The sequence below is a fragment of the Mesocricetus auratus genome, unplaced genomic scaffold (genome assembly GCF_017639785.1).
Source record: "Mesocricetus auratus isolate SY011 unplaced genomic scaffold, BCM_Maur_2.0 Super-Scaffold_100031, whole genome shotgun sequence".
NCBI classification, from domain to species: Eukaryota; Metazoa; Chordata; class Mammalia; order Rodentia; family Cricetidae; genus Mesocricetus; species Mesocricetus auratus.
The window spans coordinates 8,291,218-8,435,396 of record NW_024429212.1 but is presented as its reverse complement, the minus strand read 5'-3'; the positions used below and the strand labels follow the sequence as shown (position 1 = coordinate 8,435,396).

The following is a 144,179-nucleotide window of genomic DNA, read 5'->3' as shown; positions in this document are numbered from 1 at the left end:
TGCGGTGGGTTCAATGTTAATGAAAGAACAGCATCAAATGTGGTATCGTTCAACATAAACACACACCAAACAAGTCTACATAGGGATGACTCCCTTCCTTTCACATAGGACTACAACTGTCTTTTCAATTAAAAAAAAATACCCATAATATAGCGACTGCTTTTTTTTTCTTCCCCGAAGACAAAGTCTCATTTTTAGCCTTGGAACTCGCTACAGACCCCAGGTTAGAAGTCACGACAATCCTCCTGCTTCAGTCTCGCAAATGTCAAGATTAAAGGCACGTGAGATTCATGAGAGGATAAGAATCATTTTCCATTTGTTCATCTTCCCACATTAAATTGGTAAGGTCACTCGGAGTCTCATTTTTAAACACAAGGAAACAGCGATTAAGACACCGTGTTTGTTTATCCCCATTGAGACACTCTGGGCGGCCAGAGATGGGCAGAAAGAAATCAAGGAAAAGGTCATGGGTGACGATATTTCTTCAGAAAAGCTGAGAGGAGGCAGGCAGCTCGGAGAGGGACAGTGAGAGGGTCTGCCATGAAGGTCAGATTCAAGACCTCACACTGCACTCCGTCACGTGTCCCCATCCTTTGTGTTTTACCCTCTAGTCTTCATTTCCCCTCATGAAAACACGGGTATCTCCTGCTCCTACCCCTGGTCACAGTGAGACTTCAGGCAGCTACGGACCGTGTCCAAGTACCCCGTAGGTCAGAATCACAAGTGTTGTGCCTCTTTATCATGAACCCTGCGATGACAACTCCAGCACAGGCTTTTCGGAATCCGTGTCAGCCATTTGTCCTGTTGTCCTGAGCGAATAACTAACAAAAGCAGCTGGAGGGAAGTCTCCTTTGGCTGACAGTCTGAGGGCGAGTCCATCACCTCAGGGAAGCCCTGGTGTTGCTGGAGTCCTGTCCCCCACCAGGCCCCGCCTGGAGCATCCTGTCTTCCCCGTCTCTACATGGCGTCCTTCCAAGGTCTCTCTCTCTCTCTCTGCCTACCTTTCCCAGAATTCTCCTCCTCTCCTAGTCCCGCCTATCTCCCTGCCTCTGTTGGCCAAACAGTGTTTTATTCATCAGCCAACAAGAGAAACATACATACAGAAGGACATCCCCCATCAGCCTGGTGTCCAGAGCAGGGCAATAACTGGTCACACGTGCGCCATGGATGTTGCTGCTCACCACACACCTTCTCCTTCTTTATCCATCCTGGGGCCCCCGGCCTCGCAGGATGGTGTGACATGCGTCCAGCGCAGGTCTTCTATCCTCAGTCAAACCTCTCTAGAAATCCCCTCACAGACATACCAAAGGTGTGTTTCCATGGTGACTCTAAAGATGGATGTTTACAGGTTACATCTGGGTAGAGAAATCCAGGGCAGAGGCTTTCTCTGTCACTCTGCCCCGCCCCCCCCAACTTGAGAACAACCGAGCACTGTTTAAAAGCTTCCACGCTGACTCAAATATTCGCACTGCAGGAAGGCCTCCAGACGCAGCACCTTGGGGTGTTTCAGATTTGGTCTGCAGAGAAGTCAATTCCTGTTTGGGGGCCTCTGTCATCCCTATGAAGTCCTCACGGCTTCCTGACCAGAGGCACACCTGTGTGGGTAGCCGCTTTCAGAAGTTAATGTGGGCTGAGACCATGCTGAAGGAAGGAGAAGGATTTGGCCTTTGTGACGTGCTTCTCTTTGTGAATGGAAAGCCAGGGGCTCTGTCCTGTCCGATGGAGCTAGATATGAGCTCCTCAGCACTGAATGCCAGACACCGGGCCCTACCCCACACTCCCCGCATGGTAGCCCCGATACAGACCCCTGTGCCTCAAGATACTCTGAGATAAAAGGTTGGCTGGCTGGGGCTCAGTGTGGAGCTGCTGACAGGGGCAGGCCGTCACAAGGACCTCGAGGCAGGCACACGAGGTGTGAGCATCCATCGGCGTTTTGTGAGATGAAGAGAAAGGAGTTGAGATCGTTGCTAACCAGGAGCAAACAGGAGTGGGGCTAAACACTGGCACAGTCATGGGGGAAATAGGAGGGAAAGAAGGAAGGAGAGCCCTCACACAAGGCCCCCACCAATCTCTGAACGGCGTCACTAAGTCCTCGAGGACCACGTGAGCCTGTGCTTCTGTAAGCACAGAACCCATATTCCTTCCTTTCGCTTGCTTATCCCAGCTGTTCACCCCCCTCCCATGAAGATGTTCTAATACGGGGCTGGAGAGATGGCTCAGAGGTTAAGAGCACCTGAATGCTCTTCCAGAGGACCTGAGTTCAATTCCCAGCAACCACATGGCGACTTACAACCATCTATAGTGAGATCTGGTGCCCTCTTCCGGCCTGCAGGGATACATGCAGGCAAAAAACTGTATACATAATAAATAAATCTAAAAAAAAAAGATATTCTAATACAAAGGTAAGGTTCACTCAGATTCAACGGCACAAGATACCTATGAGTGGAGCAAGCAGAAGGCCTGTGAGCCCCTAAACAAGGCCTCGGGATCCAGAAAACATTTGGAAACACAATCCCCCAAGCATCTTTTTAACCTTTGAAGGAAAAGATGAGAGATGACGGAAGTGGTCAGTTGAACTTTCCTGAGAACCACAGAGACGCGTCTGCTGGGACAAACCATAGATGCTAACAGCGTTTCTCTCCTGGAAAATGTACCAGGTCTACGTTTCATTAAATCTTGTGCAGCACGATTACCTGGCACCAGCCAGGTGTGGCGGGTCTTTATCAGAGAGTCTAGACATCTTGGAAAGTAGACAATACTTACAAATTTTATTTTAGATTCATTTGGCTTATTCTCTGTGTATGAATGTTGGGCGTGCATATATGCATGAACACCACACATGTGTAGTGCCCTCAGAGGCCAGAAGAAGGCACTGGATCTCCTGAAACTGGAGTAGCACACAGTTGCCATCCACTATGTGGTTCTGGGAACTGAACCCAGGTCTTCTGCAAGAGCAGGACACGCTTTTCACCCGTGAGTCATCTCTCTAGCCCACGGGTCTTCCAGTAAAATACTTGTGCAGGCATCTTATCTAACCAATACTCATTTAACTTAATGGAGTTTTATTTCATTTGAATGTTTTATTAACATAAGTAACTACTCACAGTAAAGGCTTTATTCTGACTTTTTCATACATGTGTGTAACATATTCCAATCACATTCACCACCATTGCCCTATCTCCTGCTGCCCCACCCCTTTTAATTTCTCCCTGCCTCCCAACCATCCCCTGCTATAAATACCTGCCATGTTTTGACCCCCTGCCTTGTGTGAAGAAGAAAGGAGTAGCCCTTGCCCACAGCAAGTGAAACTATGTTGTGGAACCACAGAATTGGTAACACGATCAGGTCACAGACTAAGGAATCACAATAGCTGTCTGGAAGTGAGTGTGTTAAGTTTTAGCCTGGGCTGTTTGGAGCACTGTCATCAATGACCTACATGCATTCATGAAAAGCTTAGGGGAAGGCCAACAACTGTGGATGGCAGCCGGAGGCCAAACATCGCTAATCTGCTGCAATACTGTAGGACCCAGACAGCCAGCTACAGCCCAGATAGGAGTGTGGGGTCCCACACAGGGGGAGAGGCCTGCATGAAGACAGTGGGAAGGTGAGGTTTGCAGCAAGAGGCCATGCGAGCTAGCCTCTTCTCCACGTGGGCAGGCACGGCTGCTCGGGTCTCACCTGAGCAGGGGCTGAGCCTGGAAGCCGCCGCTGATCTGCCCGTTGGGAAAGCTGGGGTCACACACAGACTCCATGTTCTGAAAAAACTTCAGGAGAGGGAAGGCAATGTTCCGGGGGATATGACAAGAACCGTGGAGGGACAGGGTTGTGGCATGCGCAAGTGAGACTCAGAACAGTTACCTGACCCCAAGGCCAGCTTAGGTCACACATGAGGGGCTTCAGGGCATGAAGCTCACACCAGGCACAGCCAGCCAGCTCAGAACAACTTCAGAAAAAAAGGACTCTTTTAGGCTCAGAGGCTGGTCCACGGCCACTGGCTTCCTTGCTTTGCTGAGGCGGAGCCTCTAAGGACAGAGGAGCTTGTGGCAAAGGGCGCTGTTTACTCCTGGAGGCCAGGAGGTGAGAAAACAGCGCCTTCCACGCGGTTTAGCCTAGGCCACAGCCGGTTTGGCAGTGCAGCACACCTTCAAAGAGGTTCCTGTCTCTGGAAACACGTCCATACCCTCAGCGGTATGCTCACCAGTCTCCTATGCATGCCGCCATCCCGTCTGGCGGTCAGGTTAACTGTCATGCTGCCAAACAGCAGCACAGCTTAGGCTAGCCCACGTGGTCAGCGTTCACGTGCTCAGGACTTTGGTGTGTGGAATCAGCTGACACAAGGCCCGTTCTTGCCTAAGGAGTTGAGTATCACACAGGTAACTGTGGGAACACCAGACCTTGAGCAGAGACCCACTTCCCCTTCTGCCTGGGAGTAGGCAGCTGTAAGACAATGTTTACTAAAAACATGTTTACTAAAAACAATACAATGCCTGGGGGCAATAAGTTCCTGGAAAAGGCCTGCCCACAGAAACCACCCTCGACCTTGTCCAAAGACTAACTGCCTCTTCTGCCACGCCCAGATCAGTTTTTGGTGTCAGAGCAGAACCAGCCAGGGGAGAGGAGAGAGCAGAAGCTTCTCTGGTGGGAGCCTTTCTTAGGAAGTTTTCTTGAACCTTTTTGGGGCCTGCTTAAAGTTTTCTTTACATTGTTGAACAAGTCTCTGTGTTGTCAATCCCCGACACCCTCCGCACGTTCTCGGACACAGGCCGTGCAGCAGATGCGACAGGTAACTGACAGAATGTGGTCCTGAAAGGGAACATAGGAGAGCTTCTCTGCCTCAGGACCAGAAAACAGCACTGAAAGAACAACCCCCACGGATTACATAACGGTTAGATGGGGCAGACAGAGACTAACAGAGCCCTGGGGCTCACTGGCCAAATCAGAGAGTTGTAGGTCAGTGGGAGACCCTGTCTCAAGAAAAGCTGGGAGAAGTCTTCAGATTGGTAGTGACACTGAAGATAGTCCTGTGGCCTCCATATGAGCATGCGCGCACATACACACACACATGCACCATATACACCTGCTCACACACACAATGTACCCCCCATATGCACATATGTACCTCCATGCGCACACAAATACATACATACATACATACATGCACACACATAAATACGCATGCATGTATACTCATACATGCACTGGGACACACACACACACACATGTACTCAGGCATGCACACACACACACACACACACACACACAAATGCCAAAAATAACATCCCTTGGAATCATAAGGAATGTTGATGCTTTAGAAAAATCCACCCATCTGGTAGGGATGGAAGGAAAGTCAGAGTATAAGGCGAATGATGCCTTTCTCCTATGGAACATTAATACACATGAGTTAAAGAGCCAAGATGTGTGCTCAGCCCCTAAGCCCATACATGGGAACACTACTCAGCAATACAAAGGAATGGCTATTACTGTCCACTAAGATATGAATGAATCTTGAAATAATTATGTAAAGGGAAGGAAAGCCAACAACGGGGAGATCACGTTTTACTCACTCACTTACACATCGTTCTAGACCTTGTCATAGCCTCAAAGAGCTGAACAGCAGCGTCCTGGGAAAGGGCCGTGAAGAGGCAGAGAGAGTGATGATGAGAAGCAGGAGGAGGCTGCTTTTGGGGTGAAGGAGCCAACAGTCTTCAGTGTTGCTGGTTTTGGGGTATGTATAGACGACACACCTCTCAAGTGTAAGTTTGAAATATGTGCAGTTTATGTACATCAACCTGACTCCAGTAAAGCTGTGAAATCTCAAATCTGTGTTTTTTCTTCACGAAGAACGCATTGGATTTTCATATGTGTTAACTGCTTGAGCATTTCCCCAAACATTTGAAATATTTTACCACATTGGTCTCATATCCGTGTACCCCTAAATCAGAGCTGTCCACATTAAATGTGGACAGGTTTTCACATGTCAATCATCCTTACCCAAACTGGAGACCTCACCCTATTGCTTGATTTTCAGGACAGAGCAAATTTCTCAACATTTCACACCCTGCACTTTGTAAATTGCTTAACTGTCGTTTTCTTTTTGCTGCCATGTATATGTAAATCCAACATTAGGTTGCCTCTCCTAAGACTGAAGTGGTTTCTAGTTTTTCCCATGGAACCCGGCTCGTTTACTTCTTTTTCTCCTCAGAGCCTCTAGTATTCAGAAAGCATCATTGCTAAGTGTGTCCAATCCTGTTGAACACTGCAGACACTACCTTCCAGAAGGGGAGGAGGGAAAGACGCAGCATTGCCAGCCACCTGTTCCCAACCCGAGCCCCAGGTCTGCTTTCCGGTGGAAGGCGGGAGCGAGTAGGTGGGATGCTGAGATACTGATGCATGACACAAATGGCCAGACGCAGCAGGCTCTGGTCTACACCGAATGCAATGGGCATAGGACCAGTGTTCTCTTGGTGGGGCATGGAGATGGGGCACCCCTAGAAAGGAAGTACCCTGCTTGGCCCCAACACATCCTCTTTGGCAGAAGGATTTCCTCCACCATCGGCACAGTCCTGAGCACAGGCCCAGCCTGTCTGTTTCCTCTCAACACATAGGGCAGCTGGTGTGTCTACAGGACTCACTGGCAGTGAACACTGCCTGTAAACTTGTTCCCTTTCCACAGATAACTTAAGTACAGCCAGGGAGCATCAGAAGCATCACTCAAGTCATGAAGTGATCTGAGTCATTCTTGAGCATTGGGTAGATGTCTGATTGATTAACTGATTTCCAAGTGTTAACTGACATATCAATGAAGCAAATTGGATTGAGTCAAATATCTTTAGCTGTGAAATTCCTCTTTGAGGAACGCTGTCTGCATAATTCCGTGGCCTTTGGCCCCGCACTTTACTTCCTAGCATCTAAATTACATAATCAGAGAACAGTTGAGGATTCACATAAATGTGTAGTCATTGCTACCCATTTGCATTTGTTCACTGTGACAATATACCAGACAGAAGCAATGTAAGGGAAGGACTTGCTTTTACTCAGTATGGGGGATGCATCCCGTCATGATGGGTGCCTGAGGGCCAGAAAACAGAACCGGTCCAGACGCCAGCCTGTACCACACTATCTGTACCACACTATCTGTACCACACTATCTGTACCACACTATCTGTACCACACTATCTGTACCACACTATCTGTACCACACTATCTGTACCACACTATCTGTACCACACTATCTGTACCACACTATCTGTACCACACTATCTGTACCACACTATCTGTACCACACTATCTGTACCACACTATCTGTACCACACTATCTGTACCACACTATCTGTCCCTATGGCTCATCATCTGCCTGCAAAAGGCCCCACAGCTTCTCAAGGTAGCACCCCATCTGGGAATCAAATGTAAGAATACATGAGCCTGTGGAGGATATTTCCCACCCAAACTATTGTAGCGTTGTCAACTTTGCTGCCTTTCCTGCTCCGGGTTGCAAAAGAGCAAGTGGACTAACATTGTGTCTTCAGACACTATCTGTCAGAGGACAGAGATTGTCCCATTGCCTTCCTCGGCCCTGTGGATGAGCCTGCAACATGGCTGTTTGCACAGGCAAATGCATTTGCAAAATCAGACCCAGGGTTTCGGTCTTTGCTGCCTTAGCTACAAACATCAACACAGTCAGCAAACAAACACCTCCCCAAGGAGCCTTCCAGCAAGTTCTGCTCACAGCTTTGGATTCCTTTGGGAAGAATTATACAACCATTGTTTATTCATACATCCGTTAACTAAATCAATAAATATGTATTGAGCACCAACTGTGAGCATGGTGCCATGCTGGATGCTTGGGAACACACAGCTGTGTGTAAGACATACAGTTCTACTGTCTTGGGTCTGCTATGGAGCAGTAAAGTGTACGTGTCACTGTTCACAGAACACTAGAGAAGGCAAACCTCACTTTAAGGAAATCCTCCTGACCCTCGACAGGGAGCTCAGGGCAGAGAGAGCAAGCTCCACCCTCCCAGGAGACTTCAACTTGCCTGTCAGCACAAACAGCAGGAAGAACCAGGGTGAGCTCCTGGGTGGTCCTCCTACCCCCCTGCCCTGGGCAGTGGATTCTCTCTGCCACACACAATAAGCATAAAAGTGTAAGAGTCATGGTCTGACTATTGTAAAACTCTTCAGTACCCTCCCATTTCCTTTTAGAACCAAGAGCAGAGCTGTTACCATGTCTCCATCATCAAGGAGGATCTGGTCCCTGCCAGCCTCTCTCTCATAAACCCCTCCAGGTTTCTGCCCTGCTATGCTTTCCCTGGTTTGCTCAGATGGAGTCAGAGACCTTGCATCTTTGATGTGTGGCCTATTCAACCTCATAACACTTGTCAATACTGTCCCTCCCCACCTGGAATGCTGTCTGTCCATGGCTGCATTAGACTTCAAACACTCCCTTCTGAACCCAGAGTAACCACTCAGGGTAAACTCCTCAAAGCACCAGACTGAATCCCATTATGCATTCTTAACTCATCCAGCATTCTTGGGGTGGGGGGAAGCTCCTATTTTAGTCAGACATAAATATGTATAAACCGATTCTTGAAATACCGGAAGCTTAAGCAACAGGGCTCTACAATGTTGCTTAAAGAGTACTGAGCTGAGCAGAGCCAACTGGAACTCTGAAGGATCCAGGCTCCTTCTGGAATCTCATTTGACTTCTGCCTTCCACTGAGCTGTTCATTATAGCCAGCACAGCTTCAGCAGTCAAAATGAATTCCAAGATACACTGTAAGACACCAGCAGGAAAAGTCACAACCTGGCTTTAGACCATATCCTATTCATTGCATGGCTATACCCAGTGTTTCGGCTTGCAAGCCATTGGCTAGAACTCCCCCACACAACACACCTAGTGTCAAGGAATTCTGGGAAATGTAGTCTGTGGTTTGTTGCCCAGTTATAAATAAAGGAGTGAAGGAGTTAAGTGACCACTGGAAAGTTCACTGCAAAGCATTTTTATCTAAACTGTATGCTGCTTGTCATCAAGGGTTGTATAAATTTACCCACACTGTATTTCCACGGGGCATAGTCCTGGTACACTGTACATAAGGGTTTGCTGAACCGGAGAGTAGAGGGTTGACTGGACTGAAAGTATGGAGAGATGTTCTAGGGGATACACAGAGGTCCCAGATTGGAGGGTATGGTAATTTGAATGAGCATTTTTCTCATATATTGGAATACTTGGTCCCCAGTTAGTGGAACTATTTGGAAATAATTAGGAGGAGTGGTCTTTTTGGAGGAGGTGTGTCACTGGGGGAGGGGGTGAGGCTTTGAGGTTTCAAAAGATTCCCAACATTGTCAGTATGAATTCTTTATCTCTGCTTGTGGATCAAAATGCGAGCTTCAGTTGTTCCCATTGCCCTGACTTTACTCCACCATCATGGACTATCACCCACTGAAACCATAAGCCCAATTAAACACTTTTAAAAAAATAGGTTACCCTTGTTACAGTGTTTTGTCACAGCAGTAGAAAGGTACCCTCTTGAAGCATAATTTTAACTGGGGGGAAAGAATTTCTTTATTTCCCTTACAAAAAAAAAAAAAACCAAGATAGCCATATTCCCCTTGCCTGAAAGATGGCTCAGTAGGTAAAGATGCTGACCTGACTTCAACCCCTGTGACCCATATGGTTGCAGGAGGTAATGAACCCTTACAAGTTGCCCTCTGATTTCCATACATGCACTGCAGTACACACGTATCCCCACAAACAAGTAAAAACTGTAACTGATTAAATAACTGAAAACTAGACATGCATATTAAGCCACGGAGATGATTACGTGTAAGGGGTAAAATGAAGAAGAATAATAGGGACAGAAAGCAAGTCCTGAGGCATGTATGTTGACTTGGGGCGGGGGTGATATCCAGAGCTGCAGAGCACTGTCTGGCAATCGCGTTAGTACAGGGGCAAAGCACCAATTGTCTCCGTGGCCATCAAGGATCCTGATGATGTCAACACAGGGCATCTTGTGTGACCTTTCCCAAAACTCACTCAAGGGTCATCTTAATGTGTGCAGTCCTCAGACAAAATGTTTGCCCGGGCGTGGCAGCCTCAACCCCCTAAGCATGACTTCTTTTTCTCCTCTGCCACCTCCTTATCCACACAGTGGTTAGTCGGGTCTCCTCTTCACAGAGGAACTATCGTGACGGCTGGAGATGAGAGTGGACCATGAGTGGAATGCTGACAGCTGACTGGAGTCCCTACGAGGACAGTGAGGCTCTGAGCCTAGCAGGAAGAGAGCTGGATTCTTGGTTCCTTCGTGTTGGGGGTCAGATCTAGAGTCGACCTACCGCTTCTCCCTGCCGTTTCTGCCCACTCTCTCTTCAGAAGTCACGGCTCCTCTACTCCATCAGCACCCGCCCCTTCACCGCCATCTCCACGCACCAGGCTCTCTTACGTTTGGGCTTTATCGATTTATTTTATTTTCCTTATTTCATCTAACACACACCTGCCCCTTTGCTCTCATAAAGGGGAAAACATCCAGGTGGGCCCGGACCGGTCCCCTGCCTCCCTGCCTCTCCTTGTCCCCAGCTCTTGCATACAAGCTTTGTCCCCTCAGCCCTAAGAGATGTTCCACTAGGACAGCCACTAGGACAGCGGCCACAGGACCCAGCTACCTCACTTTCCTTGACACTTTCTGTCTAGGCTGGACACAATGTCCCCTGATCACATTTCTCTCCATTCCCAGCATGCTGGTGCTAACATTCTCCTCACACCGGCCTCCAAGCACTGAGTTCTTCACTATAACTTGTAGGCGACTCATTTTGTCCAGTGACTTTAAATATTACCTACAGACTTGTAGATCCGACCCCCAACATGAAGGAACCAAGAATCGAACTTTCTGTCTGCTAGGCTCAGTGACTCACTGTCCTCTAAGGACTCCAGTCAGCTGTGAGCATTCCATTTATGGTCTACTCTTAACTCTGTGATGACATCTCCGGGGCAATTTAGGGAAGTACCTTTCAACTCTGCCCTCAGTGTCTTCCAAACTGATACTGGAGGATGACATAAACAGGAGAACCTTGTATCTAAGCCTACTACTGGCTGGTAGAGAACCAGCTAGTTCTATCAGTCATGCCCATTACCCTGGCACACAGTTCTTCCTCTGAGAAAAAGATGATTTCGGGTCTACACCCTAACCACCTGTCCCCTAATTAAAGGAAGGTGCCAGATGCTCTGTCATCAAGCTCACAGCTTTGGAAAGTTATTCAGAGTGTCCAAGCGGTGTCATTGACAGTTGGTTTTGTATCTGTAGAGCCAACAGATGATTCCATTCTATTATCCTAAGTCCTCAGATACTTCAGGACTTAGATGAAGGGGATTCTCTCCGATCCGGGCTCATCTGTGGTGCCTGAGCATATAACCTAGTACCTGCCCGGTTAGAGACAAGGAGTTAGTTTCATCTTTTTGGTTAATTCAGTGAAAATAGTACCAATTCAAAAAGTTTTATCTTATCAAATTGTTTCTAACCAAAAATTATCTTTTACTGCAGGTACCATTTTTGTTTATTAAATAATGACTGATATAATTAACATTTAAAACAAGTTCACAATGTTCATCACAAGTAAAAGGAATATTACTTAGGCCCCTTCTGTTTAGATTTATTTCACGGATGCTGACTTTAGCTTCTTTTACAAAACTTCCAGGTGTTTTCTTATGCAGGAGTCTGATGTAAACAAACAGCTAATGACAGTTGCCTTATCCTCCTACAGAACTCTGGTCATGGTTGGCCGGTTGTACAGTTGCCTTTAACCTTATGTTAACTCTGTATTTAACCTCATGTCATATTAACTCATGTTGATCTTAGTAAAAGTTTTCTTCATGTGACCCTGTTATACCCAAAGCTGTGCAGTTATTACCTCCCAACATATGTTCTGGATTTTTTTTACCAACTCTTAGGTTTCATCATGGTCCCTGAGATGGGCCCTTTTCTGAGGAACTCTGACCACTGCTTCACCCACTGCCCTTCTGCCAGTCTTAAGTGGTTACGGAGAAAGCAGCACCCTCAAACCCTTGAAAGCAGGGAGGGTGACCTCTAACGGGACTAATGGGCCATGGGCCATTCAAGTCAGTCCTCTTCTTGCCACTCTGACCATGGATTTGGGGGCTCAGCACTAAAAGCCTCCTTTGCATCAGTTACCCTCTCTGTCTCACCAGCTCAGATCAGCTTAGCATCCTCAGGACCAGCTGGACCCCGTGGCTGCTGCAGCACCACAGGCGAAAGGACTAGGTGTGACAGCTGCTAAGGATGGGATCTGTGCCCTCCCCAAGCAGTGCTGCTCCCAGGCCAACAAATCCTAACTGGCTTAAAACTGGACCTAGAGGCCAGAAACTTTTTAGCCATGGGCAGTGTCCTATGCATGGATTTCTGGTCCCCTTCCAGTCTGGCTCCTCCCCTGGATCTCTTTCCCTCCTTATTATCCTCACACCTATGTTTTTACCCTGTCATTAAATGTCTTACTCTGTACTCTATACCCAAACAAAATGCTCCACACAAACTCTCCCAAGGCTCTCACCCTACAAGAGCTCCACTTGTTCTTGATAAATCATCAAAAAGACCTTTCAGATGCTGGAGAAACTCTGGGTAAAGGGACCTTCACCCCTTTCACCCAGGTGACACAATTCTTTACATCAGTCTTCCGTTTTCTCCTGTCCCCTTCCTTTGATGCTCTGTAGTCCCCTGAAACTTCTGCTGGCTCATTTGGTGTGGCAGTCCTGCATGAAAAGCAGGCATAGAGTTGACTCAAGGTGACAGTGGCCATTCCCATTACAGGGCAGCGGATGTTTTAAAAATCCGTTCTGTTCATACAGGTGTGTTCAGTGTCCTTCCAGGTTAGGACCAAGAAGCGGCATCACGTGACAGTCTTTAAATTCCTCTGATCTGGGCTCCAGGGAGCCAGGCAGACACAGCAACGATGCACATTGGGTGAGGGACCCTGGGTAGGGAGTCCACGCAGGCCTCCCCGCTGAACATAGCAGGCTCATCTAGGCTCTTGGTACAACGCCCTCCTCCCTTTAAGGAAATGAGACCCCACTGCCCGAGACCTGCACACTAAGAAAGACACAGAAGTAAGAGTAGGGATAGCATAAGAGAGGGTGAATGTGAACGAAACGTGTTGAAAGCATGACGTTTGGTTTCACATGGCACCCACAGCTGAGTGTTGAGCGCCAAAGACAGACAGTGGGATTTGCCTGGTTCCTGGTCACGGGACAGAGTTGACAGGCTGCTTCATGATGCTCAGTGTCATTCAGGGAACATAGGGAGATACAGGACTGGAGAGTTTTAATGCAGTTTCAGACAGTTTTCATCTAGCGAAATCCTCTCGAGCTTCCCGAAGCTTTAGGTCTAGCAGCAGAATGTTGGGGAACTATTGTAATTTCCCAACTTTAGCTACAAGCCGGATTTCTTGGAAATACTCCTCTGAGATGCTATATTTTGTTTCCAAACATACTTTGTTGTTATGCTAGGCTAGATCCTGATGGCTTTCAGAATGTTCCAGATCGTTCTGGAAAAATGAATATGAGGTGGGTATATCTGACTGGCTTCCTAATCCTCTATCAAAGGAAAAAAATGTGTTCTTCAGGCCCTTAAACCCACACCTGGGAGGCAGAGGCAGGTGGATCTCAGAGTTCAAGGCCAGCGGGATCTACATAGTGAGCTCCAGGCAAGTCAAATGATACACAGAGAAACTCTGCCTCAACAAACAAAGACGTGTGTTCTGGGAAGGTGTCCCCCCACCCCGGCTTCTCCTGACTCAGAGTTCTCCCATCTTGGATAACCATAGCCTTCTCTGTGGGTCCACAGGAAGCAAATGGTGGCAGTGACACAGGAAAATCATTATGCCATCATAACCAAGCAAGTCTCCTGGCTTCTCTGTACCTCAGTCTCTTCTCTGGGGATAGCAGGTCTCATACTGCAGTCTCACACACCCTGGGACACAAGAGCCACAGCCGTCTGGAGTGTTGGCCAGAGGACAGCTTGTCACAGAAAACATCTGCAAAGAGCCTGGGATGGACCTATCTCCATATAGCAAGAGCAGATTCATGCCAGGACCGTGGCTGACAGGCTTGACAGGCAAGGGCTACCTGTGAGCCCACCCTGACCCCCTGTCGGGTAAGCTCTGAACACACTGAGTCTTGGCACTGCTGAGGGCCGGCAGACAAGCCTGGAGTCAGGTGACACGGGAAGGCTGAATCCTCCAGTTTTGGAGACAAAGGACATCCTTGATGGGGGTAAAGGGTACAATTAGAAAAGATCAGTGATTAATTTTTAAATACAACTTTGCTCTTAAAAACACTTACCTTGACAATATCCATGTTACTTTCTCCCATAAAAATACCAGATAATGACCTTCTATTTTGGGTTCGTGTGCTTTCCTTTTCTTCTATTAATGAATTATTCTTAGAAACATTGGGAATCTTTGAAAGTATAATTTCAGTAGCAGAGAAAAAATCTGGTTATAATTTAAAATTCAAGAGTGGGTTATTTCTTTCTGCATTTCTACTAACGTTCCTGCTCCTGGGGGAGGGGACAAGATGGCTCTGGTACCCACACGGATGCAAGATCATGTCTTTGAGTGAGTTGCTACGAACTTTTCTCAAGTCTTGTGTTCAGACCCTAATCACACCGCAAGTTGTCCGGGCTAAAAATTACACCACACAGCTTCAAATTGCATCTTACAAAATCAGAGTGAGGCTGTGGGCTACCGCAGATGCCTCTCGGGAAGCGCGTCTCACGGTAACTTGTGCATTAAAATAGTAAGGTTTGCTTTAAAGAACAGAGCTGATTAGAGACAGAAACCAAGTACTAAGAAACAGGCCACCTGCTTGCTGGAAAATCTCACCTTGAAGCCCAGGAGGGGTGGGTACTAAATTACACGCCACCTGTATTTCACCCTGCTGATGAAGCTGCTCAGCTTTCCTTGTGTTTAGTGGCCATGCGGATGGACCTTTACCGTGTGACGCTTGGCGCTTCTGTCTATTGGATCCTTCGTGTTGATTTCCAGCACTTGCTCACACCCTCCCCTCTAAGCAGCACAGACAGCTCCACATCCTTTCACGTGCTTGTGCCAAGTATACACACAGCGGCCGTTTGTGAGCTCCGTCTCTGCATTCTCTTTACATGTGTTCTTTTCTAACACAAGTCACACGGGACAAATAAAAGCGGCAGGAACCCCATCCCATCCTGCCTCTTGTGTGTCTGGGCTCTTCCGCTATCCTACGAGGGCACCAGGAGGGACAGGGCATGACCATCCGCAAGGGTCTGGTTTAACACCATCTGACTTCCACTAGGAATGGCAGAAGCAGCCACACCGCCTGGGAGCCGTCAGTTTCCTGCTTGCAGTCCTCTAGATCAATAGACAGCTGGCTGGACAGGCTGCTTCCAGCTGATTTACTTTCTAAGATGGCTGCTATAGCCAGATTGAGGCTGCCTGTGGTCCAGTTATTTTATCTAGGCTGAGGGGGCTCTCTGATAAATAAATTATCACTTCATTCCACTAATCCATTTGCATCTGAATGAACTTTGCAGACCTCTCTCATCTCAGCAAGAAAAGAGGATTCCTTACTGAAGAGCCTCCAAGGAGCTTGCTTTTGGCAGCTCACAGGGAAGAATAATTTCCCTGAAAGAGGTCCTGACCACAAAGCCACTTGGCTAACTGCTGAGAAAACCAGAGTGTGGTCTTGCACCCTCACAAGCCCCCCTATGTGCATGCTCACGAGCACACACACTCTCTGTCTCTCTGTCTCTGTCTCTGTCTCTGTCTCTGTCTCTGTTTCTCTGTCTTTGTCTGTCTCTCTCTCTCTCTGTCCCTCTCTCTGTCTCTCTGACTCTCTCTGTCTCCCTCTCTCTGTCTCTGTCTCTCTCTGTCTTTGTCTGTCTCTCTCTCTGTCCCTCTCTCTGTCTCTGTCTCTCTCTCTGTCTGTCTCCCCTGCTCTCTCTCTGTCTCTGTCTGTCTGTCTGTCTGTCTCTCTCTCTCTGTCTCTCTCTCTGTCTCTCTCTCTGTCTCTCTCTCTCTGTCTGTCTCCCCTGCTCTCTCTCTGTCTCTGTCTGTCTGTCTGTCTGTCTCTCTCTCTCTCTGTCTCTCTCTCTGTCTCTCTCTCTCTGTCTGTCTCCCCTGCTCTGTCTCTGTCTCTGTCTCTCTCTGTCTCTGTCTGTCTGTCTGTCTGTCTGTCTCTGTCTCTGTCTCTGTCTCTGTCTCTGTCTGTCTGTCTGCCTGTCTGTCTGTCTGTCTGTCTCTCTCTCTCTCTCTCTCTCTCTCTCTCTCTCTCTCTCTCTCTCTCTCTCTCTCTCTCTCTCTCGGTAAGCATGGTGACTCCTATGAGCACACTTCACTGAAGATGGGGAGGCTGCGGCACTCTTGAGCTGGCCCAGCCTGGGCCTGCAGGGGGCTCTAAGCCACTCTGGACAGAGCTGCTTGCATTCCATCTCCCTGCCTCCTTTCCAGCACAGTGTGCCACATCCATCGGCTGGCCGGCATCCTCTTCTCTCACAAGGATCGCATTCTAAACAAACAAATGTATCACGTCGCTCTGATCAATACGTCCTCAAGCTCGTGGCTATCAAAGTTATGGAAATGTATTTTGTACGTCTTCAATGTTCAGCTGAAAATCAATAAAAATCCATTATCTCATATTTCAAGGGCTGTGCTTGAGAGCAATGGTGGAAATAAATCTCTCCAAAGGAAGAAAAAACAGAACTGTCTTATGCAATTACTAATTATTGATATTTACTTCTTGTACCATTCCACCTGGCGGGCAATTATTGGTAATTAAATGTACAGCAGATACGCCTCACAGGAAAAGAAATGTTAAATTGTGAGAACAAGACTTTGTGCTGGAGCTGCTGGGTGTCTGGGTGAACATCAGGATTTTAAGTGAGAGACGCTGGTTCAATATTTCCTGTCACTGCTTCTGAATATTGACTTATTTTCCAAATGTGCATCAAGGTACCGCATAATGTGAAGTGAAGAAAAATACAATGTGCACTGTAGCGACCTAAAATGATGCCCGGTTTAGACAAGTCATGAAGAACTTAGCTATTTGTAGACAAACATCCAACACAACTCAGGAAATCTATATGTACAAAGCACTTTGACCCCCTGAAGTGATGGTCGGTTGGAAATGACAGATCTTAATGCTGAGAGAAGCTGTCCAGGGAAACCGACTCTAAGATGAGGGGAAGAAAGCAATGACCAGGGGACATGAAACCAGGGTCCAGTAACAACATCCGTCAATGACAGCCCACACGTACGACACTGGGGGCCCCTGAGGTGGAAACGGAGGTGAAAGCTTCCTGCCTCCTGGAGTCAGTGCAAGCCTTGTGATGCCGTAGTATAGCAAGCATGTCACTCACCCTTGGGGTGACACGGTTGCTTTGTCAATCCCATGAAGACAGCACATCAGCCTCGCACAGGGCACGACGTGAGGTATTGGTGGTGAGTGACTCTCTTCTGACTTGTGTGCTTCCTGGTCTACGCTTATCACTATTTTAGAGTGAACTTCTACTTATAAAAACGACCTTTAGTGTAAAACAGTCAGCCCTGGGACATGGGCACTGTCTTGTGTGTCTCCTTGTCCCTTGTCCATGTGTTATCCCCCGTCCCCACCCCGTGTCCCCCTCCTCTTGCTGGTTCGGGTTCTGCTGTATCATAGTTGCACTACATCTTCTTGGGCTCAGTGGAACCCTGCTATGGTTCCTAAGCCTCCAAATGCCACTGGCAATGCTCTCAGCAGTACTAGCTCAGAACCCACAGTTATGCTGAAACAAGAGGACTATGCAAGCGGAAACTGAGTGACTGTTCTTTTCCTACAGTAGGCATGGCCCATCTCTCCATGGGCATAAATGCTCTCACAGTAACACAATTGCCTACATTAACAATATGGCTCCCTCCGGCAGTGCGTGTATTGACTCTGAAGAGGACCCTGACTTAGTTCTCCACGTTCAAGGTAGTCTCCTTGGGATAGATGGTGGTAGATTGACTTTGAATAAGAGATAGGAGCTTGGTCTTGCAGATCACAGAGAGGAAATAGCCTCGGAAGGAAGGATTGCATGCTCAACACCAGGGAGTCTTGGAAAACTTCATCTCATTGACAGCTCAGAAGAGGTCCATGAAATCTGCTGGTGGGCCTACCAAGTTCAAATTTATCTCAGGGCAACATATGAAGTCACTGAAATATTCAAAACAGAGAAAGATGTCATTAGATGTGGACATTCAAATAAAAACTAGCCACCTGGAAAGGAGAAAAAGAAGGAAGGTTGTTGAGAGGAAGATGATCTTTGATAGGGACACTGTGACCAGGAACCCATGGAAGAGAGGCCAGAATCAGGGTAAGCCATGAGTTTCCTACCAAAAAATCCAATGTGACTTCAGAGCAGAAAGGGAGGTTTAGGCACTCAGATGGGTTCAGCCTGGGGATGGGAAGGTGTCTTCATCGGATGCCTTATGGCATCCCAAGGGAGGCTGGGATATGCTGTGCAGTACACCGAACCAGCTACGTGGCTACAACAAGGTAAACGCAGATGACCGAGGTGTGACGACTGCTTGCTAGGGAGCTGATGCAATGTGCAAAGCCCAGAAGGCATATCCAGAAACTCCACAGGGAAAGAAAGCCAGGTCTAGAAAGAATTTGCAAAGGCCCCCATGAATGTGTAACAGAGCTCAGAAATATCGGGGTGGGGGGTGGACACACCTTCTTTCCACAATCTTCTTTTGTCAACCAATTTTTTAAGAAGTATATTTATTGCTTTAAAATTTACATGGTATATTGCTGATGCTAAAACTTGAAAGGAGAAAACATCATGCCTAACAAAAATAATTTCCCTAGAATCCCAACTTGCCAAAACACCCACTTATCGCCTATATCACAGCCATTTCAATTATAAGCCTCTATTTAACCCTAGAGATACCTGGGAAAGGGCAGTTTGAGAGGTGATTGCACTGTACTTTGGCTGTAGCTGACTTTATGTTTTGGTTTCTCCCATCCAAGTACTAACCAGGCCCGACCCTGCTTAGCTTCCGAGATCAGACGAGATCGGGTGCATTCAGGGTGGTATGGCAGTAGACATGTTTTGGTTTCTCTTCTTCTTCTTCTTCTTCTTCTTCTTCTTCTTCTTCTTCTTCTTCTTCTTCTTCTTCTTCTTCTTCTTCTTCTTCTTCTTCTTCTTCTTCTTCTTCTTCTCCTCCTCCTCCTCCTCCTCCTCCTCCTCCTCCTCCTCCTCCTCCTCCTCCTCCTCCTTCTCCTCCTCCTCTTCCTTCTTCTTTTTGGTTTCTTGAGACAGGGTTTCTCTGTGTAACAGCCCTAGCTATCCTTAAACAAGCTCTGTAGACCAGGCTGGTCTTGAACTCACACAGATCTGTCTGCCTCTACTTCCCAAGTGCCACCACCATCCAGCTTCTTTTCTATTTTCTTCTGTGAGATGTGGGCCTTTAGTTTTTGAGAAAAAGATTCATTTATTAGTTTGATGCTGAGGAGAGGAAAACATTTCCACAGAGCATGCAAGTAGTTTCCTCTCTGAAGCACATTATTTTATGACAGATGTGCTTCTATTGAATTAAAAATAATTCTCCTTAAGTTACTAAACAACAAACACTGTAACTTTAAATTCTTATAGGCCCAAACTCAAAGGCAGCAACTTCACAGCTCTATTAGCAGTGAGGTTTATCCATTTCTAAACCCATATTTGGAGAGACAATTTTGAAGCAACAGCTGGGTCCTGCAGTTTGTGCCAAGTGCCTATTGTACAGTGGCAGACACTGTTTGTTATCTGATTGCCATGTCTCTCCCATTTCTAGAGACCTATCGAGATCTTATTTTCAACAGCAATCTTAGATTATACACTGGGCATAACATTAAGTGCTGAGATCAACAAAACACAGACTAAAATAGACCCCTGGCCGTTCTTGGCAGCCATGTGTTCTACGGCGTGTAGCAAAGCCTCTATCATTTTTTCAACCTGATCCAGTAGGGATTGAGGCAGAAGGGGACTGAGGAGAGGGACCACTCTTTCATGTCACCTCATGTGCCTTGGTTGCATCCTCAGGGACATCAAGGCTCCTGGGAGAGAGGTAGATACTTTTTTGGATGCACATTCTATCAGAACACAGAGCCCAGTGCAGCAGTACAGTGTCTCCTTGACTCTGCCGCCAAGCACCTCTCCCTGTCCACTGTGCAGCCTGTTCAAGCAAGATGGTCTTCTCAACATGGCCACGCAGCACTTTTCACGAGATCATGGAGGAAACATCTCACTCAGTGTTGGTGCTCTGCACCATTCTATCCAAAGCAGTCTCTGGTTAACCTCCACGAACATGGCACAGATCATGTGTCTCAAATCTATGTCAACTTTAGATAAAGACAGTTGCCCTGGTCTATTAGCAGAGGGCCCAGGCATTGATCGGAGCAAACACTGAGATATACTGAGACTTTTTTGCTCTGTGTATAAATGAACACAAGACACACAGTGCTCTAAGGCAGGTACAGGATGCCTTACTCTTTGTAGCCCATCACCAACAAGGAAAGGGACCAACTCACTTTCCCCTGTGCTCTTTGCAAACCAAAATGCACAGAAATTTAAATGCATTCAAATTTATGCTAATACCATCAAGCTGATGTATTTTTTAAAAAAGCCAGTAGCTACAAGCACCATACAAGGAGCACTCCCTTTGGAGGGGACAGCAGAGTCAGGCCCTCGGCATAGAAGAGCTGCAAAGGGCTTGTGCTTTAAAACCAGGAGACAGGTCATTCTAAAATTTTCATGTTTGCTGAGTCCATGATTTGAAAATACACACCTGTCCAACTAACATCCATTCATAACATCTTTTTAAATGCAAAATCTGAGGCAACTTAGCTGTTGGCCGAATAATCGTTTGGATTCTGAGATTTGGGGTTCTGCATTAGAAACCCAACATTTGAAGTAAACCATGGAAAGGGAATTTCTTTGCCCTGCTTGAGAAGCAAATCCAGTTAAAGAAGAATGGTTTGCTTTCTTGAAAACCAGATGGAAGGCTTTTACACTGAGCTCATGGATAATGTGTAGGGAACTGAAAGCCACACACAAATACACACAAGTACATGCACGTACACACATGTACATACACAGTACACACACATACACATGTAAGCGTGCACTCACACATTACACACACGTACAAACCTACACACACGCATATACACAAGTACACATATGTACACATTCACATGTAAGCATGCACACACACTCACACACAGACACACACACACTCACACACACACACACACACACACACACACACAATCACACTGCCAGTAAGGACACTGCTGCTGTTCTCTCATTTTCCTTCCCCTCTGCCTCAGAGGCTGTCTCAGCAGGGTGGTGCTTTAGGACTGTCTGGCCTGGGAGACCTTTCTGTCTGGGACAGTACCATTCTGTCTAGACGGGGAGAGCCCATCTGCTCCGCTGAGACTATCAGTGCCAAGAGCACCTCCCTCCAGCCCTCTGCCTCCTTTTGAGCATTGCGAGCTTGGAGAACTGCTGTCAAATCCATCCCTGGAGTGTGGCCTGCGCTTCCTGCCGCTGGGCCTGCTCCTGGACTGGAGCTCCTGCTCCTCTGTCCTCTTCAGCTTATGCCTTCTCCAAGGGGAGTGACAGTCACAAGCAGAGGCTGTTCTCACCAGCACCCTGGTCATCTGGAAGAGCAGGCCTGGGGCCTGCAAGGCCTAGCAAAATTCCTCCAGCCGTTTGCAAAGAGCCCAGAGGCTCTTCCCCGGGGCGGCTGAACCAGGGTTAATACTCCGGGAAAGCTGTGCAGGCCAGTGCGGCTGTCAGCTACGTTGCTGTAAACTCGAGAGTTTTCACCTCACTCAGACTCTTAGATATGCGGGGCCATTCCAAGAACCGTTAAACATCAAATAGAACCGCCACAATCCACATGAAGCTTGTTACTATGCAGACGCAGCCGTCCGCCCGCAGTTCAAAGGTGCTGCTGCCCTTTAATGAAGGGACTTAGTTCAGTAAAAGTTTATACGCTGCAAGTTTTCCAACTTGTCCGCTCAGTCTTTACATTATGGGTTATTCAACTCGCCATAATGAAGCCTTCAAAGGACCGAAATGCCCTGCGGCTGGCAGGTTTTCCCCGAGCAGACACCTCGGGACAAATAACTTTGGCGCTTTCTAAGCCCATGAAGTGAAGGGGGGTTTTATTTTGTTTTTCATTGTGCTGGCACAAAAAAAAAAATTCCACAGCTCCTTCTCTCAGCCCTTTAGGAGGCCCTATCAGGAGAGGGGGCAGCAGTCTGCTCTCTCCGGTGAGATCATAATTTCCTTGTCCCAAGAAACTGTGCTCGGAATGGGCGGTGGAATTTGTAAAGAAATCCTGTCAGAACTCACAGTGAACCGGAAGCAAAGCACCGCTCCATGGCGTTGTCTTCCGACAACGTTTAAAGCGCTGTCTTTGCTATGCCTCTAAGTATTTAGGAACATAAACGGTTACCTAAGTTCCTATGTGGGGAAAGGATAAATGCTGGGGGTGTCCTCCCTTTAGCTGCATTGACAAAGTGGGCTTCAGAAACGCAGCCTGGCTCAGCCCCACCAAGGATGCAGCTTTATCCTCTGGTCTGTATCCTTACACCTGTGACCCTCACGGAGCAGACACCGTGGTGAAGCAGCTGATCTTCTTCTTTCTCCGCCTTATTAAAATATAAGTCACAGCAGCGGCCAGACAATACCCACGTGACATTAATAATGCAGGCATGGAGGGACCCAGTCTCCTACAGCGTGTTAAGATCAGCAGGAAAAAAAAAAAAATCAGCCTTTTTGTTCAGAGCCCAAGTTTATTATCCTAGTTTCTGCTACATTAAAGCAAAACAAAACAAAAAGGTGTATATATTAACCAGTAAAATTCTTTTATAGTCCATTCAATGCTATTGAATGACAGCAGTGAATAAAAGGCTTAAATGAGAGGGCGAAAATAATGGAAAATGTAAGGAAGTTGGGAAGGGAGCGAGGAGGGTAAAGAAGGAGGCAAACAGGGGAAGAAGAAAACAAGGGAAGAAGAGAGGGAGGGAGGAGGGGAGGAAGAGAGGGAGGGAGGAGGGGAGGGAGGGAGGCAGGAGGGAGGGAGGGAGGGAGGGAGGAGGGGAGGGAGGGAGGGAGGGAGGGAGGGAGGGAAGGGAGGGAGAGAGGAAGGGAGGGAGGGAGCATAGGACAGTTAAGAGCAAAGCTGCCTGCATGCACTCCCTTGTCTTGATCCTCCTGTCAAATAAAAAAACGCAGTCTTGAAGACACTGGGCACACCCTTACAAAACCCGTCTTTTAACTTGGTACTTGTTATGGGATCTTGGAGAAAATACCAATTCAGCTGACAGTTTCTGAATGAAGGTGGACATCGCAGTGTTTCGAGCTTCCAGATGGGGGCTTGGTACTCATGGGCGCTTTGACTGCCTCGTGGCTAACCTGGTCTCCCATCCCAAAATGCTGAGGCAAAGGCTGAGTTTGAGTTACTGCTGGAAGGTGAAGAAACCTTCTTTACAAATCTGCATAGCACTCCAGCATGCGGGGCACACTCTCTCAAGCATGCTTTACGTAGTGGGATTTCCATAGCCAACCCGAGACTTCTTTCCTTTCCCCTGGCTTAATAATAAATTCCTCAGGAAATTGCCCAATAACTGCCACATAAGGGAGACAGATGTTCTGAAGAAAGGAGCAGTTTTGTTTGATTTTACATCTTTGCACACATGCACAGCAAGTCATAAATTGTCTGAGGTGCCATGAAAGGCAGGTGAGATTGTGATAGAGTTCAGAGCACGGGGCTCTGCATTGGCTGGTGTGGCCCAGTCTGCTGGCAGAGATCAAAATGTTCCCAGAGAGTAGAGACTCCAGCCTGTGGATGGCTGACCTGCCCCTTGGACTAACCACATCTTTTGCAGACACAGCTTCTCTTACCCTATCTTCTGTCTTCCCATGTGGCTCTGATCACTTTGGGAGGGGAAGGTTATGGTTGTTATTTTTTTCCTGATTATAAGATTGAATATTTGATCCAGAAACATCTCAGGCAAAAAGAAACGGATAGGGCTGGGGAGATTGCTCTGTGGATAAAGTGCACTTGCTGTGCAAGCATGAAGACCCAAGTTCAGATCCCTGGAACCCGTGTGAGAAGTTGGGTGTGGTTGCATTGTGCCTGTAACTCCAGCACAGCGAGCATGGAGGCAGAAGACTTGCTAGGGCTTGCTGGAGTGCTGGATTCCATCCCTTTCCACATTCGCAGGAAGAGGTGATAGTTTCTCTCCAATGGGCTTCAGAGATCTAATTTGAACACAGCCACCCCCATGAAGCTGCCTCAGTTTCACACACCGAGAAAGGCATTTGTTTCCTGTGTGAGAGCTCAGAAAGCACCAGGAAGACACGTGGGCCTCAGTTTCCCCTGGAAAGAAGCCTGTCAGAGGGCACTGCAATAGGAAAAAGGCAGGAAGTCCGGGGCAGTACATGAACATCTTGGTAGAGAACTTGGTGCAGAGCCCATGTGACCTGGGTGAGAGTTCAAAGGCCTGATTGGCATGGTTTTCACTCTCAAGCTTTCCTGGACTGTGTAGTACAGTACAGACATCTCTCTGCATTCTCTATCCTAAGCATTACCTGTCTGAGTGTCTGTCAACAACCATCTAGCCATCATTCATCTATTTATCACTCATTACCTATTAATATCTATCCATCCACCTACCCACCCATTCATCCATCCATCCATCTATCTATCACCCCTCTATTTATCATCTATCTACCCATTCATCCATCTATCCAGCCTTCCATCTTTCCACCCACCTGTCTATCATATCCATTCATCCATCCATCTATCCATCAATCTATCCATCTACTCATTATATATTCACCTAACCATCCATCTGCTGACATATCCATCTATCCATTCATCTATCAAATCATCCACTTACTTGTCGTCTGTCTTTTCATCCATAACTGCCTGTTTGTAATCTCTCTTTGCTCTTTCATCTTTCCATCAGTACAAACCCATCTAAGACACTATAGGCTGCAACCAGCATCAAGTGTGATGAAACTTAAATTCTATCATTTTCACCAAAAATTAGAAAACATTTTTAATGTGGTGATGGTCAACTGATTCCACTTTATTTCAATGGAAAAGAATATTTATGATCAAGTTCATAGTCTTGTTCACATGCACCACTACTGTACTCAGAGACAATGGCCAGAAAGCTCTTTTGCTCTTGAAATAAGTTTCTAATTGAAGCAGATTTATATCACTTCCTCCCTCATTTTCTTCCCCCAAACACCTCCCATGTCCTCCAACTCTCAAGTTGATAGCCTGTCTTTCTTTGATTGTATTGTTGTTAGATGTATGTATGCTCATATGCATATGTATGCAGAAATATGTATAAATACAACTAGTCCATTTTTGTTGTTTCGTGTGTCTATGGCTTCAAGGCTGACCACTCTGCATCGCACAGTCAGTAGGGGAACTTATCCCTGGGAGAGGCTAATTGGCCTTCCCCCAGTGGTCATTGCAGCCACAGTTACCTGTCGCTCTTTGTTTGGTGGTGGTACCTCATGAAATCCCTCCCCTTTACATTAACATTCTCATTGATATTGCCATTGCTCCAGTCTTGTTCATACAGCCATTTCTAGAAGAGATTATTTCATCACATACTGCCTGGTATCCCGGCTTTTCCAGTCTTGCTATCCCTCTTCTACAGTGTTCCTTGAGCCGTAGAAGTAGGACTGTGATGCAGATGTATCTGTTGGTGGTGAGCTCCTCTGTTCTCTGCATTGTGCGCAGTCGTGGCTTTCTGTGACCATCTGAGAGGCTGATCAGATGAGGTGTGCCTGCTACACTTAGTGTGGACGTAAGGATAAGATTTAGTACAAGGAGGACCCTAAGAGAGACATACATAGTCCCCCAGAAAAGGGGAAAGGGACAAGATCTCCTGAGAAAATTGTGAGCATAGTGGGAGGGGAGAGGGAATTAGGAGAAAGAGAAGGGGAGAAGAGGAGGGGAGAGGAAGACATGAGGGAGCAGGAAGACTGAGTCGGGGAAGAATAGAGGAGAGCAAGAAAAGAGATACCATAATAGAGGGAGCCATTATAGGTTTAAGGAGAAATCTGGCCCTTGGGAAAGGTCCAGAGATCTACAAGGATGACCCCAACTAACAATCTAAGCAATAGTGGAGAGGCTACTTTAAATGCCCTTCTCCGATAATGAGATTGATGGCTTCCTTCTATGCCATCCTAGAGCTGATAGAAGCAGAAGCGGACACCCACAGCTAAGCAGAGGGAGGAGTGATGAGCAAAGGAGTCAAGACCAGGCTGGAGAAAGCCACAGAAACAGCTGATCTGAACAAGGGGGAGCTCATGGACACCAGACTGACAGATGGGGAACCAGCATAGGACTGACCCAATAACCCTGGACATGGGTGTCAGTTAGGAGGCCTGGGCAATCTGTGGGGCCTCTGGTAGTGGATCAGTATTTATCCCTAGTACACAATTGGACTTTGGGAGCCCACTCCACATAGAGGGATACTCTCTCAGCCTATACACACGGGGGAGGGTCTAGGCCCTGCTCCAAATTATATGACAGACTTTGAAGATACCCCATGGAAGGTCTTACCCTCCCTGGGGAGCAGAAAGGGAATGAGATAGGGGGTCAGTTGGGGGTAAGGGAGGAGGGAATGGAGAGGGAACTGGGATTGACATGCAAAACAAGTTTGTTTCTAATTTAGATTAAAAAATGTAGAAGAAAAAAAAGATTTAGAATACAGGAAGGGATTATACTCCTCCAGCTAAGTGGCAGTCACAGATTTTTTTCTAAGGTTCATGCTCTCACTATCCCCAGAAAGCTAGTTAAATTTCCAGTGTAAGGCATGATTTCCCTTCTGTTGAATAGTTCTTAAGTCTAATTGCATATCTGTTGGTTGTCATCGACATGTGAGTCATTGATGGTTGAACTATCCAGGGGAGTGCAAAATAGTTAAATATAGCCACTGTGTAGCCTGAGTAAAATCTTTTTCTCTTTTGCGGATGTATGATACCTATGCAATTGCTGACTCACCTGAGTCATCGCCATTTAACAGTTTGGGTTATTCAGTAGTGAGCTGCATTTAAACAGTTTCAAATACCTCTTTTAGATGGTTGTTCTCTTGGGGACATGATCCACTTTGAGACTGTCCTAGAGGAAAAAAAAAACTCAAACTAAAGCTCTCAGACACCACATTGTTGTATAATACATGCCATTTTGTTGTATGTATGGAAGGCTTTGTCTGTCTGTATTGCAGTTGGGGCTACATGGGGACCCATCCCTAGTCAAAGTGCTGAGAATGGATGACTACTGATCACTGAGTCCCTGGAGACACATCCATGTCAGTCTCTCCAAGGCCCAGGGAACATCTGGCTGCATGAACCATGGAAACCAGAATGAAGAGCCATGAAGACGTGGCGGGGCACTCTCTTCTGGGTACAACTTGGTGGTAAAAATCACAAACACACAGCAGCTGTGACTGCTTGCACAGAGCCAGGGAACAAAAGATATAGAAAACAAAGGAGCCAAAAAGAGGGTAAGAGAGAGAGTTCTGGGAAGAAGGATAGAGTGGAGAGGTGACAGAGGGAAGCTGGGGGTGGATGTAACCATGGGACGTTATAGTCAAGTGTGACATCGTCAAACATTTTACAGGAATTGATAATGGGGAGTGCGCGCGTAAGATCAAAGAATGTTATGTGAATGCGTGAAAACGTGGAAATGAAACCTATTATTTTGTGCAATCATGTATAGTAATATTTTTTATAAATGTGACTATAACATGCCTTTGCCAGAAGCAGTGATGCTCTCAGAAGGGCCGTTGTCCAGAATACAGTCAAGAAAGTAGTTAAAGCCCAGGAGGCACTCAGACAGAATCTCCCCCAAGGGCCTCCCTTCACCTATGTGCTTTCTAACTTGCTGTCTGGAAATGACTACTGACTTTCAGAGAGTTGCAAACTTTGTGTAAAGAATTCTGTTCATCTTCCACTTCGGCTGTCCCAGCAGCAACCTCTCAGTAGCCATGATGCTGGAGTCAACCCTGAACAACAGGGGCACTTCTACTATACAGTACTGTGCACCAACCTGCAGGCTCCACTCAGATTTCACCCGCTGATCCTTAAGTGTCCATTTCTGGCCCCAGGTATGACTCAAAACTCATACGACTACAGTGCCGCCAAATCCCCTTCATCTCCTCTCATCTGGGCCCCTTAGATACACGCTGTCAAGCTGTCTTATCCGCATCCCTTCTCTGTTGTCCTGGGACTTCCTCTCAGCAGTAGAGGAGACACACCTGCTTGGCACAACACACCAGGAAAGAGTCGACCGGACCGGTGGCGGGTGAAGTTAGCTTTGCTTACTTGAGCACCTCATTTTCTGCCTGGTGATTCCACGGGTGACGAACCCCTTCAATTGAAAGAGGAGGCAGAGCAGAAATAGAAAATCAGCTGATAGAGAAATTTTAATTTTAGCAGAAATCCAGCGTACCGGCGTGTGACGAAGAACAGAAATAGAAAGCCCCCACCCCTAATGCACACCACGGTAATTACTGTTTCCACCCAAAATAGTCACCGCAGGATGAGAGTGATACCTGCAGCCCAGCCAGGATCTTGGCATCCACGCCTCTCAAATAGCTCATATTTGTTAGCAACAGCATGGGGAATGGTAACTTTACAGTGAAACCGTAGCAAACACCACAATATGTTTTTGTAAATACTCTCAAGAGGAAACAGTCATTAACATGATAAAATACTTAATTTGAAAGCTGGGGCAAATATCCTTTTATTTATATAGTGTGTGTGTGTACATGTTTATGTGTACATGTTTGTAAGTGTACATTTTGTGCATATGCGTACATGTTTGTGTGTATGTGTACATGCATATATATGTATGTACATGTTTGTATGTATGTGTACATGTTTGTGTGTGTACATGCTTGTGTGTGTGTATGTGTACATGTTTGTGTGTATGTATACATGCTTGTGTGTGCTTATGAACCTGTCCATCTGTGTGTGGAGGCTGGTAGTTGATGCTCAGTTAATCCTCAATTGTTCTCCACCTTGGCTGTTTTTTTTTTTAACAGGATGTCTCATTGCCCCAGAGTTCACCAATTCATTCCGACTGGCTGAGCGCCCAGTGTCTCAGTCAACTTCCCATTCCCTGCAAGATGTAGGACTCTCAGCTACGACTCCAGCATCAGCTCTGCCTGTACACCACCGTGCTCCCCATCAAGATGATAGTAGAGTGAACCTCTGTAACTGTAAGTGAGCTACCCCAGTTGAGTGTTGAAGTGGTCATGGCATCTCTTGACAGCAATAGGAGCCCTAACTAAGACACACAGTATTGTTCAGAATAATGGAGTATTACTTTTTCTGACACTGGGCAGTATCCTGAGCATAGGAAACCTCAAAGTCCTCCCCACAGTGACACACTTCCTCCAACAAGGTCACACCCACTTCAACAAAGCCACACCTCCTAATAGTGCCATTCCCTATGAGACTATGGGAGCTGATTACATTCAAACTACCACACTGTGGTAGCTCATCTCACTGGCAATTTCCAAAGCAAGGCAGGGTGTTCCCTCTTTTATGACAATTTTCACGATCAGACTTCTGCCCTTGCCTGTCACTGGATTCTGCTGCTGCCTCCTTCCCACCCCTCTCTCTGGTGGTGTTCATCCACTCCCAATACTTTCCTCCTTCCTCTACAGAGCCTTCCTTCTAGGCGTGCATACATGCCTGCTTGTGCATGTGTGTGTTTGTTTAAATCTAGATCCCAAGTTTGGGGGAAATGTCATTCTAAGACACACTTGTCATTCTAAATCTGACCTATTTCCTTTATCATGATGATATCAGCTCTATCCATCTTTCCCCAGATGACATAATCCAGATCTACTCTCCCTGGGACAACTAGACCACATTGTTTTCTTATTCAGTCATCTGCTGTTAGAGGCATCCAGGTCATCGGCATGTCATGGTTAATCTTGACTGTCAACTTAAAGGCAAGCTGCTGGTCACCCCTGGAGGGATTTTCTTGATCAGGTTGCTTGAAGCAGGAAGATCCACACCAAACGCCTGCCGGTGGTACTTTTGGTGGCCGTCTGTCTAAAAGGAACAGGAATGAGGGCTTAGCTCTCCACCTGTTTCCCTTCAGTCCTGCTGATGAGCTCATCTGTCCTGTAACTCTCATCATTTGGGGTGCTTAACTTTTATACTTATGAATTCTATGTAGCAATCCTCCGACAGGCTTATGATTGGCATCTCCCACTCCATGGGCTGCCTCTTTCTTTCATTGTCTCAACTATTTATCCCTCAGTCTGTTCCCCAGACTGTCAGTCCCCAAGAACCCATCATAATCGACTCACTAAACCTTCACGTGTACACAAGCGTGCCTTCCTTACTCCCGCCCCCCCCCAAACCCATAGTCTTTCATTTCTTATGACTGATATTCCTGATACATGTCAGAATAGTTTGGGCAGTGGCACCGCTCCTGCTATTTCTCCATGGGAACTTAGGCTCCTTGTGAAGGTTCATTTTCATAGTGAACTCGGCATAATCTGGAACCACCTGGGTAGGTGATCTGAGAGTGGAGAAGGGGGCCAAGCCCAGACGTGAGTCCACTGTCACTCTGCTGTTGATGACGGCGGATGTGACGTGAGCACAGACGTGAGTCCACTGTCACTCTGCTGTTGATGACCGCGGATGTGACGTGAGCACAGACGTGAGCCCACTATCACTCTGCTGTTGATGACCGCGGATGTGACGTGAGCACAGACGTGAGTCCACTGTCACTCTGCTGTTGATGACCGCGGATGTGACGTGAGCACAGACCTGAGTCCACTGTCACTCTGCTGTTGATGACCGCGGATGTGACGTGACCCGCTTTGACTTCGTTGCATTGATGGGCTGCAACTGGAGATGTAAGCCAAACGAACCCTTCCTTCCTTATGCTGTTCATGGCGGGGTATGCTTATCACAGCAAATTAAGATGCAGACATCATACTACGCCCTAAGCTTACACTAATTTTGCAAGGAAAAGAAATTTTTTTCTAAAATTCCATTTTTCTTATTTCAGGTCTCATTCAAACATTTTCTTAATGGCTACTGGGGAGACTGATGGCTTAGTGACGATACAAGTGTTAACAAGAGGAGTGATGATGACTCCATGTGTTCATGAGTAGCATGTATTAACTAGTCAGATACAAGCACCATAATAGGAACACACCCCTCCTTTGTACACCGTTTACATGTTTAGCATGTGATGTTCTTAGCATAAGTTTCCCTAAAGTGACATTAAGCTCTAAATAATTCGTTGCTTTTATGGCTGCTTTTGTGATCAACTGAACACCAATGTCAACAGCTATGTGAAGCTACTCAGGAGTCTCACCTGACATGAAAACTGCATAGGACTCTTCCAAAGCCGCTGAGGAACAAGGACTTCAGGGGAGGGATTCAAGTCTTCCTTGGGATGACCCATCACACTAGCGAGCAGTTATTCTCAATATGTACAAGCCGCAGTACGCAATCTGAGGTTTACACGTGTCAAACCTCGCTGCCACGGCACCCACGGCAAGACTTACGGGTGAGTCCTATTCACCAGTCTACTTAGTTTAATTCATTATGTGACCTCCAATCCAAATGCTTGTACGGAATTGTACAACTGGAAACAAGTTGTCTTTTGTTAGCCAAAGAGAATATGGTCCTTCTGAAAAATGAGTTTTACTGAAGTCAAGTTTCATGAGGAATTTAGTTCTGATTTTAAACTGCTTCCCTTTTAGAACTACCAAATGGAGGTGCTTATTTTGATTCATGCTTCATATGGTTTTACAGCTCAGGCCATGGTGACACTTAGGCTATGCCCAGTGTGGCCTGCAGTGTTCACTTCTGCTGCCTGCAGGGCAAGATGATCTCTCTATCACCATGTCTCCCTACCTGCCTGCCACCATGTCCTGCCATGACGACAACAGACTAAACCTCTGAGTCTGAAACTGTAAGACAGCACCAATTAAATGATCTCTTTTATAAGAGTTGCCATAGTCATGATGCCTCTTCACAGCAACAGAACCCTAACGAAGACAGATGTTGATACCAGGGACTGGGGTATTGCTGCGATAGGCCTAGCCGTGTTTGTGTTTGGAGAAATGTGGACTTTGGAAGGTTGGATTAGAAAAACAGTTGAATGGTTTAAGTGGGGTCTAATGGGCTAGCCTAGTAGGAACATGGAAGACAGTGCTGAGTGTGATTTGAAATGTAGGGGACTGTTCCAACAGGTTTCAGAGAAGTTTAGTATGTTGCCTAGAGATCATTCTTGTGATATTTTGGCAAATAATGTAGTTGCTTTCTGCCCTTGTCCATAAAGTCTGCCTGGGGCAAAAGTGAAGTGTTTTGAATTAATTCTGTGGGCAGAGGAAATCTCTTAGCATAGACTCCATCACATTGTCACCAGTGTTGACTCTTATGAAGATTTTTTCCCCCTTTGAGCAAGCTGAGCAAGGAAAGATGCAAAATGTATAATTTGAGGAGGAAAGGGGCCCCAGAGAGTGGAATGGAGCTAAGTCCTGTGCTCAAGGAGATAAACAGATTAAGAAGAAATGGAATAAAGGGAGTGGTGACCTTAGGGCAAAGTCCCACCCAGCTAAGTTTCCATCCAATGAAAAGGAACTTAAGAAAGCTTAGAGCTGGGTGCAGTGGCCATGCCTTTAACCCCAGCACGGGAAAGGCAGAGGCTGGAGGATCTCTAAGTTTGAGGCCAGTCTGGTCTTCAGTGTGAATCCCAGGACATCCAAGCTTAATCAGTGAAGGTAACTGTTGAGAACAGAAAGCTTGTAGCCATACTTTAATGAAAAACTGCATTCAGTCCAACATCGAAAGTCCCCGTCGTCTCTAACAGACTTGAACTTGTTCCAAAGTTTAAAGTCTCTTCGGAGACTCAGACAATCTCTTAAACTGTAATCCCCTGTAAAATCAAAATAAAAAAGCAGATCACATACTTCCAACATACAAAGGCACAGGATATAAATTATCATCCCAAAATGCGGGAAAGGGAGCATATTGAGGCAATACTGGATCAAGCAAGACTGAAAACCAGCTGGGAAAACGCCAAACTCTTCATCTCCATGTCTGATGTCAAAACGCTCTTTGGATCTCCAACTCCCTTCAGCTTTGTTGACTGCAACACACCTCTCTCTCGTGGATTGGTTCCACTCCTGTTAGCAGCTTTTCTCTGGAGGTACCCATGGCTCTGGCATCTCTAACATCTTGAGGTTTCCAAGTCAATCCAGGCACCACCTTCACAGCTTCACACAATGGCCTCTCTGGGCCTCCATGCAGGGACACCCCTGACACATGACTGGGCTCAGCAGCTTTCGTTAGTCAGGGAGGGAGATTCTGTAACCATTTTCTTCTATCCTTGTCCCTAAAGCCAGAACCATGTGGCCGGAAGCTGCCAAATTCTGCTGCTTGCTGGGTCTGGAATATGGCCCCTTGTTTAATTATACCTCCCCCAGCTTTCCTTTGAGATATTCCTCATGTGCTAACAGTAAAGCTTACTTTAAAAGAATAAGATGTTTCCTGTATTTATTTAAGATAATTGAAAAATGACTAACTTTAAAAACATTGTATTTTAACTTTGGAAAATGAGTAAAAGAGTTTCATGTGAAATTCTTAACACCAATAATGGTCAAATGTTCAGTGCTTTGACCTATATGTTTTTTCCAAAATGTCACTGCTATTTGAATTAATAAAATGTTCATGATAATAACACCTATAACTGCAATAGTCAACATTGTCTTCATATTGATTTTATTTTAGGAATGGGGGTGTTGGACCTAAGGTTTTGCACATGCTAGGCAAGCAGTTTTATCAACTGAAGGATCCTCGTTTTATTTTTCATTGAGACAGAATCTCATTAAATTGCTTTGAGTGGTCTTTAACTCATTCTGCAGTTGAGGCAAACTTTGAACCTATGATTCACCTGCCTCAGACTCCTGAGTACCTGGGACAACAGGTCAGCCCTAATATTTATTTTAGAAGCAGAATTTCAATAATGATGAATAGTTCCCATTAAATAGTATACAGTACTCATTGAGGATTTTCTAGATATGTTCATGTAGGTCACCAAAACTTTTGATACAAGATCCTAGGGACTTCTGTCATACAGGCCGTCCTTACATCAAAACGGTTGGTGTTGGCATCTGGACACCCCTTCACTGATGACACTACCTCTCCTGGGAGCTGTAAAGCCTCTCCGCTTACAATTGTGAGGATGAGATCATGAAAAAGTCAGCACTTCCCCTTCTGCGATCGAAGGTTCAAGGAGTGTTTGCACTCAACAACATTTATGGTGGAGCCATGATGAGGCAGTGCTTTTGCTGTCGCTGTAAATACTCATGTTTTTTTGCCATCTTCAGATGGAAGCTGTACTTATTCCCACACTAGAAAAACGAACCTCCGTTCTGTTCTGGTTTCACACCCTGTCAGACGATGCTCTGGGAATATCTAATTACTAAATGTCATCTTTTCTCTTCGGCAATCTGCATGATTCCTATTCGTTGTGTTTAAGAACAATGTTTAAAAGTTATTTAAATATTGGCATCACTCAGCCTTAGGTCTTAAAACCCATCTTTATACATCAGGAACTCATCGCCTATCAGTTACTGCCTTCTTAAAAGTCCTAAACCCTTTGGCTGACTGCGTCTGTGCCCCAGTCCCTCCAAATCTCTCCTTGGTCCCACGGCAGCCTTACATGGCTCATGACATTTTATGGCTCCCACAAAGGACTTGGAGATTTTAACTGTTGTCTTCCTAGATGTATTAACTCACTTGATCTGCCATCACCCTGTATAGCATGGCTTTCTTAGACAACAGAAATCTGTTGTCTCAAACTCTAGGAGGCCAAAAGTCCTGGATCGAGGGGTCTGGAGGCCTGGCTCCTGAGCCTGAGGGGATCTCCATGTTGGCCTCTCTCTCCTTGGCTGTGGGAGCTGCTTTCCCCTTGTACCTCTCTCTAGTGTCTTCTGTCTTTCCCTTCCCATAAGGGCATCAATGGCATTGTTGCCAAGCCCAATGTAAGGACCTTGTCCCAACTTAATTCCCCCATGAGGACCCTGTCTCCAAACATGTGCCCAGTCTGAGATGCTGAGGTGTGGATCCACATGCCAACTTTGGTGCACACGGTTTAGCCATGACATTGAAAACTTCACAGTCTCCTTCAAACTGCAACAGGTAGGGACCACTGCCCACCTCAGGGCAAGCTCACACATTTCCTCCAATGACTCAAAGCTGCTTGTGTTGCCAGAGACAGTCAACCTGCCATTGTGTGTGTGTGTGTGTGTGTGTGTGTGTGTGTGTGTGTGTGTGTGTGTGGTGTGAGTGCTGTGGCGGGTGGTATGCGCCCCAGATGACCACTTATTTGGCCCTCTTCTGTTTAGTAAGTCTTACCAAGTCCTTGGCTGACTCCTCAGCTGTCCGGCTACGGTAAGGTTTGAAGGGCTCCAAGTCTGTGCTTGCCCCTTCTGTGTGGTATGTACTTTCTACAGTAGCTTCTCTAGGATTTCACCCACATGCCATAAATGCCCCTTTCTGCAGTGTGGTGTCATGGGGCTCTAGTGGGTCCGGCACCACATTGAGTGCTGTTTGTCAGTGTTTCATGGGGCAGGTTTTGTCACCACTTAAGCTTTGCCTTGACTTCTCATCCTTGTCAATCAGAAATGTGCTGTGTCTGTCATTCTCTTTGCTGCAGACACTTCATGTTTTGGGAACTGTCCAGGCTTCTTTCTCACAGCATTGCCTGTTTGGAGTTGCTCATGCCCGGAAGTACATTCGCCACTCACCTGGTCTTATTGCCCGATATCCTCCAGGGCTGTCGCAGGCGGCAAACCAGCTGGGAAAGCCACAGTGGCTCCAACATTGCTCTAAGATTAAAGTGCTCCCCTGACAACTGTCACACTTATAATTAAAATGCCAGTTTACTCAAGAACACACTTACACCAAAACTGGGGTTACGGTTATGTGTTTTCACTTCTTTCATTCAAGCAAGGACAGGTTGGAAAGCAAAGTGATCATGGCTAATGTGTGTTGCTCTCTGTAAGGACCACGCCCTGAGGTTTACATGCACAACTCACTTAAGTGGAATTCTAACAGCATACCATGAGGAGGGCACTGTCACTGTCTTCAGTTCATGCTGAAGAAACAAAGCTCAGGGATATTAAACACTGTCTAAAACCATACAACTAGCAAGCACTGAGCCAGGTTCCCAACCCACATCTGCAGGATCATGTGCTCCAGAAAGAAAAGAAGAAACCAGCTAGGAGGAAGTTTCCAGGGCTCCTGGTCACTGTGAGAACCCTAGGTAACTCGGGGTATCTTTGTGCGTGGCTGCTAACACACATATTCACGTGTCAGGTTCCTGTCTTCTTAGACATAAAATTACATATATTCTTTTTCTTTGCAATCCAACTTCAGACCATAGCACAGCATTATTCAGGTGTGAATAAAGGAGCTATGTTGACAAACACCCAGGTAAACAGTCCCCATAGAACCTGGGTCATCACCAGGGGTGCCTTGCTAGAAACATGAACCTCCCCAAGATGAAACATGCCGGAGTTTAAAACCATATTCTGGAATGTATGTGTCTGCCGTTAAAAACATAATATCCTGCAATGTCTGCAATATGCATACTCCAAGGAGAATTTCACCTCTTTATGTACTATTGAGTAGGGAAATATGTGGAGAAATTTCTGACAGACACACTGCTATAAACCTGGGATATTTAGCCCAGCTGTGGTATAGTGTTGGACTCAGAAACACCTGGATGGGGCTGGAGGGCTGTGGGGAAGGGTAAATAGACCCCCTTGTTTAGAACGACAAAGCTGGAATGGACAGTTGGAGGGCTGCTGGATTATCACTCCTCAGAATGCATACCCTGTATGGAATCTGCCTTTATCTTTAAAAAAAAAAGAAATGAAAGTGCAAGAGACACTAAAAGGGAGTGTGCACATTGCTGGTGGGACCAAGGTGTAGGGAAATTCTATTTGATGCAAAAGCACAAACGGCACCTAGCTGTGACCCCTGGGAAAGGTTAATTTTAACAGGGGCGGAGATTTTTTTTTCTGTTGCCGTGCAAAGCTGAACAGTGTAAAAATGTTGATGGCAGAGCTCTCAGTAGAGCCAAGCCCTGCATGGCGAGGGCACGGGTGACATACTTGTGCTTCCCTCGGGCCTGTGTGAATTCCACACTTTGTTGCTGAGACAGACTGCTTTCATGGGCCAGGGCTCCACGCCATAGCACTTTAAAAGGAGAGCATGGTGGAAGTATGTTGTCCCTGGGGTCCCTGCATAAAAAGCAGCCACTGGGATGTAGTGCCCTCGTTGGATGAGCTATACACCACTGAGGACATTAGGAACTACTGATGGGTCTGTGGGCGGCGACCTCCTGGAGAGCTCATCTCTCACCACGTGAGGCAAACGCCTGTGGAAAGTGTTAGGTTCCTGGAGATTCTCCAGGCCGTGTGCGCGTTTCTGACAGCCCACCGCCACTTACGCCTTTGGAGAAAAATCAAACATGCTACACCCTGCTGTAACCTCTCAAGAGACAATGGAAGAAGCAGTTCTGTGACCAGATACAGAGGAAGATAAGGAAGTGCGGTAATTCTCCTTAACAATGCTGGCTTCTAAACGAAGCTGCTGCAGGAGGCTGATGCCCATCTCTCCCTCTGCCTCTCCACCATGGTGAGTACGCCTGGGGGATCTAAGAGAGACATTCCCAGGACCTAGTGTGCCAGGCTGTTGTACCTGGGGAGTCTGGACCTGAAGCAGCTACGTCATTTAACCACTCCACTCTGTCCTCTTCTCTGCCACTGATCAGCAAAGGGTGCACTGTTCAACTCCAGACCCTGTTCGAGGCTGACTGACATTCTGAGCCAGGAGCACCAAGCTTGCTCAGGAGATTTCTCTGCTCACTTTGCCCAGCATGGTGCCAGCCGGAACACTCTGGTTGATATAGCTTTCCTAGGACCCCTGTCCCTCTAGGGACTCAGGGAGAGCTTCCAACAAACACCCCACAGGAAGACAATGCTGTTTCTGAGCCGTCTGTAATTCTTGGGGATTCTAGAGGGACTGAAATTAACTTGGAGGAAAGATCCAAGAGAGGGAAGCTAGGGTGGAGAAAGGGAGGTTTACATCCATGTGGGCAGAGGAGACAGGCTGCAACTAGAATCACATAAACTAGATATAAGGACACCTGTCCAACATCCCAGTCACCACAAAGGGACCAGCAGAGACATTCCGCACATCGTTGCCCACATTTTACGCCACCTTTAACAGGCTCATGGGGCGACAAGCCTGGTCCGCTGAGTGGACCTGGGTGTGACCGTGAATCTGTGATCTTGGCCGCCACCACTTAAAATGTAGTTCGTGCTGATGAGGCAGATGCAGGAGGCATAATGAGAGAGCTTGTGCTTTGGGGCGACTCTCAGCACGCAGCCAGTCATTTGGCAAACACCGCCCACCCCACCTCACACCCAGGCACTCTTTACTCCCGTGTGCTGAAGCTCAAGGAGAATCGTCTGCTACCCGAGATACGGCTAAGCCCAGCCACGGATGAGATGGGTCTTTCTGGGTCCACTCTTCCATTGTTTAAAGATCTGCTGGATTTCACTGGGAATCAGGAGGCTATCGATAGCCCTTCCTCCCATCGGTAACATATTCCACACGCCCGTGATAATCATAATGGGTCATAAGTCATTGGCTAGGGTTGAGTCACCAGCTCACTGTCTTCCCATCTTGCTAACTTGACTGGACTGAGAATCACCTGGAAGACTGGTGAGGTAGATCTCTGGACCTGCAGAGATCATCTGTTAGAGGAAGGCCCACCTTGAATGTGAGCAGCACCGTGGACTGGAGTCTAGAACGGAATGAAAGAGGAAAAATAGAAAAGCAGTGGAGTTCTGAGAGCCCCTCCCCCTCCTCTGGTCCCTGGGCCACTGTCAAATGAACTTCTCTGCCATGTAAGCAAACACATCCTTCCTTCCTTAATCTTGATTGTTTCCATTATACATTTTGGATACAATACAGAAGAGTTCACTAATACACGAGTGGAAATAGCAATGTTCAGAGAGAATCATGTGTGGGTCAAATCAGAAGCCTCCTGATCACATGATCTTAATCTATGTTTCCATCATCACTGGCATAAATTTTGCCTGGAGATCTCAGGGCAGCCATTCCTATGATCTTCCCCACACTGTCCACCAAGGACTCACAAGCCTAGAGTCATCATCATAGGTTGTGTGCTTGATCTGAAATCTTGCTTATGAAGCCCTCTGAAACGATAAGCAAATACATCTGTCCTACCTTCACATGTTTCTGTCAGGTATTTTGGACACAACCTGGAAAAGCTCAGTAACACAGCAGGAAAAGATGGAGAGCTGTGTGTGGAGAGCCACGTGTGGCAGGGTTTCCCACATTTCTTCTTTCTGTGTTATTCTCATAGTAAAACATCTCTAAGCTATGTTATAACAGCCCAGTGCTTTCATTCTTATTAATAGACCATGTATACACAACAAACTCATATCTGCATTATCTTCCAGATCAGGGATCTTTAAACACTGAAGGGGTACTGCTTATGAAAATATATGAGACTTAATTGGTCTGGTAAGTCATGATTTCATTTCTATTGGAACCTAGGGCTTCTCAAACTTCCCAATCTCTTAATAGCTCATTGGTCATTCAAGAGTATATTTTTCAGTCTCTGTGTATTTGTATCATTTCTGTAGCTTTTCTCACTATTGATCCCTAGTGTCATTCGTTCATGGCGAAGGCTTTTATGTGGCCTATGAGGAGAGAAAGAGAGGGAGAGGGAGAGGAGAGAGAGAGAGAGGGAGAGGGAGACAGAGGGAAAGAGAGAGAGGGAGAGGGGGAGAGGGAGAGGGAGAGAGAGAGACCAGGCTAGGTTTTTTTTTTTTGCCAACTTGACACAAGCTAGTTATTTGGAAAAGGGAACCTCAATTAAACCTCAACTGTCCCCAGCAGATTGGCCTGTGGGAACGTCTGTGAGGTATTTTCTTAATTAATGATTGATGTGTGAGAGCCCAGAACCTCATAGATGGTGCTGTCCCTGGGCAGATGGTACCCAGTTGTGTAAGAAAGTAGACTGAGCAAGCCATGGAAGCATCATCTCTCCGCGGTCTCTGCTGAATTCAGTTCCTGCCCTGACTTCTTCCTTCAGTGGTGGGCTGTGATGTGGGCGTGCAAGGGAGACAAACCCTTTCTTCCTCCCACAAAAAAGGAAGCGAGTGGGGTTTGTAAAGCGCCAGCGTAGCGTGACTGCCTAGTGACGCACACAGAGGTGGCCTCAGGAAATGTTGGTGGGATCTGGATGGCATGCCCAAGGGCACAACAAAGGGGTCCTGCCTCAGCTGACCAAAGCGTCCACTGCTGTGCATTTCTCCCCCTCTTCTGCATCATTAGAGATGTCGACGTCGCCTGTAGTGAGTCGGTTCTGCACGTTAGCATCTGAGGCTCACTTCTGACGTGCTCACAGGGCTTCCTTGTGTGGCTATTTTATGTGTGAGCATCCTGCTTGCCATGCATCCTGTCATATACTCTGCCCTGGAGCTTTTGGAGGCACACCCTTATTGTCTCTGTTGTCCAGGGAGGAGGGTTCTACCAAGTAAGCCTCTGGGACAGCCCTTGGATCTGGCCCTGTAGCAGTGGAGAACCTGTCTACACGGGATCTCACGCAGACGTGCATGGCGTGCCCCCCACCCATTGGATCACAAAGCAGCTGAACCACGCAGTAACACGGGACCTGTCTTGACTACCGTACCTCAGGAATTCCCGTCTTGAGTGCAGCGCCTAATGAAGGTCCGTGTCCCTCTCCGCTTCTCAAGATGCCATTATGGTGGAAGAGAAGCGCTACCCTTCATTTCGTGCTCACTGGGACCCGAGAGTCATGGTGCCCCTCTCTTGCCTTCCCTTTGCAGGCGTGCAGAACAAGCTACATTCTCTGTTCTTTGGTGGGGCTGTGCTTGGCTGAGCAGCATCTTTGAGTACGATGTCCCTGGGTTGTGGTGGCAAACAGGGACAGGTGGCGGCAGGGACAGAGTGACAATGGGGTTAACCCTGAGGGTAGTTACAAAGATACGGAGAATTTGTCATTTATTAGTATCATGGATTTACTTTAATGGGTCTTATTCTCAAAATTCACATGACAGCTGCGTTAGTGGATAAGCCTCTGACCTCACACTGGAGAGAGAGAGAAACAGGGGAATCACCACAAAGTCAAAGCCAGCCTGGACTACACAGAGAGACCTCATTTTAAGAATGTAACCCTTCCTCCTCCCTCAAGTCACCATACCCATGTGTGTGCAATTACACCAATGAGTCTGCTTCCGATTGCAAATATTTTGAGACTTGAGTCAAGTCTTTCACAAGTCTGGAAAGGAAGAAGGGCAAACTCTGTGCTCAGGATTTAACCTCTGGCCTTCACTCCTCCACAATCTCTGGGGATTATGAGGATGCTGGCCCTGTGAGGTCTCTATCCCTCTCTGGGGTGATTTCGGTAAGAACAGAGGACTGGGACTTCTCCTGCATGTCTACGCCCAGGTTCTGCACAGTCCAGTTTTGGGATGCTATATACTCTGTATGAGCCAGGCCAAGTATCAGACAGAAGATGGCTCCCATAGCTCAGTTACATCCCAGGCACTGACAGCCAGCATCACCAAACTGTTCCAAGCATCACAAGACCAAGCGGCCTTCCAGTAACACTAGAAGTGTGTGTCTAGTCTGGGGAGTGAGGTGGGTGTGCTGGTGTAATTCCTTGGCCTTGCGGATCATGGCACCTGGCTAAACCAACTGCAATGTGTCTATTGTCTCTTCCCCGAGACCTCGCCTTACTAATTCGGGTGTGACAGTTAAGATTGGTAGTCACTTGACATGCCTAGAAGGAAGATCTCTCAGTTGATGATTTGCCTCTGCTGCACTGGCCTGTGGGCACATCTTTGGGACTTTTTCCCCCTAATATAGGAGATATAGGAGAGCCACTGTGGATGGTACCATCCCTAGGCAGGCAGCCTGGGCTGTGTAAGAAAGGGAGATGACTATGAACCCGGAAGCAAGCAGCATTCTACCATGGCCTGTTCTTAGTTTCTGCCTCCAGGTCTCTGCCTTGTGATCCTGGTGTGGCTTCCCTGGATGACATGAGCTAAAATACACTTTCCTCCTTCAGGCTTCTTTTGTTCAGTGTTTTACCACAGCTGCAGAGATGGAACCAGAGCAGTGTGCAGCCGAGATGTCAGCCACCACCTCCTGCAAGCAAGCCTTCTTCCTTGGAAAATTCTTCAACAGTCTCCGGCCTCCACCATACTCCATAATTGTGACCTTCTAACGGTTGCCATGGAAATAATTTCTGGATTATAAATAATGACAATGTGAGTTTCCTAGTTACCAAGTATGTTTGTAAAACGAATTCCAAAGGTACATGACATTTAATTCCAGCCTATTTTTAGAAACCAAAGGATAATAAATGGAAATATTTTTAAGGAAGAAAACCTGAACTGTTACCCAAATCTCATCAGAGAGAAGTAGATCTATATTGCTACTGGAAAAAATAAGAGTTTTAGTAACACGCTCTCCTTGAGGCTCTGAGGAAAGCACTAAGAGAAATGTAGAGTTCAGAGTTAAACTGCAATGATCACTTATCAAAATGAGCTACTATAATGCTAAACACCATGGAAATAAGGACTAGACCAACACCCCCAATTCTTGTCAGGTATGTGGATGGAAAGGGCCACTAAGCCTTCTATTTTGCAAAATCTTTTTATTTACGAAAATCACTACTACTCTTGAAAATAAAGGATTAACCCTACTTAGTTTAGGCAGAAAATAAACCTAGGATTCATTCCGAGGGACAACATCACAAATGAAAATCTATTAGAAAGACTTTAACTGAATTTCTAATTGATTTTTTTTACAAAGATACAAGAAGAGCGGTTCAAAGAAGACAAAGACAGGGAAACAGTGATTTTTTCATCTAGTTTATCATCTTGTCCTTTCTGAGCACAGTTTCAGGACATGCTTCAAAGACGTCGATACATAATTATCCTTTTGACTTAGCTACAATATCTCAAAACTGGAGAGTTTTCTCTTCTCTGAAACTTAGGTGGGGTGTGTATGCATGGCGTATGCACACCTGTGGTGGGGAGAGGTGCATGTGTGTGAGCATGGAGGCCAGAGGAGCCTGGTGTGTGCACACCTGGGGTGTGTGTGTGTGTGAGCATGGAGACCAGAGGAGCCTGGTGTGTACACGCACACCTGGGGTATGTGTGTGTGTGTGTGTGTGTGTGTGTGTGTGTGTGTGTGTGTGTGAGCATGGAGGCCAGAGGAGCCACTGGATGTTTCCACTCCCCAGCTTGTCATTTAGAGGGGAAGTTTCTCACTGAGAGCAGCACTTATATGCGGAAAGATTGGCTGGCCTAAGAGCTCCGTGGATTCTTTTCCGCCAGCTCTGGGATTGCAGGCGCACATCACCACACCTGACTTCCCTTATGTGGTTTCTAGGAATCCAAATTCAGGTCAGCATGTCCATGTAGCCGGCACTTTCCTGAGCCACCTCCCTGTCCCTCTGAACTTTCAGGGGAGCACAGTGGGGCACCAGGGACTGGACAGAAGGCTCGCTTATGCTAACTACTCACTCTAGCATGAAGTCCTATCCTAAACCCTCCTCTTACTTTTGAGACAAGGGCTTGCTAAATTGCTCAGTTTGGCCTTGAATGTGCTTCACACCCAGGTATGATTTGAGCTTGAACCTTCCTGCCTCAGCCTCCTGAGTAGCTGCTTTATACATGGGGGAGGGAAGGAGGGCCACCAGTCTAGGCTTATTTTCTGAATCTTAAGTCTAGTCCCCGCTCATTTTAGCCATTGCAACTGAAGAACCTGGTAACGTTAGGCTCTTTCTTTGTATACATTGAGTGGATTACATATTACACACTCGCCATTCATTTTAATTTGATTTCAACAAATCTTTGTTCACACTGAATTTGTTTGCTATACTGCTGCAGCCAGGGACTACCAACGTGATAATGCAAAACAATGCAAGCATATTTCTATAAATCTGAGGTCCAAATGGTGTCCACGGCGCAGCCTGGGCTGCATTCGTTTTGAGGGCTCTGGGGGTGGGGTGGAGTCCAGCTTCTTCCCCTCTCACCTCTTCCCTGGCTTCTCATCGTCTCCTCAGTCACAGGCAACAACAGTTCACCAGGCCTTTTCATGCCGAGTCTCTGACCTTGCTCATTCCACTTTTCTCCTCCTATCCTCCTTTCTGCCTCCCTCATCCTCTTAAACCAGCCAGTGTGATTACATTGGTCCCACCTGGGTGGCCCAGCATGATCCCCCCATCTGGGCATCCCTAACTCCACCACACGCAAAGTCTATTTGGCCAAAAAGGTAGCCTGCATACATCCTGGGGATTAGAAGGCAGGCGTCCTTGGAGAGTGGAACAAGTATTATTCTCATCACATATGTGTTCTAGTTCCCCCAGAAAATGGACTTTTGAGTATCTACTCGACCTCAGTAGAGATCTGAGCATAGAAGGACAGGTCACACCGGGAAATCATGGATTGTGTGTTGAGAGCCATAATCAAGACACCACCATCCAAGTCCCCAGGAAACAAGCAGCTTTGTGTTCTCCCCTCTGCCAAGATGAAGGCCTTACAGGCTGTGTGCAGAGGTCACCGCACCACCACCACCGCTCTCCTCCTGACGCTCACCGTTGGGTCTAGTGAAGGGCTAAAAGACTCCCGATGCTCTCCGTGACAAACCACCGCTGTCTTCGGTCCCTTCTCTCATATCCCACCTCCCCCTTCTTAATCACTTGTATTTTCCAGACTTCCTCTCCAGCAGCCTCTCTGGGTCACACAGCAAATGCAGAGGCATGTTGGATGAGGTGCTGAGTGAAGACTGTCTGCTCTCACGGAGTCTGTGTGTGCACTGGGCAAAGCCCCCATTGGCTGGAGCTCAAGCTCCTCCTTTTCCTTCCTCTCCTTTATAAACTAACTCTTTGTCCCTTTCCTCTGCATCCATGGGGAATCATGGTGTTCTGAAATTAAAAGGCATTATCAACGGAGTCTAATAATGGCGTGCAGTAATTTAATGAATAGCAGGCAAGTCATTATCCAAATTACATCCTAATATGAACTTCACAGCCAGGCATAGACTCACATACATTCATGATGATGCTAGTCTGATGAACTCTGCCTCCAGATGGTGATGGCTCCCAATGGTTTGCTCTCCTGTCTACAGAAAGCTGCGTCTCGGGCAAGGCTTCAGAGGCTTGAGATAGAGTCGGATAGACCTAGGAGGTAAAAGTTAATGAGAAGAGCATCGTCAACTTTTAAGAATTTGAATAAAACAAAGTCAATTAGCAACTTTCCTGTAGCCCCTGCTATCAACGGAAATGGAGCCATCCTTTTGCATCAGGGTAGAGGCGCATCCAGTCTATAAATTGTCAAGATATGATACGCCACCCCACCTATATCACCCCAGACTTCAGGAGGCTGCCGTGTGCTAAGCCACTCCCAAACCAGAAGGGACTGGAGGACAAACTGGTTTTTAGGATGTTCTCTTAAATTCCAATGGGTATAAGAGGGCCTAGTCCACTGTCAACAGTGTCATCCTTAGGTAAGTGGGGTTGATCTGTATGTTAAAAACCAGCGGAACGTGATTCCTGAAGCTACCTGGTATAAACCTTCCTCCATGGCCACCACTTCAGTTCCTGTCTCCAGACCCCTGCCTTGAGTTCCTGCCCTGACTTCTCTTGATGGAATTGTGATCTGCGAAATGAAATAAACCCTTTCCTCCCCAGGTTGGTTTTGGTCCGTGTATAACCACAGCAATACAAGTCCCAGCTAGTACAGTCTTTATTTTAAAAAGTCACTGCAATCACCGATGAGAGGTTTTTTTTTTCTTCCTTCCACTCAAAATATGTATGTTTCAATTAGAAGGGAGAAGGGGACAACACTAGGGTAAGATAGGGGGAGATAACAGTGGACTGTGTCATCAAAACCCATTGTGCAAATATATGACACTTCAACAAATGAATACTATATGTTTTAAGTAAATGTATTTTTCTGTTGTATGTGACTAAGTATTTCGGTCTGAAGCCCCTTTGCATTAAAAATAATAATTTGAAGAATTCCATAAAGGTCTGTGTGGGCTGATCTACTAATACTTGCTGAGCTGAAAATTAGCTGAGAAAGAAACAAGGAAACGTTTCCTCATTTGCTTGTGATGGATATGAAAGCCATCGCGTGGTACCAAGAAAACATGCATCTATTTAAAAGCATCTCTACACAATGGAGCAATTTCATATTTTCAAGAGATCTTTTAATGCCTGGTTTTGGAGACAACAGCAGGATCCTCCCCTATGCATCTGCATCTCATCCATCCCCTGGGACATTCCAAGGCCATTCTCTAGCACGTGCTGCCTGCATGCACCTTGTGAGATGTGGGAAAGAAGAAGTCCAGCAATGTCGTTGTAGAAGCGGCTTTGCACTACTAGGACCTCTGCAAGGTCTTAGCATCTTCCAGGATGTTTGCTCCTGAGTGTGGCCCCACCTTGCTGTTGAGATGACTACACACGGAGGCTATGGCAGTAGCAAGACTCACGTTGAGCTCTGGTCTCTAGGTTTTAGTATTGCTCCTGGCATGAAAGCTACAGCTCAGATCAAGTTCCCCGGGGCCAGAAGGTCCAGCTGCATCAGTGTTATCACAGCAACATAAATCCTAACTAATACAGCCTTATTAAATGAAAGTCTTGGCCTGAAGTCACCTATAAGGTATTTTTTTCCACTCATCAAGTACATGCGTAAGCTGAGAAGGAGATAGAGGGGAACACGAGACGAAGCCAGAGGGAGACAGTGGTGGCTGGATATGACCAAAATGCTCTGTACAAATATTTGACACTTCCCCATGTCCCTTGCTTTCTTATGCTTTTCTCATTTTAGTGGTACTCCTTGCTAGCACCAGCCCTGGCTACAGGATGTCTGCCATGATTCCCAGCATCACAAACATGACCACGGTTGTGTTTTACTCCTCCTGGATGTGTGTGTGTGTGTGTGTGTCCATGTGTTAATGGGCACATTCATGCATGCAAACACCTGTGCTCGTCCATGTACATGCACTCAGAGACCAGAAGTCAACCCTGGAAACTTCCCTCAGGCACTATCTACCTAGACTTTAACACAGGATCTCTCATTGACTTAAAATCTGCCAAATATCTGAGGCTGGCCAGCCAGCAAGCCCCAGGCAGTGTGGGGATCACAACTTCAGCATCTTTTTCATGGGCGCTAGGAACTTGAATCAGGTCCTTATATTTGCAAGCAAGCACTTCGTATATCCCTAGCCCCATCCCCTGGAATTTTCATAAAAACAAAGAGATGCCTCCCCATTCCTACCCTCCAAAAAGAATGGATTCTGAGTTCCCCTAAAGGTGAGGTAACCACAGATTCATTATGCAAGGCTCTGTGTGTAGGTGACTCCTCTGTCACCACACCCTAAGTGTTAGCTCCAGGCTCTGAGGAGCCTAGGCAAGGCAGGAGATCCAGTCTGCAGCTGTCTTCAGCATCCATGGAACAGTCACTGTCGCCTGCAAACAGAAATCCCAATAAAGAAATCTTAGTGTGGGGCTGGCTTGTCTGTTCATTTTTGTATTCTGCTTGTATGTGCTTTAGGCTGACTTTTCCCAACACAGCTATAAACAACCATTCTTTATTTTTTGTACAATTCAAACTGGAAATGCAGACTCCTATATCAGTGTATTTGGTGGAAACCAGGCAGTTTCAGTTAAAAAAAAAAGTAATGGCCAATAGATCCTGAGGCTTATTAGTACTTTATTGTAGGCATGATTATTCTTCCCAATTCACCCATGATCAGCTATTCAGAGGAGGTGTTCAGTCTACACTTAAAACATGGGTAGATTCCCGTCACTCACCGCACACCCACACCCCCCCCACACACACACGTACACACTGCCCTGGCAGGAAAGCCATGAACCCTCAGAAGCACAGTGGAGATATTCTGACAAGCAGAGGGAGCCTCCACCTCCCCACACAATGCCACTGCAGGAGTCTACTTCCTATTCTTCCTGAATAATTGGTCACAAAAATTATTTTATAGTTAAGATGAGCATGTCAGAGTGGCAAGCTGATATTGTGAAAGAAACACAAAGGAGAGTGAAAAGAAAGGAAGAGGAGGGTGGGGAGGAGGGAAAGAATGGGGAATGGGGAGGAGGATGATGGGGAGGAGGATGGGGAGGAGAAGGATGGGGAGGAGGAGGATGGGGAGGAGAAGGATGGGGAGGAGGAGGATGGGGAGGAGGATGGAGAGGGGGACGATGGGGAGGAGGATGATGGGGAGGAGGAGGATGGGGAGGAGGATGATGGGGAGGAGGAGGATGGGGAGGAGGAGGATGGGGAGGAGGAGGATGGGGAGGAGAAGGATGGGGAGGAGGAGGATGGGGAGGAGGATGGAGAGGGGGAGGATGGGGAGACTTGTTTTGTTCACTATATTAACTTCAGATTCCACTCATTTCCCTGCAAAAAGCACATGACTTTATTATGCTCTGTGGGCAAATAAAATCGCACATGTATTTTCTTCCCCTGATGGGCACCAAGGCAGACTGCAGGACTTGGCTGTCTTCAGTGGCCTGGCCTCGTAAAGCAGCCACACTCTTTGGACAGCTGTCCCAGATGCCTGGGCGAAGCTGATGAAGCTTGCAGAGGTGGACGCCACATGGAGTTGATGGGAACAACTTTTTCCAGAGACTGGAAACTTTCTGGCTAATTCCATTCCAGAGTCAGTCCAGGTTAAGGGACTGGGGTGGGGGGCAGGGAGGGAGGGCGGGCTGCTTGCCCCTGCAGTTGGCCAGTTTAGGAAGGACAGTAGGCATCTGGATCTTGAGTCACTGTTTTTAGACTGATGGTTGAATTTTATCTGTGGCGCCTGTGTGCCTCCGGGAGGAAACATTGCTGTGGGCCCACCTGCGATTTGTCCTTTTTGAAACTCTTGAACAGAGACAAGGTGGATGCAGGTATGGCTGCGATTTGCATTTCTTTGGTAAGAATTCCCTCTGCTTGCTCTTTATATGGCATTGTGGATTTTCCCCATTCACAGCCCAAGCTCTTTCACTTGGTGCGGCTGTGGCGGCGAACAAGGTTGCCTAGGAAGGTCACTAACACTCCATCTTCCCAATGGAATTGCAGGTGTCCTATCCTTTCTAATTTATTTCATTTCTGCTGCTTTTCATCTTCTCTGTGGTGAACATGTTGTAGTAAAAAAAAAATGTGTTATCCGTCTCTGCGACAGACGGTGTATCTGTATCCTCCAGAACTCATGCTTGAAATCTGAGCCCCCAGGGAAGGGGGAAGGCAGGAGGCACTTTGCAAAGGTGATTCTAGTGAGTGGGGAGGGGCTCTTAGCAAATGAGATGGGGAAGCTTCTCTCTGCCACAGAAGGAGGCACTGAGAAGACTGTACGCCAACCACAAAATGATTCTCTCGGACACCACATCTGCTGGTGACAGTGCCTTGGCTTCCCAGAGGGCAGAATGGAGAGGCTCTGGCTGCCTTTGCTACACAGTCAGGTCAGGGTCCTTCCTAATATTAACCTGAACTCACGGAGACAGCTTCTTTCGTAACATCACTTTCTGTTTATAATATCCTTTCCAAGCTTTTAAGAAAAAATATATATTTTTAAATTCTTCCTTTTTAAGTGAATTTTTGCTTTCTAGTTCGTAGCCCATTTTTCTTTTGCTACATTGTGCATAACGTGAATTTTAATGATTTTCTCACTATTTCCTTTTGCTACATTAAAAACTTGTTGAAATAGCTAGCTGAGGATGAGCTGTAGTCCAGCTCAAACTAATTCAGTCATTGCACAGCCCAAGTTCTGAGATGTTACCTCTTGGCACGACACATCAGACAAGGGCTTAGAGAATAATACGTGTGCCAGGGGAGCACACTCTGCCCTTGAGTGGGTCATTAATGTGAGTGACCATCTAGGCCTTGATGTCCTGCTCTGCATAATGCTACATGGTCCTTTAAAGGAACACGGTCTTCAGGACATGCAAAAGATGCCTGGGTTTGAGATGGGTTTTCTGTGCGTACAACGTGATTATCTAAGTGGTCCACAGCAAAGAATACTGAATGGGTTTGTCTACAATCATTAGTAGATGAGTCTCAGTCTGGTAAGAACGGAGGGGAGGACAGTGAAGGGGAAATTACAGACACTAGCCCATTTTCCTCTCTTGCTATCCGGATGTGAGGTGGGGCTCAAAGTGACAACCATGGGGCTATGCAGGTAACTCTGTTAAACAAGCCTGGGGAGCTGAGTTCGAATCCTCAGCACCAGCACAAAGCAGACTTAGATTCCTCTGCTGGACCTCCAGCATTGGGAGGTAGAGACGAAAGGATGCTTGGAGTTCTCTGGTTGGCTGTTTTCTGGTTCGGTGAGAGACTGTGTTTCAAAGCAATAAGACAGAGAGAACAGAGAAAGATATCCAATAGTTTCCTCAGGCCTCCACAAGCTCATTTAATAGCTGCACACTCCCATGCATGCACCATACACACCCACATGTATGTTCCCAGCACACTCACATGTGTGTTCCCAGCACACTCACATACATGTACCCAGCACACTCACATACATGTACCCAGCACACTCAACATGCATGCACCATACACACTCACATGCATGTATCCAGCACACTCACATGCATGTGTCCAGCACACTCAACATGCATGCACCATACACACTCACATGCATGTACCCAGAACACTCACATGTATGTACCCAGCACACTCACATGCATGCACCATACACACTCGCATGCATGTATCCAGCAAATTCACATGTGTGTTCCCAGCACACTCACATACATGTACCCAGCACACTCACATGCATGTATCCAGCACACTCAACATGCATGCACTATACACACTCACATTCATGTACCCAGAACACTCACATGTATGTACCCAGAAGACTCACATGCATGCACCACACACATTCACCACATCCAATAAACAGAGGAACAAACAAAAGAAGGAAAAGCAGCAGCCATTGCCAGGCATCTTAACTCACAGACTGCCTTCTATGTTCTTGGCCTGTGTTCCTGGACTCAACACATCCAGCTTGTAAGGACAGATGCAACTAAAGGATTTGTACAAGGGCTAGGTCCGGACCAAGGGACAGCAAGCCTCCCTGCCCAGTGAGCAGAATGAAGCTGTCACTCAAAGCCAGATGAGGAGGGGGCCAAGGAGAACAGTCAGTCAGTGAAGTGCTTGCTGCATAAGAATGAGGCCCTGAGCTCAGACCCCCAGAACTCATGGAAGCAAGCTGCACACCCTGAGTGCACAGTCAGTCCATGCTTTGGAGAAGCAGGAACAGGAGGATCCCTGGGGCCAGCTGGTCAGCCAGTCTGCCTCAGTATAGTGAGAGACCTTAGTCCACAAAATAAGGTGGACAGTGACTAAGGAAGAAACTTGATGCCATCCTCTGGCCTCCATACATGCTCACTTACACACCCAAGCACATAAACACATGCACACTCACACATGCACACCTAAACACACACACATGCACACCAAACACACACACACCTAAACACACACATATACACACCAAACACATACACATGCACACCTACACACACACATATACAAACCAAACACATACACATGCACACCAAACACACACATGCACACCAAACACATACACATGCATACCTACACACACACATATACAAACCAAACACATACACATGCACACCAAACACACACATGCACACCAAACACATACACATGCATACCTAAACACACACACATATGCACACCAAACACATACACATGCACACAAAACACACACACTTGCATACCTAAACACACACATGCACACCAAACACACACACATGCACACCAAACACACACACACCTAAACACACACACGCACACCAAACACATACACATGCATACCTACACACACACATATACAAACCAAACACATACACATGCACACCAAACACACACATGCACACCAAACACATACACATGCATACCTAAACACACACACATATGCACACCAAACACATACACATGCACACCAAACACACACACTTGCACACCTAAACACACACATGCACACTAAACACACGCATATGCACACCAAAAACATACACAAGCACACCTAAACATACACACACTGGACACACATGCGCATCTAAACACACACATGCACACCAAACACATGCACACCTAAACACCCATATACATATGCACACCAAACACACACACATGCACACCTAAATATGCACACATTGGACACACACATGCACACCAAACACACACATGCACACCTAAACACACACATACATTCAAGCCCAAACACACACACACACACACACCAGATGGGAGTCAGGATCACAGCAGGGTTGCAGCAATCTGACCATGCTCTTGCCCCGTGCACCACACACTCTGTCTTTGCAGCATTCACCCTTTCAGACCAAATGGAACCTTCCTGAGCAGACCTCCCCACTAATGGCAAGCAGAGGCTGTCAGGCCACATTCCTGCAGCTGTGGTGCATCATTCCTTTCCAGAAACCTCACAATGAGCCTCATTTGTATTCTTCCTTTTTCTCGGGGAATGAAGTGGATTTCAATTTCTTTTCATTTATTTGAACTAAAGATTAGGTCTCTCGTTTGTTTTATTGCTTTCATTCTGCAGAGAAAGAGCCATGAATGCATCCACGAAATATTTCAGCACAGAATAGAGCCGGGAATTCTCCATTAGCCCCATGCAGCCATTGTGTTTCTCACCCCCTCTCAGTCACAGGATTAAAGTTTGCTTCTATGGACATGAATGCTGCCATTTCCTCCTGAAAAATCACCGGTCTGGGTGTTTTTGTTCTGTTTTCTCAATTCGGCTGACCTTGGATGTGAGGGTGACTTCACTTAGCTAGAGTTACAAAATGCAAAATAAAAATATAAAGACGGCAGCAGAAAAAAAAAGCCAGCATTTGTTGGGTTTTGGGTTTTTTTAATATTCAAAAATATTTTGCGTCATGTATGCAATGCAGCTGAATCCAACACTGATAACAATAAGTCTTGCTATTAAAAAAAATGTTCCTTGGGGGCCAGAAAGATGGCTCAGAGGGTAAAGCCATTCCCCACCAAGCCTGATGGCCTGAGTTGGATCCCCAGGACTCACATAGCAGAAGGCACAAGCTGACTCCTGCAGGCTGTCTTCTGACCACCACATGTGTTCCGTGTTGTGTAAAACCTCCATAAAATGAATAAAAAACAAACAAATAAATAAATACATGTAGCAAATGCATTAAACAACTCTTGAGTTTTGTGTCCATGTGTATATGAGTACACATGCACACACACATACACATATATGCATGTTCATTTGGGTGCGCTTGTATGTGCAACTATATGCATGAAGATGGTGGAGGTCAGCCTTGGGTGGTATTTACCTAAAACACAATCCACCTTTTTTTTCCATACAGTATCTCACTGACCTGGACTCGACAATGAGGTTAGACTGACTGGCCAGTGAACCCCAGGGATCTACCATTCTCCACCTCTTCATCCATGTTATTATACGAACTGGTTACCATCCATTTATCCCAAGTGCTGGCCACCATCTTTTTATTAAAATTGTTGGCCACCATCCCTTTCAATGTTGGCCACCATCCCTTTAAGTATTGGCCATGCCACCATCCCTTGGCCCTTTATTTTTCCCTTTTCTGAGACGTAATTAATGCTGATTGTGCCAGATACCATGGCAGCATTATAGCCATGAGCAAATCTTGTGGAAATTTCTGACCCTTCGTGTGGGATCCAGGATGCTCAGAAACACATGAATGTCCATCTCATGTTCTATTTTCATAGCCTGCTGTGTGCCGGCATCTGTATTATTTTCCTTCCTTTCAGCCTTTTAAGGAAGAATTTTAACAATGCATGCAATTGAAAATGAGTCAAAGATATCTTGAGACCAAGGATGTTTCCAGGAAATGTTCCTATTTTAAAGTACAGGGCTTGCTGTGGCTAGTGTTCAGAGTGTCCACTGAAGGCGGAGAGAAGACATTCTTGCCTGAAGTTCAAGTCACAGTCCAAACTAAGGCAAATGCCTTTTGATAATTTACGATATGTAACACTGTCATGCCTAGCATCTAAGCAGCTCACTTAGAAAGGAACACCATCACCACTGTGCCTACAGAGGCACACATGGTATCATACTGAATATAGTCACCACTGAGAACAGGTTATTTCCCAGAGGTTGCCCATAAACCACGCAGTTATGTTTATTATAGATTCCCTCACACGCAAGACCAGGGAAGAGGTAGACCAGTAGTCCTGGAAGATGCCTCATGGAGAAGCCAGCCAATTTCCTGTGGTCCATGCAAACCTGAGAGACAGAGTCGAAGCCAAGTTCATGCTCAATAGAGTCAGCACAGAGCAAAAGACATGTGTGTGTGTGTGTGAGAGAGAGAGAGAGGCTGTTTCTAACATGAAAAGCACAACCAGAAACAGAGAACAAGAGAGCAGCCCTTGATGATATCCTGCTATGACCAATGCCGATGTCTAAGGGTAACCCCAGGTTCCAGAAGAGAGTAGACAGGGTACTGCATGGTTTACAACTAGAAACCTTTTAAGAATTTTGTTGTACTTCAACCTCTAGATGTGAGAGACATGATTCTTCTCAAGCTCAAAGATGTTCTCCTGTGTGCCTGGCGATACAGAATGGAAATGGAATTCAGTTCAGGCTGGGAAAGAACAAAGGCTCCAGTTAGCAGAATAGTATGCCATATGTGAGATAGGATATGATACTCAGCAACCTTATAAGCAATGAGAGCCTTTGCCTCCTTAGCCAAGACGGTCCACCCTGTGCCAGTTGAGGCTCCAGCCCTCTTGACCAAGTGGATCCTGAGCCAGAGAGAAGGGCCAGATGTCAAGTTTGCAGGCTGGAGGGAGAGATGCAGACACAATGGGAGCTTACTGGAAATAGAGATGTGGGCAGGCTTTCTAGGCTGTCGACCACCCCTTACTTTGTATGTCTAAATAAAACCCAAGGCTCGGGAAGGAACAGACCCAAGGGACCTCAGGAGCTCCAGGGCTGTGATTTCTGCACCAACTGGAATCCCTTTACCTGCTCATCATTCAGCCTGTCGATGCTCTTTCTTCTCTGAGAAAAGTCCCACCATGGCCGAGTGAGTTTGCTTTGAAAATAAAAGCACATTAAAATACATTTTGGTGATAATGGACTGAGATGTCCCTAGCAGACATAGCTACTGATGCATGGTATTGCGGCAAAGCAGAAATAGTAAGCACTGCCAGGACTACTGAACATGGCTGGGAATCAACAACAACAACAACCAAAAAAAAATGAACCTTGTGAACTGAAAAGCTTGTGCTGCACCTCAGAAAAAAGAGTACACTAAACAGCTCACAAAAGCTTAGCTGAAGCTTGGCTCCGAGTGTAACTGAACACACCCAGCCTCAGAGAGCTCTGCACAGAGCTTCCTTGGTGTCTGTCCATCTCATCTGACAGTTTGGGTGCGGTTCTGTTGCTCTCTCTACAGACTGCTCACCTGTGGACCAACCACAAGGGTGCTCTGTGGTGAGGTGACTGGAAAGACTTTCTACTTTGGGGGCATCGCCATGGTTTCACTACTCTGAGGATGGTGGCAGCACCTGTGTCCAGATCAGCCCATGTCAGTTACTTCCAGTCAGCTCTAACCTAAGAGCCACACACAAAGTAAGGGAGAAGTCAGTCAGGAGCCAGGGAGCTAGTTCTACATATAAAGTGCCTGCTGTGCGAGCCTGAGGAGCTGAGATTCACTCCTCAGCGTGCACATTTTAAAAGCCAGGCCTGGTCACGACAGAGTGTGTGCTTGCAATCCTGGTGATGGGGAGTGAACACAGGCTCCTATTCGACGGCCACCCAGCCTAGTCTACTTGGCAATCCTTAGGTAACTGAGAGACAACAACTCAAGAAGCAAGGCAGATGTCCCTTGAGGAACAATATTTAAGGGCACGATTTAGACTACACACACACACACACACACACACACACACACACACACACACACATACACACACACACACACGAAAGAGAGAGAGAGAGAGACAGAGAGACAGAGAGACAGAGATGAGAGACAGAGACGAGAGACAGACAGACAGACAGATGAGTGTGTTGTTTGGGAACATGGATGATATATTTTATGAATCAATTGATGGGCTGACAAAATCGTTGTTTTTGAGATAGGGTCTTACATAGCACAGGCTGCCCTAAAACTCATTGTGTAGCGAAGGTTTGCCTTGAGTTCATAATCCTCCTGCTTCTACCTCCCATTGCTAGATGTAATTCTCCTCCATGCCTGGCTAACAAAAAACATATTTTTTGAAGACTCTGGAATTCAGGTGTCTGTCATGTTAAGCACTGAGCAACATGACCAGCTCAAACCCTCATGTTGACATCATCCAATGTAGCAAAACCCAAGTGAAGAATATCTCTTGTGAAATCACACGCCAAACACCATTCTGATGTTGAAAAGAAGAAACAAATTGTAGCTGTTACTGAACAATATCATCGCACAAACCAGAAATGCAAAGTAAGCATGTCTAGTGCTTATGGTCTCCACACAAACTGTGGCAAGAGGATTTCCCCTACACGGTGAGTTCTAGGCCAGCCTGAGCTATAGGGTGAGACCTCGACTTCAAAGACCCAACCAAAACTAAAATTGATTTGGTTAATAGATAAAGAGTTAGAGCCAAAATGCCAGATCTGATGAGTGTGCGCTGCTTCCTACCCGCCGGCCTCTAAAAGAATCAGTGGTTTCTCTGATACCATGTCTAGGCGGACAGATAAAAGGCGATGCTCTCACAAACATCACACAGTCAGTTTGCCCTGAAACCTGGGGGCCTACCATTTGATGTCAGGGTCTACACCACACACCATGGATGCGGCTAGTCAGAGCAAAAGTGCATTCTGTATGTCGCACAGACATTTGTGGGGTGGACCTACAGCAGATGGAGAGAGACTCTTGTTATGGGACAGTTTGGAGGGTGGAGGGCCACCTCTCTTGATGCTACGAGGACAGAGCCACTGAGACACGGCTTCACGTGGTCATTTTGCTCAGCTCACGACCACAGGCTCCTCCGTTTTCTTGTCTGCTCGCTCAGGAAACATAACCCCGCACTCTCAAATTAAGCATCTAAGGAGCCCAATGGATTGGAAACTCTTCAATGACTTCTCTACATTCTGTTGCGGTCTTAAAATTAAAACCAATAAGTTATTCGTCCACTGCCACACCCACCACTTTATTCTTAATTGAATTTACTGCTAAGTGCGACTTTTCCACTCTTGGGATTTTACTCTTTACTCCAAATAGCAATTTGGCTGTGCCTACCCCCAAAATGCAATGAGTGTGTGTGTGTGTGTGTGTGTGTGTGTGTGTGTGTGTGTGAGAGAGAGAGAGAGAGAGAGAGAGAGAGAGAGAGTGCACATGCGCACACGCTTAAAGCTATCCAAGTATTTTATATTGGTTCAACATATAGAGGGGTCAAGTTTGCCTCAAAAGAGAGAGAGCAGGAGAGAGTAATGTGGGGGTGCAGAAACGTACTGAAACGCTTCTCACAGAAGCTTGAGACCTAGTCACAGATGATTTGAACATGTAATGATTTATCCATTCACTTTCATACATAGAAGACAAGCCAGAATTGATGAAGAGACTGTCCTAATACAATCTGCAAAGCCAGATACACGTGTACTATTCTGTACAGAGATGTAGAGGCACAATCAAGACTTCCTAAGCCAAGTTAAGTCACGAGCTGGTTTAAAGCATGGCTTTGTCCAACGCCTTTTTGCAATCCCTAATTTCTAATAAATACAACGTAAATCACCCACCTCACGCGTGACTAAGTCGTGTGGGGCACTTAGCAGCTCATTCTCTGCTGTGTTTTTAAAATCAAGAGTTTATGAAAATCTCTCTAAAAGGCAGTATTTCATAAGTTTACCAGTTGCATGTAATTTTCATGTGGTCCCACAGGAGTAAATTTTATTTTAGTTGTATCAGTGAAGCCAAAACTTTATGTCTCCCTGAAAGGAGTCTACATCCCTTTCTTAGACTGAAATGCAAGAACTCCCCTGCCTTCCTTTCAGCTCACTACTGGAACAGACAACTTTCTCCACCACTCACCCAGCCAGTAGTTGCAGGAGCAGCAAGCCCTGTGCTGGCAGGAGGGAAACTGAGGCAGAAGTGGGCATGGTAAAAAGGAAGGGGTGTGGAGAGGGAGGAGGGTGAACCTGACGAAAATGGGCTGAAAGGGAATGGGAATCATCTCTGTGAAACCCTGCCTGTATCATGCATGTGTGTTGATAAAGCATGTCTACAATATGTTCAAGAAGGGACCATATGTGCTGTTTGTCCATCCCAGCAAAGGCACAGGTCACAGTGATTCTCAGCCTGGGCAGCCACCACTCCCCAAGGCTTGAGATGCCTGGGGACAGGTCAGATAACTGTGTCCTGCCCAAGGGTGCACAGGACAGTAGGTAATGTGGGCAGTGACAAGAGTTCACCTACACGAACAAGTCTAGGCAGCCTATCTCCAGTCCTTCATGGCGCCCCCTGAATACTCAGGGACAAGAAGGTATGCCTCTGGGGATCGAAATGGAAATACGTGCTATCAAGTGAAAGCTCTGGAGGTCTGGATATGAGTCGCTTTGCGCAATCACTTATCAAGTGTGCCAGTGTTGCTTTCTTCATGCTGTGTACATGTGTGTACATATGCATGAAAATAAATGCTTAGAGTGGCTCTACTCCTGGGAAATTTTAATCCATGTTTTCCAAGTTGGGACAGTCTGGAGACATCATTTTTTTAATGCCTCCCTTTCTCTTCCTCTCTGCCATCCTTAAGGGCTCTGGTGATGTACAGGTGAGATGTCACACATGTGTGCATATATGTGTCCATGTGTGTGTAGGTGCACTTGTGAGTACCAGTGCACATGCTCAGGTGTGGAGAGCAGGGGATGACCAAGGTTCTCACTCCTCAGATGCTGTCCAGCCATGGTTTCTCACTGTTCTAGGGTTCATGGATTCATTCAGCTAGACTGGCCGTCTAGCAAGCCTGCAGCCCCCCAGCACTCAGGTCACAGCATTCGGTGCACAAGCGAATGTCACCATATCTGACTTTTTTGTTTTTGTTTTTGCTTTTTTTGTTTTTCGTGACAGGGTTTATCTGTTTTGTTTTGGAGGCTGACCTGGAACTCACTCTGTAGATCAGGCTGCCCTCAAACTCACAGAGATCCACCTGCCTCTGCCTCCGGAGTGCTGGGATTAAAGGCGTGCACCACCAACGCCCGGCTTGACTTTTCTTAACGTTGATTCTGTGGGCTGAACTAAGGTCCTAGGGTTTGCAAGGCAAGCACTTATCTAGGGAACCCCCTTGTCATTCATTCTGGGTGCTTTCTTTGCTGATGTCTTCAAGTCCACCAGTCTGTGTGTGTGTGCTGGGGTGCAGTGCTCTTGTAGTCCATGCTACTCGCCTTAGGCATTACCTCTCCCTCCAGTATGCTTCTAACCTCTGGCTTCATTTTACATGTCTGCCTTGAACAGGCTTTGTCTCCCAGCAGCTTCTCAGTCAAGAGGCCGCAGTCAGGAGGCCACCACACCAGCCTGTCCTACCAATTCCGAGTGTTACTTTGGTTCATTTGCGTTTGCTTCTGTTGATTTGCCTTTTTTTTCCACGTCAGATACTTAAGACTGATTAGTGTGCTAATATTACATACTTGACCTTGCTGGGTGTTGGTTATTTCTATATCCCTGTAAACATCCTTGCTCTTTGATCTAGGACACAGTTAAACCACTGGGGAACACTTGGGTCTTTTCACATGTTGTATTCTGGCTCTGTAAAGCGGGACCAAAGTGACCTTTGGCCAGGGCTGAGGCTGCCCACTCCTGAGGTAACAGCCTTCTGCAAATTCGCCTGATGCCCAAGCAGTGTTCCATCCTCCAGATACTGAGAACACACGACCTTTCCAGGCTGTGGAAGCTCAGGGGACTCTTCCTGCTGATTGTTCAAAGGGTTCTTTCCCAAGTGTTGGGTCACGTCCTGGTCAGGACACAGTGCCCTCCAGCTGAAGGTCCCAAGAGCCTCTGCAGCCTTCAGCATTCTCTCCAGAGGCCTACAGCTCTTCTCCTTGGAGCCCTCCTGGCGGCTCTGTGTACTTGGCCTCTGTGGGTCCCTGTTCCATCTCCCCCTGGGACTCCCCTCCCTGCAGGGCAGCCTGGAGAGTCCCCTAACAGGGAGTGCTGGAGAAGACCACGTCTGTGCTATTTCTACCCCTAAGGATCACTGACCCTCGTGGCTGTTTGCCAGCTCCAGAAAATCCCTGCTCTACATTATCAACTCTCTCAATGCAGGGAACCTCAAAGTGGGCTCCAGACACTCCAAGACCAAGTTCTTAGCACGAAGGAGATTTATTTGCCCCAGAGAGACAAAGGAGAAGGACAAGAGTCAAAGACAGAAGACAGAGAACAAGAGATAAGGGAAGGGAACAAGGGAGGGGGAGGAAGGAGACATTTGTCCTGGTGGGAAAAAGGACAAATGTGGCCCATAGGAAAATGGCAGTTTATAAAGGTACAAGGGGAAACCCCATGTTAGGGTGAGGTGTTTAATTTTAAGGGGATATGTCAATTAGGTGAGCCAAAGGGGGCTTTTGATTGCTGGACTTCAATACCTTGATAGCTGAACCTTGGTAGTCAGCCTCGGGAGGAATGATTGGCCAAATAAGGAAAAACATCTTGGTGGCTAGCTTTAGGAATGTCACCTGACAGTTTTTAGCAAGGCAGAGGGAATGGGGGAGAAGGACAAGGCCTTCCAGAACCACATGCTCAAGTGGGCTAGTGTCCCTTCACTCAGTGTTCCAAGAAGGAGGGAATCAAGGTCCTGTAAGGACATCTTTATCAGAATCAGGGAGAAGAATCAATACAACCAGGAGCCGCTTCTCTAAGGAAAACACTTAGAATAAAGGACATGTTAGGTGGCATACTCAGGACAGGCTAGTGTGCAGAGGGTTAGTGTGCAGAGGAGTAGTGTGCAGAGGGTTAGTGTGCAGAGGGTTAGTGTGCAGAGGACTAGTGTGCAGAGGACTAGTGTGCAGAGGACTAGTGTGCAGAGGACTAGTGTGCAGAGGGTTAGTGTGCAGAGGACTAGTGTGCAGAGGACTAGTGTGCAGAGGGTTAGTGTGCAGAGGAGTAGTGTGCAGAGGGTTAGTGTGCAGAGGGTTAGTGTGCAGAGGACTAGTGTGCAGAGGACTAGTGTGCAGAGGACTAGTGTGCAGAGGACTAGTGTGCAGAGGACTAGTGTCAGAGGATTAGTGTGCAGAGGACTAGTGTGCAGAGGACTAGTGTGCAGAGGACTAGTGTCAGAGGACTAGTGTGCAGAGGACTAGTGTGCAGAGGACTAGTGTGCAGAGGCCTAGTGTGCAGAGGACTAGTGTGCAGAGGATTAGTGTGCAGAGGAGTAGTGTGCAGAGGACTAGTGTCAGAGGAGTAGTGTGCAGAGGACTAGTGTGCAGAGGGTTAGTGTGCAGAGGACTAGTGTGCAGAGGACTAGTGTGCAGAGGGTTAGTGTGCAGAGGACTAGTGTCAGAGGACTAGTGTGCAGAGGACTAGTGTCAGAGGATTAGTGTGCAGAGGGTTAGTGTGCAGAGGACTAGTGTGCAGAGGACTAGTGTGCAGAGGGTTAGTGTGCAGAGGACTAGTGTGCAGAGGGTTAGTGTGCAGAGGGCTAGTGTGCAGAGGACTAGTGTGCAGAGGGTTAGTGTGCAGAGGACTAGTGTGCAGAGGACTAGTGTGCAGAGGACTAGTGTGCAGAGGATTAGTGTGCAGAGGACTAGTGTCAGAGGACTAGTGTGCAGAGGACTAGTGTGCAGAGGACTAGTTTGCAGAGGGTTAGTGTGCAGAGGGTTAGTGTGCAGAGGACTAGTGTGCAGAGGACTAGTGTGCAGAGGACTAGTGTGCAGAGGGTTAGTGTGCAGAGGACTAGTGTGCAGAGGGCTAGTGTGCAGAGGACTAGTGTGCAGAGGATTAGTGTGCAGAGGACTAGTGTGCAGAGGACTAGTGTGCAGAGGACTAGTGTGCAGAGGACTAGTGTGCAGAGGACTAGTGTGCAGAGGATTAGTGTGCAGAGGACTAGTGTGCAGAGGACTAGTGTGCAGAGGACTAGTGTGCAGAGGATTAGTGTGCAGAGGACTAGTGTGCAGAGGACTAGTGTGCAGAGGACTAGTGTGCAGAGGGTTAGTGTGCAGAGGGCTAGTGTGCAGAGGACTAGTGTGCAGAGGACTAGTGTGCAGAGGGTTAGTGTGCAGAGGGTTAGTGTGCAGAGGGTTAGTGTGCAGAGGACTAGTGTGCAGAGGGCTAGTGTGCAGAGGACTAGTGTACAGAGGTGTTAGTGTGCAGAGGACTAGTGTGCAGAGGACTAGTGTGCAGAGGACTAGTGTGCAGAGGGTCAGTGTGCAGAGGGCTAGTGTGCAGACAGCTTTCCCCCTAATTACTTTTTTGTTGGATCCAGGACCCCATTTGTCAGTGAGGTGCCACCTTGTGTAAGCCACACCTTTTCCTTTCAGTTGAACTCCCTGGAAACTCATACATGCACTGAAAATGCGCCATTGATGCCCTGGACATTCCTGGTCCAGACTTAGTGGCTGATCAAATTATCCATGGCAGTAAATTTCTTTTATCACTACAAATATGGTCACCCAGGCAAGAGGTATGATGCCATCTGGTACAGGAGACAATGACAGTGTCTGTGTTTGAGGAGCTACACAAACCCCCATGTTGGAACATTAGGCTCAGCCTATGGTTGTCAAAGCCACTATGCCCACCCTCACCCAGGATAGCAGGCAACTTCTAGACCACATGCCATCTCCAAGTCATTTTGGGCAAGAGCACAGACTACATCTATGTGTTCCCTGCCTCTGGGGCTGACAACAGCCAGCTTCCCTGTGAACTACATGGATATTTCCCTGACACCCCCACTCTGAGTACAAAGGAGGAGCTGCAATCACTCCAGGCTCCAGAGGTATGCTTTGGGGAACCGTTCCCTGGTCAGGCTGGATCAGTCAAGCAGTGGAGGAGGCACTGTGTGCTGACAAACAACCTTCAGAAGCCAAGGCAGCCCAGTTTTATTTCTGCACAGCTATTGAGATGATCCTGTTTGAGAATGATGTAGGTCAGGTTTTCCCACATAGCACACATTGGCTGCACAGGGTTGGTAATTCTACGAGCACCCTGACAAACAGCTAACAACACATCATCCTAGTGTATGACAATAGTGGTAGTAGTATTTACTACAGAAATGTCAAACTAGCTACACTGTGGACTATGGTCTGAGGTGAAGAATGAGCACTACAAAATGAAGCAATGAACTGAGCATGGACATACACACACATGTATGCCCACACATACATTCACATATGCATGCCAACACACACGTGTACACCTGCATTCAGACACATGCACACATGTGTATACACATATTCATGCAGATAAATTACACATTCACACTCACACATTCATGAACACACACATGTGCATACTAGCATATGCATGTAGACATACACACTCACATGTATACTCACATACATGATGATAAATTCATATATATATGTGTGTATATATTCATACTCACCCCACATGCACAGAGAAATGTGCATACATCTGTAAACTCACATACACATATGCAGACACATACACACATGCAAAAAATGCACATGTTTGTACACTCACAAGTATACAGACATATGCACACACATGTATACTCACATACATGTACATGCACACACACAGGTGAGCGCTTGAAAGCAGGCATAGACACAAGGAGACACTCACACACAAGCATACATGAGCGCATGCACACACACAGACACACACATGCATACATGAGCGCACACAGAGACACACAGACACTCACACACATGCATACATGATCACACACACAGATACACAGACACTCACACACATGCATACATGAGCACACACACAGACACTCACACACATGCATACATGAGCGCACACACAGACACACGTACACTCACACACATGCATGTGTGAGCGCGCGCGCACACACACACAGAGTGAGAGCACCCTGGCTTCATGCTAGTGTTCATTCTGTATGCCATACTTCCAGCATCACTGTGGCCTCAGATCCCTCCTCCAGACTCCCCTCTTCCAGCTGACCTGGCTGTGAACTGAGGTGGTTGTTTGGTTGTTTTCTGTTTAGTATTCCATGGGTGTCATTGCTTGGTTACTAAACCTTGGGGAGTGTAGAGGGGGTCAAGATCTACAAAAGGAAGAGCAAAACAAGAGAAAGCCTGTGAAAGGAAGTGGACAGACCGAGCACGTCGCTCCATGCCTGCTCACTCAGGGCAAGCTCATTCTCTGTCCATTGTGAGCAAAACCAAAGCAGGAGTGACCTTTCTCATCCATGACAAACACGAAATTATTTCACCAAACCTGGGGCCGCATAAACCCAGAGTCAGACACATTTCTCTCCCCTCAGTGTGAGAGGTGTGGCCTGGGATTTTTCATTTTGTAAATGTTTCTCAGACTAGATGACTGAAGAATTAATTCCAAATAGAAGTCAGGCAGAGAGAAAGCTCACTTAACTTTCCCATTTACTGAGCCACTGAGGGATTAAGAGCGGAGAAATGGGAGAGTAACTGGAGACAGGGACAAGCCCTTCCCTGTCTGCTGCTTATCCGTGGGACTTGGCTTTTTTCTCATCTGGGGACAAAATATTTGTTCCCCAACAGCAGCCAGGCAACAAGCATCGAAGGGGGGCCATCCATGAGATGTAGATAGTTTTTTTTTCTGGGGAAGCAAAGCCACCTGGTTTTACAGGGATTAGATGCTCAGCATACAGTGCCTTCCCTCGGAAACCTGTCTCACTCAGGATCGCAACATGAAACAGCATCTAACAAAAGGACCGATTGAGGGGGAACAAAAGTCTCTTCCTGCACACGGACGACATCAGCCAGTGATCACTCGCCTTTAAGGCTTGCTCCCAAAGACAGCCCTCCCTTTGTGGTAAGCTGCAACAGTGAAGAGCTATCCCCCTCAGAACCCTGCACATGTTTGCTCTGCCCTACGCAGGTTGGAAGCCCCTATCTACTTTCCATTTCAGAGTCTGTTGCAAAGGTTTTCTCTTTTGCCAATGTCATCAGAAGAGGTTCTGACTGGACTTTTAGCCAAGTAACATCATCTCCTGCCTCAGTTTAGCCAATCAAGGACCCACGGAGGGTGGAGGTAGAACAGGTTAGGGCAAGGACAAATACACATTGCTTTTATAGTACTTGGGTTTGTGCATTTACATTGCAAGTCCTAAAGTGTTCATGAATTAGTGAACCAGACAACACCCAAATCAAAGGTACAGTTCAGGGAGACTCTCAAAAATAGACTCTGATGACGTCCTAATTCTCCCTGCATATATTATACCACATTTTGCCAAGTGCTCATATAATTCTATTTCCTTCTATATTTAGTATTTTAATGGTATGTCTTGATTTCATTTAAGTTAATTTCTTTTCATGCCCATAGCATGCTATTTCAGTTCGTAAGTTCAAATCTAGTTCTAGTTGGAAGAACACCGTGTCTGTTATAATTTTAGTGCATGTTTCTGTCTCTGGTTTTACAGTTCTAACACTCCTGTTGGTGATGTGTTTGGCCATTTTCATCAGGATTTGACTCTTTCATTCTCTGGATGATGATCATTTCTTTAGTATGTGGGCAACCTGCTCCAGCAACTTGTATTTGAGTTCATAGGGGAAACTTTTTTTATGCTATTGTAAATGGTATTAGCAGGGCTTGGGGTAGGTATTTAGTTGCTATTTTTATGCAGGGATTGAACGAGGTCTAAACCAGCATGGACTCCACCACCACCCTGTAGAACCCATGGTGGCCATTTCTCCAGGTTGCCTCACCCACCCATCTCAACTTCATTCTGGGAGCTTTCTGGGTTAGGAGTACACAGCAAGTATTTGGGTTTAGAAACTGTGGTAAGTCTAGCTGATGTAACTACCAAGGTGGTAAAGGTGTGAAGAACGATACATACAAGGTTATAGAAATTTAGACCTGGGAAGAATCTTCGAGGCGATCTAATCTTCTCTTGTGAATTCAGGGCACTAAAGCTGGTGTTAGTGGTAATTTATATGAATGCATCATTTCCTGTGTGTTTTGCAGTTGCTGTTTTCAACAATTTCTCGGTTTATGATCCGGAGAATCAAACCCAGGGTCTCCGGATGGCAAAGCAAGCATTCTGCCACTGAGCTGCAGTTGCAGGGAGACTTTTGATTGTGTGTGTGCATGTATGTTTTTTTTTTTAAGATTTATTTATTTATTATGTATACAGTGTTCTGTCTGCATGTATGCCTCCAGGCCGGAAGAGGGCACCAGATCTCATTACAGATGGTTGTGAGCCACCTTGTGGTTGCTGGGAATTGAACTCGGGACCTCTGGAAGAACTGTCAATGCTCTTAACCTCTGAGCCATCTCTCCAGCCCATGTGCGCATGTTTTTATAATAAAAGGTTTTCAAAATTATGATGCAATATGTATATCCGTCTTCTGAGTTTCTTTCATTTTTGGGAATCTCATTTCTTAATCTTAACAGGAGTATTCTCTCTCTCTTTCTCTCTCTCTCTCTCTCTCTCTCGTGTGTGTGTGCGTGTGTGCGCGCGTACTTGTGTGTGTATTGCATACTCAAGTGTATGTTTTCACGTGTATCCATGTGTGTTTAGGGGCTCACTCTGTTGCTGTTGTAAACAGTTACTCTTTTTATCCATATGAAATGTATTTGGTGTTGGTAATAGAAAAGGGAAATTGTACCCATCAGTTTCTTTCCTGCAGATGATAGCTACAAGCAACAGGCACGCCATAAATAATCAAGCTGGCTTACGCCATCATTACAATGTCTAAAATCCACATAAACACATACATTTCTTAATTTACTTAAAGTTTACATCTTTTCCCCCCAGCACATATACCCCTTGTTTCTTTTCTCTTATCTAATAGAGCATGTGTTGTGTGGCTCTGACTATTGCCCTCTTTGTCTATGGCTGCTCTTAGTAAGACGCTGCTTCTCAACACAATGTTGTGTTGGATTGAGTGTTGAGATATGGGGTTATGTCCAGGCAGTCTATGTATTCCTGGTTCATAGACCTGTCCTTAAACAGATACAGATGTCAACTTCAGCATCAACAAAGACAACATCCATATAGAGGCTCTCTGAGTGATCCCCACCTTTGTGGTTGTAAATTTTTCAAGCATTTATGTCCCATGAGCAAGTGAGTTTTGGATTATTTCATTGTGTAATGAGTTTAATCCGTACATTCTAAATCTTTTCCTCTTTACAATTTATAGTAGAACTATCTTTAAATTTGGGGATCAGCCTCCTGCACTTTCCAGAATCTGAATTAAAAGGTCCCCCCATGCCCCTCTGAGCTGACACACTCAGAAAGGCTTTTTCGGTGTTATCTTTCTTCCTTTGATGGTTCATCTGTACAGGGGCCTTGCAACAGGTGGTTTCATTAGTATCAAGTTCATCGATGCGTCTAGATCTTAATGTTTTGTGCATATATTGAATCAAATAATCTTAGGCTTAATAAAGCTTTTACCTTTCCTCTTCCATTAACCGTTTCTTAACCGTGCGAGCCTATCCATAGTCCAAGTGATTCCTGAAACTACATTTGCATTCAGTGGGTGTTTTTTACATCTTTCCAAGATCTGTTTTTAACATCGACTTTTCTGATAACCGAGTTTCTTCCTCATATTTACTGGCGCTTTCTTTCCATCTGCAGCGTTAACTGGGTTTTTGCTGTTTTCAAATTTGCGGAGCTCAGCAGTGGCTTCCTTGGCCTTGGTCCCTCTATTTACTATGTTAAAGGCTCTGCTTTCCTTCTCAATGTTGTCCTAGCTGTATGCCACAGATTCTGATGGCAGGGGTTGGGAATCCATATGTGTTGGTTTTTTCTCTCTGTATTATAAAATTTGCGGTTTGGTTTATCCTATGGTTTAAAATCATTGTTTGGGAGCCCAGTGAGATGGTTCAGCAACGAGGAAGAATGCTCATTGCTCTTGCAGAGGCCCCGAGTTCTACCCTCAGTGCCCACACTGGGAAGCTCACAGCCACCTATAGCTCCAGCACATGAGCATCCAGAGCCTTCTTCCAGTCTCTGTGGATACCATGTACACACACACACACACACACAGACGCGCATGTGCATATTGATTTTTTACATTAAAGAACTGTTTTGCCTTATTTCAGTGTATATAGATAGTTTTAGGTGGTCTTGTTTGGGGTTGCCCTGGTTACTCTTTTAAAGCTATAGTTCCCTTGTGGCAGGGCAATGGCAGCATCAAGTAGCAAAGAGCTCTGAAAAGACTTCCGGATGCTGAGGTCCTGCTCTTCCACCCACGCCTCCTCCTGTGGCTGTCTCTGCTCTTCTCTCTCTCCCACTCTGCTGAAAAACATTTACATGATTTCCAGTTCTAGACCAACAGCATTTTTAAAATAGGGCCACTCTGTGTTATGATGCTGGTACAGAATACGGGAAACAGTGTTACATGCTTACTAAATATGAAATTCTTTAAACTCCAGCAAATCTGAAAATGTTTGCTATAAAATCTGAAGTCGTCAGTCACCACTAGGTCCTCCGATTGCAACTGTGTCCTGAGTGCAGCACCCTAGGCCGGTGATTTTGGGGGAACTGATTACAGCCCGGATAGCCTGAGTAGCTAGATGATACACCTCATGTATGGATTGAAGCTGGTGCCGTTAACCTTGGAAACTAAACTCTGCAGGAGAGAGGAAATACTCCAGTCAGAAAGGACTCCCCTACTGAAAGGGGATGTGCAACTTATCATGTGGTTAAAGTGGGTGGCTTGGGGACAGATCCCAGGGACTCAGAAATGAGCAAAGGGACCAGGAACTGGACTTTTGTGGGTATCCGTTTTCAAATTAGACTCACTTTACTGATACAAATATTCACAGGGGTATGCTTTCAGAGAGGACAGGACAACAATGTATCCTAACAGTGCCCATAAGTCATGCTACTGGTACAGATCCCACCATCCCTCTTTAGAAGGAAGCTCACCATGACACCATCTAAACTAGCCATCTGGTCAACCTCTAGGACTTGACTAGCATATGCTACTGAGTTCTCACAACAGCCTCTGAAACCCTTACCGTTATTGTCCTAATTTTGCAGAGGAAGAGGTAGCAGAAACCTTTACCATGCTGAATACTTGACACACAGGGACACATCTCATTCTCTCCTTCTTACAGCAGCACCAGAGGTAGGCAAGTTTGATTCTCTGCCTTCTGCCAACAGGGAAGCTGACATACAGCTTGTTCTTTGGCAGATATCATGGCTGGTGTGAGAGTCAGGGCTCAACCCACTAAGGCTGAAACACCCCCCCAGAGATGGATCTTACATGTCCAAATGCCTGTTACTACACACTGCTACAGTCTTCAGACATCCTGCACTGGGGAGTTTTTCTATCTGTCAACAACACGAATTTAAGTGTTGATTGTAAGAACTGGAGATGTGATGGATGTGTCCACTGTTCTCTGCCTGGTCAAGAAGTTCCCATGGAAACCAGGAGTTTGCTGAGCCACTCATTCATCTTGTCCAGCAACACGGGGCTGTCAGGCCTCTGTTGCTCCTCTCCATGGTCTCTCCATCTTAGAAGACTGTGTTGCTCTGAAGGCCCTGCCTCATCAGTGTCACGGGTCTCTGATTCTCCTGACTGCTGAGGGTCCTGGAGAATGATGGTGTGAGCATTTCACAGCTGAGGCAAAGCAGGGATTTGCGGGGGAAAAATGCAGTTTGTATATCAAAACAGAGATAGTCCTTGTCAATGCCGGGGGGGGGGGGTCTCTCTGTCAGGTTGAGTTGCTGAAAATACTACGAGAATGTGTCAGAAAGTTTGAGAGCAACTAGCCTAGGGAAATACAATGTATTTCACTAAAAACAAAGGAAACATCCACAACATATTTTGGAGGGAAGTGGGCCTGCAGAGTCAGAGGAGAAAATATTCTCACTCCACCGTGCTCAGTAGCCCTGCTGCTGGGTTCTCACTGAGCCTTGATGGTTCATGCTGGCAGCTGCCACAGGTGTGACCAATGACTCAGGTGTTCCATGGTCCATGTTTGTATTTTGTCTGTGTATCGAAATATACCCTGAGAATAAGGTGGTCTGTGGTCCCAATGAATCATAAGTTATCTGTACAACTTTGACCTACCTATTTAACCTCTGGGCTCTTTCTCCTCATCCACAGAAAGAGATGGGATCCCTGATTTTAAAGTCACTTCAGCTCCTGGGGTAGATAGGATTGACAATGTCATAAGCTCCCTGAATACACCCCACCCCCCACTGGAGGGGATAGGTACAAGGTGTACAGAACAGGCTTATTTACCTTTACTTTTGTACTCAAAACCCCTAGAAGTTGCTGCAAACCCAGCCTATGCCCACCACTATGTGACATTATGACACCTCCCCTAGGAAACCACAGATTCTCAATAGGAAGCAAGACTGGGCAGAGACACACTATTTGATCTAAAACTTTCATTCCCAATACAGGGGACTGTTCGGTGACAGGGGCTGACACAGCATAGACAGGGACTGTGGCTGAAGCACCTGCCCTGGCTCTCCTCACTGTCCCTTGTCACTCTGAAACTTCCAGCTATTTGGAAATCTCTCGTCTCCTGATAGTGTCACCCGCAGCCATGATACACACATGCTGCTTGCCAGGAATCTCTTAGCAACGGAGCCCTGTGTTCTGCCAGCTTTTTCCTCATGCCGACAACCTGGATTTCACAGAAGTTGTGTTTTCTAGAAATATTTCTGGACTAAGCCAGGTGACGAAAGGAAGTCTCATCGTCTTCGCAGATGGAGAACGGTGTTGGCTGCCCTGTTTATGATTTCCAGGAGAGGTTTTAGATGCTAATATGATGCTAAGGTGTTCAAAGACAATCTATTTCTCTTCCCTGCCCCTTTCTTCATCAGAAGCAGATCATCATCAGATAGACCACAAAGCCGATGGCCACAGTGCTATGTCTGTGAAGAAACAGCAACTCAGTTTTAACCACAGATATTAAAAGCCGGAGTAAGACGGCTGCACTGCCAGGGGGTACTAGAGTTGTGTTCGCAGCGCCTAAATAGGAGCCTCGACTCACGAGGTCAGCAAAGCTCATCCTGAGAACTTAGGTGGGCCCCCTGGGTGATGGATGAGACATAGCAGGGCACTGTCCTTCAGCCCTTATGTGTAGGGGGAAACTTAGGGCTCCACCATTAGCTACATGGTTCCCTAAAAACGCAAACGGATGTGGTAACATAAGGGCGGAACCGCACCGCTAACCACACCCGCTTTGGGCATGACTAGAGACGGGGCCGGGGGGGGGGGGGGAAGTACGCCACTAGCCAGGCCCACTTTTGGGCGTGGCTAGGGGGCGTGTACGGAGAATAAAAGACTGAATAGCAGAGTGCTCGCTCTCTTTCGACTTCCAGTCCGGTGGCCTAAAACTACTTTAGTCATCTGGGTTGCTCGTTTTTCTCTTGTAATTTCTACAATAAACAGTGACCTATACCCTCGACAAGTGATCCGTTTATCGCTGCAGCATCACTCATGCAATGTAGAGGCAGAGGACATACACAGGACACGTCGCACAATAGAGAACTGCTGTCGCTATTTGTGTGGCACACATCTGAATGATGCAGAAACTGTTTAATACGTATAGAATAGCCCAGGGCACACAGGAATGGCTATTGTCCCTGCTGAAGAAGCCTCAGGTTCGCATTTACCTTACACTACGTGATCCAATAAGTGGCCAAAAAAAAAAAAAATCAGTAGGTGAGAGTACAATTAGATCCACAAGTTGGCATGGGCTTGGACGTCTCTTCCCTGGGCTTTCTTCATGAGGTGATGATGTGGCCGCAATAAAGGAAGTGATATTCCGACTAATGACAGAGCAAAGGGTTGCATGAGTCATAGGGAAATTAGGGGGAAAAAAAGTCAAAGTGTCATTATTTGCGAGCTGGCAGCCCAAGGGGGGAAAATAATCCAGCTACGTACTGTTCTGATGCTGCCAGGGTAACTGATTAACAGAGACTCAGAACGTACACATTAGAACTCGAGGTTAGATCCAGGAACACAGAGTCAAGCCCAGAGCACCACGGTGGATTTGACAAGGAAGGGAGAACCCTCCAGAAGGGCCTCTACACTGAGGACAAACTGGGATGAGTTCAAAGCTGGGAAACTGGCAGAATTCACCTTCAGCAAGGATGCCAGAAACTTGTGACTGAAAATAAAGCCACCGAGGCACCAAGTTCTTCTGAGGAAGGAGGATGCTATTTTATTTATTTATTTATTTATTTATTTATTTATTTATTTATTTATTTTTGGTTTTTCGAGACAGGGTTTCTCTGTGGCTTTGGAGTCTGTCCTGGAACTAGCTCTTGCAGACCACATTGACCTCGAACTCACAGAGATCATCCTGCCTCTGCCTCTCGAGTGCTGGGATTAAAGGCCTGCACCACCACCACCTGGCCAGAAGGAGGATACTTAACAATAACTCTCTTATGATGCATTTTGTTTAATCCACACCCTGAATTTGGGGTCATGCTAGGTTAGAGCTCCATGTTCTTGAAGACAAGAATATTCAAAAGAGGGATGCTATGTTTAGGAAAGAAATAGCTACATTGTATCCCACTGCTCTTGTGAGGATAAACAGCAGCCCATATACATGAAGAGATGAGGCCATCATGACAAGGGATCCAGTGACTGAAAACACCATGTGGAAGCCAGTCACACATTATACCACGCAGTCACCCAGCACAGTGCCCCGGGGTCTTGTTGAATGCCTGGTGCATGAGGAAACTGAGGCAAGAGCAAGAGCCCAGATTTCTTTCCCAGTCCCACGCCCCAGCTTTGCCTTTGCAAAGGACCGAGTGTGTGTACTGTGGCCTGCTCCAGTAGGGTAAGACGTGTGGCAGGTCATGGGTAAGTCACATGCTCCCAAAATTCCACCAGGTCAGGCTGGGATCCCCACACACAGTTACATCAATTATGCCGTGTGGTAGGATACTCTCTCCACTCTTTCCTTATCCATCAGGTGACTGGGGCTCTCACTCTGTTCCATTTTAAGTGACACTGGTGTCATCTGCTGCTACCCCTGGTAGTGAGTGATGCTTACTTACGGAAGGATGGTGTGATTTGGTTGTGCTTATGAGCTACCTAGATATACCCCACACAGCTTACACACTGGGTTTCTAGACCAATGCTCAGCTCCAGGATCACACTGCTGACTAGCACCTGGCTCCCACTGCGGATGCCAATAAAGAACCTGGCTGTCATCCTTAACATTTCCCAGTATGCAAAGCTGATGTCCTTTCCCACTGCAGACCTAGCCGGGAGTTGAGGGGCATAGGGCACCATGGCTGAAGGCCGATGCCGCCATGCTTTGACCATTTGTCTCCATGGCTACTATTGCAATCAGGTAGGATCCACGGAGTACAACCGCATGCTTGTCACCGTCAGCCAATAATAAGTGAGGAGAGGGAAGCTAAAGCCTAGGGCAGAGATCTCGGTCAGTCAGAGGCTTTTAATTACTGCCCTAGCACCCTTCAGTACCTTCCAGGGAGTTCGGGTTTTGTTGCTAGCTTCGAACCTCCAGAGATGTGTTTTCTTAGTTTACGAATCACCGATTGTGGAAATTAGCCTCTACCTAGCAACACAAATGCCTGAGAACGGTCACTGGCAGAGTCCTGTAGTGAACCAAGGACTCACCAGGAGGAGAGGTGCCAACGAAGACCCCGAGTTCCAGTCTGATCTCTCTACATCTCCAGAGCCAACCTGACGGGACAGAACGTGACGAGTGAGACCTGGGCTAGTCTATTAGCGTGAGCACTTCAACCTCAGCAAGCCCTCGTGTGTCTCACCACACTGTCTTCCTCAATGAAAGGGTAGCTGAAGCGGTCTTGGATGAAACCGGCCCTCTTCATCTTCTATTTTTAAACCGATGCGTGGACTAACTCCAAATCATGTCCTGGACTTGGATGCTCTCTGGTGCCTTTGAGTGGAGAGTTTCTGCCTCCTTGCTGCACAGACACCCATTAATAATCACAGGGTTCTTGGAAGCCCTTTCTGGCCCCAATCATGTGGGTTTTCTTTAATCTTATGTTGGTCCCATGAAATAGACATTAGGGATTGTGTCTCTTCCAACCGGGTACCTGTAACATGTCTCAAAGCATCTTGCAAGATTTGGAGAGGGAAAAGTAGCATGGTAATTAGCATTGCAAAAATTTCCACTCTCGTTTCTATTTATTAAGCAAATGTTCTTGGAAAGGCCTTTCAATTATAATTTATATATCACATATACATACATATTCTTAGAATCCCACTCAGACTTTTCTGCATAAATCTTGAGGCCTTAAATGCTTACATTTGCATTTAATTACTCTTCTGATTAATAGAACCACTGAAAATAATCAAATTATGAACAATTTAAATGTGGATTCTTGAACATGCTTGCCAATTCTTTTACCTTGTTATTTTTTAAAATGATGGTTTGGCCTCGAGCCTCAAATATGTGAAGAAATGGGTGGGGAATCTAAACTACCAAAGAGCTTATAGCTGAGTGGTTTTACCTCCTTCTTTGTTCCTCTAAGAACACGGACTCCATCTTGGGATGCCGGTTATAGTCTTCACCTTCTCTCTCAAAGGACAGTCCTGGTGAGAGTGTCTGAGAGAAGAGAAACGGCCTCAGGCTGGCCCTGGATGACATCACAAGCAGAATCTAAAGCGGAGAACTCTCTGGCAAGGGAGGAAGAGACGCACTTGCTTGCCAGTCAATGGATACTTAGCAAAAGGCATCTTCAACGGTTGATTTTAAGTGTCAACTCTCCATAACTTAGGGTCATCTGAGAGGAGATTTGAGTGAGGGATTACGTAGATCCTGTCGCCCCGTGGGCATGTCTCTGGTGGATCTTCTTCATCCTTCATTCGTATAGGAAGACACAGCCCATTGTGGGTGGCACCACAGTGGTCCTGAGCTACTTAAGGAAGGAAAAGGCTAGCTGAACAGGAGGTGACAATCAGGCAACGTGGGTGCATTCATTTCTCACTGTCCTGAGTGTGGACGTGCTGTGACCGCAGCCCGCCTGTGTCTTGCTGGCGATGATGGACTGTAACCTGGTACTTACTGTTGGCCAAATTAACCCTTTCATCCCCTAGGTTGCTTTTTGGCTGGGATGCTTCACCACAGCCACAGGAAGGAAACTGGACCACAAGCACATTCTCAACTTGTGGTGAGACGCTCTCGAATATGCCTTCTTCTTAAATACTTGCTTTTATTATTTTTTATTTTTACATGTATGGGTGTTTTTCCTACATCCATGTCTGCAGTGCTTAGCCTCATGCCCTCAGAGGCCAGAAGAGGTCATTGGATTCCACTGGATCCCAGTTACAGACAGTTGTCAGCCACCACGTGGATGCTAAAAACTGAACCCAGGTCCTCTGGAAGAGCAGTCAGGGCTCATCTCTGAGCCATCTCCCCAGGCCCAAATACACCTTCTTTGAGTATGCAAAACCTCCAAGCAAGCTTGACACACAAAACAGCGCTTTTCAGTGTGAGCCTTTGACCAACTACAGCCAGATTGCCTAGAGATAGAGTTCAGGAGTTCCACCAGGAGAGCATCAACCTGGATTTGGAAGGACAAGCCATAGGTGCTGGTGTTTCTGCAAATCCCTGAAAGTTCTACTGTATTTTTAATTATAGCCTAAATAAAAACAGGACCAAAACAAAACAAAATAAAAAAGACAAAACAAACAAACAAAAAACCCAAACCAAATCAAAAAAACCTATGGTATTAGGTAAGGAAACTACTTAGCATACTTGGGCTACTCAGAGTAGTAGGTGGGTGGACACTTAGTCTACTTAGAGTAGTAGGTGGGTGGAGTGTCCGGACACCTGCCCCTGAGGGCAGCAGGTAGAACAAACTGTGAAATGACAGATCAATGCTTTGTGTTTTTAAAACCAACATCCTGAGTTCAGAGGTGAACTCAGGCCTGAGCTTCAGGGGCAGGCTCCAAGTGTGGACTGCAGATATTTTCAGAAGTTCAGTGCCGGTCACTGTAAGGATTCAGACGTTATGCTATCCTGTCCCTGTCACCTGACAGAATGCGCTCAGGCAGTACCCTGGTCAGCCCAGGGTCCCGTGAATGTGTAGTCTGCAGGCAGGTGCAAAGGACCCTTTAAAAGACAGACCTCTGCCCACTTACTCTTTCCTGATCTCTTTCCTGCTGTTCCCCTGGGGCAGACAGGACTTTTCCTGTCTCCCTCTTCTCTTCTGTCCTCTCTCTGTCTCTCTGTTTCTTTTTCCTCCCCCTCCCTCCCCTTTCTAATAAAACTTCTCACTTAAGCTCTGTCTGCCTGGTGTGTCTGTTCCCCACTTTGGTCACCCTCCCCTGCCATGGAATTTGTTAGGGTTCCCCTCATGCTTTATCATTACAGTCGGGATATACTCAATGACATAATCTTCTCTTCCTGGGTTTAAAATAAAAAGGAAGCCAGGCGGTGGTGCCGCATGCCTGTAATCCCAGCACTCGGAAGGCAGAGGCAGGCGGATCTCTGTGAGTTCGAGGCCGGGCTGGACTGACAGCCTCCAAAACAACACAGAGAAACCCTGTCTCATAAAACCAAAAAAAAAAAAAAAAAAAAAGGAAGTCATGCTTGAATGGTTCCCCTCTGTCTGAGGGTCTTTTACGTGGAATGGTGAGTGTACTGGCAGGTGGGAAATGGCCTGGGGTGTCAGCAGCTCCTGTGGGAATCAGGGAGCTGGGGTTGGCCTAATTCTTTCCTACTTCTGTCTGACACCATTTCCCGACTTGTTGGTTTCAGAACAGCCCCCACTAGTGTCATCAAAGTCCCTTCTCTCCTGATTGAAGAGTAGCTGAAGATTTGAGCTCTCAGCATGCCCCCATCCCCCATGCCTGCTGCTTGCTGACATAGTTGCTGCTATAATGGACTCCTATCCCCCACCCCCGAACCGGAAGCCAGAATAAATGCCTTTTTCTGTAAGTTGCTTTGGTCATAGTGTTCTTATCACAGCAATGGGAAAATCACTGGTAAAAATCCACTTGATCTCTGCGTTGAGGTTTCTCAAAGCTAGACCTTGTTATTTGCTGTCCCTCACAGCTTTTTAAAACATCCACCGCTGGTGGGATTTGATTCCATTCATGCATAGATAACTTCAACCACGTTTCTAAACGTTGCAGGCATCCCACGCTGAGTGCCCCCCGCCCCGCCCTTAGCTTCACCTCACGCTGGGCAAGGCTCTTCTCTGTGGTTTATGTGTAGATTATTGTAACTGTCCACTTGACACGACCAAAAACTGTCAGAAAAGCCTCCAGACTAAAGAATCATCTGAATCGGGTTGGCCTGTCTACAACCGACGGTCCTCGTTGTTAACCGACCCAGCCCACTGTGGGAGGCATCGTTCCCTAGGCGGGGTCCAGACTGTGTGAGATGGAGGCTAGGTCAGATGAGGAAGCAAGCAGACAGCACGGTTCGTCAGTTTCTTTCTGCTCTTGACTATGGATGTGGTGTGGCCGTTTGTCTCAAGCTCCTGCCTCTGTGAGGACCCTGCATGAAATGAGGGCACAAAGTGTGGCTCTGTCTATCCAGTTGTCATCTTGGGTGTTTTTCTCTTGCCTTACATCTGTGCTCATTTACTTAGACCGTACTGGAGGTCCAGCCCAGGAAGGGGGCATTGGTTTCTAGCGTGCCCATATTATTATGTGGTAGATCCTTCGGAGGGTGGAGTCTGGCAGAAGGTAGTTGGGTCATTCGAGGGACACCCTCAGATGGCACCGTTTAGTCCTCTTGAAAGTGAGCTGTTGTGAATGAGTGACCCAGCCCCAGGATCTCTCTGGCTTCCTCTGTCTCTCTCCATGTGATGATCCCCTTGCACATGTGCTCCTGCGTATTTTGATAGATGTCATTTTCACTGTCATTTATTTTCCATTGCATTTAAAAGTTTTACTTATTATCATGGGGGGGGGGAAGGATCGTGCATGCAATGTCCCAAGTGTGGAGGTCACCAGAGGACAGCTTGGCAGAGATGACACTCTCCTGCCATCTTTACATGGGTTTCCAGGTTTGAGTTCAGGGAGGCCAGCTTGCCCAGCAAGTGACGAGTCTTCTGACTGGCATCTAAATCAAAAGTTTTAAAGCTTTTGGAATGTGTATATTTTTAAGGGTGCTTATTATTTACACTTTTGGTCTTCCTCTTGGTTGGTAAACAACTTGATTTTATTGTAATCAGAGAATGTGACCTATTCCAATTTAATTCCTTAAAATTCACTTAGACTTATTCTGTGACACAGGCATGATGTTTATGTAAATTGTCTTTGTAGCAATCTAAACGATGATTCTAAATTATTGAGTTTTCCTTGAATGCCTGAGAAGCCTGCTTGTTAACTGTTTGCCTCAAATATTTTTCTCTGTACTAAATATTTCTTGTCTGATTTATCAATCTCTAACCAAGTTATATGAATAGATTTAATCTATTAATGGATTTGCCTATGTCTCCATATAATTCTGTCACTTTTTAAAATGTTCTTTGGTTATTTTATGACATCCATAAATATTTAGACTTTTCATAACCTCCTGGGAAATTTAAACTTAAATCAAGACATAATGGTTCTCTTCGTCTGTAATTGTGGTTTTTGCCTTTTGGCTCTTTTCTTTGGTATTAATATTGCTGTGCCCAGCACTCTGTAGTTATTCTTTGCCTAGCATCCATTTTTCAATTAATTACCTGAGCATTTCTGTATACTTAGGCTTTAGGCAAATCTCAGGCAAAGGACATATAATGTGATTCTTTTCCCATCTGGGAATCTTCTTCCATCCTGTAAACGTATGCACCGAGATTTCAATTGCATTTCAGTTCCGCATTCTTCTTTTGAACTCCTGTTTTTGTCTTTCTGTTTTCTGTATCATGTTTAGTTTTCTCTAATTTGCTTGATGTCTCCAATTAGGATGATAAATCTAACATTCAACAGACGCAGTGTCTTCTCATGAGCAGGACAGACGCGGGGCTCTCAGCTCACCATGCCCCAGCAGGGTGACCGGCTGTAGCAGTGGGTAGTATCTCATATTGTTGGCCGTAGATTAAGTCTGACATTTTGATTGGCATTGTCTAGCTGGGTCTGGCTTAGGCGACTCCACTTCCTGCTAGATTAGCTGATCACACTACCCCCTGGGTGTTTTCCATCCTCCCTGAGGTGGAAGCCCCAAGTACCTTTAGAGAGGATGGGGACTATGAAGTCCTTCGGTTCTTGTGCTTTGAAACTCACTACCACTTCACTCTGGATTACAGCTCGTCTACCGCAGTCAGTGGCATTTGCTTTGCTTGTCCTTTTAATGCTACATCCTTCCGCAGGTACCTTTGGTTTCATTCATCTCAATCAGTTCTGAAATAGCACGTCAGAGTGTCTCCCTCTCTTTACTCTCACGCTGTCTCCATTTCCTAGGCAAGTCGCTGTGGCTTCTGTTTCCCATTCACCGTGAGTGACTGCTTTCCCTGGCGCACACACAGATATTTGGCCAGATTTAATAGGTGAGAGATTTCGTCTCCACACTCAGCACATTGACTTCAGTGCCTGCCTTCATCCGGGTCTGATTTCTTTTTATCTGTAATTTTTTCTACTCTTAAAAGTTTCTTCACTGTGTGAATGCATTTGTGTATATACATGCTTTGAATGCACACACATGCTTGTGTGAGCACATGTGTATGTGCATTCACGCTTGTGTGAGCACATATGTCTAGGTCAGAGTATCTGTGTGTTGACATGCACGCTTTTATGAACATCTGTGTATGCATACATTCTTATATGAAAGCATGTATATATAATACATGCATGTTTGTGTTAGACCATGTATGTATGTGCATGATTGTATGAGCAACTATGTGTGAATATGTATGCCTATTTAAGGGTACATGTGAGCATGGTGGCACACATACCTTTAATCCCAGCACTCCAGAGGCAGAGGCAGGTGAGTCTCTATGAGTTTGAATGAGTTCCAGGACAGCTAGGACTGTTAAAACAGAGAAATCCTGGCTCAAAAAAACAAAAACAAAAACAAAGCAATAAAGTATGTGTCTATTTATGCATGCTTGTGTGAGCATATGTGTGTGTACATGCCTGCTTGTTTGAGTGTAGGTGTGTGCATGTGCACACAACAAGTGTTTTTAAGTAACACTTCAGCATGAGGATATTGTGAAGTCCCCGCTGCATTACAAGCTCTCCCCATGGAATTCCCTTACATGTGTTGCCAAGTTTCCCCAGAAAGACTGAGGCAGACTTGGTGCTCAGTGGGATGGGTTGAGAGAGACTGTACTGGGATCACCTCTATGCTTCTATACTTAGCCCTCCCTCCTGCCCTCCCCCAGGCTCCCTCCTGCCCTCCCCCAGGCTCCCTCCTGCCCTCCCCCAGGCTCCCTCCTGCCCTCCCCCAGGCTCCCTCCTGCCCTTCCCCAGGCTCCCTCCTGCCCTTCCTCCTGCCCTTCTCCCTCCCCCTGGGAGGAGGTAAGGAGCACTAGATGAGTCAGCAACCTTGGCTGCTGGTTTATTGAGAATCCTTCTCTTTATTTTGCTGTGTCATTTTCACTGACCCAGTCTTTTCTACACCAAAGCTCCAGCTCAAATGTGTTTGCAGAATGTTTTAGCTAAAAGTAAATCCTGAGAGATTCAGGACATGAGTGTGAAGACACCCATGTCATGCTGTGTTCTGGATCTTGCCTTTCCTTCCCAGGCTGCTCGAGTCATCTCCATGATGCTGCACTGCTGTCTTCCGTGCACAGAGAGCAACTGCTGGCTTTCCCCACATTCGGCTCATCTGCTGCCCTCACAGGGGACAAGCATCTAGATTCTTCCAAGTCTCTCTGATTGCCACCAATGCTGAGTGCGTCCCTTAAAGACCATGGATCTGTGTAATCCACAAAATCCACTGTGTTGGCCTTCAATAAATAACATAGATACCCTCGGAGGCAATTTCCCAACCCTTCATTACCAGGCAGGAAAAGGTCCGTTTTCAACTTTATAACTAGTTGGAGAAGAATACTCTAAGTTTGGATCAAGTAGCTGCAGCAGCTGTGGTGACTAAAGGGTGTCATTTGAAAGTGTTTTAGTGGCAATAAAAAAAAATCAATGAGAAATGTGAAAGAAAGGGAATTAAGGCAAGGCCAAGTACCAAATGCAAGGAACTAAGATGCTGCCAACTGAGACAGGAGGGATTGCATGGAAGCCAGCCCCGAGGAGAACAGAATAAAGGGCCAAGGTGGATTTGACCTGGCAAGCCTAGGTGTCTAGTGAGAGCCATTTGGATACACAGAGCTAGCAACGGGGCGTGGAGTCTGCACTTCCTAGGAGATGGTGTGTTCAAGATGGGATTCAGGGATTATCCACAAAAAGGTGGTGTTTCAGACTACAGTGATAGATGAAATCTCATGGGGAATGTATGCAGCAGGAGAAAGGTGGACAAATCTTCAGCTCTGTGTGTCTCAAATCAAGGCATTTGAAAGTAAAGGAATAAATGAAGAACACACATGGGTCAGCCAATGAGAAAGAACGGTAAGTATGCATGTCAGAGAGGCCCAAAAGCTAGGGACAATGAGTATACATGACAGACAGAGACAGGCATCCGTGACAGAGAGACCATGGTGGTAGAGAGACGGTGAGTACGCATGACAGACAGGTCAGGATGATGAAGGACAGTGGGTGTACATGACAGAGAGACTGGGGTAATAGCGTGACAGTGGGTGTGTATAACAGAGAGACCAGGGTGGCGAGGGACAGCAGGTGCACATGACTGACAGACAAGGGTGGTAGAGGCACAGCAGGTATGCATAGCAGAAAGACAGTAATGGTTTTATCAGGAAAAAGCAGAAGGCATGCTGTGCCAAACATACACAGAGGTCAAGGAAGAAAATGACAACTACCAGGGTGACACTGATAGTCAGTGATCATCATTCGGTGAGATGGGGAAGGCTGTGACAAGCTTGTGCTAGGTTTGAGGACAAATGGACATCAACACAGACAAACCTTGTGAGAGTCTTCACCTGTAACAAAAAGATGCAGGACAGACAGACAGAATGATTGGGGCAGTTTTTCAGATAAGAAAAGGAAGTTCATTCTCACCCGGAAAGTGGTCCAGGGGTGAGAAAGCTGATGCAGAAGGAAGAGAGAGGATGTGAGGCTGAGCTATGCAGCAGACAGAGGTCTCAGACCTGCTGCATAAACGGAGATCTGCTCCGCCTGGAGTAGAAACTGCCCACCTGTGGTAACAGGTGGGGAGGCCGAGAGCATATTCCTTTACCAATGCAAGAATATGCAATTAAGGAAATAGGTACACACACTCACGTGATGTCAGGGCTACAAGTGAGGAGGGAAAACCTACTGGGAACTCCAGGAGAGAAATACAACTGTAAGTTAGTCGTCATATATCTCCTACTGATGACACAGAAAAGTTGTATATGTATGGGAATATATATGTATGTGTGTACAATGCCAAGTAATCATATACAGAAAGTCAGTTCTATCTGTGTTAGTTACATAGCCACACATCATACAGTTACACATAAATCTATTTTATATACAAATATACACACGTGTGTCCATATCAGATATGTACAGACAGACAGACAGACACACACACACACACACACACACACACACACACACACACTGATACATACACAGTTGCCTCTGTTAGGGAGAAGCACACGCTGCTGAACATGATTGACTGAATAGGACTGAACCATCAGAATAACAGTGCTTAACCATCTCTCCAAGAGTCCCAGTAGCATGTCAACTTTAAATCAGAGAACAATAATATGGGATAGAAACAACAAAAGCAAACCAAGACAGAGGGTGTGGAGGCAGTCAGGGAGGGAGGGAGGGAGAGACAGACAGACAGACAGACAGACAGACAGACAGACACGGGGGGAGGGGCATCGGAGCTGCAGTGTGAAGGGAGCACCTCATAAGCCCCATGATGGCTGTGCTGGAATAAGAGGCACATTTGCTCTCACCCTCCCTTAGAGCGCCCGACATGGCATCTTTAGTCCTGACAGACTGAAGAAAGTGCTGAGTGTTTCCAATGAGATGAGAAGAAATGGATGCACAGAAAAGTCAAATAACTGTTTCGATGACATTCTGGTTAATGAGCATAGATTCCAGAGCACAGACTAACATGTGACCAAATGCCATACCTCTTTGCACAACCTAAAAAGCAAAAGGCCTTTAGAAATAGAACTTTCTGGAAGTTCTAGAGCTGTGACATTGTCTTTTTCTCCTTTCTGGACAAAGAGAGACATGTTGAAGTAACTTGAAATTGGTTCCCAGAGTCCCTTAAAGATTACCTCTCAATGGCTAACTTTAAACACTGCAAGAAAATCAGTGAACCCTGTACTTGTTCAACTCAGTTATTCTTGGAACTGAATAAACAGAAACATAGAAGGGCCTAGGGAAGCAAAGATCAAGTGTTCTTCCCAGAGAAGCTAACAACAGCTCAGTTTCAATGAATGACTACATTGCCCAGTAAAGGGGTCCACTTTTCCTGCGTGCCTTTGTGTATGATGAGCTGAGCTGAGCCTGGGCACCACCCTGCAGGGCAGGAAGGATGCTTGGCAAAAGCCTAGGGTCTGTGCTAAGCCCAGTATCATGTGGCCCTGGCCACGGTGTCTTCTTTCTCTAGCCTTGGTCTTCCTCAGTCATAGATAAAATGAATGGCTTTCCCCCCTCCCTTCAGAATTCTGTTCACATCTGTGTGATAAGGGCGATGATGGTCTACACTTTATCCACCATCCTCTGCTCCACACCCAGCTGTGTCCCAACAGTGGATAGCAAGCCAAGCTGTAGAGTCAGCTGAGGAAGGGATACAGTATAACATTCTTGGTTTGATGTGGGCATTCTGTGTTTCATCATTCCCTTGACTAGCCAAACCCTGGAGGGGAGGGGAGACAGAGTTGAAAAGACATTCTGTAGCATTAAGGAGAAGCAATCAAGTCAGAATGCTAGGCTATGTGGTCAACAACAGAAGCCATTCTCTTATTAATAAAGTTGATGAACTAATTTTGCATACGATGGTATGTGCATGTGAGTGTGTGTGTGTGTGTGTGTGTGTGTGTGCGTGTGTGTGTTGCCAAAGCAGAGACAGTGAATGGCCTTTTATCACTGAAACCAAGACAGGAGAGAAATACTAGAGTACTTTTAGCACATTCACACACATTAAACCAAATCCTTGACAACATTTATGAGAAATCCATAATTCAAACCATAAATGCAGCATCTACAACAATAGTTGGCTTTTTCTATGACTTAATAAAATGCATTAGTGAACCTTTTGGTGCTTTGAATGTTGTTTTAAAGTTCATCAACCACAAGGGAAAGGTCTAACACCCATAGAACTAGTGGGGAAGGAACATATTAGAATTGTAAGTCTCTCTGCTTGGGAGACTGTGAAGACTGAGAAACCATGCACATACATACATGTGCACATGTGCGTACACACGTACATGCATGCGTGCACACACACACACATACACACACACTCTGCTGGCTCTTCTCAAATTCCTTAAAAGTTTACCTTTAACAAAATATCTTTTCAAAAATATTCACTGTGTTTCTCCTTCCCTGCCCTAGTCCCTCACATGGTTCACTGTAGATTAAATGTTCCTGAGCACCCACATCCAGGACTAATACTGACAAGTCAAGACAGAGCTGCAGTGTGACCTCAGCAGTGGGTACTGGCCACTAGCTGTAGACTCATCTGTCCCATGCCATGCAATCACTGCCAGTGGCAGAGGAACTTCGCTGTATGGGAACTATAGCCTGGAACACAGAACACTGCTCCAGGAAGGGGATGGACATGCATTTTGAAAGCCATTATCTGTAGTTACTGTAACAAACTACTGTGGTGTTTCAACAAGAGAAAGCTACATCTAGTTACTATAACAAACTACTCTAGTGCCTTAACAAAACAAAGCTACATCTAGTTACTGTAACAAACTACCGTGGTGCTTCAACAAGTTATCTGTAGTTACTGTAACAAACTATTGTCTACCTCAACAAAAGGAAGACACATTTAGTTACTGTAGCATACTACTGTTGTCTTCAACAAAAAGAAAACCACATCTGGAATCCTGGGAGCTAGAAGTTCCCTCCAGCACCTCAGCAGACCACACTTTGTCCACAACTTCAGAAGACTGCCATCATGTGATGTCCACGGTACATAGATGCAGATCCAAGTGTCCAAACATGGTGGCCACTCTCTTTCGCCACCAGGGCCGTGCAGTGCACGCCACATGACTCTGTGGGGTGAAAAGGGTCCACCTCCATTTAATCACTTGGCAATTTATAGTCTTTTCCCAGAGTCAGCTTCCTCGTGATGGAAAATACAACACATTGGATACCACAGCAGGACCACCTTCTGGGTGCTGTGTGAACATGTATCCTGCTACAACACCATGAAGTGAAATGTGATGGCGAATGTGTCCTGCTTACACTGTGCCAGCAAGCTCACCTCTGGCTCCCACCTCTCTTCTCCCAGTCTGACTCATCCCCCTTGTATCCTGACAGCCTCCTTTCTGACAGAAACCCTCCATCGCTCTGCCTCCTGCATCCTTATAACTCCAAGGCACCTACATCAGACACCAGGCAATTAGTAGAGCCCAAAGCAATCAGTGCAACCCCATGGGCCTCTTAGGAAATGTGATTGTGCTCCTCAACCAACCTGTGGTCCGTCTTTTAACCCCAAACATTTGCAACTCCAGTTACTGAATGAGCATAAAAAGCTCCTGACTATACCCTCCTCACTCATGCCTCATACTCCTCGCTTCTCGGTGTCTGTTCTGTGTTAGAACCATACCCTGGCCCAGGCACCTGCCACGCTGTCATGGTCACAGTGCAGACCACCAGACCACCAATGCCACCCCAAAGCATAGCATCAGGTTTCTAAATTGTACTAGAAGTGTCACTGTGTGGCATGGTGCCTAGTGGGACCTGAAGAGACAGGAAGGTATTTCTTTCATTTCCTCCTCCGCCTGTTTGTTTTCATGTTACATCTGCATTTAAAAATTTTCTTCTTTTCTTTGCGTGTGTGCCCGAATCACACCTCCCACCCAGCCTTCCCTCCACATTTTTCCAGTTACACCGTTGCCAGCTGTTTACTGTTAGACTCAGGACCATTTGGCCAGTTGCTTACTTTGGTGATTTGCACATCAACGGGACATGATGATTTTATCTTTTCCTATTTTAAAATCACTCTCCTTAGTATTTATTTACATAATGAACAGCACCAACGTATTCTCTTGGGTTAGCTTCCTTTCCTTAGCCCTTGATGCTTACTTTCCTTCCTAAATTTCTCTGTACAGACCACTTTGCTCTGTCTGGCCTTACATTCATCTTGTGTGGTCACCATTCCTGAACACACAGGGCTCAAGTATGTAAAGTACCTGCCACAATTTCACAACATACCAGAGTAATGGAACAAAATTAACATTCCTTGTGGTCTATGATTCTCAAAGTATCCTCATCCCTCACTGGTTTGTATTAGTGGTGCATATTCATCACACGTAGTAGCAGGCATTGAAGACATTTGCACGTAAGCACACCCCAGGATCTGGCCAAGTATTCTCCCTTTCTCCCCACCCCCTCCCATTAGTTTCCTTTTTCCCACAGGGCTTTGCTTCCAGTTTTATATATACATATACATGTGTGAATATATTTATATGAATATATACTCATAGATTTTATGTATATAAAACATAGGACATAGTCAAGACATATTGGTCCATGTCTTTTTGAAACTCATCACCCTGGGTACTTTTTAAAGATTAATTTATTTTTAATTACAGGTACATCTTGTCTGTGTGGGGTATGTGCATATGTGTACAGTGGTCTCAGATGCAAGAATATGACAGATGTCCTAGAGCTTAGTTACAGGTGGCCCCGAGTTGCCCCTGGAGGAATGGCACATGTTGTTAACTACTGAGACATCCTTCCAGCTCCACTGTGGATATTTTTAAACACATAAATTTGATGTATATAAAAATCTGGTATCCTCATGTTGTTTGCCTTTCTGAGTCTGGCTCATTTTGCTAAGACGATGATGTCGTGTCCACTTTATTCTGTTTGTGACCAAATCAAACTCCTCTGTGTTTATCACATTTCCTACATCTATTCCACTGATGGATACCTAGGCTGATTCCGTAGCTTGGCTCCAGTACAGAGTAGCACACGGAAAGCATGTGTGTGCAGATGTCTCTGTGATACCACATTCTGCTCTTCGGGCTCAAGGGCCTTTCACACAGCATGAAACTTAGAAAACAAGGTGAACATTTCTGTCTACAGACCCTAGCTATCCTGCCAGCTGACACACAGGGAGAGGTTTCCATGTCCTCTTCAGCAGAGCTTTCTCATAGTCTGCTGTTGCCAAGACTGGCAGGTGACACTGGTAGAACCCTCAAGTAGCTTCCTAATGCCTTTAATACCTCTTCCCTCTGTCTGTGTTTGGGGGCACAGTTGCACCCCAGGCCAGCCCTGTACCCTCTTCCCCTCTGCCCCTCTTCAGTACACTGATTTCAGATAAGAGCCTCAGACTCACCAATGTCAGTGTCACTGCAGAACCTTGTCCCCACATGCTGTCCCCACATGCAGAGAAGCAGTACAACTTGCTCTCTGCTTGGATGAATCCAAACCACCAAACCGCCCTCTGATGTCAGCTTCTGTGTAACTCTCAAAGCATGTACCCTGGTCCTAAAGACAGATTTGATGATCGCTGCCCATGATGTGCTGTAAGCTCCACGACAGAGGCATACTGATTGCCCTCAGCATTCTCACACCCTGACCCACAGCAGCTCTTGGCAAGCAGGGTTTGATTAGTAAGCAAATAATTTTTGCGTTTACATTTAAATAGTCCACTCAGTAAGATTATCTGTCTGTCAAGACAATTTTACCCAGTATATGTACCGTTCATAACAACTACAGATGGGGAAACCGAGGCTGGGCGAAAACTTGTAGTTTCTGGAAGTTCACTTAATGATTGGGACAGCAGGAGTGACCAGAGTCAGGTTTGGTTTCTAGCCTGTGCTCAGGTTTTCCTGGCTGTGACAAGTGGAGCCTAGAGCAAGCCCTTGGCTGCTGCCTGATATTTCTCCAAGAGGCTGCAGACTTCTGTTCTGTGATGAAGATGCCAGCAGCAACCACAGAGGCTGATGGCTGGAGAGAGTCAAAAGTCAGTTTCAGTTCCATATACCATGTGTGTGTGTGTGTGCGCGCGCGTACATGCACGTGCACGTGCAAGCATGTGTGTACGTGTGCGTGTGTGTATGAGTGTGTGTACGTGTATGTATGAGTGCAAGTGTGTGCATATGCGTGTGTGTGTATATATGTGTGTGCGTGTGCATGCGTGTTCATGTCTGTGCATGTGTATACGAGTGCGAATGTGTGTATGCATGTGTGTGAACATGCATGTTCATCTGTGTGCATGTGTGTATGAGTGCGAGTATGAGTGTGTGTGTGTACATGCAAGCATGTGTGCACGTGTTCATGCATGTGCATGTGTGTGTATGAGTGTGTGTATGTGTGCATGTGTGTATGAGTGCAAGTGTGTGTGCATGTGCGTGTGTATGTATATATGTGTGTGAATGTGTGTATGAGTGCAAATGTGTGTATGCATGTGTGTGCATGTGCATGCATGTTCGTCTGTGTGCATGTGTGTATGAGTACGAGTATGAGTGTGTGTGTGTATGTGTGTGTGTGTGTGTGTGTGTACTCATGGAGGGGGATGCATGTCCAGGTGTTGATCCACAGGAGACCTCTTGTTTTGTTTTGTTTTGAACAGGCTCTCTTACCTGGAGCTCACTGATTAAACTGGGCTAGGGAACTTCTCATCTCTACCCCCATGGTTCTAAGATTGCAATTAGGGTACCACCCCCAGATTTTTATAAGAACTCTGAGGTTCTAGACTCAGACTCTGGTGCAGCAAGCACTTGACATACAGAGACATCTCTCCATGAATCCCACAGATGCTCATATGAGACAGGGCAGTTCCTAACGCCACTGCAGGGTCAAAGCGCCCTTCCACATGGAAGGCCTCAGCGGTGTGCTGGTGGGATGGAAACAGGAGGCAGGAAGGCTCTCTGAAGCATGGGCCTCACCCACATCTGCAAACAGAGCAGGGGTCCACCAACCTCAAATGGCAAGTGTTTCCCTTCTCACTTCCTCTAATGCGTGGAGACGTTTTATCTTGCATTTCCAACTCACCCTCTAGCTTCAGTTTGTGTTGAATGACGAAAACATATTTATACCTGTGTGCACATCTGCTGTACTCTTGATGTGGGATTGAAAACAGGCAGCTGTCCTGTGGGGTCAAGAAGTCCGTTTAGTGAGGTTCTGTTTCTCGGTTTCTCGTGTCCAAACTTCACTTTTGTGTGTAGAAGCAGCAGAAATGTGCATAGGAAACTGTGAAGTTCCCTGAAAACTGTCACGACTTCAATAGACCCAAACTTGAAAACTTGCTAAAGCCAGACCAAGGAACTGAGACCGAGAACTGAACTGCTTCTGGTCACCATTTACGATGTCATCATACCACAGTTGTATTCTAATGCGATTCTTTCCTCTGACACAAGACCCACTGTGGGCACTTCAGGCAGTACCCCATCCCTGTGAACTCACGATACCCCTCATAGATAGCACTGACTTGCAGTTTCAATGACTGCTTTTGTCTAGTGAGTATGCTCATGTCCAGAGACTAAGTATCCTAAGTCCTGAATCTATGTATCTAAGGAACCCAGCCATGTCCTCCATCCCTTTCTTCCTTGTGCGTGATGAGATCTGAGGAAAGAGTTTCTTCTGCTCTTTGTCAAGGTTTCTAGAGCACGGGGGATTTGATTCCCACTTGTCTCCCCACCTACATATGGAGGACACATACCCTCCTGCCCATGTCACAGTGGGAGACAGTGCAGTGGGCTATATTCCTGGACCAGCACTAAGGTAGGGAAATCAATGGCTACAGTAGAGACACAACCAGCTACTTGCCACATGTCTGTTTCCTCCTTCCTATGAAGCTGCTTTGGCAGGTGGTGTCGCTCAGATTTCTGTTATTGTTAACAGCCATCTGAGAGAATCAACTTGAAAAGATGAAAGGTTTGTTTGGTCCAGTGTTTTGGACAACACAAGTCCAATATGAGTAAAGCAGAATTGGTCCTTGCAGTCTCCTACTGAGCTCTCAGTACAGAGTGTCCGTTCCATGGGCACTGCCGAGTAGTAGGACTGCATATCAACAGTGTCCCTTATTCACAGCATTCTCTACACCTGCCTGCCTATCTGCCATGATGCCAGCTCTGCCTGGGAAGCAACATCTTTCACATCAGCATTTGGCCCCTTACTGGGTTCCTCTCATCCCAGGCAGTCTGCTTCCCAGCTATGAGATTCTATCATGCAAAAGGCATTACTTTAAATTTTGGCTAGAAATTTGATTACAGCCAAAGTACCAGCTTTTTCTGAGGGCTTGTGATGGGTGTGGCAAGATTGCTCCCATCCCTGTCTTCTCCAGGTGCCACCTTGCGCTGCCTTCCTAACACGAGGAGGCACCAGTGGGTACTAGAAGCAGGCTCTAATCTCACCACAAAAGACAAGATGCTCCCCTTCCCTTCCTATTTCTCTGCATCCTGAGAGTCAACCTTCCTTCCTTCCTATGGGGCTCTGATAGCTCCTTGCTATTGTACTGTTATCAAACTGCAATATAAATGACTGTTCTTATATACACGACTCGTGGAGGCAGGGCCACAAAACACTCTTAGTCATGGCACCAGACATCTCCTACAGGTGCTGTAGAAAGAATGGCTGAGGAGAACCTGCAGTGACAGATGTGAAGGCCACCCTCTGATCACAGTCATCCAGGCAGAAAAAAGATTATGCAAAATAAATGAAGAACATTGCTCAGAGTTGAATAAATGAGGCAATAAATTTAGTAACAAGAAATTATAACTATCCAGCTTCAACCCCATCAGAGACCCTGAGAAAGACATAATATTACCTGAGTAAACAGGAAGTGCAAAGCAAACAACTTCCAAAACTATAGAAATGACAGAGACATCTGACTGCCTGGACAGGCACCCAAAGTTCCTCAGCAACTTTGGGACATCAATCTTTGACCTACAGGCCTAGAGTGTCTGACAGTTTTCTGTGAAGCAGGAATTTTGAAGGACTGTCCCACCTTGTCTTGGCAAAGTCTGGCTGTTACTTTTTTATGTGTCCTGCTTGTCCAATTTAGACAGCATATTGTCAGCAGTCGAGGCAAGGTCAGTTTCTTGCTCAGTGGCTTACTTTGCTACAATGAAAGCAAACTCCACATAAAGGTTCCTCAATGCCTATAATCCTTTTTTTGAAGTAGATTTGTGCTGACAGAAACAGACCTGCTTCTGTCATGAAAACATCAGTCATTTTTCATATTTGGCACTGATATCAAAACATTTTAAGTACAAAACATGAATTACCAAACTGATAATGATTATAATTGACATTATGTCAATCCCAGCTAAGTTGATTATCCCATCATTTAATTTTTACATTGTAGAACCTCGCAGAGACCTAACTCTTGCATTATAATATTGTTCCCCATTCCCTCATATTGTCCTCCACTCCTCACCCACAGATAGCACAGTTCCAATGGCACCCCCTTGTCTACGGAGTCAGAGTCTGAAGAGGCAGTGTCTGCCCTTTTGCAGAGGGTACCAGGAAACCTGTGCTCCCAAATATTCACTCAGGTTTTGGATTAGGAGGCACACACACACACACACACACACACACACACACACACAAACCTGGTTCCTTTTGAATAGTTTTAGGGACCCACAGCAGAAGAAATCCCAGGAAAATAGCAACCACCCTCCACCCCCCTAAAAGTTGTACTTCCACTCATGTAGACATTGTCCACTCCAAAAAGTCAATGCCTGTGGAATGAGTTTTTTATACAAAGCTGTGAGTCTAAAACTTTTTCCTGTTTGGATTTTAAAAAGCGTCATCTCTTTAATAATTCATCTTTTCTTCCTTCAACCTTACTAAACATTAAACAGATCAAAGTTAACTATTTGAAAGGTGAATATGGCTAGAGTTACTCAGAGAAGTGTGGCCCACCCAGTGCCTCCCTGGTAGAGGACAAGATGAGGTGGCACGTAGAACAGATGTGAATAACTCCCCTGGGATCAGCCCTTGGGGACAGATGAGGCTCATAGCCTGTGTTCTTGCCTCTGAGTGGCTGGCCATCATGGATTGTTCAGCAACACAGCCTGGTGGGCTATCCGAGCCACCTCTTTTGTTTGCTCTCTGCCTTCCTCCGTCCCCAAGGAACAAGAAGCCGGTAACCTGGTGCAGCAGCAAGCTGTCTCGTGAGTCGTTGCGTACTTTCTCCCTAGTTGATCTGAGCTAGGAGACTTGGGTGTCTCTCTCATGAAGGCCCCTGCAGGGTAACTTTCATTCAGTGTTTTCTGTGGTGTGAGATGCTTCCCTACAAGCATTGGGCATTAGAGTACTTGGCCTCCAGTTGGTGGAACTGTTTGAGAAGGACTAGGAAGTGTGGTCCTGACAGACAATGTGTATCACTGCGGTTGGGCTTTGAGGTTTCAAAAGACTCATCGTTCCTATGTGTTCTACCTGCTGCTTGTGGCTCAAGATGTGAGATCTCAGCTATTCCTGCTGCCATGTCTCTGCTCCACCGTCTTCAACTCTAACTCTCTGAAACCAGAAGCCCAATTAAAACTTTTTTATAAGTTTCCATGGCCAAGGTGTCTTACCACAATAGAAAAGCAACTAATACAGTCTCATCGTAGCTGATCCATCTGTGTGATAGTTCATGGTGTCGACTTGATAAGAAAGAGATGAGTCTCTGGGTATGTCTGTGAGGAAATCTCTCATTGGGTTAAGATGGGAAGGCCCGCCCTAACTGTAGGTAGCACTCTACACAAAGGAGAAAGAGAACTGAGGACTAGTGTTCATTTCTCCCTGCATCCTGGCTGTGTGTACAATGTGGGTGCTGCCTCCAGTTCCCACCGCTGTGACTTTCCACTGAGCCAAAAACTGTGAGCCGGCATAACCCTCCCCTCTTTAAGCTGCTTCTTGTCGGGTATTTTGTCATCATACGTTGACAGCCCCACCCTCCCACCTGAGACTCCGTCATGTTAGAGACTCACAATTGTTATGAAGCAGAACTTAATTCAAATAACAAGCTCACATTGACGGAGCAGTGCGAGCTGCTTTGAACAAGGCAGCCGGGGCTTCCCATGCCTACAGCGTAGAGACGGGTTTCCAGAACCCAGAGCCATATCCAAGAACTCACTACCCTCTCCTCATAGAAATCCAAGAGTAAGGCCTTTGAAGTCAAACCACACCATGGAGGCAGCTCTGAAGGCAGTGAGCAGCGAATGTAAGGAATGTAAGCAATGAATGTGTCCTAAATACTATTGGATAGAGCTATCTGAAAATGACCAGAAAACAGGGTTATCCCTTGGCTCTCTGCGAACTGGCTGAAAGAGGGGAATTTCCAAACCCTTCTGAAATGGGGAAAACAGCACTGGATTTGTAACAATAGCCCCAGCCTGGGAGCTCATCATAGACTCCATGGACTCTGGGAGGCTCAAAACTGACATGGTTCCTCCAGAGGAGAGGGTAGATACAGAGAACAGAGGGGAAGTGAGACCTCAGTGATAAACTCCCAGAATAAAGCAAATACAGAACCCTGTCCAACTCAGGAACGACCCAGTGTCTGTAGCTATACAAAGGAAAGCATGTCCCGCTGAAAGGGCTGCCAGTGGCGGCAGCAGCACACGGGTTGGGAGCAGAGAAGAAAGAGGCGATCAGCCTCCATGACACCCACTTCTCAGCCACTGAGCTCACCACACCCATCCTTTGGGAAGGGAACACACTGCTGGACTTGGCAATCCCTGCAGAGGCAACTTTGACGATGGATGTGACACAGACAGAAAACCAATGGGGGAAATGTTGAACTTGACCTACATTTAGGCCAGGTGGACATATTTAGAATATAATTAGAACATTCGGTCCAACCACAGAAGGTGACATTCTTTCCCAAGCCAACATACAATAGTCTCCACCATAGATTAGAAGATCAACTATAAAGTAGTTCAATAAAATCTAAAGGTTTTGAACCATATAGTGCCTTTCCAACCATAATGCTATCAAAAATAAAATGAGCTATTTAAAAATAAAATGATTATTTTAAATGTACAGAAACTAGGCATCATGCTCAAATAGGAGGTCAAGGAATAAAATTAAAAGTTATAAAATGCCTGGAAATAAGCAAAACAGCCATATAATATGTAAAACTTCAGGGCTTCAGAAAAATAGAGGGGCTAAGAAACAAGGTGATGGTGGTAAACACTTGGGAAAAGTAAGGACCTGGGTAAACAGTCCAATGCTATGGCTCAGGGCTGAGACAGGAACAAGCTAAGCCCACGGCTAATAAGGGAAGACAGTAGTTAAAGACGGCAGAAATAAACAAAACAGTGAGTTGGGGGAAAGAGAAAAGATGAACAGATGAGAGTTTGGTTTTTTTGAAAAGGCAGACTCTGTAAAGCTTCAGACAGATGGGTCAGCAGGGAAAATAAAAGACTCAAATCAGAATAAGGAGGAGACATTGCCAATCCACACAGAAACACAAGGAGTCATAAGACTACAGTAAACAACCATGGGGAACATCTACAGGTATTTGAAAAAAGATACCTAACAAAAGTTGGCAACCTTTATTAAAAAATTATAAATAAATACCCCTGAATTAACTAAAGAAAGAGCCTGCATCTACGCAGCAACAAGTAAATGGAACAAGCCCTGATACTAGCCATGGAAGGTCAAGGTTTGGAGAGAGACACGGAGAGTCCCGTCTTCAGCACTTCCAGCCAACACAGTCCTAGGCAGCAGTTAGACCAAACGACACCCACACTGGAAGTGAAAAATAGAACTGATTGGTGTCAGCTTCACTTCGCTGTGGCGGGGCACTAGAGACAAGCTGCTTCAGGGACAGGGTTTGCTTGAGTTTCACTGTGGAGGTGTCTGTCATCACGGTGGAGGGAATGAGGCAGAAGAGAGAACAGATCACACTACGGGGCCAGGAGGCAGGATCAGAGAGACAGAAAGACAGACAGACAGACGGACGCGCGCGTGCGCGCACCACACACACAGAAACAGAGAGATAGACAAACACTGAGATATCAAGAAAGACAGACACACACACACAGAGAGACAGACACACAGAGAGAAACAGAAAGACAGAGATACAGAGAGACAAACACTGAGGTATAGAGATAGACAGGCAGACGGACAGACAGACAGACTAGAGAGAAAAGGAGACAGAAACAGAAAGACTCCTTTCCCGTCTTTTACCCATGTAGGTCTGCAAATTACAGAACAGTGACACTTATATTCAAGTAGGGTCTTCCTGCTTAGCTAGCCCTCCCTGGACTGGTCCTCACAGACATTTCTGCCTGTATACTATGACTAGATACTTCTCACTCCATCAAGCTAACAGTCAAATTAGTCCCCACAAACATAAAATTCATTTATAGAGGAGGAACAAGTTCAAGAAACCCACAATTTTTTTTTGTGATCAACTACAGTTAAAAACAGTATTCTGCATGCTTAAAAACTGCAGAGGTCCCAGGTGCATCTCTGGCTCTTTTGCCTGCTCTCAAGACCCTTTTCTTCCTGTCGGGTGGCCATGTGCAGCCTCAGTCTGAGGGCTTCTATCCTGGCCTTATTGTGTCTTGTTCTGACCTGTTTGGTTATTGCCACTTGGAGGCCTGCTCTTCTCTGAAAGGAAACAGAGAGAGAGAATGGATCTTGGGGAGTGGGGAAGTTGAGAGAAGCTGGGAGTAGTGGAGGGATGTATTATATGAGAAAATAATCTATTTTCAATTTTAATTGTAAAGGTCTTCTTATGTTTTTTTAATTTTATGTATATGAGTGCATTGCCTCCATGTATGCCTGATGCATGAGAAAGCCAGGAGAGGGTGTCGGGTCTCTTGGGACTGAAGTCCCAAGATGCTTGTGCGCTGCCACGTGGGTGGCAGGAATCAAACCCAGGTCCTCTGGAAGAGCAGCCAGGGTTCTCAATAGATGAGCCCTTTCCTGCTCGGCAGTTTACCTTCTTCAAAATTGCCAGGTAGTTTTTTTACGTGTTCTTACTACAAAGCAATGCATCTGAGAGATGCTATATATATGTGTGATTTTTATTTTGTTACAAATAAAGAAAAAAATTAAAAATGGACAAATATCAAAATTTTCCTGTATCCTCAACGAAATTATAAAAGGAAAGAAAAAACCTGAAGTGACACATCAAACAAAGTGCACACCAAGACGCAGTGACAGCCGAGAGCCCTGGGGAGATGTGCATGTGTTCTGTACGTATTTGAATCACCTTTCTGGGCCCTCAGCACCTTCAGGAAGGGACTAACTATGTGGCATTTATCTTATATTCCAAGGGTTCATACTGGGCCTGGAAAACAATAAACATGCAAAAACAAAAAACAAAAAAAAATGTCACCAACTGAATCTCTTCATGTTACAGCAACTCCGTCCTACACCTCATATAGCAGAACCCCTTCCTCTTCCTGCACCTACTGGGCACAGAGGCACACAGTAGGGCTCCACTGCCCCTGCACAGGATCCGCATCTTCTTGGGTCAAAACTGCCAGCCTTGGAAGTGTTGATGAAGCCTGTCTTCAGCCTGGCCCTGCAACAGACTGCTAGGTGTCATCGCTCCAGACCACAAGGGGCTGCAGGAGACAAATGGCCTGGCTCCCACCTGGTATAAAAAAGATGGGCATTTTGCTAATCAGGCCAAGACGCCTGCTGTGGATTCTCCAGTCTAAGTGATAAGCATCAAATAAGCGTCCCACAGGCCAGGCTATTTCAGTGCCTGCTTTGAGATCTCACAGCTCATCTTCCCTGCCACTCACATGGGGAGGGCGATGGGCAGCTCAGGGCAGCTCAGGGCAGCCCCCTCTCTACAGCTTAAGCCCGTCGTGAGGATACCATCTCAGGCATCCACCCAATAAATACACAGGGAAGAAATGGAGATGGAAACAGGCAGATACCAGGCTCAGGAGGAAAGAGAGCACCTTCCCCAGCTAAATGTCAGCTGGCTCTGGAGTATTTTCAATCCTAAAATCTTCTCAGACAATTGTTGCCAGGATCCTGAGTGCCCGGCACTCGCGGGACACCCGCTAAATAACCCTTGGTCACCAATTTCCTCCACAGGAGGCCTGTAGTGATGGGGGACCCAGCACCGCTCACGCATACCCCGGGTCACAGGATGGACATGGTGGGGGCCACAGAAGACTTCACCACTCTGTGGATGAAGGATCAGTTCTCCCCATACCAGGTTCAAACTGTGGAAAAGACCTGCAGCTGCGGACAGCTGCCCTGCAGCCTCCTCTCTGTTACTACGCTCACCTTCCCTGTGTACTCCCCAATATCTTAAGGGGAAAGCTGGCTTCACCATGTTTATCTAGCCTGTGTCTCTCCCTAATCTGCAATTAGCCTGATCTGTATTACATCCCCCTCCCCCACACTCGTGGGCTTCCCCCTTATCTGCCAGTCAGCACTGGGCAAGCCTGCTTTCCACGATGCATTCACAGAGCATCTGAGTAAGGCTCCTATCTAGACAGCCCAGGGCCCATCTTCAGATTTAATCAGAGCTAGGATAATGTGAACATATTAATGAAATCATATCTGGGTGCAGTTCAGTTCAGATTTCCAATGAAGTCTGCTTCAAGCTGTGTACTCATGAACGCCGCTCACTCACAGGCTCTGTGGGATCTGCTTCACTCTAGGCTCAGCCAGAAGTGTGACTCAGAAGGGGTCTCCGCTGAGAAGCCCAGGACCTTCCACCCTTACTTGACAGTCTGTAGAATCTTGGGAATCCCCTCTTACTCCCTGGCTGCCACAAGGCTTAGTTTGCTGTCCAGTTCCCGCATTTGATAGCTTTAGCCTCTTCTGCCTCCAATTCACTTTGTCCATTTCTCTGGTTTCTAAGAGACTGCTGTCTTTGGAAGAGATGATTACCTATCTATCTATATACTCGTCTATCATCTATCATCTACCTATCGACCATCTACTCATCATCTATCATCTGACATCTATCATCTATGTATCTCTAACAAAAAGATACTGTTACAAATGGGAAAATTATTAAGGGCCACTAAATACATATCACTGATGTGACACAGCGGGTATTTTAAATCTCTGCCATTGCTTCTAAGAACCAGCATCTTCAGGACAGGGGTGTGGGTGGCTGGTCATCCTGCATCTGCAGGAAAGCTGGCCTGTGAATGGGAGGTCACTTAGACAATATTCCACTACCCAATTGTCTCATTCTTGTTCTGCATTCCCAGGAATCTGATGAAGGGACTGAGGGAGAGCCCTTAGTGGGGATTTAGTTGTCTGTGGTAAAGCTCAGATTCTTCTCTCATCCACCCTAGGTTGTGGGACAATTCTCTCCTGTGGCTCTGGTTCGGCAGCCCTCAGCCAGGATCTTTCCAGATTCCAGGGCCTTCCAGAACCAAGATACTGCCACCAAGCTTAAGTAAACCTTGCGTGAGTCAAGGCCCCATGGCATATCAGACTTAGCAGTCAGCAAAGGAGCATTGAGAGGAAGTAGCTGTGATGAATTTGGAGTCGTGAAAAGAAAGTCCTGTCTAGAAATCACCATGGGCTGGGTTCTCCAGCCTGGCTCCTTTGGTTACCTGATTACCCAAAATAGGTAAACCCCAGCCAGATTGGTAGAAAGTCCATTTCTTCCTCAAAAACCCTGGTGACTGGGGGCGGGATCTCCAAATATTGGAGATTACAGGCAGTGCAAATAATTTCTGGCGCCACTCACCATCAGGTGACCTGTGGATATAGATCCCACTATGAAATGAAGGAAATGCTGGGGAGATGGATCAGTGAGCAAGGCCTTATAAGCCATAAGTTCATTCTTAGAACTCACAGGAGAAAGAGCGCCATGGTGATGCATACTCTTCTAAACCCAGAGTGAAGGAGAAGTCAGTTCCATGTGATTGGCAAGGCAATGTGAGACTCTACCTCAAAGAACAAGATGGGTGACACCAAAGAAACACCAGTAGGGGACCTCTATCCTCTCTGCATGTGCACGCACACGCACATACACACACTCGCGCGCGCGCACACACACGCACACGCACACACACGCACACACACGCGCACACACACGCGCACACACACAAGCAAACTCTTGAAAGCAATTATGTAAGACTTACTCTCCTCTAGGTCTCTATTTCAGACTTAAGATATGTTGAACATCCTTGCTGAGCCATGGCTCAAATATGGAAATTCCGGTGAGGTTCACACTTGAGTCAGTGAAGTCATCACCCCTGTCAATAAAGCCAAGCCTTCCACCCCTGTGTCTCTGACCTCTGATCTCAACCTCTATTGTTAGGCTGGCAAATGCTGAAAATGCTGATCTGAGTTTTCTCCACAGACTGGGAAGTGGGATGGATATTTTATATCATTTCATGCAGTCATGCTATCTAAATTTCCTCATGGGGCTCATGTATTTGGGATTCCTCTGTGTGGTCATGTTGTCAATGGTTCCCTCGTCCCTGCAGAGAGGTTCTCCGTGAGGGGCATACCACAGTGTGCTTATCCACTAATTTCACTCAATTCCTGGTCTAACCCTCTGTTGTTCCTGAACCTGGGATATTAAAATTTAACCAGCTCAAAACACTAGTGTGTGTGATCCCAGTGTGCACATGTACTTACATTTCCTTTCTTTAATGTCCCAAAATAAACCATGTCTTAGTAATAGTGTGTGTACTTTTAAACACTGTAATGTTAAGTCTAGCTGATTGCTGGTGTTGGGATCTTCTAAATCCCCACCAAGCTTCTCTCTTTCTTCCTCCATTGTCGAGAGACAAGAATTAAAATCTCTGGATGTCTTTGGATTCCTCTAGATTTCCTTCATCAGCACCAGTTCTTGCATTTGTAAGCTCTCTGGTATATATACCTTTTAGGCTGTTGCTCTCTGTTGATGAATCAACCCTCGGATCATCATGATGTCGTTTTTTTTAGCCAGCAAGGATTTTTCTGATTGGCATGTTGAAGCTTCCTGTTGTGTCATCAAGCCATGGGGACTATAGGGAAGGTCACAGACCATGCCTGTGGGAGCACCACTGCCTGTGGGAGCATCACTGCCTGAGTCACTCATCTACACAGAAATGCAAAAGTGGATATCCCTTTTGTGTCTACGGATTCGTGGTATACACACAGTGTTAGGAAACCAACTGGCCATGGAGGTTATTTTTCATGGCACTACCCCAGAAGAGGTGCCTGTTTCTGCTTACACATTCCAGCCTCCCTGTAGCATAACCACGGAATAATCAGGAAGAGGTGAAGTTCAGAGTGCTACACGTCAGCGATAAGTGGTCACTGCTTCTCCTTGACTTGAAGGCATCTCAGAGGTTAAGGCGGCAGCCAGCTTGAGATACCCCTCTCCACAGATGTGAGCCCAGCTCAAGCTGCCCCTCCCCACACAGATGTGAGCTCTTAGCTGTGTCAGCCTCAAAGGATCTAAGCTTCATTTCAGTAAGAATTTTCTTATCATGTAACTCTGTCTTCAAATATTTGTCATTTCCTTGTGCTAAGACATTCAAAATCTCTTCCAGCCTGTGGAGATGCTCGGTGTATATGCAGACGTCCACCTTGAAGCCGTGGCCTCAGAGTCTTTCCTGCTGTTCAGCCCCTCTCCTCCACCAGTGGCACATGTGTGCATCAATAAGATCACATGCACACATGTGTTTGTACACACACACACAAACACATAGATACACACACATTCACACACAGAGACACACCCAATCACACAACACACATTCACACACAGAGACACACACAGATACACAACACACATTCACACACAGAGACACACACAGACACACAACACACATTCACACACAGAGACACACACAGACACACACAATCACATTCACACACAGAGACACACACAGACACACACAATCACATTCACACACAGAGACACACACAGATACACCCATTCACGCAAGAGACACACACACATTCACACACATAAACAAACACACATACACAAACATTCGCATACATACATAAACACACACAGGTACACAAACATTTACACAGAGACAGACACACACAGACTTATCCTAGGGTCCTGGAAGTCTCCCTGCCAAGCTTCCCTGTGATGCTCACCCGTTAGCACATACCCCATCCCCACTTGCCACCTGCTCAGCAGTCCCTTGGAAATTCTGGAGAGATCCTTTCCCTGTATTTTATTTACTGCAAGAATATACTCAGCTTCCCCTTTTAACCCATGGGAGTCTCCTCTTCCTCCACAGCAGCCCTGGTGTTTAGACTAAAAACCAAAGCATTTGCTCTCAGTCTGAGCTCCAGGACCTTAAGCACAGGAGATCTCGCTGCTTTGCTTTTTCCTGCTTGAACTCCACTACACTGGCTGCAAGTAAAACAGCTCTTAATTGATCTGCCACCCTGCAGTCTCAGCGTAGGACAACTGAAGGATATAAGGTGGTGGCCCCCCATTCTTGCTGCTCTGCTGGTGCCCAAGTCTGGGACTTCAGTGACCAGGCACTGACGGGTGTCCCCCAAACCCTTGTATTTCCCATGAGAGGTTCCTGTTATGTGTATACACACGGGCAGAGTGAGTGACCTTTGGGTGTGTGCACTCACAGTTATCTCTCCTTAACTCCGCTGGGAGGGGATACTTATCTTCCCTCTAAGGAATAGTATTATTTCTGGGAAAAGAGCTGGATTCTTGGCAGCCTGTGTAACTGGGTAGACCGTTGCCCTATAATTGAGTCTCTCTTCCCTGAAGACACACTGAATTGTGTGTCCAAAAACTGTGTCTAGAGTTGCAGCGGTGTCCAACCCAGGGAACTGTGAACTGTCCCTCATGGGTCTCTTCCACCTCTGCAGAACCATGGAGTTCCTCAGTAATGTGAACCACAACAACACTCCCATGCCCAACTGGAGTCTGTAAGGAAATGAGAAGCAAGTAAAAGGATTTGTTCAGAAACCAAAGTTAACAGAGATGCCAGACAAAGGCAAAGCAATAATTAAGGGTGAGTGTGCGTGCCTGTGTGTGCAGGCCAGGGGTCAGCCTCAGGGGCCATCCTCAGTCACTCTCCACCCTATATTTTGAGGCGTGGTCTCTCACTAAAACGAGAACTTGCCAATTGGTCAGCCAGTCAAAGAGATTTGCTTCCACGCCTCTGGTGCAGGGACTGGGTGCCTGCCACTGTGTCCAGCTTTACACGTGAGCACTGGGGATTCAAACTCACTTTCTCACGCTTGCATAGTGAGCACTTTAATCTCTGAGCTTACATCTAGCCCCTAGGTACGTTTGGGGGGTAGGCAGGGGTGGTGATTCATTGTATTAGAGATTTCTTCCCATGCTACTGTTGTCACCTTCCTCTTCTGGATACAAGGGGAGCTAAGTCAGGATGAGTTCTTCCAAGTATACACCAAACAATGAAAGGCACCGTGGACATCTGTGCTGTCCAACAGTAAGAAACATTCATTAATCTACTCATTTAGACACTCTTGAAAACTTGCCCGTTTTGTCTCCAGAACGATTTGTCTGAAGATTGATAGTTTTTAGCTTGACTAGGTCGTCTTGGTCGTTTAGACATCACCAACCTTACAAATGGTCTCTCAAACACAGCTTATGTGTCAATGGACTCCCTCATCCCTTGGCCCCCCCCATCACCATCTCTTAGTGCGCAAGAGAAATACAAAGCAACGGGACAACTAGAAACAAATGCATTTACTTTCTAAGTTGGCAGGAAAATCCCAATCAGGCGCCCAAAGAGGTTCTAGGGGAAATGTGAGTGATGTCATTGTAATACACTGCCTCAAAATATTAACTTTCTTTCTTTTGGTATGGTCCACTTTCTCATCAGATTGAGTTATATCTTCCAACAAGTTGGTGGGGCTGATCAGGTGATTCCCCCAACTAGATAATTTTTGTAAACCTATAAAGCAGAAATTGCACACAAGATTGCCACAGCATTGCTTATCATAATTCTCACTTTGAAAAACTGAAGATTCACTTAGGGGTCCGTTACATCAAGGGTGAGTTTCCCGTTTTTCCCTTTTTGTATTTAAGAGTTGGTGGAAGCTGTTTACTCTGAACCTTCAAAGCATGGGCAGAGGTTTCAGTGTGTAGAATCACTTCTGCTGTCTCCGCCTCTGAACTACTACAAAGCCAAGGACAAGAAAGACCAAAGTGGCCAGAGAGCTTGCTGGGATCCTTGCTGCCAGTATCAAGTTAACATCTGTGTCTCAGGGGACTATGAGGAGCTGTGATCGGGGACCTTCCACCCTAACGCAGCAGGCAAGTTCATGGTCTTCTGACTTTGTTCTTTCTACCAGCTTGTTTATTAAGAGAACAGATTACTTAGAGTTGCACACCCAGCATGCTGTTTTGGGACCCTCACATGACATCCCCACTGGCTCAGGACCCATTCAACAGTGAGAAGTGGGTACCGATGCCACCCTCTGTGACCATTTCCCCATGCCAAGAAGTGACCCGGGGCAGTGTAGGACTGGAAGGAAGATATTGCAGCTGCAGACCCTGGGGAAGCAGCAGGCCTTGGGGAAGCAGCTGCTTTTGCCTCTTGCGTGATGGGGCCTGTGAATGTGACCATAGGTCAGGATGCCAGCCAGGACCCTACTAGTTACAGCTCCTAACTTGGCCACCAGCCCACACACTGGCGCTCGCTGGCCTCCCCATCTTGTCCTCTACAGCTCCCTACTCTGAGCTTCAGACAGCAGCTTCCTGCACTTTCATCTGTACAAAGACAGGGGGCACAGCTGAGGCCTGGGCTGCCTCCACTCGCTGCTCCTCCGCACAACACCAAGGGAGGAAAGCCTAAGGCTATTTGAGCAAGAAAGGAGAAAGAACCCGACCAACCGACTGCTGGCAGGTGACACTTGTACCTGTGCACTCCTATCTGATGGTGTCTCCGGGCTCCCAAGGCCTTGGGTGTGCTGACTCAGTGAGGAGGGACTGTGGCCCTACCCTATGACCTTGCAATCTATCCTGGGGTTGGAACCTGAGCTTTGGCCCATGTTAGGCAACAGAAAGACAAGTGAAAAACAAAATTCTGTGACTAATGCTGTGAGCTCTGGCTTCCCTGATGCAATAGCCCAGTGACAGAACTGAAGCCGTTCTCCCTCCCTACCCCTCCCCTCCTCCTCTCCTCCTTCCCTCCCTACCCCTCCTCTGGCTGAAAAGCACCAGCACTGTCCCAGGTGTTTCTGACAGACAGCACTGGTCACACTGCCAAGTGGAAGGAACTGGAACTAGGTTTCTGAACCCTTGTCACTAAGTCCTAACAAGACCCTAATGAGAAGTGTCCCCGACTCTGCTGAAGAGAAGTCACCAGGTGCCAAAGAGAAGTCATTGTGTGCATGTCTTGGGGCAGCTGAGAGATCAAACTGGAAACAGCTTGTTAAATGCTGAGCATATGCTAGACACCGATTCTGTCCCCTCTGTGTCCCCTCCAGGTGCTCCCTCCTGCTCTGCTCTGTCCTCTTATTCACTCATCTTCTCCCTGCCATTGATTTCTGGATTCAGCTTGGTTTTTCTCAGCTTATCTCTGTCTCTCTGTCTCTGTCTCTCTCTGCCTCTGTCTCTTTCTGTGTCTCTGCCTGTCTCTCTCTGCCTCTGTCTCTCTCTGCCTCTGTCTCTCTCTGCCTGTCTCTGTCTGTCTCTGCCTGTCTCTCTTTGCCTCTGTCTCTGTCTGTCTCTGCCTCTGTCTCTCTCTGCCTGTCTCTGTCTGTCTCTCTTTGCCTCTGTCTCTGTCTGTCTCTGTCTCTGTCTGTCTCTGCCTGTCTGTCTCTGCCTGTCTCTGTCTCCTGTCCCTATTTTCTTGTTCCCCCCTGTGTTCTCTGCATGAGTAAATTAACTAAAAGTAAACAAAAGAGCCAAGATTGAGCCAAGTCAGTCTCAATCAGAAGCCACCTTAACTATCTCCGAAGTTTGACTTAACTAAGGAGCGAAGAGCAAGGTCTCTGCTTCGTATGTGGCGTCACTAACAGAATTACATGTAATTATGTATTAGATATAATTATATAGAATCCTATATATATAATTTTCTGCCAAAGAGCTTCAGTGAAAAAAATAAGCTTATCCTAAGATAAACATGCACACACAGAGGACACAGAAGAGAAGAAAACAGGACAGGAGAAGAGGGAGGGAGGGAGGGAGAGGCAAAGGCAGTCACAGGAATGCATCAGCTTGGATGCACACTTCAAAGCAAATGCCCTGCCACTGAGTCACATGCCCAGCCCTTGTTTTTGTGAGCCTATGTCTCACTATGTAGAGCAAGCTGACCTCAAACTCATGATTCTCCTGCCTCAACCTGTTGAGTACCAGAATTACAGACTACATCAACGTACCAGGCTAGTACTCAGAAATTCCATATATAGGAACTTGGGAGATGGCTCAGTGAATAAGAGCTTTGTAAGTGTGAGGGCCCGAGTTCTAGTCTTCAGCACTCATGTAAAAACCTAGGCATGACTGCCTAGGCCTGTAACCCCAGTATTGGGTAGGGATAGAAACAGGTAGATGCCCAAGCGCTTGCTGGCCAGCCAACCTAGCCAATGGTGTATTAATGAAACAGGGAGTCCAACCCACCTCATCCGGTAGAGATGTGAAGTCAGAGAAAGCAATGAAAAGTTTCCTGTATCAATTAGATGTGACTGCATATGTCATGTGAAGCAGGAAGCTGTCAGTTCCCTGTCTTGTCTAATTGTATTTTTCACAAGCCCCTCCCTTATGCGGTGACTTCAAGGCTAGTGGTGAATAAACCAGTCTATTTATGAAAAGTCTGTTCCTAGTCCCATCCTGTGGCCTCTATGACATTTTTGCAGTCCAACAGTTTGCACCAGAGATAAGCAAATCTAGGAAATTAGGAGGCTTCTGGAGCTTGTGCAGAGGGGGAATGAATGCAGAGGAGAGGGGTATATGAGTAAATGCTTTCTAGTAAACCTTTCAGATCTGTATCTCTTCCAGAAGGCTTTTTATTTCAAAACCCATTTTAAAAGTCAATGATCATTAAACATGCAGAGACGTAAGCGGGTTTCCGCTTTGTATTTCATTTGACACACTTCCAAATTGGTGTCTGCTTGTTTGCTACTTCCGCGGGGGGAGGGGTACGGAGAGCTAAGCCTACCAGACTCTGAACTACAAACCTCACCTGCATCTTAGATATACCTAAACCTGGTGCGCATCTGTTCTCCTCACAGCCCCTGAGAAGGAGCACATTCAGGCCTCCACCACGGCATGAGACTTCTGCAAAGCTACACACACGCGCCCCGCCCCCACACTTCTAGAGAGAACTCCTGGTATAGGTGTTTCACCCACAGCACTGCCGTGGCTCATGGAGACCTCTAGGTATGGCCTAGTCTGAATGTTCTCCTGTGACACCCACTCTGCTGTCCCTCCCCTGGAGGAAAACCCCCTCCTGTCTGTATACTCTTGGGGCTATGTCTGGGTCAGCTCCCACCTACCTGCCCGCCCCCTTTATTCCTTCCCTTGATCCTCTAGAGTAAAGAGAAGCAGTTGGCGGCTTGGCAAGGTGACTCCTTTACAGGGGCATGTTCTAAGGCAGCACACGGCCTCTTCCTGGCCAGGGTTAGCTGCTGGTACAGGATAGAACGCCTTGGTGCTTGGCCTCCACAGTCACCATTCATTACACAGTCTTTATCTTTGTGCATATCCTGGAACAATACTCTTAAATAAACACTCTCTCTCTGCGGTTATTTACTTTGTGTTTCCATGATCTCAATGGGACACAGAAATGGAGGAGACAGAAGACTTAGCAAATAAGCATTTGCCACACCATCTACGCACAAGGGGACAACTGTGAGGGATAGTGTTTTGTTTTCCAAGGGAGGTACGTCACTGGCGTGACACACGCCATGTGTGTGAGCACAGAGTGACTTAGAAGTTTCCATGTGACCCAGAATTCCAGATAAGCCTGTATCCAGCGAGCGAAGGCAGCAGGGCTTAAGGACAGGAGGCCACTGCTCAGCCTTGTCTGCCCCCTGAACCTTGGGACCTGGGGCACACCCTTGAACTTTCTAGGTTCTTGAGTGCAATCAAAGATGACTCCAGGTTTTATGCCTGATGTTTTGAATTATGGATTTTTTTTCACCATGTGTCACTACTCACAATCACAGTTGTGGTGTCACGGGCAGATTTGTTTACAGCTGGGGATATCAAAGCTCAGTTGGAGAGATTATTGAGTTCACAAATAAAAAGACAGCAGTCACGGACGGCCGTCTCCTAGAGATCTACCTGCATTTGCCAGTGAGAACCCAACTGCCAATCTTAACCACCTCCCTTCAGCTCATCCTTGTTAGCTAGAAGCACAAAGGCCCACTCAGAGCAAGCCAGATTCCCATGAGGACCTGCCAAGAGGAACCACGAAAGAGGATGAGGAAATCCAAGCTCCCCGGGGCCATTGTGTTTATTCGTACTTAAGATAGACTGGCCCCATTCTTACCATAGAACAGCAGGTGTGTTCTTGTATGACACCCAGAGGATGACGGGACATTTTTCCAGGGACCTGGGAGAGAGTGAACCTACTTCTTCATTCGGTTTATAAAAAGCAGGCAGCGTCCAGGTAGCAGCACATCAATGACACTGTCTCTGACAGAGGCAGGTCAGAGGAGTTCCCGTGTAGTCAGATACAAGTGTTCTCCTCAAAACCTGGCCCCATCCTGTTCTTTCGCATGTACAGGCACACAGCGCATAGGGCTGAGCACCCTTTAAACACACACAAACATCAGAATTCATCAGATAGCTGCAACGCACACAGCCATCTGCCAGAACAAGTCGTCTCAGAAGGGTTGTCTCAGAAATCATCCTGTGAAAACTAACCCTCTGTGCACCAGGAGTCCCAGCACCCTGGGGTCTGAGGCAAAAGGATCCAAAGGCTGATGGCAGCAAAAGCCTGTCTCAAACACTTTTAGTGTCCCCGAGCTGAGAAGGTAGCCTGTGTGCAGCCTAGAATCCCATTCTTCAGCCCCCAGGAGAAGGCGGGGCAGGACTACAGAGGACACAGCACTGCTTTTGAATGAAACCATCAAACCTTGGGGTGCCTTTGATTTTCCAAAGGGAATTTGTCGTGTGGATCTTTGTGTACAGGTGTGTGTATATGTGTGAGTAGGTGTGTACACAGGCTTGTGCACATGCTTATGTAGGTGTGTGAACAGGTATGTATACATGTGTGTGCGGTTGTGTGTACATGGTGTGCACATGTGTGTATCTGTGTACATGTGTGTGCGGGTGTGTATACAGATGTGTGCTCATGTGGGCATGTGCAGGTGTGTGTAGGTCAAAGGTCAGCCTCAAATATCCTTCCTCAGGAGCCATTTACCTTGTTTTTTGAGGCAGCTTCTCTTGGAGGACCTGAGGTTCACTGATTAGGCAAGACTGGCTTGCCAGGGAGTTCAAGGGACCCGCCACTCTCTGCTTCCCCAGTGCTGGGATGCCAAGCCTGTGCCACCATGCCTGGCCTTTTTATGTGCACTCTGGGGCTCCAAGGTGGGTCCTTATTCTTGCTTAGCTCTACTGACAGCTGTCCCACCAGCTTCAAGTATCGTGGCCTCAGTCCGTGCGTGTGGTCAGCGTGTAGGCAACATAACACGGCTTCCCAATGCTAAAGACGACGATGGGTTGAGTTGAAAGAGTGACGGTAGCATTCTCAGGGAAGACTTAGGGGCTTACAAAGCCCACTCCTCTGTAACCGCATGCGTTTCATCTAATGACACTGCTAATATCGTTCACGACACGTAGCATAGAAGCAGCCCCCTTCCCCCGCCCCTCCCCCTCCCCTACCCCTCCCCGTGACCAAGTTCACAGGAGAAACAGGCAAAATCCATACCCAAGAAGAGCAATTTCCCACAAAGCCTGACCATCGGGTTGCCGGTGTTCACCCCACTGGACTGAGGAAAGGATTCACGAGGCCTTCCTTCTGCGTGGACCTAAGAGGGGTTCCCAGAGGAGATGGGCCCGTGAGACAGTGCGCAGGCTGGAAGACAGCCATCCTCAGAGAGGGCGGGAGGTGTCCTAGTGAGGGTGTCTATTGCTTCCATGACCAAAACGCAAGTTGGGAAGAAGGGTCTGTTTGACTTATGACGCATCAGCATTGCTGTTCATCACTGAAGGCAGTCAGGGCAGGAGCTCACACAGGGCAGGAGCTCACACAGGGCAGGAGCTCACACAGGGCAGGAGCTCACACAGGGCAGGAACCCGGAGTCAGGAGCTGATGCAGAGGCCATGGGGGAGTGCTGCTTACTGGCTTGCTCCCCCTGGCTTGCTTGCCCAGCTTTCTTATAGATAGAACTCAGGACCACCAGCTCAGGGATGGCACCACCCACCCATGGGCTGGGCCCTCTTCCACTGACCACTAATTGGAGAAAATACCCTACAGCTGGATCTAATGGAGACAGTTCCTCAACTGGGGTTCCTTCCACCAATGACTCTAGCTTGTGTCAAGTTGACATACAAAACCAGCCAGCACAACTTGCCCACCTTGTCATCTTGACACAGAAACACAGCACTATTAGGCCACAACCCTTCCTTTCATACTCATCTCTAAGATCTCACATTAAAATCATAAATAATTTTAAAAATCCCACAGTCTTTACAAATTCAAACACATTAAAAATCTCAGTCTCTTTAAAACATCCAATCTCTTTTAAAAGTTCAAGTCTTTCATCCGTGGGCTCTTTTAAAAATCAAAATTAAATACTTTGTTCAAGAGGGAAGGACCATCACTCTGTCACAATCTGAACCAAGCAAAATCAAACGTTAACAGCATAAATAACTCAATGTTTAATTATCTGGGATTTACTCACGGTCTTCTGGGCTCCTCCAAGGGGCTGGGTCTCTTCTCCAGCTCTGGCCTCTGCAGCTCACACAGCTTGTCCTCTAGGCTCCGGCTGGCTCCACGCCACTGCTGCTGCTGTCCTTGGTGGCCATCCCAGGATACTGGCATCTCCAAAACTCTAGGTTCTTCTGCTGCAACTGGGCTGCGCTTTCACAAATAGTCTCTCATAGGCTCTCCTCATGATGCCAGGCCTCAATTTCTTCGCATGACCGCCTCAGTCCTGGGCCCTCAACTGCCACCGAGGCTGCACCTTCACCAATGGCCTCCCCTGGCCTCTCAAGGGCCAAGCCTCAGCTGCTCTCCGTGACCCCTTCATGCCATCAAAACCAGTCTCACCTGGATGACTCTAACACATTACCAAGTCTGCGCTGCCAACAGGAGATACAGCCTTGGCTGCCTCTGGAACACAGCTTATCTGTGCTCTCAGAAAACACTTCCCAGAAGATTTCTCCTCAGTGATGCTGGTCTCTTATTAATCACTGCTAATTTCTTAGTTTCAGCTGACCAGCATCAAGTATCCCAGCTAAGGTTTCACTTAGCTATTCTGATATCTTGTTAATCACAGCTGATTCTTCAGCCCCAGCTAACCAGAAACATAGTTTTTTGGTTTTTTTGTTTTTGTTTTTGTTTTTTTTATTTTTTTATTTTATTTTTTATTTTGGTTTTTTCGAGACAGGGTTTCTCTGTATTGTTTTGGAGGCTATCCAGGAACTCCCTCGGTAAACCAGGCTTGGTCTCAAACTCACAGAGATCCGCCTGCCTCTGCCTCCCAAGTGCTGGGATTAAAGGTGTGCACCACCACTGCCCGGCCAGAAACACAGACTTAATAGAGAATAACAAATGTTCCTGATGGAGTCTTTAAACTTCCCTCTGAAACTTCGCAAGCCAGGCCTCCATCCTCTGCACTGCTCTCAACGTTTTTGCCTTGCAAGTTCCTGAAGAGCACCCCACTGAGCTCTTAATGCTCAACCACTCTTCTAGCCCAAAGTTCCAATTCTGTATATGTGAACCTTGTAGGAAGATAGGAATCATCAGATATTGATATGCAGGGCACATCTGGTATACAGTTGTGGTGACAATCAATCAGTGTAATAAATGATTCCACGCTTCAGCGTTATATTGAGATGTGTATTTTCAAGCCTGTCTGATAGATGTCAAATCAAGATTTCCATTCAAGCTCCTTCTTAGTACATTCAACTGTGTTTATTTGAAATATTGGGTAGGCCTGATAGCCATAATGTTTTCCACCGGCGTGTGTTTGAAAACTTGATCCCTAGCTCATAACACTGTACTGGGGAGTCATGGAAACTTTAGGAGGCAGAACCTAGCTGGAGAAGCTGGCTCTCTGGTGGGTGGAGCTTGAATTGATTGACAGCGTGTCTATCAGATAGTGGCGCCTACCGTTGCCTGCATCCCTTATAATCAGCATACCTATGTACCCTGGTGTCCACTGCTCGTCCAGTCTGTTTTCCACCCAGACCTTTCAGCTCCCATACATAGCTCTGCCTTCGAGGTAGGAAAACTGGAGATTTCCATAGCATGAGGCATGGGCGGAAATGAGGGTTCAGTTGCATCAGAGACAGCAAACCCCCCTCCATCTGAGAGGAAGGTGTGCTGACTCTCAGTTTAAAAGTCTCCTCTGTGACTTCTCTCCTCTGGTGGATGTCCTCTGCCAGCATGTAACCTGCTATTCTGGGTCTGAGCACATTCCATTCACTCATTCCAAGCCCCACCACGGATACACTATGCTCCACTCTATGACCAAATCAAATGGGGAAACATGGATTTGCTACCTGCACTATGAGAACCAGCTTCACCAGGAAAACCTAAGGCCTGCACACACTGGCCGTGACATGCCCAAGGGACACGCATTCCATACTTGCACAGCACTTAGCCGACAGATGCAGCCACACCTAGCCACACCTGTCCCACGCAGGCAACGGAGTCCCTGCTGTCACCTTTCCTATGTGTGAAGCTGGGAGACCTATAAGTCTCACTTAACCAGAATAGGATTTAACCACTGGCTCATGAAATATAAGCAAAGATGTGTGGCGTTTCTGACTCTAGGTGTTGTTTTTGGATGATTGCAGCCCCTCTGGTGGCCATTTCCTGGGTAATCAGGTCTGGAAACGGTAATTTGCCATTCACAATGGCAGTTTGTGTGACCTAGTTAGGATTGGAAGAGGGAGGTTCTTCCAGTTCTGCTCTACACCTGGACCCCCTTCAACAACAGCAAGCACTCATCCTCACCTCTCCATCTTCGGTGCCGGCATCAATGGCAGCAGACATCTAGGATGTCAGCATGTCAGCAGCCCAGGTAAGACTTCCTATCTCTGTGTGAGCCTGGGCTGACCAAGCCAGGGCTGCTTCCCGGCCTGCGTGTCAGGTTTGTCCCAGGTGGAGACTGGAGCATGCCCTTCTGCTAATGTCAGGCTAGGACACCGGTTTCCTCCCATGGTGAAAGGGATGGGACGTGGTCAGTTAGAGCAGAAAGGAACACCACAGTGGAATACCTTCCCTAGCCAGGACTTCCCTCCGCTGGCGCTTGCTGAGAGATGTGAAGGATAGAGATGTGCAGGAGGAGCTATCCGGATGGAAGCAGGGTACGTAGGCTTCCACTGGAGTGCACAGCTCACCTGGAGTTGTAGCGGTGGAGAGAGTATGGGCCAGGTTTAGCTGCTCAGAAGGGGAGGAAGGAGGAAACAGGGGAGGTGCCCCTGCTGTTGCTTTATGTATCCTTAATACAAAACTATTTTATTAAAAGCAATTTTTAAAAAGAAACCTATGTTGTGTACATATTCAATGTATCTGAACCATATTGATTACCATCCCTCCAACATCCTCCTTCCACAACTTCTTGTCTTCCATTAAAAGAAAACAAAACAAAACACTGACCCCAATTAGCGCTGCTCATATGTGCATGACTGTAGAGCTATCCGCCGGAGGATGGGCACCCTACTAGAGCCCACATCCCTGAAGAAAACTCTCCAGCTTCTGCTGAAATCTCCACAGCTAGAAGGAGGGCCTCACGAGCCCCTCTGCTGACGGGCTCAAGCTTGTGGGCAGGCAACAGCAGCTGCTCAGAGTTCAGAGTTCACTGCCTTGTTCGCCCAGAAGATGCTGTCCAGACCGCTCTTCTCACGTCGCCCCGCCACGCCCCCTGCGTCTTTGAGGGGAGGGGGCTGATGCAGAGCCACGCCCCCTGTGTCTTTGAGGAGCGGGGGGCTGATGCAGATGTCCCGTTGGGAGCAGGACACTCCACAGTCACTTATTCTCTGCACCTTGGCCAGCCGTGAGCTCTTCGGGAGAACCAGCTTTACCTATGGAGAAAACTGAGTGTCCTGATGTCCTGCCATGTCCTCTTCAGCGGATGATTGTAAGATTGTCTGCCCGATGCACAGTGTCTGCCGTGACACCTGCACGGCCTGCAGAGATAAAAAGCCAGCGTGAACACAGTTCACAGCTTCACTTTTGTGGTTTATTATTGTTTTTATTTATTATTATTATTACTATTATTACATGTAACTTGTGGTTTCTCCTTGTTTTTATTATTTATTATTATTATTATTATTATTATTATTATTATTATTATTGGTTTTACAAGACAGGGTTTCTCTGTACTGTTTTGGAGGCTGTCAGTCCAGCCCAGCCTCGAACTCAGAGATCCTCCTGCCTCTGCCTCCCAAGTGCTGGGATTAAAGGCGTGCACCACCACTGCCCGGCTTATTATTATTATTATTACTATTATTACATGTAACTTGCTTTTAAATTTTTCCTCTATGGTAAAGCAGAGCCTGTGTTTCACTCATTCACTTATTCATTATTCCCCCAGAGTCACTCACTGACATAAATGCAGGCCCAGATATGCAAGTAAAGTTCCAAAAAGGGATCTAACAAACTTGGAACGTCTCGAGTTTAAAAAAAAAAGATAAGTTATTTTACTCTTGATAGTCGTAAGACAGTAGCATCTTCTACTTTATGGAAAACAGATCTACATATTTAGTCTGTTAAACTGTGCATAGACAAACTATCTCCCCCAACACAGACCAGGAGTCTGTATAGAAACAGGAGTAATGAAGAGCAGGAACTCCTGTGTGCCCCGAGTTAGGAATGTTATAATCGTCATGGGAGCATCTGGAAGCAGGTGAAGTCTCTTTCTGTTTCCAAAACTGACGTCATGCGCCCATCCAGCACTGTCATTTCATGCAGTGACTTGGCTAGTGGAGGAGGAAGAACATGGATGACCACCACTACATCATGCTTTCTTGAAATATAATATATCCCCTTCATCTGAGGAGAGTCTTCAGGCAGGGCACTGTTCTTTGCCTAAGTTTCCTTTCCTATAAAACAAAGGTAGCAGTATGTGACTCCCAGGGTCAGAGTGCAGCCTCGGGGCTACCTTCCTAAGGCAGGGCCCCCTCCACAGGCTCAGGCACATCTGAGCCACATTGTGAGCCAGGTGTCACATGTCCCTCTCCATACACATTCTGTTCTCTATTCCCACTTCTCTGTTTAATGATTATTTTTTTAATTCCTCCCATCATCTTAAACAGTAAGCCTTTAGGAGTAGAGTGTCAGTGGAAAAGGTCACCAAGTCCTGACCATCCCCAGGACTCTCTGTCCCTCCCAGAGCTGGCCCATTCACACCGCTGTCACCCTCGTTCACTGTCTCTGGGTGACCCAGCATGCCTCCTGAGTGGCCAGCTGAGTTCACTGAGCGTTCCACCTGGGAAAATCTCCATCTGCAGAGAGCATCGCCCCACAGACCTGCACTTACGAAAGTGTCACACTCAGGCCCTGGTGCGCCTCTGACTGTTCAATGTTAGTGACAGCACACAGATTGGTCCCATCTGATGCCCTTCAAAACTAAGGTTGTTGTGACTGGATGAGATTTGCTTGTGAACACTCAAGGTGGGATTTATGTTTCATGGGATAGGAAATAGTAAAGCTCTTTTACTTTCTAAAAATTCTAAATTAAAATAATCTTGTTTTTCATATTGGACCAGCAGGGTAATTTCCGGACTTTTCTGTGTGGTTTCTCTCTCTCTCTCTCTCTCTCTCTCTCTCTCTCTCTCTCTCTCTCTCTCTCTCTCTCTCTCTCTCACTCACTTTTACACACACACACACACACACACACATCTCAGGTGCAGGTGGACAGTCCTACTGTGGGCAGCAAAGGTAGAGAAGGTCATGGATGACCCCCTTCCCCAGGATTGGGAAAACGAATGAACCAGACAGAGAGTAGACAAAGAGGAAAGAGAAATTGTGGGAGGCAGGGACAGAGATGCAAATGATTTCCCAAGCCACCAGGTATCAAAGGCATCTAGAAGGTGACTGGAGAGCTTCTGAGGACAGGAGGAGGGTTTCAGAGTGGGCTAGGATGGCAGGGCACATTTCTGATTCAGGTGAAGGGAAAGCAGGCAGACAGTACCTGACACCGCCGGCCACTCTGGGTTTTGCTGTGTGCCATGCGTGTGATACAATGTAAGAAGAGGAAGGCCTCTGAAATACTGCTACAAGATGTTCACTCTGAGTGCAGGAGTTACAATGATAAAAGATGGCAAAGGACTTTGTAGCCAAGCTCAAAGAACAAGAGAGAGCAGAAAGGTACATCAGAGCACAAAGAAGGTTCTAGACCGACCTGATCGGGACTTCAGTCTGGCCTTTGTCCTTACCTCCTGGTAAACTTAGGTTTGTCTCACACTTACCTTGACTTGCTATGTAACAAAGTGAGCACCATGGACCATCAATACTGTCAGGGATGCCCGTATCCTGCTCCGTCTACAGCAAGAGCTGGTGACATCCTTACTCCCACTATGATAACACCACTATCAACCAGAATAATAAAAGCATGCCTAATGAACACTTAAGATTAGGAGCATAAGTTTAAAAGAAGATAAGTCACAAGCTTGTTTAAAAGTTTGGTAAACACATACACACAGAGAGAGGAGGGAGAGAGAGGAAGAGGGAGGGAGGGAAGAAGGAAAAAGAGAGGGAAGGAGGAAGGAAGGGAGGGAGAGAGGGAGATAGGGAGAAAAGGAGAGAGAGAGAGATCCCTTAAAATGAAAAAATCAAAATGGTAGCATTTAAGTGTCTGGCTTACATGTTAAATGTAAAAACAATGATGGGAAGGGATATGAGAAGAGATTGAAAATGTGGTCAATGCACTATCTGGAGAGCAGACAGGGAGCCTCCTTCAGAACCTTGTCTTCTCATGCGGGTTGAGAAGTGGCACACTCAAAGGGTAGGGCCACAGGGGATACATTTCTGAACTGTAAGCACAGGGTCACCTCTGGTTGTCCAAGCCTTCTGAAGGAGAGTACTTGGTCACAGTACTCTTGGTATAGCCTGAGACTGTACTTGGTGACTTACCTACACCTCTGAGGCAGGGGTTCTCTCCCACAAGGAGTCACGGAGTCCTGCAGCAGCTCTCATGGAGCTCTCATGGAGCCGAATACTGTGTGGTGGCAGACAGCAGAAAGTATGAATATGATATCCTTTCATTGATGGGTTTGGACTCCGGACTCCACCCAGGCAGCAAGAAGAGTACCCGAGGCAGTGGTGAAATGGCAAGCCCAGAGTCTGCTTCAGCTGGAGTAGAAAAGCACCCGGAGCCCAGCAGATACCCCTGTGTCCTGCAAGGCAGCCATAATAGGAAACTCCCTGAGGAGAGCCTCATTTACAAACTCCAAGACTGTGCATCTGAATCCCTGAATAAGGAGAGAATGCAGATGTAAGGTTTCCTTTAAGCAATTGTGGTTCTGAATTATAAAGAAAGGCTGTGTTTTAGAAGACATATGGCTGGCATTGTGTACCTTCTGCCTTGATAGCCCTATCTCTTCCTGGACTCCAGCATTGCCCCTGACCCTGCATGACTTTAATAACACATGTTGCTATTTTGTTGCTGACATATGGCCCCGGTACAAAGATGAGGAAGTATTGGGAGAGAAAAGGAAAGACTTCTTACTTCTCTTTAATTTTATTTATTTAGTGTATAAGTGTGTGTGTGTGTGTGTGTGTGTGTGTGTGAATGCAGGTGCCCAAGGATTCCAGAAGAGGATATCTAAGCTCCAGAAATTGGGGTTACAGGAGGTTGTAAGTTGCCCTACACAGGTGTTGAGAACCAAAGTCCAGTCTCTTCTAAGAGCAGTACATCCTCTTTGTCACTGACCTGTCTGTGTAGCCCAATTCTGACTTCATCTTTCTAGTAACCAGGCTAAGGAGCCCCTCTCTTCAGAATCTGTGTTGGCCCTTGACAGGTGAACACACCGATCACAACAATGCCCAATTCTTTCTCATTTTCATGATGATTTGTCTAAGTCTCTTAGGTCCTCCGTGTTTCTGACTGGTCCACAAGCTTCATTGTACCCAGAGCTGCAAGACTTCACACTCCTCTTCTACACAAGAACCCTGCTAATTCTGCCTGTGCCTTGCAAAACAAATCCTCAATGGAATCTCTAAAATGCTGGAAACTATTTGAGTAATCTTCCAGCTTGGCCACTCAGGGATCACATGCACCTACCTACATTCCAGCCATACGTGGGACACGGAGTTTTTGTGATTTGTTTTGTTGTTGTTGTTTTGTTTTGTTTTGTTTTTATATATAGTCACACTTTTATTCTTAGGCTTCCCTGAAAACACAGCAAATGCCTGGCTCCATTTTGTTTGTTTTCTCCTCAAGGCTTCATAGTCCTCCTGTCCTAGTGAGTGTCATAGCTAGCTGTTCTCTTTCTTAGAGCACAAGAAACCTGGGGTGGGGGAGGGGGAGGATGAGGCATTGCAACACTGTGGCTTCTGGGGATGGACCTGCATGGAATATCTATTGAATGGAGACAGGACACAGGGGGCTAAGTGTACGTTCTAATTATGGTACAAGCATTTCACCAGGTCCAAGATGTCTGGCAGGATGCCGTACTCCATCAAAGTGATCAATGAAAACCCCTCAAGTGTAAAAGTCCCTCCGATACTGTCTGTTGTTGACTCAAGTTTGAAGGATGTGGTTTCTTTCCCGAGTCCTCTGCATTCTTCCACGAGGCTGTTTATCGGATGTATGGGACATTTTTTTTGTTTATGATAGCTAATGGTTAACCATTCACCAAGGACAGGAGTCCTTTGTACTTATTATTGTCAAGCATTTGTTTGGACTGCCTCTGACCCTTGGTACCTGAGGGGCCTGCACTGGAACCTTTGAAAACAGCCCATCGGAGTTCTTCTCTCTGTCACTGCTACCTCTTGCTGCAGGAGAGAGGGGCGGGGGGCAGGGGGGGACACCAAAACTAAAGTCTCAATCAGAGGAGCAAGATGACTGTCACTCAAGGCAAACAGAACTGTCCTGGGTTATGTGGATCCATTCTGGAGAGAAATTCTACATTTTTAAGAAGCGGATGTGTCTTCTTTTGGGACCGAAGAGGATAAGACCAGTGCACATAATGAAAAGTCAGAGCTGACCGCACAGCCAGGCTCCTCTGGGCACTGTGTGCAGCCATCAAAGTCCTTCCTCCTGGAGCAGTTGAGGGGAGTATGTCCATATGTCTGATTATTCGGTGACCACGGGACCTCAGCTTCCAAACTACTGTCAGGTCCAAGGAAGAGTCCTGGGAAGCCACCACACCCGGTTTAATCATTCACCATTGAGGCTCCTCTTAGATGAGCAATTGACTCAGTTTTAATCTCTCCTCACTCCCTCATTCAGTCAACAGACATTTATTGCAAGGTTACCATGTGTGGAGTACTCACTGATAGCCCAGTCCCTGGCGCGCGCGCGCGCGCGCACACACACACACACACACACACACACACACACACACACACACACACACACACACATTAGCTTCAAAACAAAGTTGTAAATGGGCTGGCCACGTGTCCCAGACAGATGATAACTTTGAAGAGTGCAAAGGATGGTTATAATCGTGTAGGGTTCGGAAGCCCTGTCATGAATGAAGCCATGTCACCGTTTGGGTAAAGGAACAGGTAGTAAGACTTTAAAGTGGTCAGAACACCCAGAAGAAGGAAAAGGCAGTAAAGCCCTGGAAAGAGGGTCATAGTTTAGAGAGTTCTGCCATGTAGGAGCATGGAGAGCCGGATTCATGGGCTCAGGGTCCAGAAGGTGGCTGATGAAGTTTTTCTCATTCACTAAAAGCTGTGGTGAGCAGCCAAAAGACAGAGGAAGAAGCTGCTTGACAATCAAACCTAGAGTATCTAGACTCTGGGCTAAGAGTGTGTTTTCTACTTGGAAGGCAATGTAAGAGTAGCCAGCTTTGTGACATAGCCCTAGTTGAATGTAAGAACTTTACTATGTCCTCACTTCATGCTAATCTCAGAGTGAGCAAATCTACATAAACACCCAAGCCAAGAGTTTCTGCAACCTTCAGACATCAACAGGTCTAACCCAAGAGTCTGTCCACTCAGATCCTCAAGCCTTGGCTTTATCAAAGACTTTGAATGGGGACAACTTGACTGTGATACCTGTCACTGGTCACTCACTTTAGAAGAGAGCAGCCAGAACATTCACCGTTCCTTCAAATAGCAACTATCACATGTGTAGACCCGCAAACCAAGTCAGTCTGATACAGGAAAATTGCTGATTTTTGTCTTAAAAAAAAAAAAAAAGAAAGAAAGGAGGTTTCCAGAACTAGGAAGTGACTCAAAATATTAAAGGGATTTCCATCCTGAGAAGTGTCACATTAGAGAACATTCCAGTGACCTCCCTGTGCCCTTGGCAAACAGCACACGTTTGTAGAAGAGTATACCTGGAAACACATATTCATAGGCATCCACATAACACTATCTACCTCTGTAGGATTCTGGCTGCAGTGGGTTTGTGGGAGAAAACCAATAAAGATGGATGAAAGAGTCCTGCTGTCTCAGGGTTCCTTTATTCTAACAAAAGCACTTAACAACCACGTGATGCAACTTAGAACCAAGTTTTACTCCAAAATAGTTACTTTTCAAGAAACACTGTTCTCGTATTTTTATTGTTTAAATTCTTATTCTTATTGATCGTGAACACAGGAAAAGGCCATTTGGGACACAAGCTATAAACAAATGTAGCTTGAAATAGTTTTTGGATATTTGGCTTTTTAAAATGCTTGAAAAATCTCAGGACTTATAATGAAAGTGAAGGAAGATGTTACTGCACAGGTGGGGTGAGCCACATTTATCCGCTCACACGCTTACTATCTTATGAATTCTTTCACAAAACCGTTATCAAACACAGACTATGTGCAGAATAAGTTGTTCTCTCGGAGAGAAGGGGATGTTTATTTTATGGCTGGCTGAGGTGCCCTTTCCAAACATAACAGCTAAAATGCAGCGGTGGTGTTAATCTCCCGTCAGCTCACAAATACTACTCTAAAGAAACGCTCTTCTCCAAAGAACTGCTCATCTGGTCTTCTAACCGAACCGGAGTCTCATATCCTGTAATGCCGCCGGCTTCTGTATTTATCCTCACCCGAAATGTGTTTAAATCAGACCATCTGCGACAGCATCGCACACACAAAAAAAAATCTCTTATCATTCTGACTCTCTCTCTCTGGATGATCTTCAGATGTTTGGAAACACGAAATCCCAGCGCGTGGAAGCGTGACTTGGTATGGCTTTGTTCTTGTTTGTCTTCAGATGTGATCTTCATCTTAGCTGAAGGCTGTGAGCCACTCATGGCAACCAAGGAAACCTAGCTCACTGTTCAGAGTCGGTGGTGAGCTGATGCCAGGGGGTGAATGTGGGCAGAGATCTGGGGGCGCGGGGAGGGGGTGGGAGACGGGAGGGGAAATGGGGATGGGTGTGATCGCGTTTCCTTATAGCGCGTGTGAGATTCTTTAAGAGTCATAAGAAGGCACTCGTGTTTCTCACGACAATTGTATTGAGATGTCACTCACGTGGAGCACAACACCTCGCTTTTAAACTGTATAATCCAGTCACCTATTTAGTTTATTCAGGGTTGTAAAACCACTATCTGTCATCCCTTCAAAACGATGCTCAGTAACAGTGACCATCATCGTTTCCCTCGCATGCCCCCTCCGATCTCTTAGCAACCGCCAGCCTACTTTCCCTCCATGGAGTTGACTATTCTGGATGTTTCAGTATATATCAAGCCCCACAATATGTGGCCTATTGCTGCCGCTTCTCCTTGGCATAACGTTTTCAAGGTTCATGCATACTGCAGCAGCATGTATCAGGGATTCATCCTTTTTATATATATATAAAATATCTGATAAGTGTTTTATGGCACAGACACCCCAAATTTTGTTTACTGAGCCATCTGTTGATGGGTGCCTACTTCCAACTTAGCCCGTATGGGTAAAGCACACGAGAACATTTGTGTGTGGGGTTTTTTTGTGCAGACATTAAGTCCTCTGGTCTGGTGGGCACCTCTCCAGCTGTGGCATTACAGAGTCACGTGGTAACTCCATAGTTCACAGTCGGAGCAACTGCCAAACTCTCTTTCAAAGTCTCTGCGCCACTTTATGTTCCCCCGGGGAACGTGGGCGAGGACTCTGACCTCTTCACCAACACCTGTTTTGGAAAGTTTGTGCAACCGCAGCTCAATGATGTCTCCTCATTTCTAAGAATTCATTTCCAAGAATACAATGAGAACACACCATTCCAATTTCATCAAGAAGAGGTGAGGAATGGAGTCTCTTCCAGCTGGCAGTCTCTCGAATCATTGTACACTCTGCGCAGTGGGATTCTGAGAAGATCATCTCTTTCAGCCCCCGTATACTCTCCTTGGGTCATATTCACTCTCAGATGTTTCCTGGTATACAAGGAACATCACACGGGAACCTTCAACTATACCTTTCATGCAGACAAAGCACACAGTGTTCAAGCATAGGAATCCAAGTGGTGTGTGATTACAGAGCTGGGAAGCTTAGCACTTCTGACTAGGATTCATCTCATACCACCTCTAGAAGTTATTTATAGCTCCTAGCTGCATTTTTTTATTCTCTTGTGACTACCGTGTATCTTTTCTAAGGGCTGTGTCCAGTCATCTGATGAAATTTTTTTATAGTGTCCACAGCCAAATGTTTCCCTTAGGCACACTCTCGGGGCAAAATTAACATGCACATCATGCTTCAAAAGAAACAGGACAACTCAGCGAGCCTCAGGAATGTTTTGATCTGGGTGTCATGTTCGACCTGTGTCCCTTTTTAAATTAGAAAAGGTTGCTCACATACCCCCACCCAAATACCTAGAATTCTATCAGAGCGCTGTAACAGGAAAATGTTCAGTGTAGAAGAGTTCAGCCTTTCCCATCATAAGGCTGAAAGAAATGAAGGAATATAAGAAGTGCACAATGGCCATGAAAATAGGAAAGCAGGCTAGGTTTTAGAAGACACCCTGAAGAGTGCTGGACAGATTATACAGGGGTACAGGAATCACACGTGGCTAATTGATGCTGTTACATTATGTGCATGCATATTGGCACATGTGTGCGCAGGACCCGTGAATTCACACTCATGCATATAAACATCCACGCATTCTTAACCTCGCCTCATTGCATACGCAGATACTGCCGCGTTAGTCCTCAAAAACAAGTTCACTACATAATTCAAAGTATCTTTTAAAACCCACTGCATTTCCCCAGGACTCAGCCGAATTCCTTTCACTCTGTTAAGGCTGTGTGTGACTTGCTGTGGCTTGAATCTGAAATCTCCTCTCTCGGTCTCGAGGTTTGAATGCTTGTTCCCAAGCTGGTGGCTCTATTCTGGGGACTGAGTGACCTTTGGGAGATGGAGCACAGCTGAGGGAAGCAGATTACAAGAGGCAGGCCTCAGAAGTGTTCTGGCTGGCACACACTCCCAGCTCTTGCCTGCTTCTTGGTTCCCTATGTTAAAAATCGCCCTCGCTACTCTCCCGCCACAACAGGCATGCTCTGCCACGCCTTTCTCACTGGGATGGGCCCCACCCCCACGCCCCCATCCCCGACACCGTGAACCAGCTTAAGAGCCCTTAAGTTGCTCTGTCATGTATTTTGTCACCGATTCACCAGTATCGTCCTGGATGTTCAATTGGTGTTGTGGGTTGTGACTGGTTGGTTTTCTCGATAGCCAGAGTATGACTCAAGCAGAAGGGGATTTTGATCTGCAGAGGCCATGAACATCTTCTGTTTTCAGCTGAGAGGCGACACTGCTGGTAGACACATCCTGGTGCTACTGAGATCTTGATCTTTAGCATAACTAACCCAGCAACACGCTTTCTTACTCTCTGAGAGAACCCAAGTCACTGGTTCTGTTTGCTGAAAGCTCTCAAGAACCAGCCCCTTGCTGCTTCAAGAGCATTGCTAGAATTCAGGGGAGTCTTTACATATGGCCTCACTTTGCCCAGGCCACCTTCTCAAAATGAATAAGGCCGATGTTATCCTCCCAGCTGTCCATGAGGGACTAGGATTAAATTCTTACTGAGTGTCCCGCTCTCCCTTGCAATGAGCCTCCACCTCCTCTGCAAGCACTCAGCTGTGGCACATCTCTCTAGTCTCTTCAGCATTAAGCTACAGGGCGAGAACCAAGTCTAGATCATTATATCTCCGGTACTGGGGTACTTGATAAATGAGTAACCATAGTCAGACGTTGTCTTCTACATCATTCTGCTTACTGTGCCGTTGTACCATCTAATCAGTGAGGACAGCACGCCCTTCACACCACGCGCCACTGTTTACAAGGGGAGGCTCTGCTGGAATGGGGTGTGTGTGTACTTGTCTGTCTGACTGTGTGTCTGTTTGTCTATGTATGTGTGTACCTATGTGTGCCTGCCCTGCCTGTCACTTAATGGGTACTAGACAAGAGCTAGGAATTAATTTTTACTTGAAGGAAATGATATGTGTAGAATAAAGATTTTTTTCCCACCAAACTTTAATCCCATGAAACTCTCTAATTCACACACACACACACACACACACACACACACACACGTTATAGAATCTCAAACATTCTGTATATGAATAACTCTTTTTTAAATCACTTTTTTTCTTTATGCGCATTGATGTTTTGCCTGTATGTATATACATATGAGGGTGTTGGAAACCAGACAGTTGAAGCTTCCATGTAGGTGCTGGGAATTGAACCCAGGTCTTACCGAATAGCAGCCAATGCTCTTAACCGCTGACCCATCTATCTAAACCCAGATTTTGGATAACTCTTGTATAAGCTAAGCATTCAGTTTTATTGAAACAAGCTGTTATTTTAGTTAAAAACTCAAATTCAAACAAGCCCTCTATCCTGAGGCTTTCAATGACTCCATTGTCTTCCCTGGAGATAGATAGATAGATAGATAGATAGATAGATAGATAGATAGATAGATAGATAGATGATAGATAGATAGATAGATAGATAGATGATAGATAGATGATAGATAGATAGATAGATAGATAGATAGATAGATGATAGATAGATGATAGATAGATAGATAGATAGATAGATAGATAGATAGATAGATAGATAGATGCACAAGGGATCAAATAGAGCAATTAAATGAATAATTAGGAAAAACAGCCCTTACACCTCTTTGGTTAAATGAATTATAGCTGGATCCTATAACAACGTTCAGTTTACAAAGGGGAAAAAAACATACACAGTGGTGAATTAATTCACATTTTGAATTCAACTTTGAATTTGGCTCCCAAGCATCAGCTTCCCAGGCTTGATATGGCGAACATACCCACCTTTCAAACAAGTTCAGAAAGCAGCCTAGATGTGGGTGTCCCTCCAAATCTCCATTTTCAGAACTCACTAACTATATGTGTTCCTTTACTGTCACGTATTTTCTGCTCTAGCTACTTGAGCTAGCTGGAAAACATGGATACAGAGCTAAGCAGAGAGTTCCTTCTTGGTCCCAACACTTAAGAGGCCTGCTTACCAGTGGTAGGAGGAACACGGGACCGCACTTCCTCTTCTTTTCCTACTGTCTGTGCTGAGTGCTGGTAGTCTGGCTGCTTCAGTCTGCACTGAGTAAGGAAAGCAGAGGAGCTGCAGGAACAAAGCTTTCGACCGCCACCCAGACTCAAGTGCCACTGTCCTCCGGAGGACACCCATTTCCCTGCCTTGCTGGCTAGTATGATTCCATGGGCCCAAACAAAGACCTCTGGTTATCTAAAATTCAAATCTCTATGTGGACAATCAGTCATCCAAGCTGCATCGAGCAGTCCAGTGCTCTGGCCAATTCTATGTGTGATAAGACTAACCTAACTTGGCATAATAATAATAATAATAATAATAATAATAATAATAAATCACTGCAGTGTGGAAAAACCTCAGAATCAGCATATTTTGCCTATGTTTCCTTTCGGGTGGAGGAGTATTTAGTGGGCAAGTGGTCCCTAGACTCCATCAGTGGGCAGAAGAGTGTTTGAGAGAGCAAGCAATGAAATACTTTTTCTTCACAAGGTTTGAGAGCAACCTGGACACGGAAACATTTCCCATAGCCCAAGCCCAGAATAAGCCATTCTAATAAATAGTGCATGGTTGCAGATAAACGGTGCAGTCATGGACAGAGCGTTCTGGAGAAAGAGCCCCATGCATCATCCTCCTTCTCAGCCGGTTCTCTGGTGCCAGACAGCTCTCCCCCCACCCTCCGGCTTGGCACACTGTTTATGTGTTTGCATTTGCATGCATCTACGTGATGGTTTTGCCTGGGTCACTTTCCAACTTAATGATAGGGCACTTGGGGGAAGATTAATGTCAGGAATGTATAGGTTCAGCAAATTGCTGAAGAGCCTCACTCTACAATTAATCTCCCGTTCCCCCACTCCAAAAGTGTGAGGGATGAGAGCAAGGAAGCTGTAATGATGCCGTATCACTGGTGGGTAAAAGCCGGGGAGCTGGCGCCGACAGTGGCGAGGCTACGACTCTCGGAAGGATGTACAAGCTATCCCCTGTCCCCTATACCATCCAGCTGGCTGTGCCTGCTTTCCGCCATTTCCCATTCAGCTGGCTGTCATCATCAGGCAGAAATCCTGTAAGCGAGCCGGCAAAGAGCTCAGAGGGCATCTCCATTAGGGCAGCTGCCAAGCTTTGACGCTGCGGATGCCCCTAGCACCATCAAACTGCCCATGCTCTCCATGATATGCAGAAATTCTCTCTGATGTGTGTAATGAACACTACATCCTCCTTCCCTCAAAGACAGCACTGTGGGTGGACAAGGGGAGATTCGGGACAGCTGACCTTATCATACAGAGCGAGATGAAGGAGAAAGGAAACAGGTCTCCCTCCTATGCTTCCCTCCTGGGAGTGCTGGGGGAGCCGAGCGAGGGAAAAGAGGGAGAGCTATGGGTGTTGGGGATACTAAAGTCATCTGACATGCAGGCACATTTTTTAAAGGTATGGAAAGGTTCCCGTACTGTGTCACCCTTGCATATAACACAACTGATATTGTGTGTTGACCTAATTGCATGACCCTTTACCCCAGGCTCTTTTCTGGATATATACAATGTTAGCCTCTCTGTCAAACGTCAACTCAGACGTGTGACCCCTCTTAGGAATGGGTACAACAAATACTGATTGTGACACCTTCAATCCCCTCAGCCCCAGAGATCTAGAGCTGGCCTGCTCCTGGGCTTCGGGGCCTGGGATGTCTACTCTTCATCCATCTACAGAATCTCTCTGGACCTGGCTTTGTGAACACCCTCACTCTCTCAGAGGCTCTCACCCTGAAGGCTGGGAGCTTGAAATGTCCCTGGGAATCACTGCAGCTTAATTGAGACCTGGGCTTTTAAAAAATCAAATGAAACAAAACAAGAAAGCCCTTTGTCTTTCATCCCAAGCAGATGGTGATCTGGAAGGGAAGCTGTTCCCTGAGGTTGAGACACCTGCTTCAGGATGGGCAGAGACTCAGGCTGTGGGGCGCCTTGGGAAATAGAGCTGTCACATCTTTCATCTAAGAGGGCCAGACTGAGCAGAAGGGGAGACTCCCATGACAGCAGCTGGAGTTGCCCTACAATGATGGACTGTCCACTGCTGGAGACAGCATGAGGGCCACTGCTCGGTGTAGGCAGTCAGTCCTTGGACTGTCTTCTAGAAATCAGAGGGCTAACTCCATTGCTGATAGTAGAGTAGCCATTGGCACCCCTCGGAGGTTCAGGACAAGAACCAGAATTGAGTTCTTGAATGCTTGGCAAGCTAGTGTGAACTTGGGACAGTTGTAAGTGACTCTTCCTCTTCATGCTTCAAAAATTACCCACAAGTGGGGATTTGTAAGTAAGGGCAGTGTGTTTCTCGTGGGAGAGTCTGGAAACCAGATGTCCAGCATCAGGGTGAGAATGCTTGGGGTCTAGGGAGCTGAGGTTCTTCTGTAAGATGTCCCCTTGACTTCATGTGGCTAAGGGAGACAGAGAATGAGACACAGTTGGTCTGTTCCTTCCAGACTGCCTGACTTAATCATGCCCTAGCCCTCTTACTCTGCCACCATGGGGATGGAGTCTGAGTGGGAATTCAGGGAAGATGTCACAGTGAACTCAAACCACCTATTCCCCATCCAGCTTGTTCAGTGTGTCACACGTCTCCCTATAACCTCACGGAGGAGTGTGCTCTGAACAAACTCATTGTGCGTTCCAGGGTCAGCCATGTCTGGGCCTCTGCCTCTATGAAGGTAGCTGTTCTCTTCAGAGCCTCTCTGACCAGATGTCCAGACTCTGCCTAGGTCATCCACCACCATGTATTTAATAGGAGTCACATTACGTCCACGCCTTAGTTTAAATCACAGAGTCCAGGTTTTGGGTTCCCTGAAAAGGTCTTTCATTCTGTTTTTGTGCATTCACAAAAGCAAACAAGTAAAAACAAAAATCTCCAAAGCCTCCTTGTTGGATCCTAATGTACCCTCATTTGCTTCTGAGAATTCCTTCTCTTCTTTAGGAACCCCTGGATAAAGATGGAGCAATGACTCGGTGGCAAGATGTCACAGCACAAACAAAAGGGCTGAATTTGGAGCCCTAGTACCATGATTCATGGGAACACACACCGGTAACGCCAGAACTAGGATACAAGAACAAGGGAATCCTGTGAGCCTGTCCATACAGTCCACAAGCTCCACAGTGGTCTCAAAACGTAAATGGAGACCAATAGAGGAAGACACTGGACATAGACCTCTGCCTCTGGAAGCACATGTATGGGGACAAGTACAAACACTTGGTGGGCACCTGTGCACGTGCACGCGCGCGCGCGCACACACACACACACACACACACACACACACACACCACTCAAGGTGGAGTGTCAGAAAGGAAGCATCCTCAGTGCTGTACTTCTTGCTAACATGATAATATTCAGGTGCTGGCTTAGTTTCAGGTTGGTCTTGCAGACTCGCTATATCATGACTTTTGTCGGCACACACTTAAAAGGTTCGAGTCTCTGCCACGATCGTCTCTGTGCTATGAAGAGGAAGCCAGTGGATACCAGCAGAGTTTCTCACACATGAGGTGTATGGTTCAGAGAACATGAGTAAATTGAGATTGCACGACTTGCAAGCTACCTTCCTCGGGTTCCCACAACTCATGGGAACGCTACATTGGATTGCAAAACCACGCTCCTTCACTTCTGGCCTCTGATGCCTGTCAGTATTCAGGGTGCCAAGGGCGTCTTTCCAAGCAATTCAAAGAAAGGAAGAGCCCTGCCGTGAACCAGAACGCTGAGAAAGCCACACATAGATCCAGCCTCCACCCCAAGGAAGGTCCCCCAGACAGCCACATGGATCCCAAGTCAAGCCAGACCATCTCTTTGGTTGGCACACTTAGGGTTAAAATTCTGAGGCTGAAGCCAAGAGAGATTAGCTTTTCCACTCATATCTCCTTTTCACCCAATTAATGTATGTCACCCAGGTAAACAGGATAGATATGCCAACCAAAAGTTTACCAATAGTGAATTACAAAGGAATCTAGTTTTTAAAACCCCTTTAATGTACCAATTATTAAAGACAAAAGCAAAATCCTAATCCATTCAAATGAGATGGATAGGCTTCTTTGTTGTTTCCATTAAGAGGAAGCCTATGGCTGAATACTTGATACTGTATACAGGGCAGAGTGTCTTCAATGATTTTTCAAAGCTGTTGATATTTTGCTTAGAATACAAAGCACAAAATAGCAGATGTGTGAATTCCGTCTCAATCCAAAGTTAAAAATGTATCCAATGGTGTGTGCGTGTGTGTGTGTGTGTGTGTGTGTGTGTGTATGAAGCTCAAGTCTCAAGTGACTCAAACAGTAATTGTTAAAAATCAAACAACCTAACACAATGCAAACACAGACTGATCTGATACTTGCATGCTGGGGAGTGACAGTAAGAACATAATAACAATATATTTCCAAACATGAACTCATTAGCTTTCTATACAAGAAGAAAACTCATCATCTATAGTAAAACACTACAAGTGGTAACACACAGTAGTCTCCTATCTGAGCTGAGGTGTTTCAGGCTGCATTCCTGAGTGTAACAAATGACACAGCACATGGTACAAAATGCCCATGCTGTGTATTCAGGACCAAGGCCGCAATGACGTCTCGGAAACTCCTGGGAGTCATTACCTTCTTAATTTTGAAGTAACTTTGCCCATTGCATATTCAGAAACCTCCTGCTGTCCCTAGTCTTTTCGTGGCTTCCATATGTACCTGCATGACCCCAGTTTAAAAAGCTGGGTTTGCTGGTCCTCGATTCTGTCTGACAAGCTACCTATGCTTTAAAACTTATTTGTAGATCCAAAACTATAAAGTCTAAGCTACAACAGACTTCAAGATCATGGTCTTGACTGCCTTGTGCCAGGATTAGTCAGGTGGTCCCTCCGAACCCATGCAGAGATACGGTCAGAGAGCATCCCTAGGATGCAGAGCAGAGGGGTGTCTACACACATGAAGACTTTCCGGATTGTCCGGCACTGGCAGCGAGTGGAGGGACTGAATCAGTCAGTTGCTGAGACTGAGTAAGGCCAGACACACTCTCAGGGATGCAGCTTGTCTGCATAGCCAGGCAGGGGGCAAGCATCCATGCTAAGTGACCCAGAACAAGTCACCCTCAAGCTTAACCTAAGACCATGTTGCCTGCAAGGTTCAAGGACAGGGGCACAGGAGCCGAGTATGGATGCCTCTCAGACACCCGTGCTCCCACCAAGGGCAAATGCCTAGATCGTCTCTCTCCTATCCTACATGAGCACCTTCTATTAAGTGAGTCTAGTGCCTTTTTTTCCTTTGTGCTTTTTTATTTATAACTTAAAACAGCCCCCAAACACACAATACCAACAGGCAAACCAGTTTCTCACAGAGCAAGAATACTGTGGTGACGCACCCTCCAGAAAACATGTACATTTTAGAGAGCTTTGGTTTGACCCTGAGTTATCAACCGTATAAAACAAGAGCTCCCTAAACAGAAGCGCATATACGACAAGCCTATCAAGCCGTTGGTAGAAATGTGGCCAAAAACTCAGAAGAGCCGACCCCTTTACTTCCCCTGGCAATGGTGGTCTAAAAGTCACCAACTTAAGTTCTAGGCGACTTTAAAGATCGTAGCTACTGTGGATGGTGAGTGCGGGCCGTTAGCTGTCAGCCAGCTAGGAGCAGTGGAACTCGGCCTGCAGACAGTACTGTGGGATGAGTGTTAGCTTCTTGGACAGAACCAGTGAAGACTCCTGGAGAGAAAGGTGAACCTGCAGAGCCACACAGCTGGCTAGGCCTTCTGCAGCTGTTTGCAAAATGCTACCCTCTCAATCCACCACACGGCAGAGGTTCTGATGTTTCTTGCTATGTTGCAAATGCCCCCAAAATTACAGAAAACGCTTCCCCAGAAGAACTGCAGGCCGAGTCACCCACGTAAACATGTGGATCACGACCGTCATTCTATCTTCCAACTGATGGCAAGGAAGGGACACCCTGCGGATGAGCTGTCCACTTCCATCAGTGTGCTGAGGTTCCGACACACCGGCAGCCGCCTCTGCCTGCTGTGTAGTTCCCCCTAAATTACTTCTAGTGTTCCTCAAAAACAAGACATGTACAAGGCATTTATTTAAAGTCTCCCAGCTGCTCCCTGCTGAAGATCTATCTTTTCCCTTTCATCCTGGGCCAAAGCTCTGATGGCATGGGAAAATACTACCCACCCCCCAAACACAGCATGTGGTCAGCTGATGTCACAGACAATCGATAGTCTTCTGATTTGAAGGTTTTTTGCAAGAAACTTACTAGTTTTGCAAGCTGTTCAAAGTCTTCCGCCTTGAAGACAGCTTATATCTAATATGATGGGTCAAAGCACAGGAGGAGAGCTCCAGAACCTCGTACGCGCCTCCTTCCTCGTTTATCAACCCTGATTAGGAAAGTCAATCTCCCTTATTCCTCGTGTCATGAAGGCACTGCGTGTCCTTGCTAATGCGCTTAACAGCTTGCAAGGCTGTCACCATAAGCGTCATCAGCACTGGAGGGAGCAGGAGTGGGTTAAAGTGACAAGGATGCCAATGGCAGCTTCGTTTGACAGCTGGCTCTTGGGGAAGAAGGACTGTAGAGGAACACATGGGGCTGAAGGAAGCAATCTTGAAGAGGCACCTGCACACCCAGGCTCCCCAACTCCACGATACCCCAAGAGGAACCATGGGAAGCACAGTAAACTGGCCTCATTTTCCCCAATGCGTGGTTCATTCACATGACACCATTCTCAGAGTGAGATATTGGAAGGAAGGGCTGGGGACACACAAGTCGTCCTACAGCCCCACAGCAGCCCTCTGTTCCCCAGAAGATGGCTCCATCCCCACAGGGCCATCCTGTCAGGCATGTGGGAGGGTGACCTGCAATGCCCGGTTTCACAACGCTTCCCTGGTTAGCTGGCTAGTTTGCGGTAAACAGGTGTGAGTCTGACTTGTTTTCCAGAATCTGCTGCCCTTTATACACAGTCAGGAGCAAAGTCCAGGCAGGAGAGCGTGCTCAGTTGGGAATACACAGACTCAGAGTTTGTACGTCTGATTCAGACATTTCCATCACAGACACAGGAAGGCTTGATAGGACCTTCCTGTGTCTGTGATGGGCGGTGGGCAGTGATGCAGTGATGGGCGGGAGTTCCCACTACAACCCAGAGCTCATGCCTGCCACCTCCGTGCTGGGTCTCTTCAGCCCAGTGTTATCCGAAGTCCTTCACTCTTTCTTACTCCTCAGCTGTCTCTGTGTTTGGTGACCTTTGTATAAATGAGATTAATAAAGCATTGTCACTTTACAAGAAGTGACTTAAGGGGGCCCAAACGCCCTCATTTGCAGTCCTAGCTAGAAAGCTACTCTGAGAGTCCTCTCTCCTGTCATTGACTAGCAACCACAGCCAGGCAAGGGCAAAAAGCAGCTCAGGCAGTGTCGCCATCAACTTGCTGGGGCATTTCTGCCACCCAGGAACACCAGCTGTAAAGAGTGCTCTGCGCTCCTCACTGGGACAAGGTCTGTTCTCCTGAGAACACTGAAGCTGGGAGCCAGCCGGGCACCTCCTCTTACTCCAGCGTTCGGAGCACACAGCAGCCTCGGAGCAGGGCAAGGACGATTTCCAAGTGGAAGATCTCTGCAGAATCCCTGTAGAGCCATCCTGCCCTTCCTTCAGCTTTGGAAGCACAGGGTGGCCTTCTAGTGGCGCTCTGGAACTCTAGCCTCTGAGCTAACCACACTTACTAATGTGTTTCCTTCCACTCTGCGTTCTTAACCGTACACACCAACTTCTGCTGGCCTCGCAGAGGAAAAACAGCCTCTCGGGAATGGTGCAGAGTCCCTGGGGTGTAGCCAGCACCGGAGTATGGGCTTTTGCTGACCTCCAAGTCATTCAGGAGAGGAAGTCTGGTGGTCACCTCATCCCCCTCTTCTCTCCCTTCATTGCTGTCCTCAGAACAGCTGTCCTAGTTTGTAAGTTACCATGCTTAGGTGTGCTCCCAAGTTCTGAAAAAATGAAAAAAGTATGAGAACTTGTGTGGGCAAAGTAAGTCAGGTTGGTGGCTCCGTCGGAGATGATGTTTCATTTAGGCAGACAGTGCCCAAATGGCAGTCTTGGTGAACCATGGCTATGGGTGGGCCCAGAGAAAGGGACAGATGAAGCTGGCTCTTCCATGCCCAATTTCCAACTGAAAAGAATCTGCGGTGGTTAAAATGGAAATGATGGCAGCTTCAAGGCACCGCAAGTCACCTCTCTGAGTCTCTTCATTTGTGAACTGTGGGAGGACCTTTCCTGTGGACCGTGTGATAATCAGGGGGAGCTGGAGAATCTCAGTCGTCTCCACACAGCTTGAGTCTCCAGCAAGCGGTGAAAGAAGAAGGGTGGTGACTGGAATGTACCACAGGGTGATTAAACCATCAGAGGTGTGTGCATGCGTGGGAGGGTACGCATCCTCCATCAGAGGTGTCTGGGGGTACGCATCCTCCATCAGAGGTGTCTGGGGATACACATCCTCCATCAGAGGTGTCTGGGGATACACATCCTCCATCAGAGGTGTCTGGGGATACACATCCTCCATCAGAGATGTCTGGGGATACACATCCTCCATCAGAGGTGTCTGGGGATACACATCCTCCATCAGAGGTGTCTGGGGATACACATCCTCCATCAGAGGTGTCTGGGGATACACATCCTCCATCAGAGATGTCTGGGGGTACACATCCTCCATCAGAGGTGTCTGGGGGTACACATCCTCCATCAGAGATGTCTGGGGGTACACATCCTCCATCAGAGATGTCTGGGGGAGACAAATCCTCCATCAGAGGTGTCTAGGGGTACACATCCTCCATCAGAGGTGTCTAGGGGTAGACAAATCCTCCATCAGAGGTGTCTGGGGGAGACAAATCCTCCATCAGAGGTATCTTGAGGGAACAAATCCTCCATCAGCAGTTTGGGGGTTACACATCCTCCATAGAGGTTTGGGGGAGACAAATCCTCCATCAGAGGTGTCAGGGAGAGACAAATCCTCCTTCAGAGGATTTGGGGTGGGAAGACAAATCCTCCCAGAGACAACCCACTTGCTTGTTTGATGGAAGCAGCTATACAGATGATGGTAGCCTGTAGAATGGAGATCCTAATACATTTTACATAGTGGTGCCCCAAATGCTACTGTGAAATCTATGCAGACCTTAGGGCTTCCCTGGGAACAAAACTGATGAGAGGCACTGCGCACAGGTAGATGGCCCCGCCTGTCATCTGTGCAGCTAAATCTCTGAGCTTTCCGAATTATAGGACTCGCCACCATTTCTTGGGTGCAACCCCATGATTTGTAAAGGAAACACTGGGTCTTGAGTTGAGATGCTTTGATGATAAGCTAGGGCTTGTCGGGAACACATGGATGCCAATTAGACACACGGAAGGTGTGGGCACTTCGACTCCCAGCCAGAGTCTGAGACTGAGGAGAAGGAAAGCATCTCACCAACCCACAGAGACCACAGTGAGTGTGGTGGGGCAGGGAATGTGAGGTCAGCAGTGACCCTCCCCCCCACCCCACCCCACCCCCATCCCCACCCCCCACAGCCTGCCCAGCTAGAAACCCAAGCACCAAGCTGCAAGAGAGTCCATGTAGGAAGAGGAGAAGTCAAGGTCATCCTGAGCTGTGTGGTAATTTGAGGCCAGTCTGGGTTACACGAGACCCTGTCAAAGTGAGAAGAGAGGGAAGAAGAAAGGGAAGGAGGGGACAGGTGAGGACGGAAGGGGAACAATCGGGTCGTTTTTTTACAGCATGGATGAAATAAGCAAGAACACAAAGGATAAAATGCCTATGGTGTCACTCAAATGCTAAAAGCAACTACCAAACTCATGGGGGGGGGGGCGACTGCAGGCTCAGCTACCAGGGGATCAACTCAGTGGGTGCACCTGGAAAGGGGACCTAAGGAGCCAATACAAAACTTCGGTTGGACAGGGGAAATAATGTCCAGTGTGCTTAGCACAGCATGCCGACCACGGCTAACAGTGATGTAGTGCATAATTCAGTTTCTGTTGAGAGACGTGGGGGGCGGGGCACGGTACCAGGATGTGAGCCTGCACGTGTAAAACAAAGCCGGGTATCGGGTTTCTTCCTATATTGCTCTCGGCCTTCTTGCCTTGAGACACGTGGCCTCACTTAACCCGCATCCGGCTGTTCTCGCGAGGCTGGCTGGACAGTGAGTTCTTGAGCTCTGCCTGCCTCTCCTCCCAGGACCGGGTCCCAGGCACACAGCCACGCCCATCTTTCTAAATGGGTGCTGAGGTTTTGAACTCAGGTCCTCCTCATCTCCCAGAGTACATGCTCTTCCCTACCGAGCATTTTCTGAGCCCTTGGAAGAGGGGGTTGCAAATGTCCCCTCAACGAAGAAATAACATGGGTGCCGTGATAGACTTGTTAATATACCTGACATGATCATCCCATAAACCATTGTATCACACCCCAGCAGTCGGAAACAATTGTTATCAGTTAATTAAAAAGAAAGCAAAATGAAGGAGGGAGAGAGGAAGAGGAAGAGGAAACATAAGCACTGACTACACTAAAGCCCAGCATGAGAGCCACTAGCACTCCAGAGCAGAAACAATGTTGCACAGCGGAGATCAGAGGTGAGGCCTACGGGCTGCAGCAGAGCCCACTCCTCATCCCCAAGGCCCAAGCTTATTCCACTCATGCCATCCACACCCAGCCACAAACTGTCGTTTGGCTCCACATGGAGCCGCTGAGTTTCCGACAGTTGTAACAAAGAATCCCAGTACAACATCCTTGGCACAAACAGGGAAGTTGGGGGGGGGGAGCAGGGGGACCATTACCTTGTTTAAGAGATATGGTGACAAGTTTGTTCTTAGACAAATGCAAGGTGCCCAAGGAATGGGTAAATCTGCACAGAAGCCCAATGCTAAGAGGAGGTGTCAGAAGGGAATCCAGTCTTGCGGGGGAGGGGGCGCTAGGAGCTGTACTCCGAACAAGAACATGAGTGGTTTCATGCTGAGGAGGATCTCCAGGTTCCAGACTAAAGGGAGAGCACATGCAGCTTAATAGGTACCTCCTGTAAACAGTAGGCAACATTTCAGAGTAGTGCCCCCAAGATCTCAGACAGTATTTGGGGCAGTCTTCCCTAAAACCTGCCATTGTTTGTCTGGATTTCAGAGTTTATTAGGTGAATCTCTTTTCTTCCAGTAATCTTATTAATCTTATTAATTAGATGCCTTTTGTAAAAAAAAAAATGAATTTCCAAACCCACCAACATCATTATTCTTTGTTCTTGTTCTTTTTTTTTAAATTTTAAATGAGGGCCAGAGAATTGGATCAGTGGTTAGGAGCACTTGTTGCCCTTACAGGGGACCTGAATCTGATTCCCATCAATGACATGGAGGCTCACAACTGCCTGTAACTCCAGTTCCAGGGGGCACTCCACACCCTCTTCTGACCTCTGCAGGCAGCAGGCATGCACATGGTACACACACACACACACACACACACACACACACACACCACAAGCATGAGTGTGTGTGTGTAGGCAACACATTCATACACATAAAAACAAGACATCTAAAATATTTTAATTGATTTTCTGAAGTGTTGTGTACACATGAAATGAATATTGTACTTAGGGTTTTTTCATTTAAATTAGAAACAAGCTTGCTTGGCATGTCAATCCCAGCTCTCTCACCCTCCCGAATATTATACTTACATGTTACAAAAGTGTGTAGTGATGATATGAGCACGCCCACTGGTCTACAGGAAGACACTCACCACAACCTTGGGGGCCCTTTTATCCTTATTTTTGCATCTTCAGATAAAGCCACACACGACCCTAAGTTACCTGCTTGGTAGCCCCTTGGGCTTGTCTTTAACTGCGCATTTTTCCATCTGTGTGTTGCAGACATACAGTTATGTAGGAACTAAGTTACCTGCTTGGTAGCCCCTTGGGCTTGTCTTTAACTGCGCATTTTTCCATCTGTGTGTTGCAGACACACAGTTATGTAGGAACTAACACTACATGTAGTTAAGTGTGTGCCACAGTCGGCACAGGGACAATCACTGTCCAGGTTGCAGCCTTGTTCACTGCAGCTTGTAGAGGGGCTCCTCTACCTCAGTCATGTCCAGTTGCCCACCCCCACAACAGAAAGCACCGGCTCAACAGTCCCCGAGGCATTTATTGTCTTCGTCACCTCATCCGTCCTTATATGTTCTAGAATGTTCCCCACACCAACATGATATAACCAAATTGGAGGCATCAGCAATGGAAGTCTGGAGTCCCAGCCTTGTTTTTCCTGAGGCCTATGGCCATGACAATTGATGCCTTCTTCTCTTTGTGTCCCCAGATGCTCTCTTCCCTGGTGCCAGCCTGCCAGTGTCAGACTCTTCTTAGAAGGACACTCATATTGGATAAAGGCCTAGCCTGTGACCTCATTTAACCTTAATCATCTTTTTTAAAAAGCTAACTCCACATACAATACAGTCACACAGAGGATCAGTATATCAAAATACAAACGGAGACAACAGCTCAGTCACGCACACCCATACGCACAAGAACAGTTACATATACACCCTCATGAGGCTGAGCCTATTTTGATGCATCTGATGATGGTTGGACATGCTCCTAAAGTGATTATTCTGACATTTCCTTCATTTGTGAGCCATATGATCTACTTTTTTCTCTTAGAATGTTACTTCACTGGTTCTCATCACTTCTTAATTAGGTACTTAATAGAATAGACTTAATCGCTTTTTCATTCTCTTTTCCTCCATTACATTAGAAAGTGTGCACCCTCTATGATTCTTTACTGATTCCCTGGGCATTGCAAAAAGAAAAAACCCACGGTCTCAGCTCAGTCCAAAGCCAAGCCAGGCTTTCTGATTCCTGCTCTTACAGATTCCAGTGCTGTTTTGGGTGGTGCAGCTTCCTTTTGCTTGTGGCTGCCTGGGGAACCATGCGATCTCTCTACATGCTTGAACTTGGTTTAAATCAGCTCGCCCTTCCATTTCTCCCTCTCTGTGCCCTTTTTCCTTAACTCGGACACTCCGCCGCAGGAAAGCCCTCCCTTCCTGGTGCAATTTTCAGAATCTCCATCAATTAGCATTTCCTGGGCCAAACTCTTGGCACTTGCCAAAAAGTACGTTTACGTTGTCCTCACTGTTTCCCTGCATCAGAATTCTAGGCTTACAGTATTTTCTTCCCGGAACATAGAGAGACTTCCACTGTCTTCCTGAAAAACGGGATAATCTGTGTCTCTTCTTTGGCTGTGTCACTTTAACAGGAAACTCAGAGGGGTTTTGCTGTCCTTTCTGTGAGGATGCTGATGGGTCAAGCTCTTGGGTTAAGACAGCACAAAGACTGTCGTTCCCTCCACTGTCCTAATGCAGCTGCTGCCACTGAGTGCCACAGGACCTGCTTTGGCTCTGGGCTCTGGTCCCTTCCTTGGAGTGAGCTGTCTTCTATTTTTGTTCAGCATATCTAGGTGTTTGCAGTAGCAGAATTCTGGGTGAGTTTTGCCAGCACAAAGATGCATCCAGAAGGACAACACGAGTGAGGTCTGTCTAACTGTTGCGTTTCCCTTCTATGGGACTGAATTTATTTCTAAGAACTGAAGAATGGCTAAAACCCATTCCATACATTTCAGAGAACAAATGCTTGAAATAATCATAGAATAGTATTAATTTTGAGCATCAAGATATTCAGTCTGTGGAGAATAATGTCACTTTAACGCTTACAAGTATGCACCAAATGGTCAGTATAAACGCACACAGGAATGGCTATCCTGGGCCCTTGGTGACAGAGTGGCAGGTGTTTCCGCATTCCTCGCTGTACTGTCACACGTTTCCCAGAGTTTCTGCAAGAACAAGGGTTATTACAGGAAACAGCTGTGTGGGGTGGACCTCACTGCACCAGGAAACAGCAGGGTGGGGTGGACTTCACTGCACCAGGAAACAGCTGTGTGGGGATGGACTTCACTGCACCAGGAAACAGCAGGGTGGGGTGGACTTCACTGCACCGGGAAACAGCTGTGTGGGGATGGACTTCACTGCACCAGGAAACAGCAGGGTGGGGTGGACTTCACTGCACCAGGAAACAGCAGGGTGGGGTGGACTTCACTGCACCAGGAAACAGCAGGGTGGGGTGGACTTCACTGCATCAGGAAACAGCAGGGTGGGGTGGACTTCACTGCATCAGGAAACAGCAGGGTGGGGTGGACTTCACTGCACCAGGAAACAGCTGTGGGGATGGACTTCACTGCACCAGGAAACAGCAGGGTGGGGTGGACTTCACTGCACCAGGAAACAGCAGGGTGGGGTGGACTTCACTGCACCAGGAAACAGCTGTGTGGGGTGGACTTCACTGCACCAGGAAACAGCAGGGTGGGGTGGACTTCACTGCATCAGGAAACAGCAGGGTGGGGATAGACTTCACTGCATCAGGAAACAGCAGGGTGGGGATAGACTTCACTGCATCAGGAAACAGCAGGGTGGGGTGGACTTCACTGCACCAGGAAACAGCAGGGTGGGGATAGACTTCACTGCACCAGGAAACAGCAGGGTGGGGATAGACTTCACTGCACCAGGAAACAGCAGGGTGGGGTGGACTTCACTGCACCAGGAAACAGCAGGGTGGGGATAGACTTCACTGCACCAGGAAACAGCAGGGTGGGGTGGACTGCACTGCACCAGGAAACAGCAGGGTGGGGATAAACTTCACCGCATGGCAAACCAGAGCACTCGCACCATGAACTGCGGGGTCTCTGTGTTGTAGGTGGGCTCACAGTCATCTGCAGGACCCCAAGGCATCTACCAGGTCAGGTCGGTCCCACAGCTGTTTGTAAGAGTCCAGTGGCATCGGTGGGTCTTGTTACAGCTTTCAGGGTCTCGCGTCATCTGCAGGGTTCTGTGACTGCCTGAGACACCTCGCTGTCATGTACAGGGTCTCAAGGCTGTCTGCAGGGCCCCACATTCCCCCACCATTTTCCCTTATCTTCCATATCTCAAAGTCTCAACTCCGAATTCAGGACCGAACTGATAATGATTTGCAGCAATTGCCCTTCTTAGCTACCAGTGTTCGCTAGTTCTGTTTTCAAAACAGACTTGCGTAAAAATAGACCAATTCTGTCACACTTTACACGTGTTTCATTTTATTCATTTTATGTCTCCGTGACAAACATACTCCACTATTCAAAAAAACACAAAAACAAAAGGAAAACAAACAAACAACAAGATCAATGAATCGGAAGGTGATTAGCAAGGAAAACAGCGGCCCCAAACAAACGAAGGCAAAAGGACCTCCGAAAAGAAAATCCACCACAGAACCATGTGCACTTGGGATAATAATTTTAAAAACTTCCTGAAGATGAAAACGTAGCTAAGAGCCAAGACTCAGGCCTGTAATTCCAGCATTTGGGGAGAAGAAAGAGTGAGTTCCAAGACAGCCTGGACACTGTCTCCAATGGTGATGGTAATAATAGTAAACTCTAAAGGCTTCCCCTTGGGCTGGGGTGGGGGGAAGAAGAACAGGAGCCCGGGAGGTCCTGGGAAAGGCGGCTTAAGCCACAGAGAGAGGCCTAAAGATGCAGTAAGAGAGGGAGACCGTGACATCGCTCATCTAGACAGTTAACACTACTAGACAGGTAATGATACTCATATATGGGGACTAGACGCTCGGGTTGTGTATCTAACACAAGGCCTGCCTGCTCTTTGAGAACATGGGATCTAGAGGGTGGTGGGCTGGGATTTCTTCTGCCACATCCCGCCCTGCGGTTTAGACACCTAGACCCGTCAGGTGTTCGGGCACCCAACGTGTGTCCATGAACAGTGTGCACAGAGGACCAGTGTCTCCCTTGGAGCCTGAGGACTGGAACTGACAGGTGGGATTTCCCCCCTCCAGCCCCACCCCCCTCAACGCACCCACCACCTTCCTGTCTTCACGTCCCCACAGTTGCCCCCAACAAACTGCCCCCAGTTCCTTAACCTGGGACCCCAGCCCCACCCCCATGCTGAGATGAAACCTCGTCTATAGTAACCTAGCATTTTTTCCTTCCCTTCATTTGCTTACTTCCAGTAAGCCACAAGAAACATCACAGCAAAAAACAAAGCCCGCAGCAAAAAACAAAGCCTGCAGCACTGAAGTAAAAACGCTTTCACAACACTGTCCTGAAATACAAACAGAATATATGGACAGAATTATATAAACAGAATTCCTCTGTCCCCAAAAGACACCCTGGAAATATGACCTTCCCCTCACGTCCCTCATCCCACACTTTCATATTTCTTATATTTTTGGTTGTGAGCCTTTAATGGCTGAGCCATCCCTCCAGCCCCACACTTCATATTTCTTTCCGCTTTTTTTTTTTTGTCAAGTTTGTTGAAAGTCACAGGCAGAATCTTCCCCAATAAGATCAGATGAAACTTGTGAGGAGTTCCCTTGTGGTTTAAAATCTGTTTGTTCCAGTTTCATTTCTGCCTGTGATAAAATTCCCTGGCAAACTGAGGGGAGAGAGGGGCCTATTTCAGCTTACAGCTCCAGGTAACATCCGCCACGGTGAGGGAGTTAAGGCAGGATCCTCCAGCTGTGAGCCACACCACAACCAGTCAGGAGCAGAGAGAAGTCATTTCATGCAAACTCAGTCACTGGACTGCTTGTTCACCTCAGTCTCTCCACCCGACCCCTGACTAGAGAGTGGTAACACCCACAGTGGGCTGGCTCTTCCCACATAAACTAACCTAAGATAATCCCCGGGACAACCCAACATAGACTCCCTCACTGAGGCTTTTGCCAGGTGATTCTACGGTTGTGTGACACTGGCGGAGCTATCACCATCCTAAATCGCCGAGTAGACTCAATGGCTCCCCAGCTGTGCAGACACTGGTACCGATACCTGACCTGTGTATTCTCCAACACGGGAGGATGCCTCGAGGTGTGAGGGAAAACAAAGACTGCCTTAGAGCCTGTTGTCCAGTTCAGATTTGAAGCAAAGTGTTCCTGTTCAACCAGTTTGCCAAGCTCTGAGGCTAGCGTCCTGGTCCCCGGAGACTGTGGTAAAGATCTCACACTGTGCTCATCTATCTGAGCAGCATCCGGGCTTAGGCCAGTTCCACAGTCCAACAGCCATGTGCTCAGCACTATCCTGTTCATCTTTTGAGTTTCCCCAATTGATTGACACTGTGTTCTTGGCCGGACCGCCACGCAGTTACTCGTGTTAAAACAGAATGCAGCAACATAAACAGAAGTATCACTGGTGAGTGCTATGCATAAAGCCACATCCCCTGCAGTTTGGGGTCACACTCTGGGGGACACTGGCATGGAACACACTCTCTCTGTGCTCTTAGGAGAGTGGCTTCAGAGACCTTGGAAGACTCAAGTTGTTTGCTGTCAAAAAACTCCCGCTTCCTGACCATGGTCCCCTCCCATTTCTTCCCATCATTAAATACCAAGGACAGGGCTCTGCCATCTTTAAAATTCAGCCTGGAGGTGAACCCTGGGCTGCCACAAGGCTGGTGTGCCAGGGACTATCCCAGCCGGGTATGGGAGTCCCTGGTTTGAGGGTCCTTGAAGAGTAGGTGAGTAAGGACTCAGCAGTGACAGAAACACACAGAGGCAGTTTGAATATGAGTGTATTTCACAGTTCTCAAGCAAGGTTTTTTATAAAGATATCGTCTCAGGGGATATTTTTGTTAAACAAACCCAAACATATGACATTATTGGCACAGTGACGCAGAAATCCAAAACATAGAATCATCCAGAGTTAATCAAAACACAGAATTGTCCTTGGCTAATCAAAACATAGGACCGTCCTTGATTATCATAGAATCATCCAAGGCGAACCGCATATTTCTTAAATCAAATTAGTATATTTTTATGGTCAGTTATTGTTTAACATCTATTACCTAGTTCTTGTGAGTTTTTCTTTTAAATATTGAGCTACTTTAACTATTCAGCTCTTTCTTACTGAAAGTTTTCGTTACCAGACATTTAAGCCCACTCTCGATGACACATGTACAGCCATATGAAATTTTATTGTTGGGAAAGTTTTTACTGTTTGTACTTAGGTGAATGACGTGAATGATTTTGAAAGCGCTGGTTTTTCCTGAGATGAGGTCATGGCCAGTGACCCCATCTCAGGGGATGGCCTCTTATCTATTTCTTTTGTTTAAAATGTCAGCGTAGGCTTTCAGGAACATTTGGTTCATGCGGGGGGGGGAGGAATAGAAGGACAAACAACAAACAGAAATTGCCACGAGAATCACAGCCCGAGATTTTTCTCCAGCTGAGAGCTCTACAACCATTTCCAGGAGACCTCCTTCTCTTGAAGTTACAACCTCAGTCTGTGGAACTTGTCACACAGAATCTACCGAATTTGGTGTGGCACCGGTTCATGTAAACACGTCACAGCCGTGTTATATGCACATACAGCACTTTCACATGCCAGGGGATCAGATAAGAATGAATGCTGGGATCATCACCTCCTCACCCCTCCAGATTTCTGCTTCCTTTCTCTAATGAAGGTCTAATTATCGCCCATTTGCAGATCGAATAACTGAGGCACCAAGGTTAAAGGGCTGACTTCAATTTCCTGCACGTTAACTCAGAAAGCTGCACACAGTGTAGACTCCTGGAGCCATCAGCCCCAGGGATACCAGGCTACCTCAACTACAAAGGACAAAAGTGCACAAAAATCAATTTTATTATGGAGATGAATAAATCATCATTTCCCGCGGAAGCCCTCTGTCCTGAAAGTTAATCAAATGGACTAATATTTAATTAGTCAGAGGTATCATAAACAAAACAGACACACTCAGCAGGTATGGGATGTCACAAGGAAAACCTGAGGCCACCAATTGCTTCACGGAACCAGCATTGCTACCCCTATACCTGTGTTGTTCACCCGGACATGTCATGAGCCAGTTCTTTCCACAGCACTGGGTTTGGCTGCCTGGATGTTCTACCTACAGGACAACAAGTTATGTGTTGGCCTTAACCAGGTTTGGGAGAGGGAAAGATATTTCCACGAGCAAGTCGAGAGTTGTCTGTGAAAATGGTGCACATAACGGAACTTACAGGCTACCGTAGTTAAAGAGTTACCAAAGC

At 46.7% G+C, this 144,179-nt stretch overlaps 1 long non-coding RNA gene across 1 annotated transcript; it reads right to left on the bottom strand.

The window, feature by feature from the left end:
- Positions 1-45,177: 45,177 nt before the first annotated feature.
- On the bottom strand, positions 45,178-110,634 carry LOC121135109. Its single transcript, XR_005872292.1, has 2 exons — positions 110,187-110,634; positions 45,178-45,396 (listed from the first exon to the last, which is right to left on the bottom strand). It is a non-coding gene; the product is annotated as an uncharacterized LOC121135109 (long non-coding RNA).
- Positions 110,635-144,179: the final 33,545 nt, after the last annotated feature.